The 107,721-nt window shown below is 41.4% G+C and overlaps 3 protein-coding genes and 1 pseudogene across 3 annotated transcripts in view; 3 read left to right on the top strand and 1 right to left on the bottom strand.

Annotated features, from left to right (window-relative positions):
• The window catches only part of SOHLH2 (spermatogenesis and oogenesis specific basic helix-loop-helix 2), a 148,699-nt gene extending 117,094 nt beyond the window's left edge, over positions 1–31,605 (top strand). Inside the window, exons 7-11 of the mRNA XM_059681190.1 lie at positions 19,679–19,826; positions 19,975–20,066; positions 20,676–20,797; positions 24,799–25,055; positions 31,582–31,605. Coding sequence (XP_059537173.1) covers positions 19,679–19,826; positions 19,975–20,066; positions 20,676–20,797; positions 24,799–25,055; positions 31,582–31,605 — 643 coding nt within the window. The remainder of the gene's footprint in view (positions 1–19,678; positions 19,827–19,974; positions 20,067–20,675; positions 20,798–24,798; positions 25,056–31,581) is intronic.
• Positions 25,196–28,646, top strand: LOC132225871 (large ribosomal subunit protein eL42-like; annotated as a pseudogene).
• A 4,732-nt stretch (positions 31,606–36,337) lies between the features above and the next one.
• USP18 (ubiquitin specific peptidase 18) lies at positions 36,338–107,455 on the bottom strand. The gene is made up of 10 exons (XM_059684299.1): positions 107,198–107,455; positions 105,859–105,955; positions 88,538–88,683; positions 46,778–46,857; positions 46,328–46,474; positions 45,441–45,536; positions 43,015–43,182; positions 38,792–38,923; positions 38,232–38,281; positions 36,338–36,960 (listed from the first exon to the last, which is right to left on the bottom strand). The coding sequence occupies exons 1-10, from the start codon at positions 107,250–107,252 to the stop codon at positions 36,915–36,917; spliced, it is 1,017 nt and encodes a 338-aa protein (XP_059540282.1). The 5' UTR covers positions 107,253–107,455; the 3' UTR covers positions 36,338–36,914.
• On the top strand, positions 97,588–99,630 carry LOC132228223 (deubiquitinase OTUD6B-like). The gene has a single exon (XM_059684272.1). It carries the CDS (start codon positions 97,642–97,644, stop codon positions 98,482–98,484), a length of 843 nt encoding a protein of 280 aa, XP_059540255.1. The 5' UTR covers positions 97,588–97,641; the 3' UTR covers positions 98,485–99,630.
• Positions 107,456–107,721: the final 266 nt, after the last annotated feature.

The following is a 107,721-nucleotide window of genomic DNA, read 5'->3' as shown; positions in this document are numbered from 1 at the left end:
ACATTTAACTTTGTTATTTATAGGTATTTTTTTATTGCCATTTTTTCCTATGATGATCCTCTCTCTCTCTCCTTTTCTTTTTCTTAAAGCAATTCGTTTAACATTTCTTGCATTGCTGGTTTGGTTGTAACTCCTTTTTTTTTTTTGTTTTTTTTTTTGTTTTTGTTTTTTTTTTTTTGGTCTGGAAAGCTTTTTATTTCACCTTCAATTTTAAATGATAGACTTGCTGGATAGAGGAGTCTTGGATTTAGGCCCTTGCTTTTCATTACTTTGAGTACTTCATTCCTCTCCCCTCTGGCCTGAAATGTTTCTATTAAGGAATCAGCTGACATTCTGATGGGAACTCCTTTGTAGGTAATTTTGTCTCTTGCTGCTTTTAAGATTCTTTGTCTTTAACATTTCACATTTTAATTATGATGAGTCTAGTTCTGGGTCTTTTTTGGGTTCAACTTGATTGGGACTTGCTGTACCTCTTGAACTGTGTGACATTTTCCTTCTCTGGGTTGAGGAAGTTTTCTGTCATTATTTCTTTAAACAAGTTGTTTGTTCCATTCTCACCCTCTTTCCCTTCTGGTATTCCTATAGTGTGTTTTTGTTATGTTTCCTGTTGTCCCAGAGCTCCCTTAAGCTATCTTCTTTTTAAAAATATATATATTTTATTGATTTTTTTACAGAGAGGAAGGGAGAGGGATAGAGAGTTAGAAACATTGATCAGCTGCCTCCTGCACACCTACTACTGGGAATGTGCCCACAACCAAGGTACATGCACTTGACTAGAATTGAACCTGGGACCCTTTAGTCCGCAGGCCAATGCTTTATCCACTGAGCCAAACCAGTTAGGGCTAAGCTGTCTTCTTGCTTTGTAATAGTTTTCTCTGTTTTCTGTTCTTAATTGGATATTTATTTCTACCTTGTCTTTAAAATTGCTGATTTAATTCTCTGCTTCATCTAATCTACTTTTAATCCCTCCCAGTGTGTTCTTGATGTCAGATATGTTATTCTACATTTCTGTCTAGTGGTTGTTCATGGTCTCTATTTCCCTTTTACTGCTCTTGTTATTTGCAGTAAGTTCCTTAAGCATCTTTATACCCATTTTTTGAACTCCATTTTTGATAGGTTGCTTGCCTCCATTTCATTTAGTTCTTTTTCTGGAGATTCATTCTTTTCTCTCATTTGGGGGTGGTTTCTTTGTCTCCCCATTTTAGCTATCTCTTTTTATTTGCTTCTATTTATTAAATGGAACTGTTATGCCTCCCATTGTTTGTGGATGGCCTTATGTAGGAAGTGTCTTGAAGTTCAAAGTGGTGCAGTCTTTTTGTTCATCTGAGTGGGATGCTGTAGAATGTCCCTTGTGTATATTTTTTGGGCTCTCCTGCAGTAATTGGGACTTGATTGTTGATGTCCAGTTTGTGGGAGGGACCTCCTGTCTGACTTGCTGCCAGTGAGGTTCAACTACAATGTTTTCATGCTTTTGGTTCACTATTTTTGAGGATCACTCAATTTTTCTCTGATGTTATTGAATCTCGTCCCTTTGTGTGTCTATCCTGGGCCTCCTGGGAGCTTCTTTAGTACAGATGAATGTGAGTCACTGTCCCTTTCTGGTCCTGGGAAACCTGATTAGGGTCTGAGAGGTTGAAGCTCTTAGTAGTTCAGTGGTCAGGAACTCCTTAGCACAGAGACTGAGTCTACCTTGAGTCTCTCACCTTGATTGTCCTTGTTCTGAGCTTTACTCCCTTCCCCCAAAGAGCTGGTCCCACAGGTGTCAGCTGCAGGCATTTAGGGTCCTGCTTTTGCATTGCTGTGTGGTCTGGGGTTGTGTGTGCAGGTGGAGGGGTGTATGCAAGGTGCTGCTGATGTTCGCCTCCCTGAATTGTCTGGGGTGGTGTCTGTGCTGGGAACCCTAATGCTATTTCTGACTAAGATCAGGCAAAGACTCAAAGCCTTCAGAGACCTGCCTCTGTCTGAATACTGATTGGATTCAGCCTTGAGTAGCCTCAAGCAATCATCCACAGGTGGGGTGAAAGGTTTTCCAAGAGGGTGGGGCAGTTGCTTCTGCCTGGAGGCTCATTGTTATTCTCAGTCTCTTAATGGGTCTCAGAAACTCCAGAGTGGGGCAAGGGGTTTTCCAATAGATTGGGTCAACAGTCTTCCCCACACGCAAACACCGCCTGGATAACAAAGGTCCACCTGAGACAGATGACCTGCACTGTGTGAGGGAATGACTCAGCACAGGAAACTGAGGTGTCTGCCTTCTGAGATCCAGCCCCAGAGCCCCCAACCCTGGTTTATCTATACACAGCTCCAGTCTACTCTGCCTCTTTCTGCTGGAGCCCAAAGTGAGTGGCTTTATGTGAAATTTTGTGTGTTGATTCTTTATGAGGATGCCTGCATTTCCAGCTGTCTCTCCCTGGCAGACAGCAACCCTGCTGCTTTTCACAGCCAGATGTTATGTGAGTACCTTTCTCAGTTCTGATGCTCTCTGCTGGGGTACCCTACTTGGGGATTAGACCCAGAGTTTTCAGTGGCAACCCCCCCACAGTTGAGATATCTCTCCAGAACTTCAGCTGCTGTCTGTGTGAGCCTGGCCAGCCCTTTTGTGTCTCTACACTTCCTATCAGTCTCTCTGAGGTCTCCACTTTCCATCCTTGGTTATCAGGATTCTCTCCAGCTAGTCTTTATATGGCTTATTTTTATATCTTTCTTTTCTCTCATCCTCATGTTCATGTTTTCTCCACCTTGTTGAATTTTGACTAGGATTGTATTAAATAAATAGATTACTTTGGGGCATAATTGATATTGAATAATATTCTTACTGTTCATCTTTCCATTATTGAAGGCTTTCTTTTTTTCAGCAATGTTTTATAGGTTGTTTATTCCTGAGTGTTTTGTATATTTTTAAATTTTTCATTGCAGACAGTCTTGTTTTTCATTTGTATTTCCAAATTTTCATTACTAGCATGTAGAATTAAATTTATTTTATATGTTGGTCTAGTATCATTTGACTTTGCTATATCTATTCATCTCTTATAGTTATTTTTTTATTGATTCCTTAGGATTTTTTACATACATTATTATGTCTTCTGTGAATCAAACAGTTTACATTTTCCTTTCCAATCTTTGTGGCTTTTATTTCTATTTTTTGCCTCACTGGTCTGTCTAGGTCCACCCGTAAAATTTTTGAGTTAGAAGTGATGCAAGTAGACATTTTTACCTTGTTTTTCATCTTAGAGAGAAATTGTTAAATCTTTTACTATTACGTGGGACATAGCTATAAGTAGTATACATGCCGTTTATTACCATAAGAAAGTTTCCTTCTCTTCATAGTTTAAGTTTTTTTGTCAGTATGTTTTTTGTACTTATTAAGATGACTATATGATTTTCTTCTTCTGTTAATGTAGTGATTACATTGATATTTAAAAATGCTATACCCAATTTGTCTTGATATATTATCCTTTTAAAAAAATCCTCACATGAGGATATGTTTTTCTTTTCATTGATGAGAGAGAGGAGAGAGAGAGAGAGAGAGAGAGAGAGAGAGAGAGAGAGAGAGAGAGAGAGAGAGAGAGAAGAGAGAAGAGAGAAGAGAGAGAGAAACATCTATGTGACAGAGAAACATCAATCTGTTGCCTCCCGTACATGCCCCAACTGGGGGATCAAATCCATAATCTGGCTATATTCCCTGACAGGAAATCAAATCCTGTGCATGGGATAGATCTCTAACCACTGAAAAACAACAGCCAGGCCTATCTTTTCTTTTAATTGCTGGTTTAGATTTAGTAATATTTGTTAACAGTTTGTGTATGTGAATGAGGGTATTGGTCTGTAGTTTTCCTATAATGTCTTTATTGAGTTTTGGTACCAAGGAAATGCTGACCTCATAAAATGAAATAAGAAGTTTTATTTTTTTCTCTTATTTTCTGAATGAGTTTGAATGGGATTGATATGTTGAATAGAATTAAATAATGAAGTCATTTAGACTTGGAAGGTTTTAATTACAAACTCCATTTCTTTTATGATTACAAGACTAGGTTTCTTATGTTTTACCTGTATTCATTTGGTTTAGTTTATGTCTTTCAATAAATTTTTTCCATTTAATCTATTGTCAAGTTTATTGAAACACTTTTTGGTCATAGTACTCTCTTATCATTTTAATGTTTGTTGGTTTTTAATGATATTCTCTCTTTCATCCCTGGTATCGATAATATGTATTTTCTCTCTTTTTACTTGCTTAGTCTAGCAAGATGTTTATCAGTTTTACCAGATTTTTATTTATTGATTTTTCTATATTATTTGCCCATTTTATATTTCATTGATTTTCACTCTTTATCATTTCCTTTTTTTCCATACTTTGGTCTTTTTAAATATCTTCTTAGGTAAAAATTTAGATTATTGATTTTAACCTTTACTTCTTTTCAAATGTAAGCATGTAAAACCATATGTTTAACTTTATAAAAGTCTCTTAGCAGTGCTTTAGCTGCAGATCATAAATTTTTTTTCTTTTTTTTTTTAATTAAATCTTTATTGTTCAGATTATTACATTTGTTCCTTTTTTTTTCCCCCCATAACTCCCCTCCTCCCAGTTCCTGCCCCACCCTCCGCCCTCACTCCCCACCCACTGTCCTCATCCATAGGTGCACGATTTTTGTCCAGTCTCTTCCCACATCTCCCACACCCCTTTCCCCCCCAAGAATAGTCAGTCCATTCCCTTTCTATGTCCCTGATTCTATTATAATCAACAGTTCATTCTGTTCATCAGATTATTTATTCACTTGATTCTTAGATTCACTTGTTGATAGATGCATATTTGTTGTTCATAATTTGTATCTTTACCTTTTTCTTCCTCTTCCTCTTCTTAAAGGATACCTTTCAGCATTTCATATAATCCTGGTTTGGTGGTGATGAACTCCTTTAGCTTTTCCTTATCTGTGAAGCTCTTTATCTGACCTTCAATTCTGAATGATAGCTTTGCTGGATAAAGTAATCTTGGTTGTAGGTTCTTGGTATTCATCACTTTGAATATTTCTTGCTACTCCCTTCTGGCCTGCAAAGTTTCTGTTGAGAAATCAGCTGACAGTCGTATGGGTATTCCCTTGTAGGTAACTGAGTTTCTTTCTCTTGCTGTTTTTAAGATTCTCTCTTTATCTTTTGCTCTTGGCATTTTAATTATGATGTGTCTTGGTGTGGTCCTCTTTGGATTCCTTTTGTTTGGGGTTCTCCGCGCTTCTTGGACCTGTAAGTCCATTTCTTTCACCAGGTGGGGGAAGTTTTCTGTCATTATTTCTTCAAATAGGTTTTCAATATCTTGCTCTCTCTCATCTTCTGGCACCCCTATAATTCTGATGTTGGTACGCTTGAAGCTGTCCCAGAGGCTCCTTACACTATCCTCGCATTTTTGGATTCTTTTTTCATTTTGCTTTTCCGGTTGGATGTTTTTTGCTTCCTCGCATTTCAAATCATTGACTTGATTCTTGCGCTCCTCTGGTCTGCTGTCGGGCGTCTGTATAATATTCGTTATTTCAGTCTGTGTGTGCTTAATTTCTAGTTGGTTCCCCAATATAAGATCGAGGGTCTTATTAGTTTTCGTGTAGATCTCATTAAGTTTATCGGCAGCTTCTAAACAGTTCTTGAGAGACCTTAAAAGTGTGGTTCTGAACTCTATTTCTTCCATTGACAATTTTGTCCTGTTTCTTTGTCTCCGCATTTTGTTATGCTTCCTTGGTGCACCCCCTAGTGGTCTTTGTTCGCAGTCTTATAGATAAATCTTGATTGTTGTAGCTAATTCCAGGGAGGGTTTGACCTCCAGGCCAAGTGGCTATGAGAATCAGCTGTGTCAGCAATGAGAGAACTTCTGTCCTCTAGGGAGGTGCTAATCTAGCCTTTGCCTGAGGCTATCCGGCAAATGCCTCTGTGCAGGGCTTGGGCAGGGCGGGTCGCACAGGATCAACAGGGTGGGCCGGAGAGAGCAGTTATGGTGGCTCTCAGTCCTGTCCCAAGGGGCTCTGCCTCCCTGAGTCCCAGCACCCGCTGCAAAGCTGGGAGAGAAAGCTGCACTCGCTCTGACCGAAGCCAGACAGTCCCGCTTCTCCCGTTTGAGCCTGGGTCCCTAAAGACTCGCCCGGATCTGGTGCTCAGAGTCTGCGACTCCCTCCCGATTGAAAACAACAACTGCGCCCTCCGCCGCCAGCCCGCTCCGTGCACTCCGCACCTCAGAATTTGACTTCAGCACTGCGCCTCCTCTGAGTGTCCGTATGCGTTTCTCTTTCCTCCTAGTTGTAGGACTTCCACTCAGCCAGCGTTCCTGTGGTTCTGGGTGATGTCCCTTCCGTTTTTTGGTTTCACTTTTGAAGTAGTTGTTCAAAGCAGCAAACTCCGGCGTTAACCTATGCCGCCATCTTGGTTCTCCCAGATCATAAATTTTGATATATTTTCATTATCATACAGTTCAAAATATTTTTCTCATATCCCTTGTTATTGTTTTTTATCAATTATTATTTATAAGTGTGTAACTTAATTTCCAAACGTTTGTAGATTTCCCAGGTGTTGCCTTATAATTTGATTACAGTTGTCATCTGAGAAAATACTCTGTAAGGTTTCTAATTTTTTATATTTTCTGAGACTTGTTTTATGGCCCAAAACATGGTCTTTCTTGATGAATATTCCATGTGTACTTGAAAGATGTACTGCTGTTTTGGGGTAGAGTGTTCTATAAATATTAATACATTCTGTATCCTTATTGATTTTATGAGGGTTAAAATCTTCAGTGATTACTATAAATTGGTCTGTTTTTCACTTTATTCCTGTAGCTTTTGCTTCATGTATTTTGACACTCTGTTGGAAGGTGCCTGTCTTCTTTTGAATTGACCATTGATTATTAGGAAATGATAAATGGTAATTTATCTATGCGAATACTTCCTGTCATAAAGTCTACTTTGATATTAATAGATCTTTCTTGGGATTAATGTTTGCATGATTTTCTTATAATGTTTATATGCATGTACACCAGTATTTAAGAGTATCTCTAGTAATTAGCATGTAATTTAACCTTGTTTTTCTTTTTTATTTGCTTATTCTGACAATCTCTTCTGTTTGATTGGAGTGTTTAGTCTCTTTACATGTAATATAATTACTGTTAGGCTTGATTTTAGGTCCATGAGATTTCAATTTGTTTTCATTTAGTCGAATCTGTTGGCTTTTTAGCTAAAACTTGTGTTTTAGTGGTTGTTCTAGAGTTATAACATGCATCCTTAATTTATCATAGTTTACTTTGAATTGACATTATGACACTTAATATACAGTAGTATTTCTATGGACTCTGTCCTATTTTTGTTATTGTCATATATCTTATTTTTACATATGTTATCAATATCATTTTGTCATTATTTTTGCTTTAAATTATATTTCCATCAGGCATTGTTTCCCAACAGCAAATAGAAAAATAAAGACATTTTTAGTTAAAAGACAACTTATAAATTTTGACACTAACAGACCTATAGGGTTAGAAACCTAAAAGAAATTCTTTAGGCTAAAGAGAAATGCCAAAAAAACGGAAACTTGGCCCTGACCGGTTTGGCTCAGTGGATAGAGTGTCGGCCTGCAGACTGAAGGGTCACAGGTTCGATTCCGGTCAAGGGCATGTACCTTGGTTTCGGGCACATACCCAGTGGGGAGTGTGCAAGAGGCAGCTGATTGATGTTTCTCTCTCATCGATGTTTCTAACTCTCTATTCCTCTCCCTATCGCTCTGTAAAAAAAAAAAAAAAAAGGAAACTTGGATCTTCAGGGAGGATTGAGTAGCATCAAAAATGATAAATATATGAGTAAATATTAGAAAAGATACATTTTCCTCTTTATTTAAATGCTTCAAATTTTTTATTAGGTAGACTTGGTATACAATATTATATTGATTTCACATGTATAATATAGAGATTTGACATTTATATACCTTACAATATGCTTACACACTAAGTCTACTTAGTAACCATATGTCACCATGCGAAATTATTACAATATTATTGACTATTTTTTCCTTCACCTTTTTCATCTATCCCCTACCCCCTCACCCCTCTGGCAATCATAAGTTTAATCACTCTTTTAATGAGTCTGTTTTTGTTTTGTTTGTTCATTTATTTTGTTTTATTAGATTCCACATGTAAGTGAAACCATTTGTTTTCCACTGTCTGACTTATTTCACTCAGCATCATACTCTCTAGGTTCATCCATCTTGTCACAAATGGAAAGATTTCATTAGTTTTTTATTTCATTATCTTTTTGAATTAGTGTCTTCATTTTTTTCAAGTAAATAAATACCCAGATGTGGATTTGCTGGGTGGTATGTTAGATCTATTTTTAGTTTTCTGAGGCATCTCTATACAATTTTTTCTAGTGGCTCTACCAATTTGCAACAGTGCACAAGGGTTTACTTTTCTCCACATTCTTGTCAGCGCATGCTATTTTTACTTTTTGATAATTGCCATGCTGACTGCTGTCAGGTGGTTTTGATTTTTAGTTCTCTGATGATTAGTGTTGTTGAGCATCTTTTCATGTGTCTGTTGGCCATCTGTATGCCTTCTTTGGAGAAATGTCTCATGTGCCCTGCCCATTTATTGGTCAGATTGTTAATTTTTTTGTTATTGAGTTTTATAAGTTCCTTTTAGATTTTGGGTATCAACTCTTTATTGAATATATCATTTGCCAATATTTTCTTGCATTCAGTAGGTTGTCTTTTTGTTTTGTTGGCAGTTTCCTTTGATATGCTGAATGAAGCTCTTTAATTTGAGGAAGTCTATTTGTTTATTTTTGCTTTTGTTTCTCTTGGTCTAGGGCCCTGGTCGTCAAACTGTGGCTCACGAGCCACATGTAGCTCTTTGGCCCCTTGAGTGTAGCTCTTCCTAAGCCTTAGGAGTACCCTAATTAAGTTAATAACAATGTACCTACTTATATAGTTTAAGTTTAAAAAAATTGTCTCTCAAAAGAAATTTCAATCGTTGTACTGTTGATATTTGGCTCTGTTGACTAATGAGTTTGCCGACCACTGGTCCTGGGGGATATGTCAAAAAAGATATTACAGCCCAGCTGGCATGGCTCAGTGGTTGAGCATTGACCTATGAACCAGGAGGCCACGATTCCATTCCATGCCTGGGTTGCAGGCTTAATCCTCAGTGGGGGGTGTGCAGGAGGCAGCTGATCACTGGTTCTCTCTTATCATTGATGTTTCTATCTCTCCTTTTCCCTTCCTCTCTGAAATCAATAAAAATATATTTTAAAAAGATATTACCAAGAATGATGTCAAATACTTTACTACCTATGTATTCTTCTATTAGTTTCATGATTTTAGGTCTAACATTTAAGTCTTTAATCCATAAAAATGCTTCACATTATTATGTTAAAACTAGAGGCCTGGTGCACAAATTCGTGCACAGGTGGATTCCCTCAGCCTGGCCGGCGATGGGGGCCGAGTGGGGCTGTCTCGTCCAGTCCCCATTGGGGCCAATCGGGGCCAGCCAGGGGGAGGGACCACGGGAGGTTGGCCAGCTGAGGGAGGTTAGCTGTGGGAGCGCACTGACCACAAGGGGGCAGCTTCTGCATTGAGCGTCTGCCCCCTGGTGATCAGTGTGCATCATAGCTACTATCCAGTCATCCAGTCATTTGGTTGTAACTGTTGTTTAGGCATATATATATATATATATATATATATATATATATATATATATATATTACAGCATTTTCTTGTGGGCTTTGTGATACATATGGCAACTATACCATGAAGGGTGAGTCAGATAAATGTACTTACATGACAGTAGCATTTATGTGATGTTATAAAATATTAACTCTAAATGGATTGTGAAAAGTTACATATATATAGTAATCCCTAAAGCAACCCTACAGAGATTTGCAAAATGAATAGTTACTAGTCCCATAGGAAAATTATAATTGCATTTGAAAAATTATTCTAAAGGATGTCAGGAAAGGAAAAACAAAATAACAGAAAAGCCAAAAGAAACTACAGGAAATAAAAAGTAAAATGGTGTACCTTTACTTAATTATATCTAACAGGTATAGATTATTAGAATGGATAAAAACAAACAAATAAGATCAATATCTACTATCTGTAAGAGACAAATTTCAAATATAAAGGCACAGTAAGGTAAAGCAGGAAGTATAAGAAGACCAGACTGCCTATGTTAATACCAAATAAGGTAGACTTCAACAAAAGCTATCACTTGAGGTAGAGTGACATTTTATACTGATGAAAATATTAACTTATCAGATGATATAACAATCACAAATAGTATGTGACTATAACAAAACTTCAAAGTATTTCAAAGAATAATTCATAGAATTAAAGAAACAAATATCTATGAGCAGTGTTAAAAATTAAACAATTGATACAACAGTTAGCAAAAAAATATAAGATATAGAAGATGTGAACACTATTGCCTACCTTGATATAATATATTTTTATGGAACATTATATACTATTATTGTAACAGAATGCACATTCTTTCCAAGGCACATGGTACATTCACTTAGATAAACTGCATGCTGGGGGATATAATACATTTTAATACATTTAAGATATTTGAATTCTCAAGGAAAGTGTTCCCTGACTACAATGAAATTAGAAATCAATAAGAATTAGATATAAAGGAAAACCTCAAATATTTAGAAATTAAAAAATACTCTTCTAAATAATCCATGGGTAAAAGAAAATAATCACAAGAAAAATTAGAAAATATTTCAAATGAAAGATTATGATAATTCTAGTGGCCCGGTGCACAAAATTCATGCACGGGGTGGGGGTTCCCTCAGCCCAGCCTGCACCATCTCCAATCGGAGATCCCTCTCACAATCTGGGACTGCTGGCTCTTTACTGCTCACCTACCTGCCTGCCTGATCGCCCCTAACTACTTCTGCCTGCCTGATTGCCCCTAACGCCTCTGCCTGCCTGCCTGATCACCCCTAACTGCTCTCCTCTGCCGGCCTTATCTCGCCCCCAACTGCCCTCCCCTGCCAGCCTGGTCTCACCCCCAACTGCCTTCCTCTGCTGGCCTGGTTGCCCCCAACTGCCCTCCCCTGCTGGCCTGGTCTTGCCCCCAACTGCCCTTCCCTGCTGGCCTGGTCTTGCCCTCAATGGTCCTCCCCTGCCAGCCTGATCTTTCCCCCAATGGCCCTCCCCTGCTGGCCTGATCTCACCCTTAACTGCTCTCCCTTGCTGGCCTGATCGCCCCTAACTGCCTCTGCCTCAGCCCCCACCACCATGGCTTTGTCCGGAAGGAAGTTGGACATCCAGAAGATGGACTGTTGACCCGGTCTAAATAGCATATTACCCTTTTATTTGTATAACTTTTTAGTATAGATAGATTCTATAGGATAGGATTGCTTAAATGGGGGTGGGGAGGGAAGCCTTTTCAGCAGGAAGAGATGCTCTTGGCAGACAAAAATACATAATCCCTATATCTGGACTGATAGCCAGCCATATGCACTATACTGCCAAACTGGTCATTAAAAAATTGAACCGCTTCCTTATACCTTACACCAAACAGCTGTTGCCCTTAAAACCCCTCCTCAGTCTCCACCTTAGGTTCTGCCCTCGCAGTTCACCCAGATTAGGTTCTGATTGGTTAGTTTCTATGCCAGTCAGTGTCTCCAGGCCTATCCCTGGGCCTGATCAGAGAGGTGGGGCCGATCAGCAGCCCCCCGCAGAGGCCCGGAGAGAAAGAGAGGCATAACTGCTGGCCAGGCCCAGAGAGAAAGAGAGAGGCAAGGGCTGATCAACAGCTGCCATGGAGGCTATGGATCAGACCCTGCTTCTCTCTCCAGGCCTCTCTCCAGGCCTGATCCACAGACCCCTCAGCAGTCAGTGTTGGGTCACCCCACCCTCAGCGGCAGCAGTCAGTGCTGGGTCACCACGGCAACCCAGCACTGACTGCAGAACTGACTTCCGGTTGGTCAAGTTTTTGGTCGTTTTGGATGTTATAGATCCTGGGTTTTTATATATTAGGATAATATTTCAAACTTTGTGAGTTGCAGCTAAAGCAAAGCTTATGGAAAACCCTATAGTTTTAAATGTTTGTATTAGGAAAGGCAAAGGGTCTAAAAAGGATCCATCTTAAGAAGGTAGAAAAAGGAAAGTAAAGAAAATCCAAGGTTAAATAGGGGAGAAGAGAAGCAGGTGAGGAGAGAGAATGAATACTGATAGATCCTTCCTTCCCTCAACTGGTGGGCGGAATATGATGTAACCTGCAGCCCGGAAATACCTGAGTGACTAACCATGTACCTTATATGGACTATATATTGAACCACCCATCAGCACCTGCCAAATACCCTAAGCCCTTGTCCTACATGGACAATGCAGTAAGCCACCAATCAGTGTGCGCCGAGTACACTAAGCCCCCCACCCCTTCCCATTCCGCCCCTCAAAAGGCGTGCCCACCCCTGCACGTGCTGCTGTTCTCCCCTTGCGAGACAGCCCGGCAGATCCTTCTCCTCTAATAAAGCCTGTAGTCCTGGTTTTCGGCCTCTGTCTGATTTTTCAAATATATTTTACCAATATCATGAATGAAGGAAGGATTATCACTATAGATTCTCTAAACATTGTAATATGAAAAGATTGAATTTATCCCAGTAAATTCAATAACTTTGATGAAATTAAAAATTCTTAAACATAATTTATCAAAACCAATATCAAATGAAGCAGAAAATATGAATAGCACTATATATTACAGATATTGAATTTACCAAAGATAAAACACCAAGCCCACATGTTAAATATTTAAAGAAGTAACATCAATCTTAAATAAATTCTTAGAAAAAAATGGAGGACGAAGAAAAGGGTACACTTTCTAACCTATTTCATGAGGCCAGTGTAACTATAATCCTGATAAAGACATTATTAAAAAAGAAAATTACCAACAAGAATCCCTGATGAACTGAGACATTTATTGATTTCAGAGAGGAAGGAAGAGAGAGAGAGAGATAGAAACATCAATGATGAGAGAGAATCATTGATTGGCTGGCTTTTGCATGCTACCTACTGGGCATGTGCCCTTGAGTGGAATCAAGCCCAGGCCGACACTCTATTCACTGAGCCAAACCGGCTAGGGTGCTTAACATAATTTTAACAAATCAAATCAAATAGTGTGTAGAGACATAATCCATCATGACCACACTGAGTTTATCCTAGAAAAGTAAGGCAGGTATAACATTTTAAAAAACCCAATTAAATTCACTACATTAAACAGAATAAAGGAGGAAAACCATATGATAACAGATTCTGGAAAATTATTTAGCAACATTAAATACCTTTTCAAGATTAAAAATAACTTTTCAGCAAATTAGATAGGGAAGAGCATTTCCTAATCTGTTAAAGGGCATCTATAAAACTCCTATAGCTAACATTGTACTTAGTGATGTAATTTTGACGATTTGTCCTTAAAAGATCTGGAAGAAAGTAAGGGTGCCCATTCATATCACTCCTATTCATCACTGAATAAGCATTTTCTAGCAATTATAATTAGCTAAGAAAAAGAAATAAAAGACATACAGATTAGGAAGGAAGAAACAAAACTTTTATTTATAGATGGCATAATTATTTATGTATATATAAAGTCCTAAGATATCTAAAAAACAACTACTAGAATTAAAATATGAATATAGCAAGGTTGTAGAATATCAGATCTATGTGCAAAATAATAATTATATTTTTATATATTAGCAGCAAACAATTGAAAAATGAAAATTAAAAAATGACATTTATGATAGAGTAAAAAAGGCTTAGTATATGTAGAAACAAATATGCAAAAAGACACATATCTGTACATTGATTACTCTAAATATTGCTATGAGAAATTAATGAAAACCTAAATCTTGTGTTATATCATAATTGTGAAAGACTCATTACTGTAAAGATGTCAGTTCTCACTAAATTGGAATGTAACTATTTGAATCATAATAATAATAATCCCAGTAGGCTTTTTTTTGGTAAAAATTGACAATATGATTTTAAAATATATGACAAGGACCTAGTAGATAAAAGGACTTAGGATAAAGCAATCTTGAAAAAGTACAACAAAGTTGGAGGACTTAAATTATGATTTCAGGGCTAAGTATATAGCTATAATAATCCATGTGTTACCATGTTACCAGCATAAAGGTCAACAGATAGATCAATGGGACACAATAGCCCAGTACTAAATCCGCACATTTATGGTCATTTGATTTTCAACAAATCACTATAACAAACAAATTAAGAAACAAGTCTTCTATAAATAGTGTTGGAACCATTGGATATCCATATGGAAAAACAATGAACTTTTGAATTAATATTAAAATTAATTCAAGGTGGAGCATAGTCAGAGCTATACTATAAGAAAAATTATAAATCTTCTATAATAGTACTGTTCAATAGAACTTTTATCAGTGTTAGATATGGCCTATATCTGCTTTGTTCAATAAGTTAGCAGCTAGCTACATGTAGTTATTATTTGAAATGTGACTGTTGCAACTTAGGAAATGAATTTTAAATTTTATTTAATTTTAATTAATTAATATTTAAATAATCATGTTGCTAATAGCTGCTATATTGGATAGTACAATTCTAGAAGAAAATATAGGAGAATATCTTCAAAAGCTGGGGGTAGGCAGCTGTGCCTTACATAGGACACAGAAAGCAATAACCATAAAAGAAAGAGTAGATGAATTAGTCTCATCAAAGTTTAAAACTTTTGTTATCAAAAGACAGCACTTAAAAAATAAATAGATGAGCCACAAACTGTGGAAAGTATTTATAAAACAAGTATACTGACAACAGACTGTAATTAAGGACATATACGGAACTCCTAAAATTAAATTATAAAAAGACCTGAAATCCAATTAAAACATAGGTAAAATATTTGAAGAGACACTTGACAAAGGAAGCTATACAAGTGCACAACAAGCATCAGAAAAAATGCTCAACATAATTTGTCATGGAAATGCAAATTAAAGCATAAGATACTACCACATATACCTCAGAAAGGCCAAACTACTAAAATTAAAACTACTCACAATATTAAATGTCAAAGACTGGAATAACAGGAAACCTCATACAATGATGGTGGTGGGAGTGTGTAAAATAATGTTATTTTGAGAAAAGTTCTGCCAGTTTCTTATGAATTTGTAAAATCATTAATTCTATTCTAGATATTTACCCAAGAGAAATAAAAGCACACATTTACAAAATGATATATAGAATGACCTAGCAGATTTATTTATAGTGTTCCAAAACTGGAAACAGCTAAAGTAGTCATCCATAAGAGAATGAATAAGTAAGCTGTGGCATATTTATACCATGGAATACTCAATAAAAAGGAACAATCTACTGATATAAGCAGCCACATGGATAAATTTCAAAAACATTATAAGTGAAAGAAATCCATGAAAGTGCACATGCTGTAAGATTTTATTTATATGAAGTTCAAGGACAGGAAAAAATAGTGTGGAATAGAAAAATATCAAGAATGTGGTTGCTTCTTACTCAGGATGAGATTGCCCATGAATGCACACAGGAACATTTCAGCAGGTATGATAATGTTAATTGGGGTTTGTGATATCTACTTTTGTGCATTTGTTGAAACTTATAGAATGGCATCCTTATGATCTGTGTATTTTATTTTATGTAACTTTTACCTAAAAATAGAATAATTTTAACTCTAATGATATGTTTAAGGGTTAGTAACTGAAGTTTACAATTATGTAAAACAAGGACATTAAATGTTCATTGTAGAATCTAGGTGGTGAGTATATACGTTTTCCTATACAAATTCTTACTTATTTCAACTTTTAAGTATTAAGAATTTTTTAAATTTGTCTTTATTATCGAAAGTATTAGATATGTTCCCCTTTTTCCCCATTGACTTCTTCTAAACCACTTACCCAACCATCCACCCAGGCCTTCACTGCACTATTGTCTGTGTCCATGGGTTATGATTATATGCATATAAATTCTTTGGTTAATTTCTTGCTCCCTACCCTGCCCTCTCTTGAGATTCATCAGCCTGATTTTCAATCTTTCTTTATCTTTGAACACTTTCCTAATAGATGTTGGAAGAACATTTAATACTAGGGGCCCGGTGCATGAAATTTGTGCACTGGGTGTGTGTGTGTGTGGGGGGGGTGTCCCTCAGCCCAGCCTGCCCCCTCTCACATACTGGAGCCCTCAGGCGTTGACCCCCATCACCCCCCAATCGCAGGATCAGCCCCTTGCCCAGGCCTGACGCCTCTGACAGAGGTTTCAGGCCTGGGCAGGGGACCCTCATTTCCCCCCATCACTGGTTCTGCCCCCAGCCCAGGCCTGATGCCTCTGGCCCAGGCATCAGGCCTGGGCAGGGGACCCCCAGACCCCTCCGTTTGCTGGCTCTGCCCCTTGCCCAGGCCTGATGCCTCGGCCAGAGGCGTAGACCCCCATCACCCTCCGATCGCCTGATCGGCCCCTTGCCCAGGCCTGATGCCTCCGCCAGAGGTGTCAGGCTTAGACAGGGACCCCCATCTCCCCCCCGATCACTGGCTCTGACCCCCGCCCAGGCCTGAGGCCTGAGGCCCAGGAATCATGCCTGGGCAGGGAACCCACATCTCCCTCTGATCACTTGCTCCACACCCCGCCCAAGCTTGACGCCTCTGACCCAGGCTTCAGGCCTGGGCAAGGGGACCATCATATCCCACCAATCCCCAGCTCCACCCCCCACCCAGGCCTGATGCCTCTGGCCCAGGCATCAGGCCTGGGCAGGGGACCCCCAGCCCCCCGCCCAGGCCTGATGCCTTGGCCAGAGGAGTTGACCCTCATCACCCTCCGATCACCAATCACCGGATCGGCCCCTTGACCAGGCCTGAGGCCTCCGGCAGAGGTGTCAGGCCTGGGCAGGGGACCCCCAGCTCCCTGTGGTTGCAGGCTCCGCCCCTGCCCAGGCCTAACGCCTCTGGCCTAGGCGTCCGGCCCGGGCAGCAGGGACCCCCAGCTGTAGCGGCCCTGCGATCGTGGGCTCCGCTTTAGGCCCAGGCAAGGGACCCCTAGTTCCTGGGACTGCCAGCTTCAACCGTGCCCAGCTCCCATCGCTGGCTCCACCCCTACTTCCTGCTATCACTGGCCAGGGCGGCAAAGGCACCTGATTCTCCGATCATGGCTGCTCTTAGCTCCCCCCTGGGTTTCCGATCACTGTCAGTGGCAGGGGGCTTCATCCTGCTTTCCCTTTCGCCTCCCTGCATTGTGCCTACATATGCAAATTAACCGCCATCTTGTTGGCAGTTAACTGCCAATCTTAGTTGGCAGTTAACTGCCAATCTTAGTTGGCAGTTAACTGCCAATCATAGTTGGCAGTTAATTTGCATATAGCCCTGATTAGCCAATGAAAAGGGTATCGTCGTACGCCAATTACCATTTTTCTCTTTTATTAGTGTAGATGATTTTACATTATAAAAGTGACATATACCCAGCAAAAATATTTGGAAAATATAGAAAATAAAAAGAAAAAATAACATTTTCCATAGTCCAATCATCTAGAAATAACTATTAATTGATGATTTTACTTTTAGTATTTTTTCTATGCTTTATTTTTGCTTTAATAGCTGTGGTTATATTTAAAATGTTGTCTTATATCTTATACAAACATCCTATTTTCCCCAATAAGCTTTATAACATATCATTTACACTGCCAAATAATATTCAACTGAACTAGTATAATGTAGCTTACTTAAGCATCCACTTATATAGCATGTTTAGATTTTTTTCATGTTTTACTGACATACTACTATAATGGATAGCAAAAAGTTTGTTCCATGTTTTAGATCCTTATAAGTGAAACTACCATGTTAAAATGTGTGAAAACTTTCAAAGCCCTTCGTATACATTGTTAAATTGTGGGCATTTCCATCCCTCTCTTCCCAGAATAGTCACTGAGACACCCTCAGAACTCCTCAAAGCCACTGATCTAGAATATTTCAGTTATTCATTGACTCTATATCACTGGCTATATATTACTGGCTATTGCCATTCTGAGACTCAGAGAGATTAAGTAATTTATTGATTGTCTCAGCTAATAATTAGCAGAGCTACCACTTGACATTACATGTATCAAGGCAGTATTCAGCACAAACCAATGTTTATTAACTGAACACATGGAAGAATGAAGGTATTAAAGCCTTAGATCAATTTAGATTTATATTTCCTATGTATTTCCCTTAGGAACTATGAAACACTTAGATTAGTTTTTTTCTGGTACTAGCCTGCATGTTCTCATTCATGTATTGGTTTATTTGTTCTGTCCATACCTATCACTTCTGATTTTGGCTCAGAGCACCAAGTTACATGTAAAGCCCATGCTTAGAAGATGCTAATTGATCTATTGTTGGAAATGTGGCCCAAATCACAGGGACATGAATATTCTGACTACTCTTTGTCTTCTAGGCTTTTAGCGTGAATTTCAAAAGGATTTACTTTATATAATGTGTGATTCTCTCTTCTGAGGGAAGAGTTACCTGTAGATTTCCAGAGGAGGTTGGATATGTACAGTGGTCCCCCATCCATGGGGGATACATTCCAAGACTCCCAATGGATGCCTAAAACCACAAATAGTACCAAACCCTATATCTACTATGTTCTTTTTATACATACATATGATAAGTTTAATTTGTAAATTAGGCACAGTAAGAGATTAACAACCATCTATAATAATAAAAGCGTAATAGGCTAATTAGACCAGACGTCCTTCAGGATGACCTTCCGGACGAAGCCCAGGCTGTGAGGGAAGCCCAGGTCCTGGGTGCCAGAGGGAAGCTGGTGCCGGCAGCTGGGGGAAAGAAGGCCTACTCTTGCACGAATTTCATGCACCAGGCCTCTAGTCCTATCTAATAATAGACAAACATGGTAATTAATCGTAACTTCGCTACCCTTCCCATTGGCTAATCAGGGTGATATGCAAATTAACTGCAAACCAAGATGGCAGCCGGCAGCCAGGCAGCTGAAGTGAACAGGAGGCTTGCTTGCTCCAGGTCCTGGGTGCCAGAGGGAAGCTGGTGCCAGGGGCTGGGGGAAGGAGGGCCTACTCTTGCATGAATTTTGTACATTGGGCCTCTAGTACTATAATAATAAGTTATGTGAATGTGGTCTCTCACCCTACATAACCAATCAGAGACAACCTACTAAGTAATTAATGGGCAGGGAGCATGTGCATCATGATACACATGACAAGGGATGATTCAGAATATTCCAGATGGGCCAGAGTGGATGGTATGATATTTTATCATCCTACTCAGAACAGTGCACAAATTAAAACTTATGAATTGATTAATTTTGAAACTTTCCACCTAATATTTTTGGACCATTGTTGACTGCAGGTAACTGAGACCTCAGAAAGTGAAACTACAGATGAGGGGTGACTGCTATACTCCCCTGGTGTCTGGAATCCTGCACACTGCAGTGGGCCTGGGGCAAGGAGCTGGGTGGCCATCATCACAGACATTGTACTTTGCAGCAATATTTGTAGGTGCCCTGGGTTGCTTTGATTCCAGGGGTTATGAAGCTTCTGGCTTGTGAAACATGGCCTTTCTCTCAAAGGGAGACTAAATAGGGAGGGGGCAGTTCCTTTATAAACAAACCCAGGAAGAAAATGAGACTAATTATTCATTATTTGTTACCATTCCCTGCTTAGAGAGCGAATCAAGCATTGCTGTGAGCAGCTGCGTACTCTGGTGCCAAGTGTAAAGGGGAGAAAGAATGATGCGGCTTCAATTCTTGAGGCCACAGTTGATTATGTGAAGTATATCCTAAAGAAAATCCCTCCAGCTGCTATGGGCCAGGTATTCAACTCCCAAGCCCTTGAATGTTATCCTTATAGACAATGTTTTAATGCTATATTTTTATTTCTTTCTAATTTTATCATTGGAAATATATGTTTGTATATATGAAAAAAAATTCTCTAAATAGATCTCTACCTCTATTTTTTAGATTACAGAAGTACTTCAGAGCAATAGGAGATTTTGTAAGAAACAACAAATGCCCATCCAGCTATCCCTCCCAGGCATAATCATGGCACAAAGGTATGATAAGGGCCCTTGTTTATTTCCCTCTGATGTAGACAGACACTGAACCCATCATAGTGAACAGTCAGGCCTTTATTAAGAATCAGTGAACTTTTCCCATTGCTAATGTGTATCATTTAATTACAGTGATAAAATATATAATATTCTTAGACTCATGATTCTGTTATCATTTGCCTCAAACTCCTTTTATTATTTCTGAGGATTTTAAAATGGGGCTTTACCAGTAGTGATGGTTGTGACTGTGGCAATTAAGGATATGATGGATTCTAGCATTCATTCCTTTGTCACAGTCCCTGTATCAGTTGGGACTCCTTAAAAAATTGCTAGTACACAATGTGACCTGCCAAAGGGATGCTTGCTGTTTAAATTAATTAGGATAGGTAAATGAAGAAAAACTATAGCGGAAAAGCAGGTCATTCTTTCACATCCTAAAGAATCATCCTGAGTCCTATTCAACATTTTGTTCTTATATTTAAATAATCCATAGCTTAAACTCTGGCTATGGTTTTTATAACTTGAATGATATAAAAACAATTTAACTCAGCAATGTTCATATTACCTTCCTTGGGAAATGTGTAAAGTTTTTTTTTTTTCTCTCCTTTTAAGGGAAAACAGTGTATTGGCAAGCACACACTCACCTCTGAGAGGAATCAGTTTCCTGACTAATAAGTGCCTGAATGTGTATTCTGTTCCTGCCTCAGGGGGCTCCTTGGATGGCACTGTGAGAGGTCAGCTTCACCTGACCCCTGAGTCATTGTAATATGCTTGCGCCTGCATATATGTCCCATGAACCCCTCAGCTCCTATACAGTCACACTGTAACCAGGGAATGGAGTGAGGCTGGGAGATTCCACTAGGAGTCATTCTGATGTCGTCTGTTCAAAGTATACAAACTGGCCACAGGCACCTAAATAGTGTTATCCAAAAATGGGGCTCAAAATTGACCATCATTATCAGAAAGCTCATCTTACTGATATATGAGAAACACATTGGTGATTTTATTATGTGAGTAGAATTTAAAGGGAAGTATTTGTATTAATTCAATACTAGGTACTGAGCATTTAATACATTAATTTATTTACTTTTTCATGTCTTTGTCACCTTCTCAGGGAATGCAACTAAAACGGATGCTCCTTCCCAGCATCACATCTAGTGTGGGGTTCTTTATCCACTTTCTCCACCATATTTTCTTACTCAGCACTTATCACCTTTTAGTATTCTTTACTTGCATACTTTGTTTATAGCCCATTTCATCCCACTAGAATATCAACTCCACAAAGATAGGGATTTTTTTGCCTGTTTCGCTCATTGCTGTATTTCTAATACCTAGGCCGTGGTCGGCAAACTGCAGCTCATGAGCCACATGCGGCTCTTTGGCCCCTTGAGTGTGGCTCTTCCTAAGCCTTAGGAGTACCCTAATTAAGTTAATAACAATGTACCTATCTATATAGTTTAAGTTTAAAAAATTTGGCTCTCAAAAGAAATTTCAATCATTGTACTGTTGATATTTGGCTCTGTTGACTAATGAGTTTGCCGACCACTGATCTAGAGCAATGAGCAACTCACAGTAGGTGCTCAAGAAACATATATAATATGCATATTCACTGTGAAACAAACATTTACTCACCATGAGGCATTTTTGTTATTTATGTTATATAGTCTAGGCATGCTCATGGACTTGTGGAAATAAGAAGATGGAAAAACAAAACAGAGCCAGAGTTAAAGAACACAGCTAGCAGCTGGTGACTTAGTATTCCTGCAGGTTACTCTTCTTTGAGAATCCAGTCCTTAGTGTTGTGCTCCTAACCTGCCTGTCAGATGTTGGATGACAGACACCCCTACCCATCTCCTTGATGTCCTAGTCTGAGGTCACCCTTCTGCTGACTTCCTCAAAGGGATTTTGCTCTCTCACTTCAGAACCTGCCCTGTGCTGGGAGTGGCCTTTCCCATACTCTACCTAGTTAACTCCCAGTTCTAGCTCAAATGTCCCTGCTTCACAGATGGGGACACAAGAATGAACAAGATGCAGTTCTTTTTCTTACAGAGCTCACAATAGCAAAATGTAATTCCTCTAGTAACTGAAATGCTGTCACAGAGATACTGTGCATATTGTGGGGATATAGTGGAAGTCATGGGCACCAACAAGGTTACTAGGAGTGGCATCTAACATCAAAGGAGATAAGGGGCCAAAAATAGAAGATAGCCCTCCTTTTTCGTATAATCAAGTCAGTCTCAGAGAAAAGTCAATTTAGACTTTTCTCATAACTTAAGGAGAGTGGAGGTGAATAGAAAAAGAGTAGCCATGAACCATGGATAATCTACTGGAAGTAGCTGTCTGAATGTCACACTGAATGATGAAGTCAGCCTGGATTAAATCATATAGAGATCAGGCCACAGGCAGATGCCTATCAATGTTATTTCTTATACATACACTAGGGGCCCGGTGCACGAAATTCGTGCACTGTGTGTGTGTGTGTGGGGGGGTGTCCCTCAGCCCAGCCTGCCCCCTCTCACATACTGGGAGCCCTCAGGCATTGACCCCCATCACTCTCCAATCGCAGGATTGGCCCTTGCCCAGGCCGGACGCCTCTGGCCTAGGCGTCCGGCCCGGGCAGCGGGGACCTGCAGTGGGAGTGGGGGGGGGGCACTGCGATTGTGCGGGCTCCGCCCCTGCCCCTGCAGGATGCCTCTGGCTGAGGCGTCCGGCCCGGGCAGCGGGGACCCACAGCTGCAGCGGCCCCGCGATCGTGGGCTTCGCTTTAGGCCCAGGCAAGGGGCCCCTAGCTCCAGGGACTGCCAGCTTCGACCATGCCCAGCTCCCATCGCTGGCTCCACCCCTACTTCCTGCTATCACTGGCCAGGGCGGAAAAGGCACCCGATTCTCTGATCATGGCTGGGGGGCAGGGCAAAGGCGGCCCCAGGGCTGCCTTTGCCCTGCCCCCCAGCTCTTAGCTCCCCCCTGGGTTTCCGATCACTGTCAGTGGCAGGGGGCTTCTTCCTGCTTTCCCTTTCGCCTCCCTGCATTGTGCCTACATATGCAAATTAACCGCCATCTTGTTGACAGTTAACTGCCAATCTTAGTTGGCAGTTAACTGCCAATCTTAGTTGGCAGTTAATTTGCATATAGCCCTGATTAGCCAATGAAAAGGGTATTGTCGTACGCCAATTACCATTTTTCTCTTTTATTAGTGTTGATTCTTACTTCTGCACTCTCACTATTTATATTCTGCAGAAACTCTGACATACTCTCTCTGAGGTAGTGAGTGCAGGCTTTTATGTGCCACAGCATCTCTTGTATTGCTTCATCTTAACCAGCTGTTCTTGGGACAACACAGACACACTAGGACCATAGGCTGTGGTATGTTTAGAATGGAGGAGAGCTTGAAGGTCATTGAGTCTTAACCCCTATTTTAATTTTATTTATATACACTTTCTTTTATTTGAAAAGCAATATTAGTCCTTTACTAGCCCAACAAAGATAACTTTTTTAAATGTCTTTTCTTTCAGTCTTTTTTCTGTATTTTTTTACATTAGCAATCATATTGGATGTTCAATTTTATCTCCTGCTTTTGCTACTTAATATCATGCCATATATAGTTTAATTCTTTACTATGCAGTCCTCATCATTGTTGTATTCTACTAGTTTATCAAATGATTTATAAAATAATTTTCTTAGCCATCCTCCAATTGCTATATTTAGTGTTTCCAGTTTTATGTTGATATATATGTAATATAACAATATATTATATATAGTATAATAGGAAATAGTATGTCCCCACATATGATGTTTCCATGTTTTGGTCTTTTCCTTGGGCCGGATTCCTAGAAGTCTGTAAGGAATGAGTTTGAGAATGTGAGCACATGTATAGCAAGGAATGCATGAGCTAATTTGTTTTTGAAAGAGGATCTGTTCTGATTTAAGTTGAAATCACTTAAGTTCTTCAGATTTCACTTTCATCACTTACATCAGTAAATTGAAGGCTGGAGAAGTTAAACAACTACCTGGTGTTACCAGATTTCTGTGCTAAAGTCTGTCCTGTGACACAAAAGTGCTGATCTGGTTCAGTGTTTAGACTTCATTAGGTTGCCTTTACTTATAATTTTCCATAAATCAGTGTATCCATTTGCTGAAATGCAAATATTCACAAATATTCCAGATACATTTGTATTTAAAGTAGAGATAAAATTACTTTACTTTTACTATTATTACTGTCCAGAAAAAAATAAATAGGAATTCACAGAGGGATTTGAGTATATTGTTAACAATCATTATATATTTTTAAATATTTTTCTGCCTTCTAGATACTGTACAGAGTATAGATATTTAATGATATAACCCACTTCACTGATAGAAAATTTTATTCATGGCTGAATGGAGTTCTTCCCAACATTCTTCTTTGCTTCATAGAGATGGTCACAGTTTTTATTATGATGGTAGCAACACACAAACACAAAAATGCACACACAAAAATACACCCAAAAGCATAGAGATCTGATACTTCTCTAAAATCTCTTTTAATGACATATGAACACTAATTTATAGTGTATTTATTGCATTAAACATTGCTACAAAAATGTTCACTTTGTTCTTTCAACAGAATTTAAGTGTAGCAGTAGTATAAGTTTGAAATGTGAGAAAATTATATAGAGGACAATTTGTCTCAAATACAGTAGTTCAGAGTTACAGAGTTGTGTATACTGATAGTTATTTGTTTTCCTTTTTATTAAAGGTCAGTCTAGCTCCACTTCAGAGAATGCTATTGGTGATGTGTATAAAACTCAAGTTCCCAGCACAGCTCTCTTTCTTAATTCCTTCCATGCTGTCAATTACTATTCTACAGTCATCCCTTCCTATGATGCAGTTGCCGTAACAAATCAGAACATTTCAGTTCATTTTCCATCAGCTGTGCCCAAAGTCTCAAAGTTTCTTCCTCAGCAATGCAATTCTGTGCTGGGCCAGACATGCACAACACATCCCAACTGCCTGGTAAGTCTTCTGGGGTCTTTAATCAGATTGGACTTTGTCATTCCAGCCAGCAAGGGCCTTGATTTGCAATCTGCTGTGAATACTCTGGTCAGAAATCACTTAGGCTTGGGACCAGGTGTAGTTAACCCAGCCCTTGATCCATGTGCTACAGGACTGCTATCTACATATCCAGAGCCAGTGAATCTGGATGTGGATCTGCTGGTTTGACCATTAGTAACCAGACGGAACCTGAGTTTCTCTAGAGCCCTTCCCTTCTTCCCCCCTACTTCCATAATACCACATACCATGTTATAGCCTCACACTCAGCAGGTTCTTAGACTGCTAGCCATCACAGGATATGAAAACACTAGTGATCCAGTGCATGAAATTCGTGCACATTAAAAGGGAATTAGAGGAAACCAAGATGGCAACATAGGTAAACCCTGAAATTGCTGCCTCGCACAACCACTTCAAAACTACAAAAGACAAAATGGATATCATCCAGAATCACAGGAAGGCTGGCTGAGTGGAAATTCTACAACTAGAAGGAAAGAGAAAAGCACACTGAGACTCAGAGGAGGTGTGGAAGTAAAGTGCAGAGGTACAGAGAGGCACACGCGGAAAGGGCTGGCAACTGAGGACGCGGTTGTCTTTTTCAATTGGGAGGGAGACACAAGCTCCCGCTCTGAACTACAGTTCCGGGCTAGTCTCTGGGGACCCAGACTCATATGGGGAGAAACTGGACTGTCTGGCATCGGGCGGAAGTCAAGGGCGGCTTTCTCTCAGAGGTGCTTGCAGCGATTACTGTAGGACACTGAGACCCAGGGCCTCTTAGGGCAGGGCTGAGGATCAGCCATAGCTGTTTGCTCCACCCTGTTGATTCCCTGAGACCCTGCCCCACCCAAGCTGTGTGCAGAGGCTTTTGCATATGAATAACCTGGCCCTTTGCTATCTAAAATTACCTAACAAACTGCAGCTGGGCCAGACAGACCCAGAACTTCCAAGAGAAGGCCCAAGGACCCACAGCAGCTTGCATTGCTTCACAGCTGGGCCTCATCTGGGCACCTCCAAATCCCAAACAAAGAAGAGGAATCTGAAGATTTCTCCATAGCTCCTGCTGGGTAGCCTCAGACAGAGGCTAAATTAACACCTCCTTAGAGGTCCAAGTGCCAGTATACCCAGTGGTCAGAGTGGGATCATCCAGATTACAACTCCTCAGATCCATAAGGGATACACTCAGGGGGAAGACTCAGTGAGCACCAAAGCACCACTGAAGCAAGGCTTGCCCCATAAGGGTGTCTCCAGCACAGAAGTTCTCCCAACATAGACACAGCTGATTCTCACAGCCAATTGGCCTGGAGGTCAATTACTCCCAGTGATACCAACTACAGTCAAGGCTTAACTACAAGACTGTGCACACAGCCCACAAAGGGGTACACCAAGAGTGTCCACCTCAGGTAATTGGGGAGGCTGAGCTACTAGGCCCTATAGGACACCTAGCACAGAAAGCCACCCTATCAACACAGGGAAGGAGCCAAAATGTGGAGACAAAGAAACAGGTCATGAATGACAGAAATGGAGGAAAGCAAACTACTGGCTATAGAGTTCAAAACCACGGTTATAATGTTTATCAAGAATTTTCTAGAAACCGCCAATAAATTTAGTGAGACCCTCGAGGTTATGAAAAAGAACCAAATAGAAATTAAGCATACACTGACTGAAATAAAGAATATTATACAGAGATCCAACAGCAGACTAGAGAATCGCAAGATAAAGATACCACAAAGAAAGAGAATTACAGGCCAATATCCCTGATGAACATAGATCAGCCGTGGGAAAACTACGGCCCACGAGCCGGATCCGGCCCGTTTGAAATGAATAAAACTAAAAAAAAAAAGACCGTACCCTTTTATGTAATGATGTTTACTTTGAATTTATATTAGTTCACACAAACACTCCATCCATGCTTTTGTTCCGGCCCTCCGGTCCAGTTTAAGAACCCATTGTGGCCCTCCAGTCAAAAAGTTTGCCCACCCCTGACATAGATGCTAAAATCCTCAACAAAATTCTAGCAAATCGGATCCATCATTACATTAGAAAGATCATACACCATGACCAAGTGGGATTTATTCCAGGAATGCAAGGCTGGTACAATATCCACCAATCAATAAACGTGATACATCACATAAACAAGTTGAGAGACAAAAATTACATAATCTTATCGATTGGTGCAGAAAGGGCATCTGACAAAGTCCAACACCCTTTCTTGATAAAAACTCTCAGCAAAGTGGGAATAGAGGGATCATACCTCAACATAATAAAAGCCTTATATGACAAACCTACAGCCAACATCATACTCAATGGGCAAAAACTAAAACCATTTCCCCTAAGAACAGGAACAAGACAGGGATGTCTGCTTTCACCACTCTTATTCAACATAGTACTGGAAGTTCTAGCCACAGTGATCAGACAAGAAGAAACAAAAAAGGCATCCAAATTGGAAAGAAGTAAAACTCATTATTCACAGATGACATATACATTGAAAAACCTAAGGACTCCACCAAAAAACTACTAGATTTAATAAATTTATTTAGCAATGTATCAGGATACATAATGAACACTCAAAAATTGGCTTTAAAAAAATCCTATCCTAATATATAAAAGGCCAGGGTTTTAACCACTGATCACTACCCAAGGCTGACCAACTCTGAAGTCCTTCAGTCAGCACTGGGTTGCCGTGGCGACCCAGCACTGACTGCCCAAGGGGCTGAGACCCAGAGAGAGAGGCAGGGTCTGATTCCCAGTCTCAGTGGCAGCTGTTGATCAGTATTTGCCTCTTTCTTTCTCTCCCTCTTTCTTTCTGAGCTTAGCCAGCAGCTGGGCTTTTCTCTCTCTCCTGGCCTCTGGGGGGCTGCTGTTCAGCCCTGCCACTCTGATCAAGCCCACAGATAGGCCTGGATATGCTGACTGGCATAGGAACCGACCAATCAGAACCAAATGTGGGTGCTGTGAAGAACCAATGGCTGTCTAGGAGGCGAAGCTTTTCACACTGACTGGCATAGGAACCGACCAATCAGAACCAAATCTGGGTACCATGGGGAGCCAATGGCTGCCTAGGAGGCAGAGGTTTTGATGCTGACTGGCATAGAAACCGACCAATCACTTTTTCCCTGTTTATAGCTCTCGCAGGCACAGTGAACGTTCTTAAAACCCACCGAACTTTCTGTAAGAAGTGTGGCAAGCATCAACCCCACAAAGTAACACAGTATAAGAAGGGCAAGGATTCTCTGTATGCACAGGGAAAGCAGCGTTATGACAGAAAGCAAAGTGGATATGGTAGGCAGACTAAGCCGATTTTCTGAAAAAAGGCTAAAACTACAAAGAAGATTGTGCTGAGGCTTGAATGCGTTGAGCCTAACTGCAGATCTAAGAGAATGCTGGCTATTAAGAGATGCAAGCATTTTGAATTGGGAGGAGATAAGAGAAAGGGCCAAGCAATCCAGTTCTAAGCTTCATATTCTGCTTGATTATAAGACAATAAAATCATGGTATGTTCAAAAAAAAAAAAAAAAAAAAAAAAGAAAGAAAGAAAGAAAGAAAGAAAGAAGGAAAGGAAGGAAGGAAGAAAAGAAACCGACCAAGCAGAACCAAATCTGGGTGCTGTGGGGAGCCAATGGCTGCCTAGCAGGCACAGCTTTTGATGCTGACTGGCATTGAAACCGACAAATCAGAACCAAATTGGCCAGAAGAGGCGGGCAGTTGGTGACGAGATCAGCCCAACAGGAGAGGGCAGTTAGGAGCAATCAGGCAGGCAGACAGGTGAGCAGCTAGGAGCCAGCGGTCCCAGATTGGGAGAGGGATGTCTGGCTGCCTGTTTAGGCCTGATCCCACAGGCATCGGGTCTAAACTGGCAGTCGGACATCGGGCCTAAACTGGCAGTCAAACATTCCCCAAGGGGTCCCCAATTGGAGAGGGTGCAGACTGGGCTGAGGGAACCCCCTGCTCCATGTAGGAAATTCATGCACCGGGCCTCTGATATAATAAAAGCCTAATATGCAAATTGATCAAACGGTGAATGACCAGTGGAACGACTGGTCACTGTGATGCGCACTGACCACCAGAAGGCAGCACTCAATGCCGGAGCTGCCCCCAGCCTGCAGGCTCCAGGTCAGCCAAGGCGGGTGCCAGCTGGGGCCCCCTGATCATCCTGCCAGTTGCCCTGCAGAGGGAGGCAACCAGCAGCGGCGGCGGGGCAATCAAGGGGTGGAGCCGGATGGAGAGCAGGTGGCACCACCTCCCGATCACCTCGCCGGTCGCCTCCCACAGAGGGACGTGACCGGTGGCTGCGGCGGGGGGACATGGCTGGTGAGTAGTTGGCACCAGGCTGGCCAAGGCGTGCCAGCAGGGGCCCCCAATTGCCCCACCGGTTGCCCCACAGATAGGCCCTGATCACCAGCCAGGCCTAGGGACCCTACCTGTGCACGAATATCATGCACCAGGCCTCTAGTACACCAATAATGAAATTTCAGGAAGAAAAACTAAACTAAACAATCCCTTTTACCGTCGCAGTAAAAAATTAAGATACTTAGGAATAAAGTTAACCAAGGAGTTAAAAGACTTGTACTCAGAAAAGTACAGGATATTGAAAAAATATATAGAGGAAGATATAGTGTGTTCATGGATAGGTAGAATTAACATTATTTTTATTTTAAATATATTCTATTGATTTTTTACAGAGAGGAAGGGAGAGGGATAGAGAGTCATAAACATTGATGAGAGAGAAACATCGGTCAGCTGCCTCCTGCACACCCCCCTCCCCCTGGGGATGTGCCCACAACCAAGGTACATTCCCTTGACCGGAATCGAACCCAGGACCCTTTAGTCCACAAGCTGACACTCTATCCACTGAGAAAACTGGTCAGGGCTAGAATTAACATTATTAAAATGTGCATACTACCCAAGGCAATCTACAGATTCAATGCAATCCCTATTAAAATGTCAATGGCATATTTCACAGATCTAGAACAAATGGCTGTCATCAATAAACCAAAAAATGACAAGCGCTGGTGAGGTCATGGAGAAAAAGGAACACTGTTGGAGAGAATGCAGCTACTGTAGAAAGCAGTATGGAGTTACCTCAAAAAATTAAAAATGGAACTACCATTTGACCCACTTCTAGGAATATATCCCAAAAAACCAAAAATGCCAATCAGAAAGAAAGTATGCACACCTACTGGTATATTCATTGCAGCACAATTTACAATAGCTAGGATCTGGAAACAGCCCATGTGCCCATCAGTAGATGAGTGGATAAAAAAGCAAAGGTAGCCCTGACCAGTTTGGCTCAGTGGATGGAGCGTCAGCCTGCAGACTCAAGGGTCCCAGGTTCGATTCCGGTCAAGGGCATGTACCTTGGTTGCAGGCACATCCCCAGTGGGGAGTGTGCAGGAGGCAGCTGATTGATGTTTCTCTCTCATCGATATTTCTAACTCTCTATCCCTTTCCCTTCCTCTCTGTAAAATATCAATAAAATATATATTTTAAAAAAATAATGGTACATTTATACCATGGAATACTATGCGGCAGTAAAAAAAAAAAAAAAAAAAGAATCTCTTACCCTTTGAGACAGCATGAAGGGATCTGGAGAGTATTATGTTAAGTGAAATAAGCCAGTCAGAGAAAGACAAGTATCTCATGATCTCATATGTGGAATCTAATAAAATAAATTTATGGACCAAATAGGTCCAGTGGCATAGAAGCATGGAACAGACTGATTAATCTCAGAGGGAAGACACAGGAGGGTGGGTAAGTGGGGAGAGATTAAACAAATTGTATGCATAGCCCATGGACACAGACAATAGTTTGGTGAACACCTGGATGGGGGTGTGCAGGGTGGAGGAGGCCAATGGGGTTAAAAATGGACATCTGTAATATTTTCAACAATAAAGATAAAATTTTAAATGTATTTCTGATAACCTTAAAATAGTTGCTAATACTTTTGCATAATAATAATAGCCATCATGTTTTGAGTGCTCAATAATTAAATAATTTGTCAAATACTTTATGTCTTTAATATATATGATTTAGTGACTGAAAAAATCTTTTGAGGTAAATACTATTATTATTTCCAAATGATATCTATGAAATGGAAATCATAGTGACCTTGCCAAAAAGTTTATGAGAAACATATCCAGAGAATTATAAAGAAATTTTAACATATGAAGTACCTGCAAATATAATACTCTGGCTAATGGTCATCAGTGTACCAAGAAGAAAACCAGAGTAAATGAAAAAAGGGTTGCAACATTATTGTTTTATTGTTGACCTATACTTACTGAATGTAGTTTTTGTTGTAAGAAAAATTTAATTTTAATAATAGTAAGTAATACATAGTTTAAAACCTGTGGGATTATGCATCAGAATATTTCACATGGTTTTAAAAATCAATTCATATTGCTTTAGGTAGGATATAGAAAATATATTTATGAATTATGAGTAAGAACAAGCCAGGATTCAATTAATGTGGGTCTTTTTTTCCCCTTTACAGCAACAATTCTGGGCCTATCAATAGCATGTTTGAAATTCACATTCTAGACCACCTTTTGGGTGCAATTTGATCACCCAGGAAGAATGGAACAAAGCATGATCTTGAAAGCTACATCCAAAGACCTAATTTCAAGAGTGCATTGTATGTCTTCCCATAAATGTGCTAGAAGTTTCTGCAGATATAAAAATGGCAGCAAAAGTGCTAGCCATATGCTTTCCCTTACCCAGAGAGTTACAAGAACAAATGGCCTAGGTGACCTACACTGTTTTTCTCCTCAAAAAATATTCCACATTTTATGAAACTAGTATACTATAAAGAAGATCCACATAAACTTGATAAAGTGATATGATTGGGGAGGTGCATAGATACTGGTGTTACTGAAGACACACATATAGCAAGTTGATTATTTCTAGTTTTACTGAATTATTGTCACTTATTTCTAGGTGTGTGTTTGTTTTGTTTTTTGTTTGTTTGTTTGTTTTTGGTAGATTTGATATTTAGAGAGTTTCCTTTGTTATTCACCATTCACTAAGATATCATAGTTTGAGAGAGGTGTTTACCTTCCCACTTGACTATTTAGTAAATTGATGTGTTTGTTTTTGCATCTCATAATCCCTTGAATGAAATAATAACTAATAGGTAATTTTTTTCTTAGAATCTTTTATTACACATCAGCAAGTATTTTGTTGTTGTTGTTTGTTTTCAATGTCCTCCTCTCTATTTGGCATTAGAAAAGGCTATTGAAAATAAGGAAGAAATGTTTTTGTTTCATATTTCCTTGAAATGTTCTTATGCTTAATATGTTTTATAATTAAATATTCAGTTTAGACCCTGAAAATGGTAACCCATTTTTGATTTGTTTAATAAATACATGTTTCCACTTTTAGCAGTACTATGTAGGGAATTTAATTTTGTGTGAAAAAGACTGTGTGAATGAGGTCAAAACTCTTAGAGTTCACAATGGTAGACCTGGAATTGTATAGCAATGTGCATGAAATGCTAAAAATACATGTAAATAGAGACTTAATGTCTGTAGGGCATTAATGAAACACTGAGAATTCAAGTTCAAACAGCTGGGAAATTACAAGTGTACTGTTTACATTTGTAATTCTGGTTTAATGAGTTGGCGTTTTTTAAGGAAACTGATTAAAGCCCTTAAGAATTCACATTTATGGAGCTCAGAACACTATCTAAATGTGGATATTCCTCTTAGAAATCACAGTGATAGACCCTGGAATTGTCTAGAAATGTATATGAAGCACTTGGATTACAAGTAAAGAGAGCCTTAATATATGTAGGGCAGTACTACAACACAGGATTCAAGTTCAAACAGATGGGAATTTACGAGTGTACTGTTTACATTTATAATTCCAAGTCATGAGTTGGCTTTTTTAAAGGAAAGTGATTAAAACCCTTAAGAATTCAAGTCTATAGAGCTTAGAACACTGTGTGAATGAGGTTAAAACTCTTAGAGAGTTCACAATGTTAGACCCTGGAATTGTATAGGAATGTCTATGAAATGCTAAAAATACATGTAAATAGAGACTTAATGTCTGAAGGGCATTACTGAAACACTGAGAATTCAAGTTCAAACAGCTGTGAAGTTACAAGTATACTGTTTACAGTTATACTTCCGGTTAAGTGAGTTGGCCTTTTATAAGGAAAATGCTTAAAACCCTTAAGAATTCACATTTATAGAGCTCAGAAAACTATCTGAATGCGGTTAAAACTCTTATAACGCACAATTATAGACCCTGGAATTGTCTAGAAATGTATATGAAATACTTGGATTAAAAGTAAATAGAGCCTTAATATCTGTAGGGCAGTACTGCAACACAGAATTCAAGTTCAAACAGCTGGGAAATTATGAGTGTACTGTTTACATTCATAATTCTGAGTTATTGAGTTGGCTTTTTTTATGGAAAGTAATTAAAACTCTTAAGATTTCAAGTCTATATTGCTTAGAACACTATGTGAATGAGGTTAAAACTCTTACAGTTCACAATGGTAGACCCTGTAAATGTATAGGAATGTGTATGAAACGCTAAAAATACATGTAAGTAGAGACTTAATGTCTGTAGGACAGTACTGAAACACAGAAAATAAAAGTTCAAACAGCTGGGAAATTACGTGTGTACTGTTTACATTTATAATTCCAAGTCAGTGACTTGGTGTTTTAAAGGAAAGTGATTAAAACCCTCAAGAATTCAATTCTGTAGAGCTTAGAACACTATGTGATTGAGGTTAAAACGCTTAGAGTTCACAATGGTAGACATGGAAATGTCTAGAAATATATATGAAACACTTGGATTACAAGTAAATAGAGCCTTAATATCTGTAAGTCAGTACCACAACACAGAATTCAAGTTCAAATAGCTGGGAAATTACGAGTGTACAACTTAAATAAATAATTCCGAGAAATGAGTTGGCGTTTTCTAAGGAAAGTGATTAAAACTCTTAAGATTTCAAGATAGCAGCACAATTTATAATAGCTAAGATTTGGAAACAGCCTAAGTGCCCATCAGCAGATGAGTGGATTAGGAAACCATGGTACAGCTACACAATGGAATACTATGCTGCTGTAAAAAAAAAAAAAAAAAAAGGAAGTCTTACCATTTGCAGCAGCATGGATGGAACTGGAGAACATTATGCTAAGCAAAAGAAGCCAGTCAGAGAAAGATAAATATCACATGATCTCACTCATTTGTGGAATATAATGAACAACATAAACTGATGAACAATAATAGAACCAGAGGCATAGAATCATCGAACAGACTGTCCAACCTATGAGGGAAGGTAGGGAGTGAGGGGGTAAGAGATCAACCAAAGGACTTGTATGCATGCATATAAGCATAACCAATGGACACAGACTGGGGGGTTGGGAGGGGCGGTGTGGTGAGGGCATATGCTGGGGGGTGAGGGCCATTGGGGAGAGGTCAATGGGGGGAAAAGGAGACTTATGTAATACTTTAAACAATAAAGAATTTAAATTAAAAAAAGAGTAAAGTTGGAAGGATCACAATACCAGATATCAAGTTATACTACAAAGCCACTGTAATCAAAAGAGCCTGGTAGTGGCACAAGAACAGGCATTTAGATCAATGGAAAAAACACACAAAGCAAAACAGCCCAGAAATCAACCCAAGCCAATACACTCCATTAATATTTGAAAAAAAGAGGCAAGAACATACAAGGGAGTCAAGACAGTCTCTTCAATAAATGGTATTGAGAAAATTGGACAGATTTATACAAAAAATGAAACTAGACTACCAACTTATACCATAAATAAGAATGAACTGAAAATTGTTATAAAAGACTTAAATATAAATTGTGAAACCATAAAAATCCTAGAAGAAACCATAGGCAACAAATTCTGACATCTCTTGTAGCAATATGTTTGCCGCTACATCTCAAAGGAAACTAAGGAGAAAATAAACAAATGGGACGACATTAAGATAAAAAGCATATGCACATCAAAAGAAACCATCAACAAAACAAAAAGGGAGCACACTGTATGGGAGAACATACTTGGCAATGATACATCTGATAAGGGGTTAATTTCTAAACTATATAATGAACTAATACAACTTAATAAAAGGGAGACAAATAATCCAATTTTTAAAATGGGCAAAGGACCTAAATACACACTTTCCAAAGTGGACATACAAATGGCCAAGAGAAATATGAAAAAATGCTCAAAGTCACTAACCATCAGAGAGATGCAAATTAAAACAACAATGAGTTATCTCACAACTGACAGAATGGCTACCATCAACAAATCAACAAATGACAAGTGCTGGAGAGGATGTGGAGAAAAGGGAACCCTAGTGCACTGTTGGTGGGAATGCAGACTGTTGCAGCCACTATGGAAAACAATATGGAGTTTCCTTAAAAAATTAAATATAGAAATTCCATTTGACCCAGTGACCCCACTTCTACGAATATATCCTAAGAAACCTGAAACACCAATCAGAAAGAATATATGCAACCCTATGTTCACAGCAGCACAATTTGCAATAGCTAAGATCTGAAAACAGCCCAAGTGCCATCAGTAGATGAGTGGATAAAAGAGCTGTGGTATATCTATACCATAGAATACTATGCAGCAGTAAAAAAGAAGGATATCTTATCATTTGAGACAGCATGGAGGGAATTGTAGAATATACTAAGCAAAATAAGCCCACCAGAGAAGAATAAGTATCACATGATCTCACTCATGTGATACTATAGAACAAAATAAACGGATGAACAAAATAGATCCAAAGACATAGAAGAGGGAAGGCGGGGTGGGTGGATTGGAAGAGATTATCCAAATAACTTGTAACCCAGGGACACAAACAATAGCGTGGTGAAGGCCTGGGGCATGGAGTGTGTGTGGGCTAGAAGAGGTCAATGGGGAAAAAAGGGGGGACATCTGTAATACATTCAACAATAAAGATAACTTAAAATTAAGTTATTAACTTCTTAGTTCAGTTCAAGATTCTCTACATTCAGAGTCCCACATACCTGCCATCATTATCACTTGCTTTCTTCTTTCAAAGCAAGGTGGATAGGCAATTTCTGAACCTTGAGCCTTGCCTTTTTCAACCATGCCATTGAGTATGCTTTTCCCTATAAATGCATTGTCTTCCATCCTAAGCCTTTTTCCATCCTGAAGTCTTCTCCCATGGCTCTACAATGGAAGTGATTTCCCTTTACTCTGAATTCCTATACCAAAAACCTTATGTATTTTAATCACTGTCCATTAAACTGCAAATGCCTTTGAGAGAAAAACTTTATTCATTATTGTGCCTAGCATGCATTCTTATGAAGAGTGGGTATTCAATACATATTTGTCACTTGAGTTTTATGAAATTAACATGGGTTTTAAAAATAAAATTTTAAAGTATAAACAAAAATTATATTCAGTCAATACAAACCAGTACGATCATACTAAGTTGTAAAATATTTAAATACTTCCCTACCATTGCCCCTTGCCACCTGAATACTTCCCACTACCATTGGTGGCCAGGTCTCTCTTCCCCTGAAAGCATCTGGACTCCCACAATCTCCCAACTAAACACTTGATGTCTTACACAACTGGGAAGACACAGGACACTGCTCCAACCATGTGGCCAGAGTCAACTGATGGAAATATCCATTCTGACTGATCTAGACCTGTGCAGTGTCACTGTTTAAATCTTCTGATAACTATCCTGATTATAAATAAAGTTTAATTATACAATTTGAAAACAGTGCTTCTCCTCATTGCAAAATCTTTTTAAAAGAGCAAGTTCAGGAATAGACAAGGAAAATGATACTTTGTCAGTTCCTAAAGATTTAGGATACATTCATTAGGACTCCGTCTTCATGTACACCAGAAGATAGGCAGTTTCCCGCCTAGAAATAAAAAAAAAAATGCAACATCATAGCAGAAATGCAACATTCAGAGTTAACTGATACATTATTAATTCACAGTAGGAAAAAAGTCAACAAACTTTCCAGGTTGTTGGATAAAGTGTTCATCTATCCATCACCCCAGAGGAAAACAAAATGTGTGACCTAGGAAAATAACAACTAACCTGCAGTTAGTTAACATCTAAATGAGGGGTTGACAAACTAGGAATCCATGAGTCAAATCAGATCCTGTATTTGCAAATAAACTTAATTGGAACACAGCTATGCTCATTCATAAATGATCTGTGGCTGCTTTTGACCACAAAGATAGAGTTGAATAGTTGCAACAGAAATTGGCCCACAAAGCCTAAAATATTTATTCTCTGGCCCTTTATAGAGAAAGTTTGCCAAACTGTTACTTAAATAATGGGGAAGTTGCTGGCAACCAGAAAGTGACAAAAAGTGAGCATTCAAAGGAGGTGGTTATAAGAAAGTAGAAAAAAGGAACATTGGAGAAGGATTTCAAACACAAATTCTAGCTCATTCATTATTTTTCAAATGATCTGGCCTACTTCTGTGGCTAAAATCATCTCAAATATCACCCTAACCCAGAAACTCAGCTGGGAAAACTTATAAAATCTCTGATTTAATTTCACCCAGCTTTTTTTCTTTTCAGTTTCCTCTCTGTAGTTATTGATTTCTAAAAAATAGTTATTGATATTTACTAACACAAGCCACTGCACCAGACAAAGAAAGAGAAAATGAGTGATCGATCCTTGCCCCCAAAGAGTTTGTGGTCTAATGTGAAAGTTACATAAACAAAAATGACAAAAGAGTGTGACCCTTTTTATAAAAGAAGTATGCTCAAAACGCAGTGAAAGCACTGAGAAGCCCCTACAGACATACCTGGGTGAATCAGTACAAGGCATTAAAAGAGTAGGAAAAGACCATGAGCAGAGGTACTGAAGTATGGATAGGACTTTGCCTTGATGATAAGTTAAGAGAGGGTAATACTGGCCAGAACTGCATGTGCAAAGTCATGAGGGGAAAATGGAGGATCTGATGTTTGGGGAGCAACTTCCTCTTTAGTTATTGTTGGAGTCTAAATTGTGAGAAAATATGGTGCAATGGGATGGGTATTGAAAGATGAGGCTGGCCAGTTAGTCCCTGAGGAGTTATGTAAATATAAGGGGCAGTTGAATCCATGAGAGTGTCACACGGCAATAAGAATCCTGTGTAAGCTCATTGGTTTCCATCACTAACACTTCTCTTACCAGCGGCAGTTATGATTTCCATAGGTACATTGGATATCTTCCCAGGATACCTGGAAGTATATAACATAGAAAGTGAAGCAACCAGCTGACATCTGTGAAGCATCCAGAGAGTACAGGGTGCTACATTCTGCCCTCCCTCACTCCTTCAGATAAACCTACCCCTAGGAACTCCCAAAACCCACAGCATCTAGTGATAAATGCCATGTAAATGAAATTTCTTTCAGTACCCTTGTCCCTCTGTTTACACTTGGTTATGTTCAGCCCAGAGTTCAACTTCGTATTTCTAACTTTTCTTGCTTTCCATATATTTCCCACAGAGCTTGAAGGCACTGAGCTTAGAACATCAAAAATATAGACATTGAGCTAAGTGGACTCTTAGAGACCATTTGGACACTTCATGCAGAAAACAGCTTTCAAGCTCATAAAATGTCCCACACACAGAGAACAATAATGTGGCTTGCTTGACCTTGAGGACCCATCTAGCCCTGGGCTCAGAATATAGCAGAGGTAGCTAATATAAGGCAAGAGGCAATTTAGATGATGTAGATGATGTTCCTTACCCAACAAACACTGGAATCATTGAAACAGAACCATTTTCCATCTACAGAATTCCGGATATAGGCACAGTAATGACCAAAGTCAGGCATCCCCACATGGGCAATCACAGCAAAGAGTTCATATAGTCCTTCAAGCTGAAAGAACACAAGGCATAAAATTATTCACCCATCATCCTTCTTTTTCTAACCCTACTTTAAAATAAGGAAACATTTCATTACTTGTTTATTCAGTGAGTACTCCATGCCAGGCCCTGGTACTTCAAGGGGACTAGAAAACATTCCTTGACTTCAATAATTTCACAGCTAAGTAAGCCAGAATTAGAATGTCATGCTTTATACCAGATGTATTTACAGGTAAATTCTGGAAAACTCAACTTTTGCACAAAAAAGGAAAAGGAACAACCAGCTGAGGAAAGGCTGAGGAGCTGGGGGAAAAGCTCTCCAGAGAAGACATGCTTGAAATGATCTTTTCCAGAATGAACAAATTAGTAGACAAGTTATGGAAAGGGGGTATACTCAAAATGGACCCAGAAACTGCAAAGGTTCTGCAGCATAACATGGCAGAGCATATTGAGGAAAAGGAAGTCAGGGAGGGCACTGGGAAGTCCATAAGATTTGTGTTTGAGAAATGCACTGAAATAATGTGGTTTGAAAAATGGATTAAGAGTTCATATGAGAGGGAAACCAATGAGACACGTTAGAGTACCATGATCGTGCAAGGGAGAAATGATAATAACCTGAATAATTAATATCAGTGTGAGCACTAAAATGATAATCATTATTGACATAATTATTAGCTAACTTTTAGCATTCACTATGCATTTGGCCAAGTTTTTACATGCATTATTTCATTTAATATTTACACAAGCCTATAAATCCTACTTTGCAGAGGTGAACTGTAAGCTCATGGGGTAAAGTAATTTACCCAAAGTTCAAAAGAGGTAGGATTTCAACCCAGGCCAATCTGGTTTCAAAGCTCAAGCTTTTAAACCCTACGCTATAGTGAGGAAGTGGTAGTAAAGGTGGAGATGAGAAAACAGATTTGTGCAAAATTAAATGTACATTGTAACCGATTGGATGCAGAGATGGGGAGTAAGCCAAAGGCACTATAAAGATGAATCCCAGATTTCGGGAAGATGCTGGTACCATAAAATTAAATATGGAACAGAACTGTTTGGGAATTAAGATAATGAATTTGGGGACTGTGTAACAACATTCACTAGGAGATGAGCATACTGGTTTGGAGGTCAAGAGAGATCTGGACAGGAGATACATATTTACATGTGTTCAGTTTGAGGTGATCATTGAAACTATGAGAATTAATACAATGACATATAAAAAATGGGAAGAAAGAATAAAATTAAAACTAAATACCAACATGCCCAGCCTGTGTTGCTCAGTGGCTTGGGCGTGGTCCCATGCACCAAGAGTTTGCTGGTTATGTTTCCAGTCAGGGCATATGCCAGGGATGCAAGCTTGATCCCCAGTAAAGGAGGTGCAGGAGGCAGACAATCAATGTTTCTCTATTATCAATGTTCCTATCATCTCTCCCTCTCCCTTTCCCTCTCTCTAAAAAATCAATTAAAAATAAAAATAAATAAATTACAAAGAAGGATGGGCATGAAAGGATCCAGAAAAAGAGAAAACTAGGGTAGATAAATTTTGGAGAAAAATAGGATCATTAGCACAGAATATCACAGAAATATCATGTAAGACCAAGAAGTATCCATTAGATTTGGCATTAAGTGATTCTATTCACTCAAACTTAGAAAGTCAAGATAAATAATTCTCTATGAAAAGGGGACAGTGGTAAGAAAGATAGAGTTTTGATTTATTATGAACAGGATCTCCATGTTAGTTAGGAATATTCTATTTTCTCAACCAGTCAAATAATGTTCCTAACCTGAGACTTAGAAACAGGATCAGTGAAGGAGGACAGGGGTGAGGATAGTGCAAATGATGCTAAGTTACCTACACAGGGGCTCAAATTATTCTCTATTTTCATTTGGAGACTTTATGTTGGATTTTTAAAATGCAAGACAATTATCTAGATCTAACTACTTAGTTTGCAAGAAATACAAGGATAGAGGAACATGTTAAATCTCACTAACCAGCCAATGTTAGATATCTATTAAATAAAACTCAACCAATTGAATTGCAAGGTAAAGACAATGAGAGAAAACATAAAATATGAAACTTAACCTAAAAGAAGAAAGGAAGGGAGAGAAGGAGGGAACAAACTTAAGCAAATGCACGTGCAGACCTTGTTTATATCTGGATTCAAACAAAACAAATTACAAGGCAGTCAGGGGAATCTGAATATTGTCTGGATATTAGATTATATTAAGGAATTATGAGGTAGAATTGGTTATGTTTAGAAAAAGCATGTTAATTCTTTAGAGAGACAGTGAAATACTAATGAAATGGTATAGTATCTGGGTTTTACTTCAAAATAATCCAGGAGACTGTCAAGGAAAGAAGAGAATAAGGGTATAGATAAAGCGACTAGCCATGAGTTTTGGTAACTGTTTAAGCTGCTTGATGGACATGGGGATTCATTGCATAATTCATCACTACTTTAGAATATATTCAAAATTTTCCACAAGTTTTTTGTGTGGTTGGTGTGTGTGTGTGTGTGTGTGTGTGTGTGTGCGCGCGCGCGCGAGCGCGCGCGCACGCGCGCGGCGGAGGGGGGTATGTGTGTGGTGTGGCAAGATTTATTCCAGTTGAAATAGAAGGATGCCTGTGGGTTCCCAATGTCCCATCTCCCTCATCCCAAATTGTAAAAAATCCAATCTTGTCTTCATCAAGATCAGAACAAAGGCCAATGTCCAGAGTTTCTGTTTCCTATTAAAGCTTAGTCCCTTGAAGCTCAGGAGGTCTGCCACGGGCAGGGCTGCTAAACCTACATGGTTGCTATAGAGATAATACAGGAAAGAACGGATGAGTGCACATTATTGAGGGAGAGATAACTCTTTGTTCCCTGGGGTTATATGTTCACCAGGAGCTTTTTCAAAATAAACAACCAACTTCTCAAGCTTTTCCAAGCTTGCACTGGGCCTGCCTCCTGACCAATCCATTCTTTCTCCAGGTTAGATGGACAGGCCTCTATGGTCAAGCACCTCTCCTTGCATCATTTTGACTTCTAAGGCATGTGCTTACCTCCACTTTCATTATTCTATCCCTTTCCCCAGTGATCTGCAGGGGAACAAATTGGGGGTTCCCTGGGGAGTGTTGTTTTTAAGTAGAAAAAATTTTTAGATATACTTCATCAGGTAAACTGTGCAAGTAAAAATAAACAAAACTAGGGAAAAAATGAGAATCCTATGAAGTGTATATGCCCTGAATTGATAAAGAAACTATATTATAATATAAGCTATTCTAACATATTATCAGGCCTCAATATTTAAAATACTAGAGCATGAATAGTAAACAGACCACTGGAACAAAACAGTTCAGAAAATGGTATATACAGCTAAAAGTAGAATGTGCTAAATGTATAATTTCAAACATATAGAGAAAATATATTTATGTCACTTTTTTTCTTACAATTTTTCAATAAGTTATTAGCTCAGGACAGTTGAATTCAACTTTATTTTGATTAAATTTGGTCCAATGTACTGGACACTTCCTTATTACCCTCAAAGTGGACATAAGCTGCTTTTAGAAGAAAACTTGGTTGGTGTTATATTTAGAGCCCATTGTGTTTACCTATGTACATGTAAGTATTACACATCTTATTAAAAGGAAGGTCCTGAATTATGGGTTCTTTCCCACAGGTTCCTACTCCCCATGCTATGAGCTATCTGAGTACAAACCCAATATTTATAAATATATCTTTTGAATCTTTAAGAAAAGCAGCTATAAAGAGCAAATGAGGGTGGTGGTGATGGTGGTGGTGGCATGGTGAAAACAATTCGCCATTGTTGTTCAAAAACACACAGGTCTCAATCATTAAAATATTATTTTTAAAAATAAGTGTTTCTTGAATATATGAAAATGTTTCTATTAATTACACCTTATTGGTGGTGAGTTTTCCTTCCTTTTTGTATGCCAAACATGAAGAGCAGAAGACATAATTTCTGAGATGAAAGAATGACACAGATGAGACACCACAAAATGTCATTTGAGTGTGTAACTTCAAGCAGCCTAGGGGAGATGGGCAAAATCAAAAGGACACAGTGTCTAATGAGATGGCAGTGGACAGGAGGTGAGGAGCATGTCACCTGGTACTCAGCATTGCAGAGGTCGTTATCAGTCAGAAGAAACTGATTTAAATCCAAGCTCTGGGGGAAATACAGTGAGTGGCAGATTTTTTCTGTCCGTGAATTCCTGATGGAAAACCGCATAAGGTGGATTGTCAAGGTCTGGGGCAAATGCGTCAGCTTCAAGACCTACAAAAGCAAAATCACTGTGGAGATGAAATCCTAAGGCACTTGAAATGGGTAAATTCAGAGAAATACCACAGCAAAAGGTATGTTAAAAGGGAAGCAGATACATATCCCATGGATAAAGACAATGGTGTGGTTAAGGCCAGGGATAGGGTGGCAGGGGCTGGGTGAAGGTGGGAAAAGTGAGAGGAAGGGAATGGGGACATCTGTAATAGTGTAAACAATTGAAAAAATAAATAAGTCAATAAGTAAATAAAATCTCTTTTTTATAAAATATTTTATTTATTTTTATTTTTTCAAAATTAAATTTTTACTTATTTACTTTTCTTTATTGTTAAAAGTATTACATATGCCTCCTTTTCCCCCCATTGTCCTCTCCCAGCCCACTCCCCTCCCACCACCCCACCACCCCGAGCCCAGGCCTTCACCTGCTATTGTCTGTGTCCATTGGTTATGCTTATATGCATACAAGTTCTTTGATTAATCTCTTACCACTCTCCCACTTGCCCACCCTCCCCTGCCTTCCCTCTGAGGTTTGACAGTCTGTTTGATGCTTCTATGTCTCTGGATATATTTTTGTTCATCACTTTATGTTGTTCATTATATTCCACAAATGAGTGAGTTCATGTGATACTTATCTTTCTCTGACTGGCTTATTTTGCTTAGCATAATGCTCTCCAGATCCATCATGCTGTTGCAAATGGTAAGAGTTCTTGCTTTTTTACAGCAGCATAGTATTTCATTATGTAGATGTACCACAGTTTTCTAACCCACTCATCTGCTGATGGGTCCTTCAGCTGTTTCCAACTCATAGCTGCTTCTTCCATTCCCTTAAACATTGTGCTGCTACCTACGGACATAGGGGTGCATATATTCTTTCTTATAGGTGTTTCTGGTTTCTTGGGATATATTCCTAGAAATGGGATTACTGGGCCAAACAGGAGTTCCATTTTTAATTTTTGAGGAAACTCCATACTATTTTTCACAGCTGCTGCACCAGTCTGCATTCTCAAGAGCAGTGTATGAGGGTTCCCTTTTCCCCACATCTTTGCCAGCACTTGTCATTTGTTGATTTGTTGATGATAGCCATTCTGACATGTGTGAGATGGTACCTGATTGTTGTCTTGATTTGCATCTCTTGAATGATAAGTGACTTTGAGCATTTTTTCATATGTCTCTTGGCTTTCTGTATGTCCACTTTCAAAAAGTGCCTAGTTAGGTTCTTTGCCCATTTTTTATTGGATTGTTTATTTTCCTTTTGTTAAGTTGTATAAGGTCCCTAAAAATTTTAGAGATTAACCCTTATCAGTGTAACATTGGCAAATATGTTCTCCCATGCAGTGGGCTCTCTTGTTATTTTGTTGATAGTTTCTTTTGCTGTGCAGAAGCTTTTTATTTTGATGTAGTCCCATACTGCTATGAGATATGTCTGATATTTTGCTGCCTATGGATTCCTCCTCCTCCATTCCCTTAAATATACATTTGAGAGACTGCTTTCTCTGCTATGAGTGTTGTTAAATAAACATAGAAACAATTTAGATATACTACATTATCTCCTGCTACTGGCATTATCACCAATCCAACCTAGATAATTTAACAAGCAAAAAGTACATTCATCATGTTTAAAACTTTAAATATTGATAAGCTTAAAATACTAAATATTGTTATAGCATTTAATATGAGAATTTCTGAATTTATTACCAACATTTTTAGAGTTGTTATGAGTGTGAAATGATAAAAAATTAAGTGTATTAGCAATCCTCTATTAATTATCTAAATGTAGTTTCAGTGAACACAGTGCAGTTTCTGAAGTGTTATCTTTTATTCTAATTGTTTTCTGAAATGTCTGTTTAAACTACTAAAATACATGAGCTTGTAAAAGAAAAAAAAGAGGGGGAGCAGAATGATACAATACACAGTGGAGGTCCTATTGGCTGTCTGTTGAGTTCTTGTGCAGAAGGCCTGAGCAGCCCAGATTCTTTACAGGCCCTGGAATCCAGGGCAACAATAGAATCTGCTCTATGGAGTTAGTCTAGTCTTGAGGAAAAAACTCTGCCCCTGCTCTAAGACCTTCTCTTCTTATCCTTAAAGGCTCTGTCCCTCTCAGTGATGTGATCTGAGGAGCCCTAGGATCCAGGGGCCCAATTAGGAATCCCTCCCTCAGTCCCCATGAGGTGCCTTGGTGACTCTATGAAGTCTTTTGGGAAACCCTCATGGGGCAACCTGGACTGGGGAAGAATCTGGTTTCATGGAGTGAGTACCTGTTTCCCACGGGTCTTCTTCCCACAGTTCTCACAGAAACATTTGTCTTTGTTTGACAACTCCCTGGGCTGGAAGAAGCAGTGAAGGGCATCCTCCTGTCCCAGGAGAACAAAAAATAAAACAGGGTTGGCATTTCCCATCTAGAACACATCCCCTCACCCTGCAAACAGAGTTTTTATTTTAGTTATCTCTATGTCCCCCTTAATGTCTGGCCCAGAGGTCAGGATCTCAAAAAGTACCTACTGATCAGAAAGAAAAAAACAGGAGGGGGCACTTGAAAGTGGAAATAGGAGGGGAAATTATTTTTTGTCAAATCAAAGGAGAACTTAGGCAGAGCCATGCAAAGAAAACAGAAATGACTTTTTGAAAGTCAAGGGTGAGCTAAAAAGCCCAATTAGTAAACTGAAGAAGCAAGAAGGTGAAAGGATTAGGCAAAAAACAAACAAACACACACACACACACACACACACACACACGTGAGCAAAAGTAGGTTTACAGTTGTGAGTACATGAAACACAGAGTTTATTCTTGTAATATTATTTATTCTTGTATTATATATTTTTCCATACAAACAACTATAAACCTACTTTTGCGCACACACACATACACACACAGACATACACAACAATATGATGATAGTCAAAGGGAAAGGGGTGAGGGTTGGTGGAGGTGGGCAAAGTGGGGAGAATGGGGATGGAAAGAGACTTTGCTTGGGGTGATGGATGCACGATGCAGTGTGCAGATGATGTGTTATTGAATTGTATATCTGTATGGTTCTTTGAACCAATGTCACCCCAATAAATTCAATTTTTTAAAAAAGAATCAAGAGGCATTGGTAACACTGGGTTACATGGGAACAGGAAATTCACAAAGAGAAATCCCTTACCACTGTTTTCAGGGGCTTTGAGTCCATATCAAAAAGAGAAAGTGGGAGGGTCAGCATGCTGCTGTTTCTGCTACTCTCTATGGTACATTCAAGGCAAATAAAGGACTCCTTCATCCGGATTGTATACAGGGCCTGCAGTCTCTCTACCTATAAGACAGAGGAGGGGAGAGATAAGAAGGACACAGAGCCATAAGTGGACGAGGTCAGGATAATTTCCAGAAGTGGGAGCCACGAGATAGAAGCTCCAGAAATGGCAGCCACTAATGCTCTTGGCTCTATTAAAAAAAGGTACAAAATAATAACATTAATAATATTATGGAATTGTGATAAGCATTTTATAGAATTTTCTCTTTTACTAGTAACACCCTCTATACATTGCATTAACAATTGCTTAATGAGTTAAATGAGCAGCATCTTAAACTTTTTAGTTCTCTATTCCTAGAATCTTACCAAGTCCACATCAGTGATTTGGCCCTTAATTAGGTTCCAGATTGTGAAGTAGAGTTGAGCAGCATCATGCTGGACAAACACTGGCAAAAGAGACAAGTAACAGCCCAATTAGTGAGGTCACCACGAATACTTTTCATGCCCTTCTGCCCTAGCTACCTAGATGCACATGAGCACTCACCACTTTGCATTTTCCTAGCCTTTGTCTCATTTTAAGGCTGTTTCCACTACATGTTAGGAGTTAGAAATGGAAAAAAAAAGGTTGGTATTGATTTTGCGAGTTCCTCTTAAAAATTAAAATCCAAATTTTCTGTCCTCTGATTTGCCACCCATACCTATTAGCCTCTACTCAGGGACACAGCTAGATAAAACCAACAGTCAACAGTGGATTCTTTCCTATGTCTACCAGGTATGCCAAACCAATACTCTAATTAGATTCCTATGGCCACCGATTTCTCTGTCTTTATGTACTTATTTTTAATTATTTATTGTTGAAAGTTTTACATATGTCTCCTTTTTCTCCATTGGCTTCTCCCTGGCCACCCTCACCCTCTAGCACATACCCTCACCGCCCCCCCCCCCCCCAGTGTCTGTGTTCATTGGTCATGCTCATATGCATGGATACAAGTCATTTGGTTGATCTCTTACTCCTTCCCTGCCACCATCCCCTGCCTTCCCTCTGAAGTTTGTTGGTCTGTTCGATGCTTCTATGTCTCTGGATATATTTTTGTTCATCACTTTATGTTGTTCATTATATTTCACAAATGAGTGAGATCATGTGATATTTCTCTTTCTCTGACTGGCTTATTTCGCTTAGCATAATGCTCTCCATGTACATCAATGCTGTTGCAAATGGTAAGAGTTCTTGTTTTTTATAGCAGCGTAGTATTCCATTGTGTAGATGCACCACAGTTTTTTAATTGACTCATCTACTGATGGGCACTTAGGCTGTTTCCAAATCTTAGCTATTGTAAATTGTGTTGCTATGAACATAGGGGTACATATATTCTTTCTTAATGGTGTTTCTGATTTCTTGGGATATACTCCTAGAAGTGCGATTACTGGGCCAAATAGGAGTTCCATTTTTAATTTTTGAGGAAACTCCATATGTTTCCCACAGAGGCTGCACCAGTCTGCATTCCGACCAATAGTGTATGAGGGTTCCTTTTTCTCCACATCCTTGCCAGCACTTACTATTTATTGATTTGTTGATGATACCCTTTCTGACAGGTGTAAGGTGGTACCCGATTGTTGTTTTGATTTGCATCTCTCAAATGATTAGTGACTTTGAGCATTTTTTCATATGTCTCTTGGCCTTCTGTATGTCCACTTTGGAAAAGTGACTATTTAGGTCATTTTCTCATTGGATTGTTTACCTTCCTTTTGTTAAGCTGTATGAGTTCCCTATAAATGTTGGAGATTAAACCCTTATCGGAGATAATATTGGCAAATATGTTCTTTCATGCATTGGACTCTCTTGTTATTTTGTTGATGGTTTCTTTTGCTGTGCAGAAGCTTTTTATTTTGATGTAGTTCTATTTGTTTATTTTCTCCTTAGTTTCCATTGTCATAGGAGATTTATCAGTAAAGATACTGCTATGACATGTCTGATATTTTGCTGCCTGTGGATTCTTCTAAGGTTTTTATGGTTTCCCATTTTATGTTTAAACTAGTGGCCCAGTGCACAAAATCGTGTATGGGGGGAGGGGGTTCCCTCAGCCCAGCCTACACCCTCTCCAATCAGGGACCCCTTGGGGGATGTCCGACTGCTGGTTTAGGCCCGATCCCACAGGCCTAAATCGGCGGTCAGACATCCCCCTCGAAATCTGGGACCGCTGGCTTCTAACTGCTCACCTGCCTGCCTGCCTGATTGCCCTGAATTGCCTTTGCCTGCCTGCCTGATTGCCTCTAACGCCTCTGCCTGCCTGCCTGATCACCCCTAGCTGCCTCTGCCTTCTTGCCTGATCTCCCCTAACTGCCCTCCCCTGCCGGCCTGATCTCGCCCCCAATTCATGAACGGGGCTAGAGGGTTCCCTCAGCCCAGCCTGCACCCTCTCCAATTGGGGACCCCTTGGGGGATGTCCAACCACCGATTTAGGCCCGTGTGGGATCAGGCCTAAACCAGTGGTCAGACATCCCTCTCACAATCTGGGACTGCTGGCTTCTAACCACTCACCTGCCTACCTGCCTGATAACCCCAAACTGCCTTTGCCGGCCTGCCTGATTGCCCCTAACCCCATTGCCTGCTTGCCTGATTGCCCCTAACCACTCTGCCTGACTGCCTGATGGCCCCTAGCTGCCTCTGCCTGCCTTCCTGATGGCCCCTAACCCCTCTGCTTGCCTGCCTGCCTTGTCACCCCTAACTGCCTCTGCCTGCCTGCCTGATCACCCCTAACTGCCTCTGCCAGCCTGCCTGATCACCCCTAACTACCCTCCCTTGCCGGCTTGATCTCGCCCCCAAGTTCCCTCCCTTGCTGTCCTGGTTTACCTAAACTGCCCTCCCCTGCCAGCCTGATATCACCCCTAACTGCCCTCCCCTGCTGGCCTGATTGCCCCTAACTGCCTCTGCCTGCCTCATCACCCCTAACTGCTCTCCCCTGATGGCCTGATCTCACCCTCAACTTCCCTCCCCTGCCAGCCTGATCTCGCCGCCAACTGCCCTCCCCTGCTGGCCTGATTGCTCCTAACTGCCTCTGCCTCAGCCTCCACCACCATGGCTTTGTCCATAAGGAAGTCAGACATCTGAAAGGTGGCTGATTGAACTGGTCTAATTAGCATATTACCCTTTTATTAGTATAGATAGATTATATAGGATAGGATTGCTTAAATGGAGCCGGGGGAAAGCTTTTTTCAACAGGAGGACATTCTCTTGGCAGACAAAAACACATAATCCCTATATCTGTACTGACAGCCAGCCATATGCACTATACTGGCAAAGCAGTCACTAAAAAATTGAACTGGGAGAAACTAAGATGGCGGCATAGGTAAACACTGGAAATTGCTGCCTCCCACAACAACTTCAAAAATACAACTAAAAGACAAAACGGACATCATCCAGAACTACAGGAAGGCTGGCTGAGTGGAAATTCTACAACTAGAAGGAAAGAGAAAAGTACACTGAGAGCCAGAGGAGCTGCAGAAGTAAAGTGCAGAGGTATGGAGGCTCGAGCGCGCAGGAAAAGGGGCTGGCAACTGAGGACGTGGCTGTCTTTTTGAATCGGGAGGGAGTCACAAACTCCCGACTGCGCTGAACTCCAGTTCCGGGAAGTCTCTGGGGACCCAGGACTCATACGGGGAGAAACTGGACTGTCTGGCAGTAGGCAGAACTCTGAACTTGAGGGCGGCTTTCCCTCAAAGGTGCTTGCAGCAATTATCGGGACACTGAGACGCACGGCCCCTTAGGGCAGGGCTGAGGACCAGCCATAGCTGCTTGCTCCAACCTTTGATTCTCTGAGACCCCGCCCCACCCAGGCAGTGGCAGAGGCTTTTGCATATGAATGCCCTGGCCCTTTGCAACCTGAAAATTACCTAACAAATTGCAGCAGGGTCAGACAGACCCAGAACTTCCAAAAGAAGGCCCAAGGCCCCACAGCAGCTTGCATTGCTTCACAGCTGGGCCTCATCAGGGCACCTCCAAACTCGAAAAAAGGAAGGGGAATCTGCAGTTCTCTTCATAGCTCCTGCTGGGTAACCTCAGGCAGAGGCTAAATTAGCACCTCCTTTGATCCAATAGCCAGTGAACCAGTGGTCAGAGGGGGACCATCCAGATTACAACTCCTCAGATCCATAAGGGACACACTCAGGGGACAGACTCAGTGAGCAACAAAGCCACACTGAAGCAAGTCTTTCCCCAGAAGGGTGTCTTCAGCACAGAAGTTCTCCCACTGCAGACCAGCTGATTCTCACTGCCAATTGGCCTGGAGGTCAATTCCTCCCAGTGATCCTACAACAATCAAGGCATAGCTACAACAAGACTGTACACAAAGCCCACAAGGGGGTGCACCAAGAATGTCCACCTCAGGTAACTGGGGAGACTGAGCCACTGGGCCCTACAGGACCCTAGCAGACAAAACCACTCTACCAACACAGGGAAGCATAAAAAATGTGGAGACAAAGAAACAGGTCACAAATGACAGAAATGGAGGAAAGCAAATGACTGGATATGGAGTTCCAAACCACGTTTATAAGGTTTTTCAAGAATTTTATGGAAACCGCTGATAAATTTAGTGAGACCCTGGAGGATATGAAAAAAGACCAACTAGAAATTAAGCATACACTGACTGAAATGAAGAATAATTTAGAGAGATCCAACAGCAGACAAGAGGATCCCAAGAATCAAGTCAAAGATTTGAAATACGAAGAAACAAAAAATACCCAACCGAAAAAGAAAAAAGAAAAAAGATTCCAAAAATATGAAGATAGTGTAAGGAGCCTCTGGGACAACTTCAAGCGTACCAACATCAGAATTATAGGGGTACCAGAAGGAGAGAGAGGGCAAGATATTGAAAATCTATTTGAAGAAATAATGACAGAAAACTTCCCCTACCTGGTGAAAGAAATAGACTTACAAGTCCAGGAAGCACAGAGAACCCCAAACAAAAGGAACCCAAAGAGGACCACACCAAGACACATCATAATTAAAATGCCAAGAGCAAAAGACAAAGAGAGAATCTTAAAAGCAGCAAGAGAAAGACAGTCAGTTACCTACAAGGGAGCACCCATACAACTGTCAGCTGATTTCTCAACAGAAACCATGCAGGCCAGAAGAGAGTGGCAAGAAATATTCAAAGTGATGAATAGCAAGAACCTACAACCAAGACTACTTTATCCAGCAAAGCTATCATTCAGAATAGAAGGTCAGATAAAGAGCTTCACAGATAAGGAAAAGCTAAAGGAGTTCATCACCACCAAACCAGCATTATATGAAATGCTAAAAGGTATTCTTTAAGAAGAGGAAGAAGAAAAAGGAACTCTTACCATTTGCCACAGCATGGATGGAACTGGAGAGCGGATAAATACCACATGATCTCACTCATTTGTGGAATATAATGAACAACATAAACTGATGAACAAGGACTGATCCAGAGACGGAGAGGCATTGATTGGACTGTCGGGCCTTGGAGGGAAGGTAGGGGAGGGGAGGGGTAAGGGGGAAAGATCAACCAAAGGACTTATATGCAAGCATATAGGCCTAACCAATGGACACGGACAACGGGGGGTGAGGGGGGTGAGAGCATGAGCGGGGGGGGGGGCGGGGCGGGGTAGGGGGTAACATGGGGATAAGGACACATATGTAATATCTTAATCAAGAAAAAATATATTTAAAAAAATTGAACTGCTTTCTTACACCATACTCCAAATAGCTGTTGCCCTTAAAACCCCTCCTCAGCCCCCACCTTAGGTTCTGCCTTAGTAGTTCACCCAGATTAGGTTCTGAGTTGTTTGTTTCTATGCCAGTCAGCATCAAAAGCTCCGCCTCCTAGGCAGCCAGTGGCTTCTGGCACTTCACCCAGATTTGGTTCTGATTTGTTGGTTTCTATGCCAGTCAGCATCTCTGGGCCATCTATGGGCCTGATCAAAGAGGCGAGGCTGATCAGCAGCCCCACAGAGGCCTGGAGAGAAACAGAGGTGGGGCTGCTGGTGAATCCCGGATAGAAAGAGAGAGGCAAGGGCTGATCAACAGCTGCCACTGAGGCTGCAGATCAGACCCTGTCTCTCTCTCTGCAGGCCTCTCTCTGGGCCTAATCAGCAGTCCCCTCAGCAGTCAGTGCTGGGTTGCTGCCCTGGCACCAGCTGCAGTAAGGCCATTATTGCAATGCAGCACTGACTTCCCATGTTAAGTTGAGCCTTCAGTCTTTGTGGACCCTGGCTCTTTATATATATAGGTCTTTTATCCATTTTGAGTTTATTTTTGTGTACGGTGTAAATTGTGATCTAGTTTTTTTTACATGTATCTGTCCAATGTTCCCAACACCATTTGTTGAAGTGACTGTCTTGACTCCATTGTATGCTCTTGCCTCCTTTGTCAAATATTAATTGAGCATAATGTCTTGGGTTGATTTCTGGGTTCTCTGTTCTGTTCCATTGGTCTATATGTCTGTTCTTGTGCCAGTACCAGGCAGTTTTGAGAACAATGGCTTTGCAATATAGCTTGATATCTGGTATTGTAATCCCTCAATCTTTGTTCTTCTTTCTCAGGATTGCTGTAGCTATTTGGAGTATTTTTTTATTTCATACAAATTTTTGGAAAGTTTGTTCTAGGTCTTCAAAATATGCTGTTGGTATTTTAATGGGGATTGCATTGGAATCTGTAGATTGCTTGGAGTAGTATGGACATTATAATGATGTTGATTGTTGGATGTGAGGGTGATCTGGCTGCGACATCTGTCACCCCATTGATCGCCAGGGTTGGTTGATGTTGATTGTACCAATCCATGAACATGGTATAATCTTCCACTTATTTATATCTTCCTCTATCTCTTTTTTCAACGTCCTGTAGTTTTCCGAGTATAAGTCTTTTACCTCCTTAGTTAAGTTTATTCAGAGGTATCTTAATTTTTTTGTTGCAATGGTAAATGGGATTGTTTTTTAAGTTTCTCTTTCTGTGAGTTCATTATTGGTGTATAAAAATGCCATAGATATTTGGGTGTTAATTTTGCTTTTATATATTTTCTTTATTCACTCTTCTAAAAATGTAGCAGGTTCCCATTACTCGTATCTGACCTAGGTCTTCCCGGCAGTGTCTGAGATAACAAGAAAAAGGAACCCATTGCAGTGATAAAATATGCTGGCTAAGAGGAGGCAAGAATGAAGCAGTGAATTCTGTATATGTTATATATCTAAACATAAAGCTAAAATGACATGTACAGATCTCTTAGGAAAATAGCCTAGGAAGACAAAAAAAAAATTTTAAACACACTGAGGACTGTCTTCCAAAAGGACATATATCTGCCAAAATACAAAGACATTGCAACAAAAAGCCATTATTGTAAGTGTACTAAATAGTCACATTTGCTATCTCTATCTCGACACCATTTTATTTCCTTTATGATATTTATCACAATTTGTACTTAATGTTTGGGGGTTGTTGTTGTTGTTTTATTTTTGTTTTTGCCTTTCTCTCCTCTAAATTTTAAACTCCATGGAGTCAAAGACTCTATTACTTTTATTGCCTTGTCTACAGCACTAGTACGACACCTTGCACATAATAAGTAAATATTACATATTAGTTTAATGGATTAATTCAGCTATATTCTAAAATAATAATCCCAAAACTTAAAGACAAACAGCAGGGTTGAACTGATGTTATCTCCAGAAAATTATTTACTGCCTGCTACAGAGCCAACACTGAACATAAAAGCAGTAGGATGACCTTACCATGCGGAGACATTTTGCTTTGTCTGACCATACCTAACAAATACAGAGATATTTGCCCAACCAATAATTGACTTAACACCTGCTATGTGCAAGGCACTGCACACACCAAAGAATGTTCCTGTCCCAAAGAAACCTATAGTCTAGTGGAGGACAAATATTCACATAATTAAGAATAAGGAAATTTCCCCCAGGTGTACAAACAGCTGTGGAAAGTTAAAGGAAGGTGAGACTAAAACAGTAATAGTAGAGTCAGGGTCTCTGCAAATCTATTCCTCCATAAAGCAACTAAAATACTGGTTTTTTAAAAATTGTCAAAATAAATTTTTTCACAACTCTGGGCATGAACCAAAAGTTTACAAATATCTTTAAAATGTTTATGCAATAAAAAAATACAGAATCTAAGTAAGAAGAGGCTTTTTCAGCTCTTTTCAAGATGGTGACAGATTTGATGGATCTTACTCTGACCTCCACCCAGAACCACTCTGGAAAGACAACTAAATTGGGGAATAATCACCCTGAATTTCAAACTAAAGACTCTGAAGAAGATACTTATGACAAAGGACTGGCAGAAGAAACCACTAAGAGACTGGTAGAAAGGGCAGAGATACGAAAGGAGCTGGCCTCACACCCCCATGGGCAGCAGCTGAATTTACAGAGGGATAGCTCAGTTGTGGGAGGTTCCCTCTGAGAGGTGTGAAGCCTAAACTCCAGAATGGGCTCCCAACCAGAGCACTAGAGGCAGAAACAGATGCCCACATACCATCTGGCTGTGAAATTCTGGCAGGGTTTCTGTCTGCCAAGGAGAGGTGGAACCCACTGGAGATAAAGGCACCCTCTTAAAGGACCAACACACAAAATTTTGTTTGCCTCTACTCACCCTGGACTCCTGCAGAGGGAGTGCAGTGCAGACTGGAGTCACCTAAGGAGAATATGAGGTTTGTGGCATTAGGGAGAAATGTAGGGGGCATACTCAACAGGATTCCTGTACTGAGTCATCCTCCAATCCTGCAGCAGCCATCTTTCTTGGGTGGAGCAATCCCCACTGAGAGGAATCAGCCTGCAGGAAAGCTACTACTCACCCTCAGAAATCCCTCTCAGGTCTTAAGCCCTGCTGAAGAGTCAGCAGCATTGGCCAGGGTGTAGCAGTCTGAGCAGACTCAGGGAAGGGGTCAGCGACTGGCTTTTGGGCGGGGTCATTCCTACCATTTCCCCATGAACCAGACTGACACTTCTCCATCAAGGGAAACCCTCCCAGCTTTAGCAGACTCAACCCCTGGGTTCTCAAAGTTCCACCCACCTAACTACCAGGGGCTCTGCCTTGCCAAGGTCAGAGAAAAATCATGGACAGATTCAGACGTGTGGCTCTGGGATGGGGGAATCATACCCACCATCTTCCATGAAGTCTGAAAGGCACCTCCCTTCACAGAAGAGCCACTAGTCCCATCTTCCTGATTCTACCAGAGGCACTCCTAGTGACTGAGCCCTTTCAGTGACTAAAACTTACAGCCAGACAGCAGGTGGAGGCATTTGGAGGCAGGTCCCAGAGTGCCTTGAAATGCTTGCTATTCCACCTTTCGGCCCTGTACTGAAAATAAGCTAGCCTTGGAGCACAGCTTGGTCTTTCTCACGCACAGCCAAGTCCACTAGAGGCAGCTACAAACTGTGGATTGCTTGTAGCTTCAGACAGGTTGCCAAGGCCCAAGCATAGCATAGTTTAACACTGGCTTACACCAGAGTTCTTCCCAAGAGGCATAGAACCAACACACCCAGTAGAAAGCTTCAAACATCATTGGTGCAGAATCCAACAAGCTTCACAAATAGTATATCCAAAGGGAGAACACAGCATGCACTAAACTTTGCTGAGATGAACTCCAATTTTTTCTGTTTATTTTCTTTCCTTTTTCTTTTATGTTTCTTTACTTTTCTCTTTTCTTTTTTTCTATTTTTTTCTATCCTTATTCTTTCATTTCTATCTTTTATTCTTTAGTATTTTTCCTTTTAGTTTTTGTATTCTTTTCTGTTCTTTTCCTTAATTCTTTGTTTATTCTTATTTCTTTTTTTCTTCTGATTCTTTTTTCTTTTCTTATTCTTTTTTTAAAATAATTTTTATTTCTTGAAATATTACAAAGAGTATTACATATGTCTCCTTTTTTCCCCCCCTTGACATTCCCCCGGCCCCTACCCCCTAGTGTCTTGTGTCCATTGGTTATTCTTATATGCATGCATATAAGTCCTTCGGTTGATCTCTTAATGCCCCCCCTCAAACCCTCCCCAGGCTTCCCACTGTAATTTGACAGTCTGTTCAATGCTGCTCTGCCTCTGCATCTACCCCTGTTCATCAGTCTATACTGGTCCCCATTATCTGTCCCAATCTCACTGGAGCCGTCCCAACCTCACTGGGGCCGTTTCGTCCTCACCAGGGCCATCTTGACCTCACCAGGGCCGTCCCGACCTCACCGGGGCCGTCCCAACCTCACTGGGGCCATCCTGACCTCACTAGGGCTATCCCTATCTCACCAGGGCCGTTTCAACCTCACCGAGGCTGTCCTGACCTCACTGGGGCCGCCTCGACCTTGCCGGTGCTGTACATCGCCAGGGTCGTTTCAACCTCACTGGGGCCGTCTCAACCTCACCGGGGCTGTTTCAACCTCACCGGGGCCGTCCTGACCTCACTGGGGCCATCTCGACCTCACCAGTGCCGTCTCGACCTCACCAGGGCCATTCCGGCCCCGGATGCCGTCTCAACCTCACCGGGGCCATTCTGACCTCACCTGGGCCATTTCGGCCTCACCGGGGCCGTCTCAACCTCACCGGGGCTGTCCGTACCTCACTGGGGCCATCCCGACCTCACTGGGGAAGTCTCGACCTCACTGGGGCCATCCCAACCTCACTAGGGCTGTCCCAACCTTACCGGGGCCGTCCCAGTCTCACCGGGGAAACACGAAGTTTGGCACTCTGTCCCCTGCCGGGCGGCTCCCCACCAGACAAAATCTCCAGGCTTTCCTGGTGGCTGAACATCCAGTACGCCTGCTCGGACTTCGCCCTCCACCAAGTGCACAGACTGCCCGTCTGCCGTCCCCCAGCGTCCCATGAGAGACTGAAACTGGTGGGCATGCTTGTGTGCCTGCTGGTACAGCGGTTCCACATCGCCAGCCCAGCCGGGCCTGGCCCCGGCCTGCCCCGAACCCGACTCTGCCCCCCGAGTGCATCCCTCCTGGATGCGAGGAGCCGAAATCTGCAGCCTGCTGGGTTGGGCTCTGTACTTGGTGCCTCTGCACATCCTACTCAGTCTCAATGTTGTTCTTTCTATGTGAGGAGTTGAAATCTGCAGTTTGTTGGGTTGGGCTCTGTACTTGGTGTCTCTACACATCCTACTCAGTCTCAATGCTCTTCTTTCTTTCCTTCCAGTTGTAGAGCCGCCACTGGGCCAGCTTTCCCATGGTTCCGTATGATAGCTGTTTGTCCCACAGTTGGTAGCCTCGATGTTGTTGTGGGAGGCAGCATGCACAGGTCTCTTCCTTACGCCACCATCTTGGTTCTCCTGGGTCTGCTTCTTGAGCGTGTCTTCCATGGGTGTGAGGAGTTGAAGTCTGCAATTTGTTGGGCTAGGCTGCAAAAGCGCAGGTGGGTCTTTTTGTGCACCTGGCACAGCTTGGATGGGGATGTAAATTGATTAGGGCTGGGTCTCAGGGAGTCGCCAGGGCGGAGGAAATAGCAATGGCGGTGTCTCCGCGGCTCCTCTCCTCTCTGGGACAACGGGGCTTCGCGTCCCCCAGTGCTGGCGAGCAGCTGCATGCCAGAGCCTCCCTCGCTCTCTGACCGCTGCAGGGCTGTGCCGGCTCTCCCCGTGGGGCCTGGGGCCTCAGAGACCCGACCCGAGCAAGCCCAGAGGATTCGAGGGTTCGTAACCGCTTCCGAATGAAAAAAAAACGCACATCCAGTTGCAGCCTGCGGGGCGCGCGACTGTGTAACTCTGTTTTTGGCGCCTCTGTAGCTCCTACTCAGTCTCACTGCGCTTCTTTCTTTCCTTCCAGTTGTAGAACTCCCACTGGGCCAACTTCCCCATGGTTCTGAATGGTGGTTGTTTGTCTTATAGTTGGTAGTTTCAATGATGTTGTGGGAGGCAGCACGCACAGGTCTACTCCCTACGCCGCCATCTTGGTTCCTCCTCCTTATTCTCTTTCTTATTGCTGTTTTTTGTTTTCTTTTTTCTTTGTTTTGCATCACCTATATAGAAGCTTGCATGCTGTGTTCAGAGTTCAGCCTCAAGAGAGTCTATACCACCCATGAACAAACTAACAGCAATCAAGACCCAATTACAACAGGAGGGTCCACTTACCACACACAAAGGACATTCGTAGATCACCTAGCTCAGGAGATCAAGGAGATTTCACACTGGGTCTCACAGAACACCTATTACATAATGTGAACCCACAAAGACTGGGAGTCAGAGTTCTACCTAATACATAGAAACAAAAACAAAGAGACAGCCATAATGGGAGATAAAAAAGAAAAGGTAAAACAAAAACAGGCCCAGAATGAAAGAACAGGAGGAATCTCCAGGAAAAAAAAAAAACAAATGGAGGTAAGGAACTTACCAGAAATAGAGTTCAAAGTAATGGTTATAAGGATGCCCAAGGTGCTTAGTGAAAACTACCACAACATGACAAAGAACATAAAAAACCATGAAAAATAACCAATCATAAATGAAGAATGCCATCAAGAATACACTAGAAGGAATATAAAGTAAGTTGGATAAAGCAGAGGGTTGAATCAAAAGACAAGATAGGAAAACACATCCAATCAGAGCAGCAAAAAGAAAAAATAATTAAAGAGAATGAGTACAGTTTAAAGGATATCATGGACAAGATGACATGTAACAACATCCACATTATTGGGTTACAAGAGGAAGAAGAAAGTGAACAAGGGATAGAGTACCTGTTTGAAGAAATAGTGGCTAAAAATTTCCCTAGCCTAGTTAAGAAAAAACTCACACTAGTTCATGAAGCACAGAGTCCCAAACAAGATGAACCCTGACAGACCCACACCAAGACACAGAATAATTAAAATGGCAAAGATTGCCCTGACTGGTTTGGTTCAGTGGATAGAGCATCGGCCTGCGGACTGAAAGGTCCTGGGTTCGATTCCGGTCGAGGGCATGTACCTTGGTTGTGGGCACATCCCCAGTAGGAGGTGTGCAGGAGGCAGCTGATCGATGTTTCTCTCCCATCGATGTTCCTAACTCTCTATCTCTTTCCCTTCCTCTCTGTAAAAAATCAATAAAATATATTTTAAAAATAAATAAATAAATAAAATGGCAAAGATTAAAGACAAAGAGAGAATCTTACAGGTAGCAAGAAAGAGGCAGTTAGTTACCCACAAGGGAGTTCCAATAAGGCTGTAAGCTGATTTCTCCATAGAAAACACTCAGGCCAGAAGGGACTGGCATGAAATATTCAAAGTTATGAAAGGAAGGACCTGCAGCCAAAACTACTCTAACCAGTAAAGCTATAATTAAAAATTGAAGGCAAAATAAAGAGCTTCTTAGGCAAGAAAAGTAGGCTAAAAGTAGTTCATTACAACCAAATAAACCTTGCAAGAAATGTTAAAGGGACTGCTTTAAGAATTAGAAATAGAAAGAGAGGAACATAGGTACAAAAAATAAAATCACAATAAATAAGTACCCATCCTATCTAATAATAGAGAAACATGGTAATTAGCCATACCTCCGCTACCCTTCCCATTGGCTAATCAGGGCGATATGCAAACTAACTGCCAACCAAGATGGCGGCCGGCAGCCAGGCAGCTTGAAGTGAACAGGAGGCTTGCTTGCTTCAATGACGGAGGAAACCAACGTTCCCCACCTGCCTTGTCCGCCTCTGAGCTTGCAGTTTAAGAAAGATTGTTACAAATATAGAAGCTAAACAAAACCCCGGCCCAGCCAGCTGGGCTTCAGCCAGCAGGACCGCAACATTGTTTCAATTATAGAACAAACGCAGATCCCTGCTTTCAGCCAGCCGGGATCTCAGAGCTGGAGTGAGAAGGACCACAACAGTGTTACAATTATAGAACCCAAACAAACCAGATACCTGCTTTCAGCAGCCGAGGCCTCAGAGCTGGAGCCAAGCCTCAGAGCTAAAGCTGGCCCAGAATAAAAAAACGAAAAGAAGGACAGGTTGGGAGCTTCAGTCACCCGCCAGCCTGAAAACGGCCCTCAGCCCCTCACCCAGACTGGCCAGGCACCCCAGTGGGGACCCCCACCCTGAAGGGGGTGTGGCCAGCTGCAAACAGCCATCATCCCCTCAATCAGGCTGGCCAGGCACCCCAGTGGGGACCCCCACCCTGAAGGGGGTGTGGCCAGCTGCAAACAGCCATCATCCCCTCAATCAGGCTGGCCAGGCACCCCAGTGGGGACCCCCACCCTGAAGGGGGTGTGGCCAGCTGCAAACAGCCATCATCCCCTCAATCAGGCTGGCCAGGCACCCCAGTGGGGACCCCCACCCTGAAGGGTGTGTGACCAGCTGCAAACAGCCATCATCCTCTCATCCAGGCTGTCCAGGCACCCTAGTGGGGACCCCCACCCTGATCCAGGACACCCTTCAGGGCAAACCAGCCAGCCCCACCCATGCACCAGGCCTCTATCCTATATAGTAAAAGGGTAATATGCCTCCCAGCACTGGAATCAGCAGAGCCGTGAGGCCTCCCGGCACCAGGATCAGCATGACAGGGGGCAGCTCCTCAACCCGCTGATGGGCCCTGCTCTGTGTGTGACAGGTTATGGAGCCCCAACCCCCCTGATGGGCCCTGCTCTGTGCGTGACAGGGGGTGGCGCCGCAACCTCCCCATCAACCCTGCCTTGAGTGTGACAGGGGGGCGGTGCCCCAACCCTCCAATTGGCCCTACCCTGAGCGTGACTGAGGGTGGCATGGCAACCTCCCAATCCGCCCTGCTCTGTGCATGACAGGGGGTGGCACCCCAACTCCTCAATCGGCCCTGCTCTGAGGCCAACCAGGGGCTGCACCTAGGGATTGGGCCTGCCCTCTGCCACCCAGGAGTGGGCCTAAGCCAGCAGGTCATTATCTCCCGAGGGGTCCCAGACTGCGAGAGGGCACAGGCCGGGCTGAGGGACCCCCTCTCCCCCCCCGAGTGCACAAATTTTTGTGCACCGGGCCTCAAGTCTACAATAAAAGCATAATATGCTAATTAGACCAACATCCTTCCAGACGACCTTCTGGACAAAGCAGGGGCTATGAGGGAAGGCCAGGTCCCGGGTGCCTGCTGGTGCCAAGGGGAAGCCCGGGTCCCAGGTGCCAGAGGGAAGCCAGTGTCGGCAGCTGCGGAAAGGAAGGCCTACTCTTGCACAAATTTCGTGCATCGGGCCTCTAGTCAATAATAATATTAAATGTAAATGGATTAAATGTTCCAGTAAAATGACATAAGGTAATGGAATGGATAACAACACATGACCCATTTATATACTGTCTACAAGAGACCCACCTAAGAACAAAACATTCACAAAGACTGAAAGTGAAAGGATGGAAAAAATATTCTATGCAAATGGAAACCAAAAAGAAACTGGGGTAGCAATACTTATATCTGACAAAACAGACTTCAAAACAAAGGCCATAACAAGAGACAAAGAAAGGCATTACATAATACTAAAAGAATAAATCCAACAAGAGGATATTACCCATGTAAACTATATATACCCAATATGGGGGCATCTATGTATATAAAAAACATTTGCTGGAATTTAAGGGAGTGAGCAACAGCAGTACAGCAATAGTAGGAAACTTTAATACCCCACATCATCACTGGATAGATCTTCCAGACAAAAAATCAAAAAGGAAACAGGTACTTTAAATGACACAATAGATCAAATGAATTTAATGGTTATTTGCAGAACATTCCATCCCAAAGCAAGCAGAATATACATTTTTCTCAAATGCACATGAAACATTCTCAAAGATAGACCACATATTTGGACACAACTTAAGTCTCAACAAATTCAAAAAGAGTGAAATCATCTTCTTGAATAACCATGACATGAAACTAGAAATCAGCTACAATTTTAAACACCCTAAAACATTCAAACACATGGAAGCTAAACAGCATGTTATTAAATAATGAATGGGTTAACAAAAAGATCAAGGAAGAAATAAAAATATTACCTGGAAACAAATGAAAATGAACACACAACAACCCAAAATCTATGGAACACAGCTAAAGCAATCCTGAGAGGGAAATTCATAGCATTACAGTCCTACCTCAAGAAGCTAGAACAACATCAAATAAAAAATCTAATCCTATACCTAAAAGAACTAGACAAAAAACAACAAACAAGCTCAGAAAAAGAAAGAAAATAATAAATACCAGAGCAGAAATAAATGACATACAGATTTTAAAAAATACAAAAGATAAATGAAACCAAGAGCTGATTCTTTGAAAAAAAATAAATAATATTGATGAATCTTTAACCAGATTCATCAGAAACGAGAGAGGCCTCAAATAAATAAAACCAGAAATGAATGAGCAGAAGTAAAAATTGACATCACAGGCCTAACCAGTTTGGCTTAGTAGGTAGAGCATTGGACTGTGGATCAAAGGGTCCTGGGTTTGATTCCAGTCAAGGGCATGTACCTTGGTTTCAGGCTCCTCTCCAGCTGGGGCCCTGGTCGAGGCAACTGCAGGAGGCAACCAATCAATGTGTTTCTCTCACACTGATGTTTCTCTTTGTCTTTCCTTCTCTCTTCCACTCTCCCTAAAAATCAACGCAAAAATATCCTCGGGTGAGGATTAACAAAAACAACAACAACAAAAACGAAACACAAAGGATGGCAAGGAAATCCTATGAACAACTATGCAAACAAATTGGACAACCCAGGAGGAAAGGACAAATTCCTAGAAACATACAGTCTTCTAAAACGGAATCAAAAAGAATCAGAAAACCTGAATAGACAGATAACAACAAATGAAATTGAAGCAGTAAACAAAATTCATGGAACAGATTACTTCACTGGTGAATTTTAGCAAACATTCAGAGAAGTACTAATAACTATTCACCTAAAACTATTCCAAGAAATTCAAGAGGAGGGAAGCCTTCCAAGATCTTTTTACAAGGCCAGCATTATCCTAATTCTAAAACCACATAAAGATACTACAAACAAAGAAAACTATAGGCCAATATCCCTGATGAGCATAGATACTAAAATCCTCAACAAAATTTTAGCTAATGAGATCCAAGCAACACATTAAAAAAATAATACACTATGACCAAATGGGGTTTATTCCAGGTATGCAAGGTTGGTACAATATTTGCAAAATAATAAATGTGATACATCACAAAAACAAAATGAAGAATAAAAATCACATGTCAATAGATACAGAAAAATGACACAGTGATCCCACTTCCAGAAATATATCCCAAAAACCTAGAAACACTAATCAGAAAGGATATATGCACCCCTATGTTCATAGTGGCACAATTTACCATAGCTAAGATTTGGAAACAGCCTAAGTGTCCATCAGCAGATGAATGGGTTAAAAAACTGTGATACATCTACACATGGAATACTACACTGCGGTAAAAAAGAAGGAATTCTTACCATTTGCAATAGCATGGATGGAACTGGAGAGCATTATGCTAATTGAAATAAGCCAGTCAGAGAAAGATAAATATCACATGGTCTCACTCATTTATGGAATATAATGAACAACATAAACTGATGAACAAAAATAAATCCAGAGACAGAGAAGCATTGATCAGACCATCAAACTTCAGAGGGAAGGTAGGGAGGGTGGGGGTAAGGAGGAGAGATCAACCAAAGGATTTTTATGCATGCATATAAGCTTAATCAATGGACACAGACAACAGGGGGTGAGGGCATGAGTGGGGGGTGGGAGGCAATGGGTGGGATAAGGACACATATGTAATACCTTAATCCATAAAGACACTCCCCCTTCAAGAAAAATAGATGCAGAAAAAGCATTTGATAAAATCTAGCAGCCATCCCATATAATAAAAGGGTAATATGCTAATTGAACCTCACACCATCACAAAGATGGTGACACCCACAGCCAATAAGGAGGGTATATGTTAATTGACTGCCCCACCCTCAAAGACAGTGGTGCCCACAGCCAATAAGGAGGGAATATGCTAATTGACTGCCATGCCCTTAATGATGGCAGTGCCTACAGCCACAAGATGGCGGCGCCCAGTCCCTTTATCTCCACCGAGGCGGCAGGTGCACGGCAAGGCTCCATGCACCTGCCTCCAGAGTCACCCAGTCCCCTCAGCCCCCCAGCCGCCAATGGCCAGCCCAAGGCTCAGGCAAGCCTTGGATGGCCAGTCACTATGAGGTGCACTAACCACCTCTTGGTCCCTTTCCCTGGCCAGCAGGCTCTGATAGCCCAATGACAAATGGGGAACTGGGGTAGGGGGCAGGACCAGGGAGTGGCCGACCTCTTGGTGCCTCCCCTAGCCGGCAGGCTCTGATTGCCTAATGGTGAATGGGGAACTGGAGGTGGGTGGAGGCAGGGGGCGGGGCCAGCTGCGGGCAGCTGGGGAAGATGGCTCTGATCACAGGCCAGGCCTAGGAACCATACCCATGCACAAATTCGTACACCAGGCCTCTAGTTTATGATAAAACTCTCAGCAAAGTGGGAATAGAAAGATCATACCTCAACATAATAAAGGACATATATGACAAACCTAGTTTTGTCAATAGACAAAAACTAACAGCATTTCCCTTAAGATTAGGAATAAGACAGGGATGTCCACTTTCACCACTCTTATTCAACAAAGTACTAGAAGTACTAAAAAAAAATTACAACAACAAAAATCCTGGATCTAACAAATGAATTTTGCAAAGCAGATACAAAATAAATATACAGAAATTGGTGGCATTTTTATACACCAATAATGAATTCTCAGAAAGAGAACCTGAGGAAGCAATTCCATTTAATATTATAATAACACAAAATAAGGTACCTAAAAATATATTTGACCAAAGAGGTAAAAAAACAACAACAACAAAAACAAAAACAAAAAACCTGTACTGGGAAAGCTATGTGACATTAAAGAAAGAAATTAAAGAAGACACAAACAAGTGGAAGCATATACCGTGTTCATGGATTAGAAAATAAACATCATTAAAATGTCCATGCTACCCAAAGCAATCTATACATTCAATACAATTCCTATTTCAATACCAATGGCATATTTCACAGATCTAAACAAATATTCCAAAATTTTATGTAGAACCAAAAACGACCCAATCGCCTCAGCAATCTTGAGAGCTTTCAGCAAAGTTGGAGGAATCACAATACCAAATATCAAATTATACTATAAAGCCATTGTAATCAAAACAGCCTGGTGCTGCCTGGCCAAGGTTTCAGAGTGGTTGAGCATCAACCTATGAACCAGGAGGTCATGGTTTGATTCCTGGTCAGGCCACATGCTTGGGTTGCAGGCTAGATCTCCAGTAGGGGGCACACAGGAGGCAGCCAATTAATGATTCTCATCATTGATGTTGCTATCTCTCTCTTCTTCTCTCTTCCTCTCTGAAATCAATAAAAACATATTTTTTAAAAAAACAGCTCAGGGGAGGCGGGGGGGGGCGGGGTGGGTGTATGGCAACAGATCAACCAAAGGACTTGTATACATGCATATTAGCATAACCAATGGACAGGGACACTGGGGTGATGGGGGCTTGTCCTGGGGGGAGGGGGAGGTCAACTGGGGAAAAAGGAGATATAGGTAATACTTTAAACAATAAAACAAAATGAAATATAAACTTGAAACATAACTAAAAAACAAACAAACAAAGAACAGCCCAGTACTGGCATAAGAACAGGCATATAGATAATGGGAAAGAACAGAAAACCCAGAAATCAACCCCCACCTTTATGGTTAATTAATATTTGACAAAGTAGGTGAGAGCATACAATGGAGTAAACACAATCCTGTCAATAAATAGTATTGGGAAATTGGACAGGTACATGCAAAAAATGAAACTAGACCACCAACTTAAACCATACACAAGAAAAACTCAAAATAGGTAAAACACTTAAATGTAAGTTGCAAAACCATAAAAATCCTAGAAGAAACCAAATGTAGTAAAATCTTAGACATCTCTCATAGCAAAATATTTGCCAATATATCTTCTAGGGCAGCGGTGGGCAACCTTTTTTGTGAGTGCGTGCCAAAACCAGCAAAATCTCTGACTCAAAATTCTTTTGCGTGCCAACCCTAATTTTTTGAGAACATGTTATGCCTACTTGATATCTCTTAAGGTGTACGTATGTGAAAAACCTTGAAGAAATACTAAAATTCATTCGAGCGATAAAAACACAGTATATGATGATGAAAAATGCATTTATTTTTTAACGTATACATGTACACTGATAGTCCGACAGACAACTTTATGACTCCATTTGATATTATCAGTGGTACTTTTGCTGCTGCATCACTGATGACAGAGATTTTACATCAGGTTTATATTTCATGACCTTCAGAGATATGCACGAGCTACTACTTTCATCCGTAAGGCTACTCCTATTACGAGACTTAACAAAATTCATCACTGAGAACAAAGATTCACAATTATAAATGGAAGATTATAAGAGAGGGTTTCACGTGCCAGCAAAAGTTACTGGCGTGCCATGTTTGGCACGCGTGCCAGGGGTTGCCCACCCCTGTTCTAGGGCAAAGAGAAACAAGGGAAATTTAAAAAAAAAAAATGGAGCTACATCAAACTAAAAGGCTTCTGCACAGCAAAAGAAACCTTCAACAAAGTGACAAAAGAACACACTGTATGGGAGAACATATTTGCCAATGACACATCTAATAAGGGGTTAATTTCCAATATATATAAAGAACTTATACAACTTAACACCAGGAAGACAAATAATCCAATTTAAAAATGGGCAAAGGATCTGAATAGACACTTCTCCAAAGAGGACATACAGATGGCTAAGAGAAATATGAAAAAATGCTCAACATCACTAATTACCAGGGAAATGCAAGTTAAAAGTACAATGAGATATCACCTCACATCTGCAACAATGTCTACCATCAATAAATCAACAAACAACAAGTGTTGGTGAGAATGTGGAGAAAAGGGAACCCTAGTGCACTATTGATGAGAATGCAGACTGGGGTAGCCACTATGGCAAACAGTATGAAGGTTCCTCAAAAATATTAAAAATGGAACTTCCTTTTGACCCAGCAATCCCATTTCTTGGAGTATATTCTAAGAATCCCAAAACACCAATCAGAAAAAAATATATGCACCCGCATGTTCATAGCAGCATTATTTACAATAGCCAAGATCTGGAAATAGCCCAAGTGCCCATCAATAGATGAGTGGATAAAAAAGCTGTGATACAGGAAGAAGGAAGATGGCAACCGGCAAGATGGCAGGGAGAGAGAGAGTGTGAGAGAGTGAGGGAGCGAAAGAGGAGTGTGTGGACGTGTGTGGTGAGTGTGTGTGTGAACTAGGGACAGTTAGATCCTGCACGACTTTCAGGGGCTGGTGGATTGGAAGGTCTTAGACTGTGAGACCCTGCTGCTGCTGCAAACACTCCCGGGCAGCCAGCGCTGGCACAGAAACCATGCCATAATGAAGGGAAGAACTGTTGTGACTAGGATTCTAGCCTTACCACCACCCAGACTGGCCTCAGATGGAAACCGGGACCCTGCAGCCACTCTGGACAAAGACCTGCTACCACAGCTACAGACCCAGGGACACCGAGACTCCAGACATTCCAGGCTGCAGATTTCAGTTAGTCACAAAGCACACACGCCTGCCCCCCGCCCAGCCTGCCACAGTGGTAAAGGGCCTGCATGACATGTGGTGTGCAAGCGAGCCTCCCACCAACACCAGGCAATGTGCAACCCCACTCCACTAGCAGGCCAGGGACTCGGATTATTGGTACACTTGGAAGGCCACACTGAGGACCAGTGACTTTGTTTCTCTGCACGCACAAGAGGAGACTCTGTTTCTTGTCGCATGCGTGCACTTGGACTCTGATTATCAGCACACACGGACTGATTCTTGGTGCCATGCGAGGCCACACTGAGCACTAATGACTTTGATTCTTGGCACATGCACCCAGGGACTCTGTTTCTCATCGCGCGCTCATGGGGACTCTGATTATCCACATGCACGAACTTATTCTGGGAGTGTGCACTAGGCCACACTGAGGGCCAGTGATTTTGATTCTCAGGGAGCATCCCTGGGGACTCTGTTTCTTGTCGCATGTGCACTGGGACCCTAATTATCGGAGAGTGCGTGAGGCCACACCAAACACCAGAGACTCTGATTCTCAATTCTCGGCATGTGCACATGGGGACTCCAATTCCCAGCACATGCTTGGGGGACTCTGGTTTTTGGTCCATGCATGCAGGGACTCTGTTTTTCAGCATGCATGCAGGTAATCTAATTGTAGGTGTGAGCATGAAGCCACACCAAGCACCAGTGACTCTAATTATTGGCATGCGTGGGGACTCTGATTCTCGGCGGACGCGAGAGGCCACACTGAGTGCCCGTGACTGATTCTCGGCACAGGCATGTGGGGACTCTGATTTTCGGTGTGTGTGGCTCCCGCCGACCCACAGAAGCCACACATCTCAGTGACGCTCAGGTGGTGCGATGCTCCTGCCACACACCTCAGGCCCCCGCAACTTGGCGCTTGGACCATCTGGTCATAGCTAGAATGGGGAGACAATGAAACAATCCCCCCAAAAAACAAAAAGAGGAATCACCAAGAAAGGAAATAAGTGAAATATGACACATACAATATGTCAGAAAAGGAATTCAGAATAATGATCGTACAGTTCATAAGCCAGATGGATGAAAAAAACAACAACCTAAGCAAAAATCAGGGGAAAATCAAAAGTGATATAGCTACAATCAAAAACACCATGGAAGGGTTCAATAGTAGACTAGGAGAAGCAGAGGACCAAATTAGTGAGTTAGAAACAAACCCAATTTGAACAGCAACTAGAGAAAAAGATTAAAAACCAGGAGGAGAGCCTAAGGGAGCTTTGGGACAACATGAAATGAAGTAACATACATAAAATAGGGGTGCCAGAAAGACAAGAAGAGCAGCAAGGATTAGAGAATCTATTTGAAGAAATAATGACAGAAAACTTCCTGGGTATGGGGAAGAAAAAAGTTACAAAAGTACAGAGAGTCCCAAGGAAGATGAATCCCAAAATACCCACACCAAGACACATCATAATTACAACGGCAAATATTAATGACAAAAAGAGACTCTTAAAGGCTGCAAGAGAGACAGAGAGTTAACTACAAAGGATCCCCCATCAGATAATCAAATGATTTCTCAACAGAAACATATCAAGCTAGAAGGGAATGGAAGGAGGTATACAAAGCTATGCAAAGCAAAGGACTGAGTCAAAGAACACTCTATCCAACAAGACTATCAATCAAAATTGAAGGGGAAATCAGGAGTTTTGCAAACAAACAAAGGGCTAAGGGAGTTTATCATTGCCAAGCCAGCAATGAAAGAAATGCTAAAGGGAATGCTGTAAAAAAAAGTAATAGTAAGGAAGGAAGGAACACAGGCATAAAGAATAGAAATGGCTACAAACAAGTACCTATCAATAATAACATTAAATGTAAATAGATTAAATGCTCCAATCAAAAGAGATCCAGTGAATGAATGGATAAGAAAACATGACTCACCTCAGAACAAGGGACTGACACAGACTGAAAGTGAAGGAATGGAAAAATATCTTTCAGGTAAATGGAAATGAAAAAAAGCTGGGGTAGCAATACTTATATCTGATAAAATAGACCTCAAAGTGAGGACCATAAAAAGACAATGGAGGCCACTTCATAATTCTAAAGGGATCTATACAACAAGAGGATATAACTCTGGTAAACATATAAGAACCCAATGTAGCAGCACCCAAACACATAAAAAAACTTCTGGGAGCTAAAGAGAAGATGGCTGCCGATGGGAAGGCAGACTGTAAGCCAGTGTGAGAGTGAGAGAACAAAAGGAGAGTGTGTGGACGTCCTGAGTGTGTAAATTTGTGGGGGAGCAATAACTATACTCCAGAGGACTGTTGAAGACTGCCGGATCGGGCTCCCCTAACCGGGCAGCCTCCACTGCTGCTGAAATCTCTCCCAGAGCGGCCAGCTCAGCCACGGAGACAGCACCATCTTCAGTGGCTGATAACGGAAGCGTATACATCCAGAGACACTGCAACCACGGCACCCAGGGACCAGCTAAGAACCCAGGAACACCGGATCTCAAGCAGCGCAAATACGTGGACTCAGACGAGCCCTGCTCCTCCTCACAGAAAGGTCATATTTCGCCTAGATAAAGGTGTGGTTTGTAATTCAGGTTGGAGAAACGCGCTCGGGGGAAGTCTGCGCCCCACAAAGTCCACGGCCATTGGGGCCAGTGTGATCCGTGAGTGTGGAAGGGATCCCACAGGGCTGCTGGCAGAAGGGAACTCTAAAAATCAGCCCATAGCTGGACTGGGTGCAAAAAGGCAGCCTCAGTGTGCTGGCTGTTTGTGCCAGGTGAGAGAGGACGTGCGGAAGAGACTTTGAGAGAATTTAACACAGAGCTGGATGGTGGAGGGCTGAGAACTCATGCACATACTCTGGCTCTTTTTTTTTTTTCCTTAAATCTTTGCTTTTGATTATTAAACCCAATACATAGGATCGCCCAATTGGGGTCACTCACAGAGATTGCAGGGGAAAGTTGTTTTTGTGGAACCTGGGAATCAGAGTGGGGAGTAATGATCAAGGAGCCAGCTTTGGGGCAGTCGACTCTCCCAAACTGCCGGGAGCCGGTCCATCCTTGCTGTTTCAAGGGACCTGGCATATATAGCATACGGTTCTTAATATGTTTGCTCCCCTTAGCACTGTGTGTTTTAACCAAGGTCACCTCTCTGAGAAAGGTTGTTTCCCCAGGTAGGAATTTTTCCCTGAAGTCAGGGAGGGGATGAAACTCCTTAACTAAGTGCCAGGCGGGTAGTTAATCACTACAAACAATCATGCTTAAGCTACATAATCTTTACTCCCTGGAATGGAGATAAGAAACGCCCTAACCTTTGTAATAGAGATTGATAGGATTGAATCAACTGGTATAAATATAGATGTAACAAGACAGCAAGAGACAGAACTTAGGAGACAGGGCTTGGAAGACAGGACCAAGAGAGATAGAGCCTAGGCACAGAACCTACACAGAACGTTCTCTAGAGACAGAAGAACTTCGTTGGAGAGAGCATGCCGGAGGATCCTGGAGAGGGACTGGCCTGGGATCCTGGAGGCGGAGCCTGGCGAGAGAGCATGGCAGGAGATCCTGGACTGAGCCTGACTGCGGAGATTGGCAGGAGAGCCTGACTGGAACCTGGTGACTGAGCCTGGCTGGAGAACCTAGTACAGAACCTGGCTGGAGAACCGAGCGAGGGAACATGGCTACAGAACCTGGCTGAAGAACCTGGAGAGCCTAGCAAGAGAACATGGACACAGAACCTGGCTGGAGATCCGAAGCAGAACCTCTCTGGAGATCCAGACCAGAACTTGGCTGGAGATCCTGGCTGGAGATCCTGGCTAGGCTGCTGACCAACTGAACACTGTCTCCATGTCATTCCTTCTTCGGCGACTCCGTCCACACCTTTGGGGACCCCTGGACCTGCTGGGGTTGGACCCCAGCACCAAACCAGTATAAAGTGCGATAGGGAAAACAACACCTAAATACTGGCTAGAGAGGACTAATGGACTAAGGCGTGCCAAACAGAACAGTAGAGGAAATGAAGGACCTTAACTACTGCCCATTTTTATTTTTTTCACCTTTTACTTAAGAAACTACATTTTTTTTTCTTCACCTGATTTTACCTTTTTAATTACTACATTTTTATTTTTAACCAGTATTATTACTACTACCATTTTATCTTTTTTTTAAGTGTCATTTTATTTTCTCTTTATTTTATTTTGGGATTAGTGTTCTACATTCTATTTTCATTTTTCCTTTAGCATCATTTTACTCTATCTCAACTTTACCTTTATGCCAAAACTCTCTTCTTCACTTTTCCCCTTCTGTTGTCCTGTTTCTTGTACCCTATTCCTACTTTAGATTTTCCCTATTCCTTCTTTTTACCCCCTGTGAAAATTTCACCCTAGTTATATATCTAATTTCCAATCCCCTGCTCTAAGCCCATATACAACTCTCTCTTCTCTTTCGTCACTATCCAAATTTTTTTCTGTCGTTTTGTTGTTGTTTGCTTGATTGTTGATTATATTGGGGGTTTTCATGCTTGTTTGTGAGATTGTTTCGCTTTTTCTTTTTATTTTTTTGTTGGTTTTTTTCCCCAGTTATTTTTTGCTTCTGTTTTCCCTGACCTCACTTGATATTAGTTGTTGTTTGTAGTTTGCATTTTTCTCTAGGTATCTATTGCTGGCATTTATTGGGATTAGTGGATGTTCTATTGGAGTATTCTCCCCATATAAATAGTTTCGTCTCCTCTGCTATTTCATTCTCTTTCTTTTCTCTCTTACTTTTTTTTCCTTTTCCCAATTTAATTTTTGCACTCCTTTTTTTTTCTTTTTCTCTTTTTTCTTTTTCTCTTCTTCTTTCTTTCTTATCCACTAATTTTCCTTTCTTTGGTGGTCACCTTTATTTGGGGTTATTAGTATCGTGAACACATTTGTATTCAGTGCCTTATGCATTGTGCCTTGTTGTGTAGTATTTTATGACTGTAAATCAATGCAGCAGGGAGAGAACTACATAACCAGACACCCGGAGAAGAGAGATCATAGGGAGACAAAGAAACAGCCTGCATATGAAAGAAAAACAGGCATCACCAGAAAAGGAAGTAAACAAAATGGAGGCAAGCAACCTGTCAGAGAAAGAATTCAAAGAAATGGCCATAAGGTGGATGAAAAGAATGGAAGACAAATTCAACAATATGTGTAAGAACTAAGAGGAAATGAAGAAGAACCAAGAAGAAATGAAAAATGACAAAGAACTCAATGAAAAGCATCAACAGTAGACTAGAAGAAGCAGAGGACCGCATCAGTGAGCTAGAAGACAAGGTTGGAAAAAATACCGAAGCAGAGCAGCTTCTAGAAAAAAAATTAAAAAGCCGGAGGAGAGCCTAAGAGAACTTTGGAACAACAAGAAACAAAACAACATCTGCATAATAGTTGTGCCAGAAGGAGAGGAAACTGAGCAAGGAATAGAAAACCTGTTTGAAGAAATAATGGCAGAAAACTGCCCTGATATAGAGAAGAAAAACTTACACATATCCAAGAAGCTCACAGAGTCCCAAACAAAATGAACCCCAAAAGACCAACGCCAAGGCACATTATAATTAAATTGGCAAACACCAATGACAAAGCAAGAATCTTAAAAGCAGCCAGAAAGAAACAGAAAGTTACCTAAAAAGGATCCCCCATTAGACTAGCAACTGATTTCTCAACAGAAACACATCAGGAAAGAAGGGAATGGAAAGAAATATACAAAGTCATGCAAAGGAAGGGTCTGAATCCAAGCATACTGTACCCAGCAAGGCTATCAATCAAAATTGAGGGTGAAATCAGGAGCTACACAGACAAAAAAGGACTACAGGAGTTTATTACCACCAAACCAGCAATGCAAGAAATGCTAAAGGGTCTGCTGTAAAAAGGAAAAATACAAAACAAAGAAGGAACACAGGGTTAAAGAATAAAAATGGCGACAAACAAGTATCTATCAATAATAACTTAAAATGTAAATGGATTAAATGCCTCAATCAAAAGACATAGGGTAACTGAGTGGATAAGAAAACATGACCCATATATATGCTGTCTACAGGAAACCCACCTCAAAAAAAAAAAGATGTGCACAGACTGATGGTGAAGGGATCTAAAGAGGTTTTTCAGGTGAATGGAAATGAAAAAAAGGCTGGGGTAGCAATACTTATATATGACAAATTAGATCTCAAAGTGAAGGGCATAAAAAGAGATAAGGAAGGCCACTACATAATACTAAATGGAGCAATCCAACAAGAAGAAATAACTCTTGTAAACATATACGCACTCAAAATAGGAGCACCCAAATACATAAAAAAAACTTCTGGAGGAGATCAAGGGAGAGATTGACAGCAATACAATCATAGTAGGGGACTTTGATATCCCACTATCACCACTGGACAAATCCTCTAAACAAAATATCAGCAAAGAAACATCAATCCTCAATGACTCACTATATCAGATCGAATTAACTGACATCTTCGGAACATTTCACCCTAAAGCCACAGAATATACATTCTTCTCAAGTGCACCAGGGTCATTTTCAAAGATAGACCATATATGGGGTTACAGGCAAAGTTTCTTCAAATTCAAGAAGATGGAAGTCATATCAAGCATATTCTCAGATCCCAATGGCATAAAACTGGAAATCAACTACAATAAACACAATCCAAAAAAAATTAAACACATGGAGACTAAATAGCATGCTATTAAACAATGACTGGGTTACCAGAGAGATCAAAGAAGAAATAAAAAACATCATGGCAACAAATGACAATGAAAACACAACAATCCAAACCTATGGGACACAGCAAAACTAGTCTTGAGAGGAAAGTTCATAGCTCTACAAGCCTACTGCAAAAAAACAAGAAACAATGAGAGTAAATTACTTAACCCTATAACTCAAAGAGTTAGAAAGAGGGCAACAATAAAAGCCCAGTGTAACCAAAAGGAAGGAAATAATAAAGATCAGAACGAAGATAAATGACATAGAGACCAAAAAAACAATACAAAAGATCAACAAAACCAAGAGCTGGTTCTTTGAAAGGATAAACAAGATTGATGAATCTCTAGCCAGGCTCACCAAGAAACAAAGAGAGAGGACCCAAATACACAAAATCAGAAATGAAAGCGGAGAAATAATAACAGACCCCACAGAAATACAAAGGATTGTTAAAAAATACTATGAACTACTCTACTCCAACAAACTAGACAACCTGGAGGAAATGGACAAATTCCTAGAAAAATACAACCTTCCAAAACTCAATCAGGAAGAATCTAAAAATCTCAATAGGCCAATAACTATGGAACAAATTGAGCAGTAATCAAAAAGCTTCCAGCAAACAAAAGCCCGGTGCCAGACGGCTTCACAGGGGAGTTTTACCAAACATTCAAGGAAGAACTAAAACCTATCCTCCTCAGACTATTCCAAAAAATTCAAGAAGGAACACTTCCAAATTTATTCTATGAAGCCAGCATCACCCTAATACCAAAACCAGATAAAGACAACACAATGAAAGAGAATTACAGGCCAATATCCCTCATGAACATAGATGCCAAAATCCTCAACAAAATCCTAGCAAATCGGATCCAGCAGTATATCAGAAAGATCATACAACATAACCAAGTAGGATTTATCCTGGGGATGCAAGGCTATCAATAAACGTGATACATCACATAAACAAGTTGAGAGACAAAAATCACATAATCATATCGATTGATGAAAGGGCATGTGACAAAGTCGCAACACCCTTTCTTTCTTTTTTTAATTAAATCTTTATTGTTCAGATTATTACATTTGTTCCTCTTTTTTCCCCCCCATAACTCCCCTCCTCCCAGTTCCCGCCCCACCCTCCGCCCTCACTCCCCACCCACTGTCCTCATCCATAGGTGCACGATTTTTGTCCAATCTCTTCCCGAATCTCCCACACCCCTTTCCCCCCCAAGAATAGTCAGTCCATTCCCTTTCTATGTCCCTGATTCTATTATAATCAGCAGTTCATTCTGTTCATCAGATTATTTATTCACTTGATTCTTAGATTCACTTGTTGATAGATGCATATTTGTTGTTCATAATTTGTATCTTTACCTTTTTCTTCCTCTTCCTCTTCTTAAAGGATACCTTTCAGCATTTCATATAATCCTGGTTTGGTGGTGATGAACTCCTTTAGCTTTTCCTTATCTGTGAAGCTCTTTCTCTGACCTTCAATTCTGAATGATAGCTTTGCTGGATAAAGTAATCTTGGTTGTAGGTTCTTGGTATTCATCACTTTGAATATTTCTTGCCATTCCCTTCTGGCCTGCAAAGTTTCTGTGGAGAAATCAGCTGACAGTCGTATGGGTATTCCCTTGTAGGTAACTGAGTTACTTTCTCTTGCTGTTTTTAAGATTCTCTCTTTGTCTTTTGCTCTTGGCATTTTAATTATGATGTGTCTTGGTGTGGTCCTCTTTGGATTCCTTTTGTTTGGGGTTCTCCGCGCTTCTTGGACCTGTAAGTCGATTTCTTTCAACAGGTGGAGGAAGTTTTCTGTCATTATTTCTTCAAATAGGTTTTCAATATCTTGCTCTCTCTCATCTTCTGGCACCCCTATAATTCTGATGTTGGTACGCTTGAAGCTGTCCCAGAGGCTCCTTACACTATCCTCGCATTTTTGGATTCTTTTTTCATTTTGCTTTTCCGGTTGGGTGTTTTTTGCTTCCTCGCATTTCAAAACATTGACTTGATTCTTGCGCTCCTCTGGTCTGCTGTCGGGAGTCTGTATAATATTCATTATTTCAGTCTGTGTGTGCTTAATTTCTAGTTGGTTCCCCAATATAACATCGAGGGTCTCATTAGTTTTCTTGTAGATCTCATTAAGTTTATTGGCGGCTTCTAAACAGTTTTATTTCTTTCTTTCTTTCTTTCTTTCTTTATTATTGCTTAAAGTATTACAAAGGGTATTACATATGTGTCTATTTTTTCCCCCCGCCCTAGACAGTCCCCTAGCCTCCCCTATCCCCCGGTGTCTTATGTCCATTGGTTATGCTTATATGCATGCATACAAGTCCTTTGGTTGATCTCTTACCCCCCTACCTCCTGCACACCCACCCTCCCCGGCCTTCCCGCTGCAGTTTGACAATCTGTTTGAGGCAGCTCTGCCTCTGTATCTATTATTGTTCAAAAGTTTATAATGGTCTCTATTGTCCATGAATGAGTGAGATCATGTGGTATTTTTCCTTCATTGACTGGCTTATTTCACTTAGCATAATGCTCTCCAGTTCCATCCATGCCGTTGCAAATGGTAAGAGTTCCTTCCTTTTTAGAGCAGCATAGTATTCCATCGTGTAGATGTACCACAGTTTTCTAATCCATTCATCTACTGATGGGCACTTAGGCTGTTTCCAGATCTTAGCTATGGTGAATTGTGCTGCTATGAACATAGGGGTGCATATATCCTTTCTGATTGGTGTTTCTGTTTTCTTGGGATATATTCCTAGAAGTGGGATCACAGGGTCAAATGGGAGTTCCATTTTTAGTTTTTTGAGGAAACTCCATACTGTCTTCCATAGTGGCTGCACCAGTCTGCATTCCCACCAGCAGTGCACAAGTGTTCCTTTTTCTCCACATCCTCTCCAGCACTTGTCGTTTGTTGATTTGTTGCCAACACCCTTTCTTGATAAAAACTCTCAGCAAAGTGGGAATAGAGGGATCATACCTCAACATAATAAAAGCCTTATATGACAAACCTACAGCCAACATCATACTCAATGGGCAAAAACTAAAACCATTTCCCTTAAGAACAGGAACAAGACAGGGATGCCCACTTTCACCACTCCTGTTCGACATAGTACTGGAAGTGCTAGCCAAACAGATCAGACAAGAAGAAGAAATAAAAGGCATCCAAATTGGAAAAGAAGAAGTAAAATAGTCATTATTTGCAGATGACATGATACCGTACTTAGAAAACCCTAAAGACTCTATCAAAAAATTATTAGACTTAATAAATGAATTTGGCAATGTGGCAGGATACAAAATTAACACCAGGAAATCTATGGCATTTTTATATGCCAATAGTGAACTTACAGAAAGAGAAATTTAAAAAACAATCCCATTTAGCATTGCACAAAAAAAATTAAGATACGTAGGAATAAACTTAACAAAGGAGGTAAAAGACCTCTACCCAGAAAACTACAGGACATTGAAAAAAGAGATAGAGGAAGACATAAACAGATGGAAAAACATACCGTGTTCATGGATTTATAGAATCAACATCATCAAAATGTCCATACTACCCAAAGCAGTTTAAAGATTAAATGCACTCCCCATTAAAATACCGATAGCATATTTCACAGAACTAGAAAGAACTCTCCAAAAATTCATCTGGAATAAAAACAAAAAAAAGAATAGCTGCTGCAATCCTGAGAAAGAAGAACAAAGTAGGAGGGATCTCAATACCAGATATCAAGTTGTATTACAAAGCCACTGTTCTCAAAACTGCCTGATACTGGCACAAGAAAAGACATATAGACCAATGGAATAGAATAGAGAACCCAGAAATTGACCCAAACCACTATGCTCAATTAATATTTGACAAAGGAGGCAAGAACATACAATGGAGGAAAAACTAAGATGGCGGCATAGATAAACACCGGGAAATTGCTGCTTCCCACAACAATTGATAAATGCATCAAAACCACAAGGCAGACATCATCCAGAACTACAGGAGAGCTGGCTGAGTGTAAATTCTACAACTAGAAGGAAATGAAAGCACACTGAGAGCCAGAGGAGCTGTGGAGGTGGAGTGCAGAGGTACGGGGGCCCGCGCGCGTGGAAAGGGTCTGGCACCTGAGGACGCGGCTGTCTTTTTGAATCCGGAGGGAGACACAAGCTCCTGACGGCTCTGAAATCCGGTTCCGGGAAGTCTCTGGGGACCCAGGACTCATACGGGGAGAAACTGGTCTGTCTGGCAGTGGGCGAGCTAGAGGGCAGCTTTCCCTCAGAGGTGCTTGCAGCCATTGCTGGGACACTGGGACTCGCGACTCCTTAGAGTGGGGCTGAGGCTCCGCCACAGCTGCCTGCTCCGCCCTTTGATTCCTTGAGACCCCGCCTTGCCCAGGCTGTGGCATAGGCTTTTGCATATGAATGCCCCGGCCATTTGCAACCTGTAATTACCTAACCGCAGCCGGGCCAGATAGACCCAGAGCTTCCAAGAGAAGGCCCAAGGCCCCACAGCGGCTTGCATTGCTACACAGCTGAGCATCATCAGGGCACCTCCAAACTCCAAAAAAAGAAAGGGGAATCTGCAGTTCTCTTCGTAGTTCATGCTGTGTAACCTCAGACCGAGGCTAAATTAGCACCTCCTTAGATCCAAGAGCCACTGTACCCAGTGGTCAGAGGGAGACCATCCAGATCACAACTCCTCAGATCCATAAGGGACACACTCAGGGTGCAGTCTCAGTGAGCACCAAAGCCCCACTGAAGCAAGTCTTGCCCCAGAAGGGTGTCTCCAGCACAGAAGTTCTCCCACTGCAGACACAGCTGATTCTCACTGCCAATTGGCCTGGAGGTGAATTCCTCCCAGTGATCCTACAACAACCAAGGCATAGCTACAACAAGACTGTGCACAAAGCCCACAAGGGGGTGCACCAAGAGTGTCCACCTCAGGTAACTGGGGAGGCTGAGCCACTGGGCCCTACAGGACACCTAGCACACAAAGCCACTCTATCAACACAGGGAAGCAGCCAAAATGCGGAGACAAAGAAACAGCTCACAAATGGCAGAAATGGAGGAAAGCAAACGACTGGATATAGAGTTCAAGGCCACGTTTATAAGGTTTTTCAAGAATTTTATGGTAACCGCTGATAAATTTAATGAGTCCCTCAATAAGTATAGTGAGACCATGGAGGACATGAAAAAGGACCAACTAGAAATTAAGCATACATTGACTGAAATGAAGAATAATTTACAGAGATCCAACAGCAGACAAGAGGATCCCAAGAATCAAGTCAAAGATTTGAAATACAAAGAAACAAAAAATACCCAACTGAAAAAGAAAACAGAAAAAAGATTCCAAAAATATGAAGATAGTGTAAGGAGCCTCTGGGACAACTTCAAGCGTACCAACATCAGAATTATAGGGGTACCAGAAGAAGAGAGAGAGCAAGATATTGAAAACCTATTTGAAGAAATAATGACAGAAAACTTCCCCCACCTGGTGAAAGAAATAGACTTACAAGTCCAGGAAGCGCAGAGAACCCCAAACAAAAGGAATCCAATGAGGACCACACCAAGGCACGTCATAATTAAAATGCCAAGAGCAAAAGACAAAGAGAGAATCTTAAAAGCAGCAAGAGAAAGACAGTCAGTTACCTACAAGGGAGTACCCATACGACTGTCAGCTGATTTCTCAACAGAAACCATGCAGGCCAGAAGAGAGTGGCAAGAAATATTCAAAGTGATGAATAGCAAGAACCTACAACCAAGACTACTTTATCCAGCAAAGCTATCATTCAGAATAGAAGGTCAGATAAAGAGCTTCACAGATAAGGAAAAGCTAAAGGAGTTCATCACCACCAAACCAGCATTATATGAAATGCTGAAAGGTATTCTTTAAGAAGAGGAAAAAGAAAAAGGAACTCTTACCATTTGCCACAGCATGGATGGAACTGGAGAGCGGATAAATACCACATGATCTCACTCATTTGTGGAATATAAGGAACAACATAAACTGATGAACAAGGACTGATCCAGAGATGGAGAGGCATTGATTGGACTGTCAGGCTTTGGAGGGAGGGTAGGGGAGGGTGGGGGCAAGGGGGAAAGATCAACCAAAGGACTTACATGCAGGCATATAGGCCTAACCAACGGACACGGACAACGGGGGGGGGGGGGGTGGGGGGGTGAGGGCATGAGCGGGGGAGGGGGGTAGAGGGTAACGTGGGGACAGGGACACATATGTAATATCTTAATCAATAAAAATATATTTTAAAAAAAACATACAATGGAGTCAAGACAGTCTCTTCAATAAATGGTGCTGGGAAATTTGGTCAGACACATGCAAAAAAATGTAACTAGACCACCAACATACACCATACACAAAAAATAAACTCAAAATGGATAAAGGACTTAAACGTAAGACGGGAAACCATAAAAATCTTGGAGTAATCGATAAGTAGCAAAATCTCACATATATGCGGAAGGAATTTCTTCACTGACACAGCTCCTAGGGCAATGGAAATTAAAGAGAAAATAAACAAATGGGACTATATCAAAATAAAAAGCTTCTGCACAGCAAAAGAAACCATCAACAAAACAACAAAAAAACCCACTGCATGGGAGAACATGTTTGCCAATGATATCTCTGCTAAAGATTTAATCTCCAACATTCACAGGAAACTCATACAACTTAACAAAAGGAAGATAAACAACCCAATCAAAAAATGGGCAAAGGACCTAACTAGACACTTTTCGAACGAGGACATTCATAAGGCTGAGAGACATATGAAAACATGCTCAACGTCACTAATTATCTGAGAGATGCAAATCAAACTGACAATGAGGTACCATCTCACACCTGTCAGAATGGCTATCATCAACAAAGCTACAAACGACAAGTGCTGGCGAGGATACGGAGAAAAAGGAACCCTCTTTCTCTGCTAGTGGGAATGCAAACTGGTGCAGTCACTGTGGAGAACAATATGGAGTTTCCTCAAAAAACTAAAAATGGAACTTCCATTTGACCCAGTGATCCCACTTCCAGGAATATATCCCAAGAAACCAGAAACACCAATCAGAAAGGATATATGCATCCCTATGTTCATAGCAGCACAATTTACAATAGCTAAGATTTGGAATCAGCCTGTGTCCATCAGCAGATGAATGGATTAAAAAACTTTGGCACATCTACACAATGGAATACTATGCAGCTGTAAAAAGGAAGGAACTCCTACCATTTGCAACAGCATAGATGGAGCTGGAGAGCATTATGCTAAGTGAAATAAGTCAGTCAAAAAAAGATAAATATCACATGCTCTCATTTGTGGATTATAATGAACAACATAAACCAATGAACAAAAAACAGATGTAGAGACAGAGAAGCATCGATCAGATGCTCAAACCTCAGAGGGAAGGTGGAGGAGGGTGGGGGTGAGGGGGAGAGATCAACCAAAGGACTTGTATGCATGCATATAAGCGATGGATGTGGACAACAGGGGGTGAGGGTGAGGGCAGGTTTGGGGAGAGGTGACAGGACATTGGGGGAATAAGGACACATTTGTAATATCTTAATCAATAATGGGGGGGAAAAATAAATCTGAATCACCAATCTACAAGAATATATGTACCCCTGTATTTATAGCAGCACAATTTACAATAGCTAGGATCTGGAAACATCCCATGTTGAATGGATTTAAAAAAACTGTGTTGCATTTACACAATGGAATACTATGCAGCTATGCAAAAAAAACCCAAAAAACAACCACAAACAACTCTTACTGTGGGAAGAGTGCAGGAGATTTATCCCAGTGCAGTGGCAGATGCAATGGCATGAGCGCACTCCGCCTATACAAGCTTCCTCGGCACACCGGGAAGTGGCAGTGCCCACCTGAGTAAGCCCCCTAGAGCCCCTACATAGTACCCTATCTTTCCTACCATTGGTTGCCCTAAGGATGGTGTAAACTTCTGATTGGTCTGGAATGTTATATATGTTGCTGCACTTAAACAATAAACTCAGATCTGCGTCTTTGAACCTGGTCTCCGGAGTCAGGCATGCTTCGTTAGGACTCCGTCGGCCTCACCCCCGCGGGACCCCCCAGCCTCATTCTGGCGCCCTGAGCAGGGACCCCAGCAAGAAAGCGTTGAGTCAGGTGAGTGCCCCTCTGTAACAATGGGAAACCTTCCCCACTCAGCCCAAGCTCCTTAGGCTCGGGCACTCCATGCGCTGTTACTGAGCAGGCGAGTAAAGGTAACAGAAAGGGAGCTACAAAAGCTCTGGGCTATCCTAATAGCATTTAACCCCTGGCTCTCCGCCACTAGAGGTGCAGACAGGGGAACAGAAGACCCTTTACCTCCCTATTCCCCTCCAGAGCCCTCTGCCCCCGCAGATTCCTGGGCTGTTTTCAACAAGCCAAATGTAGTTTCTCAAAGCTCAAGAAAGGCTGAAACTGAGACAGAAAAAACCTCAAGCGAAGTGAAATCAGGGAAGTCACACCAGGAGGCTTCCTGCCGGAGTCACTCCCTCGCTCCCCTTGCAGAGTGAACAAAAAGTTTAACTGCCCAGCGGCCCCCAAGTAACCCTTTCGTGGGAGACATGAATGATAATCCATGGACGGGGATATATCAATCCTTGTGTAGCCAGAGAGATAGAGCAAAGAAGTCCTTAGGGCTAGAGACCCCTAGACTCTTTCCTGTGAATATTAACCCCACAGCTACAGCAAATGCCACCAAATCTGCAACAATATTCCTGATATCCAAATGGTTAATGCAGAGAAAGAAAGAAAGAAAGAAAGAAAAAAGAGGCCGTTGCCATGGAGAACAGGGAGAGAGAGTTCTTTGTTGATTTTTGCTTATCCAAGGTATGCGAGGACCCTAGCTGCTAGCAGGCAAACTTATCTCTGTCCAGTTTTCTTCTCTTTAACACTTCCAATACTAAAATAGACTAATACAATATACTTAAGATTACACAGGAAAGGAAGCACCTACTCTTATTAATCTAAAGAAATCCTGAATGTTTAACTTGCCAGCTAAGAGTTTAAAATTCTAGTTAAATTAAATTGGGAAAAATTATAACTGTGGTAACTAAATGCCTAAAGTATAAAAAGAAAATCTTGTCAGTTTTAATTTAATTGATATCTCTTAATAATTATAAAAAGTACTATAACCAAGGAATGACTTTGAGATATTTCATGGGCCCTGAAATGTTTTCAAAAGATTATTCTCTCTTCTTAAAGGATTTTTTAATAAAGCCATTTTAATGTGCTTGAAATCACATGGAAAACTTTATCAAATAAAAATTAATAAATATATATCTTGAGTTTTTGCCTCTAAGAAAGGGCAAAACAAGTTATTTTATATAATATTTCTTAAAATACAGTAGAATTTTAAAATATAATTTAAAATAACAACAGCTCATTAATAATTTTTAATATTTTATAACAGCATATTATAAATTTATTCCAAACAAGCTTACAAACTAATTGCTTGGCAACAATTTAATAAAAACATAAAAGGATTTAATCCCTTCCATTGTGTGGAAGGCCCCCTGGAAAGGCACTTAAGCATTCTATATTGACCTCTCTTGCCCTTTTTGCAAGGGGGTCCCTCTTCCATTTGCCCACAACTGTTGCCTGAGCTCTCTGTTCATGCTGAGGTTGAAGCCTCATAGTGGCTAGCTAGTACCATAAATCTCCCAGATAACAGAGACTTGGCTAACAGCGGCTACCCTATATCTAAATCCAGCCTAACACCAGGAATGCTCAAGGCCTTCTAAAAGGATGCAAAATAATCCTTTCCATTAATATTTACAGTGTAAACTAAGATTGTTATTAGAGTATTGAATTTGATAGTAAAATAGTAGTCAAGTTTTCAGATTAATTAAAAATTGGCTCAAGAAGTATTAACCAAAATTTTCATTTCATGGTAAAACATGCTATAAACCTAAAGCAGTCATATTTTTATACAAAAAATTAAAATTAAAAATTATCAAGACTACAGTAAAAAATTTCCAAAAACATCCTAATATTTAAAAAAAGGGGGGGGGGAGATAGTGGAAAAATACCATGTAAGGAAAGATATCCTGTAACTAATTTACATCTAGAAAAATTTTTCATTTATAATGCTAACAGCAAGACACTCATGAAAAACCTATGTGATGTCAACATAAGCCAAAGGAAATTCATTTAAGCAAAAATAAACAGAACTCCAAGAAAAGTTTCCTTTATTAACCTTTGGTCGAGAATACGTTTGTATATTTTCAGAAAACAACTCCAAGACCATGTGGATTCCTGCAACAGAGAGGAGTTATCAGGAATGCTCCAGCCATGAAGACAAGAGTAAAAACAATCCAGAGATAGAGGCAGCTAGCTTGCACAAGCTATTTCCTCATTTAACCCTCTCTAGCTGCAAGCATCTCATACGGGCATGTAAAACCTGTAGCCCCCTATTGCCTTTAGGCCCCCTCCAGCCACAAGGGGTCAACCCCCGGGGGCTCCAACCCAATGCCTTATGGCAAGCAGATGTGACCCATATTCCAAGCTTTGGTAGGCTCAAATATGTACATGTAATCATTGACACTTGCTCTGGAGCCACGTATGCTCAAGCTCACACAGGTGAAAAGACTCGCCACGCAATAGCAACCCTCAAGGGAGCATTTTTAACATTAGGCTTCCCCTGGGAAGTTAAAACAGATAATGGCCCCTACTACACTAGCAAGGCTTTTCAGCAATTCCTCACGAAACATAACATCAAGCACATTACTGGCATACCTTATAACCCACAGGGACAAGCCATAGTAGAACAACAGAACAAAGAATTAAAAACCCAGATTAAAAAAGAAAAAGAAAGGGGAAATACGCGCCCCAACAACTATTACAACAGGCCTTATTAACTCTCAATTATTTTCACTTTGCCCCCGACGGTCTTCCTCCCATTTTCAAACATTGGGGAGGTCTCAGAGATGTACCAACACCTCTCCCCTTGGTCCGGTGGAGAGATCCACTAACCAGGGCTTGGAAGGGCCCCGAACCACTCTTAACCCAAGGGAGAGGGTTTGCTTGTGTTTTTCCAGACGGTGAGAAAAATCCCACGTGGATTCCTGCCCGTTACATCAAACCCTGCACCACCAGCGATGAGCCGTAGACCACCATCACCATCACATCCAGTAGAGGAAATGGAGGACCTGACCATAGAGGACAGTCAGCCCCAGCAGCAGAGATGACCAAGACATCGACGAGCCCACAACATTACCTGGGGAGACATCAAGAACCTACAGGACCAAGCTGCATGCCTGGCACCAGAAGGCAATCCGTCAGAAGGGACATTATTCCTATTAATGTGTACCATCATAACAGCGAACTCTCAGGTGCGAGCACAACATGTATGGGCGGCCATACCTCATCCAGGGGTGCTCATGCCTGTCAGCGCCGACAGCCTACAATTCCCCGCTGTCCAAGTGTCTGACTGTTCTGTGGGCTTACCCTGTGACGGAGCGGAACCAGTCTCATTGCCATAGAATGGGACAGTATGGGCTGATAGCAGTAGCCCTAACCTCCTTAAGTGGACTCTAGATAATGGGACTGCCCCGGGACAAGGGTGGATATACCTAGCACCTCATGCAATAATACCCAAGTGAAACCCATTGAGTTTAGTTTCTTAAGTGATGCCCTCAGCCGTCTAACCTCCTGGTTAAACCCAGCCAACCTCCTCATTTGGGGAGTCATGATAGTAGGATTCGTCATAGGAATAGTATTATTTCGCTGTTTATACAACATGTTCAATAAGCTAAGTGCCCAGCAAGCCATGATCATACACGTCCAGCAGGCACTAATAAGAAAAGAAGGGGGAGATGTGGGAAGAGCTCAGGAGATTTATCTCAGTGCAGTGGCAGATGCAATGGCGTGAGCGCACTCCACCTATACAAGCTTCCTCGGCACACCGGGAAGTGGCAGTGCCCACCTGAGTAAGCCCCCTAGAGCCCCTACATAGTACCCTATCTTTCCTACCATTGGTTGCCCTAAGGATGGTGTAAACTTCTGATTGGTCTGGAATGTTATATATGTTGCTGCACTTAAACAATAAACTCAGATCTGCGTCTTTGAACCTGGTCTCCGGAGTCAGGCATGCTTCGTTAGGACTCCGTCGGCCTCACCCCTGCGGGACCCCCTGCCTCATCTTACCATTTGCAACAGCATGAATGCTAAGTGAAATAAGCCAGTCAGAGAAAAGTAAGTATCACATGATCTCACTCATAAGTGGAATCTAATGAACACCATAAAGTAACATGTCCAGAGACACAGAAGCATAGAACAGACTGTCAAACTTCAGAGGGAATGCAGAAGAGGGTGGATGGGTGGGAAGAGATCAACCAATAAACTTGGTGCAAATATGCATAACTCATGGACACAGAAAATAGGGTGGTGAAGATCTGGGCGATGTGGACTGGGAGAGGTCAACAAGGGGGAAAGGAGACATATGTAATACTCTCAACAATTAAGATTTTTTAAAAAGAAAAGAATTCCATGGGTAAAGAATACTCTTTTCTACAATGGTGCTAGAATAATTAAATGCTCACATGCAAAAGAATGAAGTTGGGACCCTTACCTCACAACATTCACAAAAATTAATTCAAAATGAAACAAAATCTAAATGTAAGAGCTAAAAGTATAAAACCTAGAAGAAAACAAAACAGAATTGTGAATGACTGCTAAGGTATGGGGTCACTTTTCGGGTGATAAAATGTTTTAAAAGTATATTGTGGTGATGACTGCACTACTCTGTGAGTATACTAAAACTTCTGAATTACATAGTTTTAAAAGATTGAGTTTTACAGTATGTGATGTATATCTCAATAAAGCTGGTTTTTAAAACAAAACTATTTTATGAGTTGTCTTTTGTAGAAAATGGTTTCTCCTTATTAATCCTTTATTATGTTTTCCTGGGATTCCTTACCTGCAGCTGAATCAGCTTTGAGGAAACTCTTAGGCTTACTCATTCTACTGTGAGGCAGAAAAAGAGTAAGTGTGAAAGTAATATATGCATAAATAATACCAAATCTGTTTTGAATTTATTCAACTAACTTGTTAAAAAAAATTCCAACGAATTGGAATTACTCTGGCTAAAAATACTCAATTTATATATAGACTCAAAAGTTAGCTTTCCCCTCATTCTAGGTCCTTCTCTTTATTCTGCCTCCCCCTGCTTGAGACTTCAAACTGCACAACACTCTTCAAAGCTGTAGACTATTAGGTGTCATTGTCTTTATTTTGCTCACTGACACTGCAGAGAAGTTATTCTTCATCACTGCTCAGCAAAATCATAAATGCTCACTGCTTAATCATCACTTGTACTTTTTCATTTCATTTTTCCAGCTTCCTTGCATTATTATAGTGTCACTGGATTTTAAGAGCTTGTTTATAACTAAAGATGTTAACCATTTCTCATGCATTGCAAATGATATACCATGTTTTTTTGTTACTATTTTACTCTGCTGTTTTACTTTTTGGTTGTATCAAACTTGTGCATTAAATATAATCATATTCTGTTTTTAAAAAATTAAAAAAAATAATAATACCACCAAATCTGTATTTGGTATTATTTATGCATATATAAATGGAGCTCTTCAAAATATTTCAGATCTTCATAAATGCCTCCAACACAAGAGGTCCACAGTCTACCTAACTTCCTTATTAGTCCCTCTCCCCTCTCCTCTCTCTTCCTTCCCCTCTCCTCTCCTATCCTCCTCCTCCTCTCTCCCCTCTCCCTTTTTCTCCTTCCTTCTCCCTCTCTTTCTCCCTCTCCTCCCTGTCTCTCTCCTCCCTCTTCTTTTCTTCCCCCTCCTTCTTCTTCCTATCTCTTTCTCAATCTCCCGCACCCTTTAGAGCACTAGATCAGGAGCAAGTGCTGGGAGCACTGTCTTACATGGTACATTGTACTTCTGGAGACAGTAGACGAGTTCCATGGGTCGCACTGCTTTCTGTCGACTGTCCTGCATCTTCTCCAGCAGTAAGAGCAACTGGAAGGGGACATTTCTCCTCTGCTCTTCCACTCTCCTTGGTACTGTTACCCTGCCAAATTAGAACAGACATGAACCTCTTGTTACAACAGTTCTCAATGTTAGGTGCATACTAGAATCACTTGAAGAAACCTCCAGAAATCTCCAAGTCCAGGTCACTCTGTAGAATAACTAAATCAGAATTTCTGGAGGTGGGACTCAGTTATCAAATTTTTCAGTTTCCCATATAATTTAAATGTACAGACAAGATTAAAAAACACCATGATTTTTAACCTCCTGAGAGGGTATCAGCACAACAACTGCTGCCCCACCACCTCTCTCTCCACTCTGCCTGACAATCACACTAAAATAAAAGGCAGACACAGTAGGTCTTGTCTGGGTCTACAGTAAAGAGGGCATGCAGCACAATATCCATCCTGAAGCACCCCAAAGTGAAAAAGCAAATACTTCTCTAGATCCTGGGAAGAAAGAGCAATGTGAAGGTATGTCAGTGCATTTTAGAAATGATTTACTTAATTATAGGTATCTCAAAATTGTCCATGCCAGTGGAAGGGGGAAAAAAACAGAAAACACGGGGCAGAAAAGAATGTGTAATAATACATATGCGTGTTTGCTTTGTTTGAAAAAATCAAGAGAGAGACTTTTGTGCGTGCCTACTCATTTATTCCTCCTTTGACACTGGTCTACTCTCAATTTCTTTTTAATCAAATCCGCGGCTGTCAATCATGACTGCATGTTTAAATCACCCGAAGCATCTTTTAAAAAGTACCAGTGGCCCAGCCGGCATGGTTTAGTGGTTGAGTGTTGACCTATGAACCAAGAGTTTGTGGTTTAATTCCCAGTCAGGGCACATGCCCAGGTTGTGGGCTTGATCCCCAGTAGGCGGGCATGCTGGAGGCAGCTGATCAATGATTCTCTCTCATCTATCTCCCTCTCCCTTCCTCTCTGAAATCAATAAAAATATATTTTTTAAAAAGTACCAGTGACTGTGTCCCACCATAGGCCAATGAAACCAAATGTCTGGGGGTAGTACCAGGCATTTATATTTTAAACTTCTCAAATGATTAGAATGTGTAGTCCAAAATGTGCAGAACAAGACTCTTCTCCAGTAACATTTGAAAGAATATTTTTAAAAGTCCAAGTCACTGTGAGCTTCCAGTCAAGATGGTGGCATAGGTAAATGCTATGCTCATCTCCTCCTGTGACCACATCAAAATTACAACTAAACTACTGAACAGCCATCACTGATAACTGCCTGAAGTCTAGCTGAACAGAATCCTGTAACTAATGATATACCGAAAAAGCCATATCGAGATTGTTAGGAGGAGCAGTCGCAGAATAGGCTGTTCCCAATTACTCATGTGGTGGTTAAAATTCAGGAGAGTTATCTTGGCTGCACATGTCCCCTGAAGAGCAAAGGGTCCCAGTCCCACACAGGGTCACTAAGCCCAGGGTCCAGTGCTAGGAAGAGGAGTCCTCATAACCTCTAAGTGTGAAAACTAATGGAGGTTGTGGCTGACTGAGACAGAGAGCTGCTGGAGTCCCAGGAGTTCACAAATTTATCTGCTGATGGACTCACTGGCTCTGAGCTCTATTGCTGGGGCAGCAGCTCAAACGGCACCAGGGACATACAGAGAAGAACAGAATTATGTGGCTTTGGGGTGAGGGATGAAGGGGCAGCTTTTCCCAGCAAGAAGTGCTGGCAGAAGCCATTGTGTGTTTGCTGATTCCTCCCCTTGCAGGTGCAGGTAAGCACCAGATCTGAGTCTCCATCAACCTAGGTGACACTTTTTGCCCTGCTCTGGTGATTCCCTGAGACCCTAACACACTGAACTTGTATCCCCATCCAAGCCTATTCCAGTGGCTTTTTAAAACAAATAGCTATCTAGGCTCATGCTGAGGACTTCCATAAAGAGTCTCAAAGGTTCATAAACCCCAAACAAGCAGCATGTGGCCTTTGGCATGGCCCATCCTCTTGCTAAGCAGCCCCAATCCAGCATTTGCAGAAGCAAGCCTCAGTTCATAACTTAGCCTCTCCCAGAAACCTCCAAGTCCAGCACAAGCATCAACCACCTGCAGATCACATTGTAGCTTATACTAGGTGGCCACAGGCAGTGCCCAGGGAGCAGCTAACCTTTGCCTAACCTCCCAAGAGGCCCCAGAACCAACACACCTTGTGACCAGATTCACTCCCCACCAGAGCATTACCCAACCACCTCTACAAATGACACGCCCAAATGGGTGAATCCAGCAGACACCAAAGCCCAGCTAAAGTGGATCCTGCTTCATCGGATCAGATTCTGCACAACAACTTGTCCACAGTAGTCATGGCCAGCCCTCACAACCAATCAGCATAAGGGTCAATCCCTCCCACTGTAGTGCCAATAGCAATCAAGGCTCAACAACAGGAAGGAACAACCCACACCAACCACATACCTGTAGCACCAATTCAGGTGATGAGGGAGACTGTACTACTGGCCCACAAAAAATACCCATTACGTAAGTCCATTTTGCCAAGACCAGGAGACAAAGAAGTTGTACCTAATGCATAGAAACATACACAGAGAGGCAGCTGTTGGGGTCACTGAAGGAAGATGCATGAGGCCAATGTGGTAAGAGATTATAAATTTATTAAGTCATCTGACTACCAGATGGGCTGAGCCTTAAAATGGTGCCAGCACCCAAAAACAGGGAGTCAGAGGTTTTTAAAGGACTCTAGGTGGGCTTTTCTGAGCAGAGTATTCTCTGTGCAGGACCGGATTCTGGGAAACTCCAGAGAGGAGAGATAATGGTCTTAGCCAGTGGAATGTGGTCCAAGCAAGTGTCCATTGTGACGTGGCCTAATAGTCAGTTCCCAGGGGAGGGGGTATAAATTCAATCATTTGATCAAACCTAACATTCCAGCCTTTTTGTTTATGGAATAGGGACGAAGGTCATATCTTCTATATCTACTTCCTGCTGAGGTGGGACGTCGAGATCACAGGGGAATGAGCATTGATAGTAGTGGGCTAAACAAGGGGTCTCAACAGCATTATTTCCCCCAAGAAACTGGTTGGTGAAGGCTCAAAAATGGTCCTGTTGAGTGACTTGGGAGTAAAAGCTGGTCCTGAGGTTGGCACAGCATTACTTGTCTGGTTTTGCTGTTTTTCTGGGCCTTGGGCTGAAATGCAACTGAGGCCTAGATGTTATCTTTAGGGAGGAAAAGATCAGGGGTCTACGTTGCCTGACTAGTGATATTAAAGGGGAGTATAGGTTACCCTGGGGGAGAGGTTCTTGTTTTCTTAGTTTTTCTAGGCATCTAGAGCTTTCTTGTAGGTCCTGAGACAGGATTTCAAAATAGGATAAAGCAGTGGTTAGGCCCTCTATGCCAGTTCCAACATTTTCTGTGATGCCAAAGGTTATTAGGAGAGGGATTATCTGAACTGCCCTCTTGTGTTGGATATGGTGGGTTATTGAGACAGGTAAAGACTGATTATTGGGGGTTACATCTACATTGGGTTAGAGATAGATGAGAGTACAGGTTCCTGTCCAGTTGGTGGGGAGACAGATGTATGTGTTCTCCCCACAAAAGAAAAATAATCCCTGATCATGGAGACAAGCTCAAAGGTATAGAGAGAAGAGGTGGACTAAAGGGTATGAGGTTCTTTTTCCCAGTCCCGCACTCCAAGCTGAAAGGGTAGTCACCATGGCACTACCGATAAGGAGTGACAGATAAGTGGTTGAGATTTTATTGCAGTGAACGTGGAAGGGAACGATAGAATGGGTTGTTATCCAAGGGAAAAGAGAAAGGGAAGGAAAGAAGCAGTTGGAGCCTCGGGCCTGAATGGGTGGGTAAGAAGTAAAGCTGACTGGATGTAGGAAATAACCATTGGCTTCCGGGAAGACCTGGTAGTCAACCCATTGGGACCAGTGACCATTTGGTACTTCTACATTAACTGTGGTGTTGCAAGCTGATGATGGGAGATGGCTTATTATTATATTGCCTTGGGACCTTGTAAAGCATAAAGGGGTTTGGGCAATTAGTGGGTTGTGTAGAGTAATAGGACCTGTGACTAAGATGGAGGAAGGAGTTACCTTAGCAAGAGATTGAATATAAATACAGAAAAGAAGGGAGGCTTGATTTTTTGGGCTATAGGATGTCAGAAGCGTGTCTGCCTTTTTGAGAAATGTAGTTCCCTTTCCTTTTTATAAGCTAGAGTGATTTTTACCTGATGCCATCTTGTGATTGGTATAGGGATGGTGGTATATGCTGAAGAGCAGTGGGAAAGGCAGATCCAGCAATCCCTGGCAAAGGTTGGATTGGTCTGGTTTAGAAGGGAATGGGTAAGGTTAAGTATTTGAATGAGTGGAGGTGAGAAAATTCCTTATGGGTGTAGGAGACAAGGGCTAGAATAGGATGAGAAGGAGAGCTAACCCCCACTTCCAGGATCAGGGATTATCCCAAGGTGGGGAAGGATATGTTTGGGGTCTAGAAAGAAGTAAGTCTCTTCCCATGGGTAATCAAAGTCCCCTTATAGAAGGGAGTCCCATAGGAAGGTGAGAATCCTGATGCAAAGGGAGAGGGGGTAGTAACTAGGATCTGGAATATTTGTATTGGGAGAGAAGGTGGACTTTCAGAGAAGTCAGGATTGGTAGGGTTAATATATAGGGAGCATGTGCAGGGGTGCTCGCTCACTCATTCATCCTCTTCTTCTGGGATGCAGAGAAGGCAGAGTCTGGTTGGCCCAATCAGGTGGCTGTAATACTAAGGGAACTCCAGCTCATGTGATGGAGGTGTTCCTGAGATGGGTTTTAATCTTGAAGGGTGGAACCATGGATATGCCCCGATAGTTTAGCTGCTTTTGGGGTAATTATAAGGGCCTTGCCATTGAACCTATAAATTATTTGATGAATTGATTTCCTTTAGGAGTACCCAGTCCTCTGGATGTGAGGAGTGAGGGGGGGGGGGTGTCTCCCACAAAAGGTTGAGGGAGGACCTAATGAGCATGTTCTCTCAGTAATTGTTGGATGAGATTTAAAATGGGGACATAATCTCCTAGAGGGGCCTCTGTGGGAGGGAGGTTTCCTAATAATAAGGGTCTTTTATACATAAATTCAAATGAACTAAGAAAGGAGTGTGCACGGGAGGGTTGCCCTGATGTGCATAAGGGCTAAAGGTAGGAGGTACTTTAGTTTAAGGTACTTTAGTTTCAAGAGTTAATTTATTAGGTTAGACTTAATTAAGGAATTTTCCTTTTCTACCTTGTCTGAAGGTTGGGAATGGTAGGAGGGGGTGTAAGTTCCACTGGATGTTCAGAGTGGAGGAGACCTGTTGAGTCATTTGAGATATGAAAGAAGGTCCATTATATTATTGTAATTAGGTGTGTCAGACATAGTGGGGAATGGCTTCTAACAAGCCTGAGAAGGTATCTATTAGGGTTACGAGGTATTTGGCTCTTTTTATAGGGGGCATGTGAGTGAAGTCAATTTGCCAGTCTTGTCCAGGGATTTGGCCTCTTGCCTATGAGTGGAGAAAGAAGGAGGTCTAACCTGTCCTTGGAGAGATACTGAGTAACAAGTAGAACAGGTTTTGGTAGTATCTTACAGTAGGAAGGCTAGTCTAGGACATGCAATTAGGTGTTTTAAGAGTTGTAAATGTATCCTATATGTAGGGAATTATGAATAGCCCTTAAGATATCATAGGCCTGTCCTTGGGGAAGGATATATTTTCCCTGAAATTTTAAACATGGATCTTCCTGAGGAGCCCCAAAACCTAATAGGGACAGGAGTATATAGGGTATATACAGTATATACTGTATATACTCTGGAGTATATAGGGTGTTATATGAGGTATAACTAAGAGTTGAGGAGATGGAAGCTTCTTCTGAGCCACTGCCTTGGCTTCCTGGTCTGCTTTATTTCCCTGTATTGTGGGATCATTCCAGACTCGGTGTCCTTTGCAGTGTATGACTTTTAAGAAAGTTAGAAAAGGGGAGAGAGATTCCTAAATACTAAGCAGGAAGACATGTTGATGATTTCAATGATAGTGTCAAGGACTGTGAATTAGCAGTGGAAATAAAGTCTAGATATAAGGACTTAAGCAATAGGAGAGAGCCTGGGCAGGACTGCTTTAGCTTACTAGGAGAGAAGGGGTCCCTTTGGACATCAGGGGTGATTGGGTCCTGACTCACTGAACAACACAAACCTTCTATCCATTCACAAATAACCAGCTTTAGCCAAAAAGCAAACAATCTAGATTGACATTTATCAACACACTTTAAACACAATCTTACTTTCAAGAAAATATGCATGCAACAAAGTATAAGAGACCTTCTATAATAAGAGCTAAGAGCAGGCAAATTAAAACTTGTCTAGCAATCAATGTTTCAGTATTTTATGTTATTTTAAAATATTTAGATGTTTATCATTTAATCCTAAAGTCTTTAAGTTACCAAAGTCTTTGGAAAATTACCTATAGGCATATGAGGCTGGAGAAAAGAAACGGGGGGGGGGGGGCGGGGGGAGGAAGCAGGCTCAGCAGCATGTCCCCGGGTCTCTAGCCACTTGGATTTAAAACTGCCACATTTTTCCTTAGAGATAACATGTTAAGGTTTGGATGATAATGAGTTCACCTTCTGATAGTAGCAGGACTATTAAGTAAGTGTTTGCAGTTTTTTAGTAAAGAAAGGTGTTCATTGGGAAGGGGGTGGAGAAGGCAGTGAGGTAAGAGTTGTTTCAGAGCATTAAAGGGATGAAAATGCTGGCGTTATGATCTAAAAGCTTAGTGAGGGCTCCCTTCAATGTGTCATAGAGGGGCTTTGCAAGAAGACTAAATTTGGGAACCCAGAGGATAATGTATTCAGTGATGCCAAGAAAGGAGCCTATTTCTTATCTAGAGGACGGGACAGTCATGGAGGAGATAAGGTGTTTAAGGTCCAAGATACTGGCTCAGCTCTGTGGGGTGAGAGTGAAACTGAGGTAGGTGACTGTGGTTTGGGAAAACTGGATTTTATGAGGGGATGTGAGGTAGCCCTTGTCAGGCACTGAGGTAGAAAGAGGAAAGAGTGGATAAAAGGAGTGTCTAGTAAGATGCAATATAGAGGAGAGATGGCTAATGGCTGAGATTAATCCATCAACCTCCATAATAGAGGTTGAGGGAAGGACAAGGGTCCCAGTGAATTTGGGGAGGGCAGAATAAGTGATCCCCATGTCAATTAAAGAGAGATTGTCTTACCTGCCACCACAATCATTACCCAAGGCTCTGTCCTGGTGATGTAAGTCTGTGGGGCCTTATTAGGGCCTGGGCACCTTCAGTCTTTGGTGGCCAGTCCCAGGAGGTCTGGGAGCTCCAAACTGGACCCAGAGGGTGGCCTGGCTGGACTGTCCAAGGTCCGACCTGGAGGGGCCAGACTACAGTCTGATTTCCAGTGGCCTTTCCTTCCATACCTTGGGCAGGGCCCAGGAGGGGATCTTGGGTTTGAGCAGGACTTGCCCCATTGTCCTTCCTTGTTGCATTTGAAGCATGGGCCTGGAGGAGGCTTAGCCCCTGAGTTACCCTTGGTTGGAGGACCGGCACTTTGTTTGGGGTTCATGAAAGCGGTGGCTAGGAGCTGAAAGGCCTCCTCTGGGCCTCAGCTTTGGCCTGATCTCGCCTTTGTTTTGGATCTGGGTCTTCTCATCTCTATTATTAAAGACCTTAAAGGCCAAGTTAACAAGATTTTTTGAGGGGTTTGTGGACTTATGTCTATTTTTTTTTAAAGTTTGCAGCATATTTTGGGGGCTGAATGGGATATAAAATGGGTGTTCAGAGGAAGGGTTCCCTCTGGGGAGGTGGGTTTAAGATGGTACATTTCTGTAAGGCCTCCATGAGGCAGGAGAGGAAGAGAGCTGGGTTTTCGTCAGGGCCCTCAGTGATTTCATTGTTTGTCATAGTTGACCACTTTATGGGCAAACTTTTTTGAGTCTGGCAATGAGACAGGTGATTGATTATATGGCTACAGAACTGGTGCCCTGGAGAAGTAACCTGATAGTCTCATCTCGGGTCAGTTCTGAGGAATGCATCAATACCAAGAGGGTTTGCTGCCACATTCTGTCTATGGAGGATATTGGCATGGCCCTATTCAGCTATCCAAATGCACTCCTTCTCCTCTGGGTTTAGAGAGGAGGACAGGATGACTTAAATGTCGTGCCAGGTCAGGTCATAGGACTGGGTCAGGTACTCAATTCCTTAGTAAATGTGGTCAGGTAAGTGGAAAAAGACCTGAGACACCTCTCAATCTGTGTGAGATTGGACATAGAGGATGAGACGTGGACTTGGACTATGCCCTCAGTTCCTGCTACTTCCCTCAGGGGTGGAATGGGCATGGGAACAGAAGTGGCTATTGAGGAAGGCAGTCTTTGGGTTGCTCGAGAGTGAGTGTTAGGTGGGAAAAGGCTGTATTAGAATTCAGGTTCTCGGGATTTGGGCTCTGAGGGGCCTGGGGAGAAGGTGGTTGCTGTTAGGAGGGTCTGTATTTTGGGAGCGCATAAGGGGGTGGAGGTTGGTGGTTTGCTGGGTCAAAAGTAGATTCAGAATCAGAAGTGTTAGGGGTATGATGTTTTGTGTGAAGGAGAAGAATCTGATGGGTAGAGAAGGATTGACAGAGAGAGGGTCAGGACCGGAGGATGCAAAAGGCCTGGACGTAGGGAATCTCTGACCATTTTTCATTGTGGTGACAGAAATATAATTGCTCAGTGTGTTAAAATTGAAAGTGCCATTTTCAGGCCATTGAGGCTAGTTTATATTGTGGCCACACAGTGTTACAAAATAAAATAAAGTGCTTGGGCGTGATCTTCCCCATGAGTGTGCAGAGGGAGTATAGTGTGGCCCATGAGAGAGGACGGGTGAGTCACAGACCACAAATCCAAAGGTGACTGTTTAGGGCAGGCATCCCCACTGCTAAACAAACTACCACAAGAAATAGGAGGCGTGGGGAGGTGCCCGCCAGCCGGCACGCCGGCTGGTTCCTCCGAGTGCGGGCGCCGGGTGGACATGGAGGAAGGCTTGGCAGACGAGCTTGACGAAGAGGAGCAGCTGGTGAGAAAGCAACGCAAAGAGAAGAAGGAGTTGCAAGCCAAAATTCAAGGTATGAAGAATGCCGTTCCCAAGAACGACAAGAAGAGGAGGAAGCAGCTCACGGAAGATGTTGCTAAGCTGGAGGCAGAAATGGAGCAGCGGCACCGAGAGGAGCTGGAGCAGTTGAAGCTGGCTTCCCAGGAGGGTCAGAGAGATTTTGATGCTGTTAACATTTCAAACTTGGTTCTTGAGAATCAGCTGCCTCGGATATCAAGAGCACAGAAGAGACGGGATAAAAAAGCTGCATTGGAAAAGGAGCAGAAAGAAAGGATAGCTGAAGCTGAAATTGAGAACTTACATGGAGCTAGACATGTAGAAAGTGAAAAACTTGCTCAAATATTGGCAGCTAGTATGTACAGAGCCATTGAAGATCAGCTGAAAGAGCGGGAATGCCCTCTGACTGTAGCTGCCTTAAGAAGCCAAACTGCTAACTATATGCAAAGCCACATGGAAGACTTTCTGCCATTTTTAACAAACCCCAATACAGGAGATATGTATACTCCAGAAGAGTTTGGAAAGTACTGTGATAATATTATAAACACAGCTGCATGGGGAGGCCAGCTGGAGCTAAGAGCCCTGTCTCATATTTTACAAACACCAATAGAGATAATACAGGCAGATTCTCCTCCTATTGTAGTTGGCGAAGAATATCCAAACAAACCATTAATACTTGTATATATGAGACACGCATATGGCTTAGGAGAACATTACAATTCTGTCACGTGGTTGGTGAACAGAGTTACTGAAAACTGCAGCTAGTTTACAGAGTGTTGCACAATTATGTTTTTGTACAGTGTGCCGATATGAGTATTTATACCAAGTGCTGGATTGTTTTAAACGTTACTGAAAAAACAACTACTTTAAATCAGTTTTATGGCATAGCTGCTAATAGGTTTTTAAAAAATAGTCAGAGATAAACTTTAACCAGTATCCCCTTACTGGTATTTTAAACACTTGTACGTCCATTGTGGAGAGCATCATTCATAGGCCAAGATGCAACCCTATTTGCTTATATTTTTTTTATTAATATGGGATCCTGAACATTCTGTTGAAATAAATCCTAATGTTTTATTAAAAGCTTTCAGTAACCATTTCAGTGTAATTTTTTTGAAGATTGCAATACTGTGGGGATGGTGATAGCAAATTTAATTTATCCTTATAAAGAAACTTGATTGCAGTAACCTTGGTATTAGTGAAATTAATGCTGTGAAGCTTTTTTATTTCCCCATCCAAGTGCAGCCAAGAAGCTTGTTTTAATGATTAAGAATTTTAAAATGTTTTTTCTCAGATGGGAATCAGTTGTTAAAACTGAGACAGATTCAAAATATATAGGTGTTCCCTATCAGATTTAAACCTGTAAAGAATTATAGATTAGCCTTTTATTTTTGTGTCATTTTAAAGGTCCCAACATACTAATGTCTGATTGATTTGTTACTACTTGCTGTTTCTTAAACTTCTTATTTTCAGAACTACAAATGTTTGTACTCTTTGTGGTGTTTTCTCCTTCACTGCTCAGCTGCTTTGCTTTCCTTGCACTTTTTTCCACTGAGAAACTATTTGTGACCTCTCTTACCCATGAACTTCTTCTACAAGTTGAAGCAGCACTGTCAAAAGTGTCCAAGGCCAAATATACTTCAAATCCTTCCTCTTTCCCAATTTCTCTTACAAAACCTTTCTCTTTTTGTTTCCTTCTCTAGGATTAAAAGAAAGCCTTTTTTACTGTTATTTTGTTAGCCTTTTAATGTCCTCTTTCCGTAACTTGAAGTATTTGAGAATGTTTGTATCACGTGTATGGATCAAGCTGAAAGCCACTCTTTAGGAGCCAGACTGTGTAGTAAAAATCAATATATAATACCTTTTGGTGTGAATGATTTATCTAGCTCAGATTTCAAGTTACACATAACAGTATTCTGCCGGGGTCCAACCCCAGCAGGTCCAGGGGTTCCCAAAGGCATAGACGGAGTCGGTGAAGAAGGAATGATATGGAGACAGCGTTCAGTTGATCAGCAGCCTAGCCAGGATCTCCAGCCAAGTTCTGTAGCCATGTTCCCTCGCTAGGTTCTCCAGCCAGGTTCTGTCCAGGTTCGCCAGCAAGGTTCAGTCACCAGGTTCTAGTCAGGTTCTCTTGCCATGTTCTATCCAGGTTCTGTAGCCAGGTTCTGTCTCTAGGTTCTTCAGCCAGGTTCTGTCTCTAGATTCTGTCTCTAGGTTTTGTGGCCAGTTTCTGTCCAGGATCTTTTGCCATGTTCTCTCCAGCGAAGTTCTTCTGTCTCTAGGTTCTGTGTAGGTTCTGTGTCTAGGTTCTGTGTGTAGGTTCTGTGTGTAGGTTCTGTCTTGTTACATCTGTATTTATACCAGTTGATTCCAATCCTATCAATCTCTATTCCAAAGGTTAGGGTGTTTCTTATCTCCATTCCAGGGAGTAAAGATTATGTAGCTTAAGCATGATTGTTCGTAGTTAAAGTGATTAATTACCCACCTGGCAGTTAAGAGGTTTTATTCCCTCCCTAACTTCAGGGGAAAATCCCTACCTGGGGAAACAACCTTTCTCAGAGACCTTGGCTAAAACACATAGTGCCAAGAAGGTGAGCAAACATATTAAGAACAGTATGCCATATATGCCAGGTCCCTTGAAACAGCAAGCATGGACCGGCTCCCGGCAGTATTCCTTCTAAGAAGATAGTACTCATATATACAAATGTGTCTGGTAATTTGATAAGAAAGTATTATGAAAATTACACTTTTTTTATTAGATGTCTTTCCCCAATTAGAAAAAGCTAGTAACATTTAGCATGAAGTTTATAATATTTGAATTTTTGCTTTATGAATGCAACTAATTTTTGCAGTTAAATATCAGGTTTATATATTAAAAATGGCTGTCAGTCTCATTGATGATGTGGGAAACTGGTCAACTAGAGCAAGTAAGTACTACATGAAGGTATTCCATTTCAAGAGATTAAAAGCCATTCTGCTGCCAAGCAAAATACATTCTGAAGGCTGCCTGTTTTGAGATCTGAGTTTTCTTGGGGCTCTGAAATTTATAAAATAATGAAATTATAAAATACTAATCATATTGCCTTTATTTTGAAGTAACCTGTTGCTTTAAAATTAAAAGATAAGCATTAAGAAGTAATAAAATAAGGTATCATGAAACCTAGTTATTATAAATTTCATCTACATTTAAAGCATTGGAAAATACCTTATTGGTAACTTTTTTTTCTAACAAGATGAGTGGCATTTTCTTGATGATAGGTTTATTTTTAATTTGTATAATTTTTAAAAATTTATCTTTATTATTGAATGTATTACAGATGTCCTCCCTTGCCCCCCATTGTCTCCCTCCAACCTGTTCATGCCCCTCCCCAGGCCTTCCCCACACTATTGTCTATGTCCATGGGCTATGCATATGTGCATATAACTTCATTGGTTAATCTCCTACCCACCACCGCCCCTCTGAAATATGTCATCTTTAAACGGTTGATATGGTTATGAACAGCATTTGTATGGTTAGCTCTGTTTGTTTTTTTTCCCCATAAAACTTTTCAGCGGTTCTTAACCTGTGGGTCACGACCCCTTTGGCGGTCGAACGACCCTTTCACAGGGGTCGCCTAAGACCATCCTGCATATCAGGTATTTACATTATGATTCATAACAGTAGCAACATTACAGTTATGAAGTAGCAACGAAAATAATGTTATGGTTGGGTCACAACATGAGGAACTCTATTTAAAGGGCCAGAAGGTTGAGAACCACTGCTTTAGATAAAAATCATTTTAGCTCTAACCTAAAATTGAAGTATTTAAAAAATGGTAGATGTTAATTTAAAAGCAGATATACTAATTTCGTTTGCTGTGTAATGATAATACAGTGGAAGTTTCATAAGCTTTCTTTTGCTTTAACTCAAAAAGTATGTCAGAATTCTGGAATGTGCTAAGTCAAGAATTTTATCTACTTAAATATGTTTACAACTTGTATAAAGCAAGAAAGAGTGTGTATAACTATAGCGAGCAGTATAGTTTTGTTCATATTATCTGTTTGCCAAAAGAAGAATAAAAGATGAATTCAATAAAAAAAAAAGAAAGAAAAGAAATAAGAGGCGACCCCTGGACTGGGCATCTCCAATCCAGAAGGACCCAAAGCCAAATGGCTGAGGAGTCTTCTGGCCTAGCGCTAGGACTTTCAAGACCAGAGACTTTTGAGAAGTCAGTGAGAGAGAGAAGGCAGAAGATTCAAGATGAGGGAATTTATGGAATGTCACTCACCTAGACAAGATTGGCCAGTGTGGAATGGATAATCAGCAATGGAGAAAGAGAGGTTCTTGATCCAGCATTCTCCTTTGCTGGCTTGGGGGGCACGGGGCTGGTGTCCATAAGGGAGGAAGGCCTAATCGAGGCCGGCCATCATGTCACCTCAGTAGGATTCGGTGATAAAACCCAGGTCGAGCTGCTGCTGCCTACTGCTCTCCGAGTAGCAAATTCATAGTGTCTGAAGCCAGGGCGATGGCTCCCCATCCCCGTGGAACCCCCTTGGGTTTCAGCACCAAATATTATGGTCACCGAAGGAGGAACACATGAAGCTAAAGTGGTAAGGAATTATAAATTCATTAGGTCATCTGGATACCAGGTGGGCTGAGCCCCAAAATGGCACTAGAACCCAAAGACAGGGCGTCAGAGGTTTTTAAAGGACTCTAGGTGGGCTTTTCCTGGGTGGAGAAATCTCTGTGGATGTTTGTATTCTGGGAAACTCCAGAGAGGAGAGATAATGGTCTTAGCAAGTGGAATGTGGTCTAAGCAAGTGGAATGCCCATTGTGAAGTGGCCTAAAGGTCAGTTCCCAGAGGAGGGGGGATTGATTCAATTATTTGATCAGACCTAACAGCAGCCAAAATGAGAAAACAAAGAAACATGTTTCAAATGAAAAAGGGACAAAACTCCAAAAAAGAAAGAAGGAAGGAAGGAAGGAAGGAAGGAAGGAAGGAAGGAAGGAAGGAAGGAAGGAAGGAAGGGAAGGAAGGAAGGAAGGGAAGGAAGGAAGGAAGGAAGGAAGGAGGGAAGGAAGGAAGGAAGGAAGGAAGGAAGGAAGGAAGGAAGGAAGGAAGGAAGGAAGAAAGAAAGAAAGAAAGAAAGAAAGAAAGAAAGAAAGAAAGAAAGAAAGAAAGAAAGAAAGAAAGAAAGAAAGAAAGAAAGAAAATGGAGACAAGCAATCTTCCAAATGCAGAGTTCAAAACACTGGATATATGGGTGTTCAATGATCTCACTGAGAACTTCAACAGGAGTCAGGAAACATATAAATGGAGAGAGAAAACATCTTTAAACAGAGGTTAAGAATGCAATATCTGAAATGAAGAATACATTAGAAGGAATCAACAGTAGATTAGAAGCAGAAGTTCAAAGAAGCAATTTTGAAGACAACAATTTTGAAAATAATTGGAGCAGCAAAACAAAAATTAGGATAATTTAAGGAGCCTCTGGGACAACATCAAGTGTACCAATATTCACATCATAGTGATAGCAGGAGAAGAGAGAGAGAGAAAGGAATTGAAAACTTATTTAAATAAATAATGACAGAAAACTTCCCTGACTTGGCAAAGAAAATAGACATACAAGCCCAGGAAGTACTGAGAGTCCTAGAGTCCTAAGCAAGATGAATTCAAAGAGGCCTACATAAAGTCGCATTGTAATTAAAATGCCAAAGGTTAAAGACAAAGAGAGAATCTTAAAGCAGAAAGAGAAAAGCTGTCAGTTACTTACAAGGAGATCCCAGAAGACCATCACCTGATTTTGGTCATAGAGAACATTTTATGAACTTAACCCTAAAGGCAAGGGAAGTAAAGCAAAAATAAATGAATGGGACTACATCAAACTAAAAAGCTTCTACACAGCAAAAGAAACTGACAACAAAACAAAGAGGTAGCTGACCAAATGGGAAAAGGTATTTGCAAACAATAGCTCCAACAAATGTTTAATATCCAAAATATAAAAAGAACTCAATAAAACTCAGCACCAAACAACCCAATCAAAAAATGGGCAGAGGACCTGAACAGACATCTCTCCCAAGAAGACATACAAACAGCCAACACAGGTGTGAAAAGATATTCAACTTCACTAGCAATTGGGGAAATGCAAATCAAAATTACAATGAGATACCACCTCACACCTGTTAGAATAGCTATTATCAATAAGACAAGTAATAACAAGTGTTGGAGAGGTTGTGGAGAAAAGGGAAGCCTCATTCACTGCTGGTGGGAATGTAGACTGGTACAGCCATTATGAAAAACAGTCTGGCAATTCCTCAAAAAATTAAGAATATAGTCTCATATGACCCAGCAATCCCTCTCCTGCATATATACCCCCCCCAAAAAAAAACCTCCAAACATGTATTAACAAAGATATATGCACCCCTATGTTCACAGTAGCATTATTCACAGTGGGCAAGACATGCAAACAACCAATGTGTCCTGTGACAGAGGACAGGATAAAGAAAATGTGGTACATATACACAAGGAATACTACTCAGCCATAAGAAAAGATGAAATACTGCCATTAGTGACAACATGGATGGACCTTGCAAATGTTATGCTAAGTAAAATAAGTCAGGTAGAAAAAGCTAAGAACCATATGATTTCATTCATATGTGGGATATAAAACTGAAACTCATGGACACAAACAGTAGTGTGGTGGTAGCCAGAAGGAAGTGGTGGGAGCACGGGGGTTAAAGGGACCTAATATAAGGTGATGGAAGATGAGTTGACTTTGGGTGGTGGGCACACAGTGCAATAAACAGTTCTTGCAACATAGAAACCCAAACCTGAAACCTGTATGATCATATTAATCAATGTCACCCCCATAAATGTAATTTTTTAAAAGAGGGATAAATAAGGGATATATATATAATTGAATAGTACTTGGCCAAAAAAAACCAATTAAATCTTACTATTTGTGACAACATGGATGTCTATTATACTAAGTGAAATAAGTCAGACAGAGAAAGATAAATATCTTCTGGTTTCACTTATATGTGGAGTCTAAAACAGAATAAACAAACAAAGCAGAAAACTCATAAATACAGAGAACATTTTGAGGTTGCCAGATGGGAGTGGGGTTGGGAGAATTGATGAAAAGGTAAAGGAATTAAAAACTACACATAGGTAGTTACAGAATAGTCACAGAGATGTAAAGTACAGCATAAGGCAGTGACGGTGAACCTATGACACGCATGTCAGAGGTGACACGCGAACTCATTTTTTTGGTTGATTTTTCTTTGCTAAATGGCATTTAAATATATAAAATAAATATCAAAAATATAAGTCTTTGTTTTACTATGGTTGCAAATATCAAAAAATTTCTATATGTGACACAGCACTAGAGTTAAGTTAGGGTTTTTCAAAATGCTGACACGCCGAGCTCAAAAGGTTCACCATCACTGGTGTACAGGCAATTAGCCTATATAATAAAAGGGTAGTATGCAAATTGACCCTAACAGCAGAACGACTGGGAATGACTGGTCACTGTGACACACACTGACCATCAGAGGGCAGATGCTCAAAGCAGGAGCTGCCCCCTGGTGGTCAGTGTGCTTCCACAGGGGGAGCTCTGCTCAGCCAGAAGCCAGGCTGATGGCTGCCAGTACAGCAGTGGTGGTGAGAGCCTCTCCCGCCTCCTCAGCAGCACTAAGGATGTCCAACTGCAGCTTAGGCCTGCTCCCCACTGGCAAGTGAACATCTCCTGGGGGCTCCTGGGCTGCCAGAGGGATGTCTGACTGCCAGCTTAGGCCCAATCCCCCACGGAGTGGACCTAAGCCAACAGGTGGACATCCCCCAAGGGGTCCCAGACTGCGGGAGGGCACAGGCCGGGCTGGGGGACCCCCCCCAAGTGCACAAATTTTGTGCACCCGGCCTCTAGTATTGTAATAACTATGTATGGTGTCAGGTGGGTACTAGACTTATCAGGCTGATCACTTGGTAAGTTATATAAATGTCTAGTCCCTATATTGTATACCTTAATAAAATATTGAATGTCAACTGTAATTGAAAAATTTTTAAAATTATTCTAAAAAACTTTAAGTCACTGTGAATAACTGAATATTTGAAAACATAAAGGATTATACATGTTTATAGCCTGAGTAACAGTCTTACCTCTTTAGTATCTGGGTGAAACCCATGTTCATAATCAATACCTGGATCAGGGAATTAAGGCAACAGGTCTGTCCAATGTTGTGTAAACCAACTGGGCCTGTAAGAAAAAGAGAAAAAATACTGAGGACAAGGACTAGCTAAGGGATTTAACAGAAGTCATACTTTTTTCTGGAATCTACTTAAGGACATGAAATCCTACAAAGTACTCTCAGAGGCACAAAGAAATCACTAGGGAGCTTGCAAAATAATTGGGGAGAAGAGATAAAGCATGAACTCTGAAAAGTAAAATAGTAATAAAAGTTTAGTTATCCATTAGGAAAGAGAGATTCACAAGAGTTGTATTACTTATTGTAAATGTGTAGTACAAGCCATTGTTGTATGAGCAAAGGAAAAGTGAGAAAGATTACAGAAAGTGTACCTGGGAGAATTATGAGTTCCTGCCAGAGTTGAGTCTGGGCATCTACATGGCTCAGGGATACGAGTAATTTTGGATTCCAGTGGAAAGGCCCTACCCGGTTCCCACCTCATGGTTGGAGAAATCAGAAGAAAGCTTTGGGAGAAATCCACTAATCTAAATTCACCTCCAGGGGCTGGAAGCCAAAAGAAACTTATGAGACAACCAAAAGATGGCATTTCTCTAACCCACTTGCAACCAAACATAGCCTTTCTAAACACAGCCTTGGGTTCCACAGACCCCACAAAGATGAATAATTTAAGAGGGTGGTCTGGTTGGTTAGAGCTTTATCCTGTTCACCTAAAGGTTGTGGGTTCAATTTCCAGTGAGGGCACATACCATGTTGTGGGCTTCATCCCCAGTCAGGGTGCATAGGAGAGACAACTGATTCTCTCTCTCTCTCTCTCTCTCTCTCTCTCTCTCTCTCTCTCTCAATCAGTGAAAGCAAATCTTTGGTGGTGGGTTTAAAAAAAAAAAAAGAGGGAGCAAGTACCACTAATATCAGGATCCCTGTGGAAAGGGCTTTGGTGTACATGAGATAGGGCAATAAGAATGTAAAAATCCAGGGTAACAGGTAATCACAGATTTACACTCCTGAATCAGCAGAAGCACTTGCCTCTAGACATACTTGCACACAGGTACAACAGCAAAGACAGGAACTAACTGCTACTATATGATCTAAAGAAGTTTCCACAGATTATCTCATTTATTCTCTCAACAACTGTATGCTCTCAGTACTATGGTTATTCCCACTTAAAAATGCAGAAATGGTGGCACAAGGGATCGGGAGTCATTAACCACAAAGCTCTACTGCTTCAGAGTATAGTGAGTATACAAAATGTTTCTAAATAGTCAAAAATTGAAAAATGGGAGGGAGGTAATGACCCTTAGGGCAGTTCCAGGCATCCAAGTGTTTTGGTAGCTTCTCCCTCTTCTTCATGTTGCTGTTCTCTTGCTTCTTCTCAACAGGGTCTACTGAGAAATGTTGAGACTCAGCCAGGACTGATTGGCAAATTTCTTTAGGAACCCAAACACCTTGCCCATTAGTGATCACGCCAAAATCTCCAGGCCCTTGGCTGGCAGTCCTTCAGCACTGCATGACCTCACTTCTGGGAAGCGTTCTCATGCGTCAGCCTTGGTGGGACTTCTGCGAAAATACACGACAGACAGTTAAGGGTAAGCAAAGGGAAAAGTACATTCATGTGATCAGTTCTGTTTCCAAGGAGCCAAGTCTTGGAGGGAGATGTATGGAAAGACTGGCTCACAAAGCTCTTGGGCTAGAAATGAGAACCAGGCTACACACCCACTCTCCTTGTCCCACGTGTGAGGAATGCCCCATTTTCTTCCACCAACCACTCCCCACCAAGGTTTGCCCTTCTGGCAAATGGCACAATATTCACCAAGCATTG

This window comes from Myotis daubentonii, chromosome 2, assembly GCF_963259705.1.
Source record: "Myotis daubentonii chromosome 2, mMyoDau2.1, whole genome shotgun sequence".
Classification (NCBI taxonomy): Eukaryota; Metazoa; Chordata; class Mammalia; order Chiroptera; family Vespertilionidae; genus Myotis; species Myotis daubentonii.
The sequence above is the reverse complement of the archived record's forward strand: the minus strand, read 5'-3'. Positions and strand labels throughout refer to the sequence as shown.

What these genes read in the sequence shown, in the direction of transcription:
- LOC132228223 (XM_059684272.1), top strand. Translation starts at nt 97,642, where the DNA reads ATGGAGGAAGGCTTGGCAGACGAGCTTGACGAAGAGGAGCAGCTGGTG.
- USP18 (XM_059684299.1), bottom strand. Translation starts at nt 107,252, where the DNA reads ATGAAGAAGAGGGAGAAGCTACCAAAACACTTGGATGCCTGGAACTGC. An exon ending in CAAAGCCCCTGAAAACAGTG is followed by an intron (nt 45,537 to 46,327) that starts GTAAGGGATTTC and finishes CTCCTGGGACAG; the next exon opens with GAGGATGCCCTTCACTGCTT. An exon ending in TCTGCAATGCTGAGTACCAG is followed by an intron (nt 38,924 to 43,014) that starts GTGACATGCTCC and finishes GTGTTCTTTCAG; the next exon opens with CTTGAAGGACTATATGAACT.